The following is a 144,179-nucleotide window of genomic DNA, read 5'->3' as shown; positions in this document are numbered from 1 at the left end:
ATCCACAGGCAAATCTGCACGACAAAAAACAATTAAAATCAAGCAAAACAAGTATACCATTTGATTCTTCCCCATCTCTTTCAAGAACTATGTTTTGGCAGAATTCTTTCTAAACAAAAACAATAACCTAAATTTTCAGCCAAAAATTAGCTTTGTTAAACAAACATTCAGCATTCAATTCGTATACTCATAAATAACATTGGCACAAAATCAGAGTTCATGGGTTCCACCGATGCACAAAGAACGTCAGGCACAAGAGGCGTCAGGCGAGACCCGGGATCCTTCCATTCGGTCCACGTCTGCGTACTCGCTTCCTCAGTTCTAGGCTCGACAACAGGTTCTGAAGTGCGATACGGTTTGACGTTTTTGGCAGGAACCCACTTAATTCTTCCAGCACCTGTGGAAATAGAAGCATACCCTTTGCCCCACGTTATTAATTGAAACGGGCCTTCCATCTGTCCAGAGTCAGGGTTTCTAATTAGAAGAGGAGGATGTTCTTTCAGTTTTGCCTGTGTGCTATTTGAAAAGTGTCTAAAGATTGGTGGATCTGGTTCTGTACTTGAACTATTTAGAAAATTAAAACCATACAAAGCCTTACTCAGTCTCATCTGTGGGGTGATTTCCGTTCCCCCTCTCTGTTGATCTAATATGCGTTTTAAGGTTTGATGTGTTCTTTCAATGATTGCTTGGCTTGTGGGAGAGTGGGGAATACCAAAAATGTGTCGAACACCCCATTCATTTAAAAATGTGGCCAATTTTTGAGATATGTATGCGGGACCATTGTCAGTTTTTACTTCTTGGGGTATACCCAATGAAGCAAAAGCTTGCAGGAAATGATGACAGGCATGGCTGCCAGTTTCACCTGTGTGAAGGGAAGCAAAAACTGCACCAGAGAACGTGTCTATGGAAACATGAATATTTTTAAATTTACCAAAAGAAGGCTATTTAGTAACACCTGTTTGCCACAACTGTAGGCTTTGTAAGCCTCGGGGGTTGATTGCTCCTGTAGAAACAGGAGGTTGTACCAATTGACAGTCAGGGCAAGTATGAATGATAGCTTTAGCTTGACTTTTAGTGATTTGGAACATTCGCATGAGTGCTTGTGCATTTTGGTGGAAAAAGGCATGACTCAATTTTGCTTGTTCAAAACTATTTGGCAATGTGTTAGAAATGACCATTGTCAGCTTGTCCGCTCTTGCATTTCCTTCCACTAAAAATCCAGGAAGTGAAGAATGCGCCCTAATGTGAGAAACAAAATATGGATTAGTTCTATATTGCAAAGTTATAAAAAGACATGAAAGCCAACGATGTAAGTTTCATTACTAACATCCTTTAAAATGGAACCTTCTATTCTCCTGACTACATTAGCAACATAAGCAGAATCTGTGACCAAATTAAAAGGCTGAGGAAACAGCTGAAAAGCTCAAACTACTGCAGCAAGCTCAACAATTTGAGGGGATCCCTCTACTGTTTGAATATCAGATTCCCAAACATCAGTCTTTTGATTAAACCAAGTCACAACGGACTTGTGGCTTTTACCAGAGCCATCAGTGAAGAGAGTCACAGCATGTAAAGGTTCTTCACTTAATTTAGGTTTTTCTCTGAAACTCAATTTTGCTTGCAGTAGTTTGTGAGCTGGATAGTGTATGGAACAAACACCTGGAAAACCTAAGAATGCATATTGTAAATCATCAGAATTTTGCATTGCCCAATTGAAATAATCATTTTTCAATGGCAAATAGATAACTGAACATTCTTGACCTGCCAAAGTTAACAATCTGGTTCTAGCCTTAATTATAATGTATGCAATCATTTCTAAAACTGAGCAAATGGTCTTTGAAAACCTGTAGGGAGGAAAAACCCATTCCATTATTAACAAAGGATCTTGTTCTGTGGCATCCCACTGGAAAATGAGACCACAAAGCTGTATCTTCTCTCCTAAGATTGCAAGAAAGAAAGGATTTTCAGGAACGCAGCGATGAGCTTGTCTTTTTTGAAGAGCTTCTGTGACTTTGTCGAGAGCAGCACGAGCTTCAGGGGTTAAAGTTCTTGGCGAAGTGATGTCGCAACTTCCTCTCAGCAAATGGAAGAGTGGACTCAGTTCATCATTGGTGATTCCCACCATCGGTCTGACCCAGTTGATTTCTCCTAGAAGTTGTTGTAACTCTTGTAGGTTGTTGACTCTGGTTCGGATCTGAATTTTCTGTGGTATTATTGTCATCTTCCATCGTCTTCCATCATCTTCCATCCCAGGTACTTCTAAGGTGAAACTTGTTGAATTTTCGTTGCAGAGATTTCAAGTCCAGCTTTTTGAATTTCAGCAACAACACAGTCGCGAGTTTCTTCCATCTCTTCCTTTCAAAGGACTCCACCCTTAAAGCCAATTTTTCTTTCTCTGTATCTATAGATTGACAAACACCAGAACAACCCTGTTTTTGCTTAACTGAAAAAGAGTTCCCCGGAACCACAATTTCCCGAGTGGAAGAAGCCACCTCAGCCTCCACCCCAGGCCCAACAGAATCCAATTCAGGTTTCAGTGTCCCTGCACAAACAACTTTTTCATTTCCATCTTTTACACACTTTGTTCCATCCCCCTTACAAGAGTCACATATTTTTACATTAACAGAACAACGCAAAGAAAAGTCCAAAAGAGTCTCATTTTTTCCCAGAGAGAGAGAAGAAAGATTTTGTTCAACAGAGTTCAAAGCAATACTTTCAGCATTTGCAACAACACTTGTAACATTCTCCGATACTCACACAGTCTCCGGTTTACTGGAATTTAATGAGACAGAACCAGAAGCTTTGTTTTCTGAGTCCAAGTTGATCTTATTATTATCAGTTTGTTTAAAACAGTGCTCCAACAGCGCTCTACAAACCGGCATAAGTTCTCTTAAGCTTTCATCTTTTTTGAGAGAGACTAGTTTATAGATTCTCCAGTTTATCTGATCCCAAAAATGAAAAGTAAAAGCAGACTGCAGATTTAAATCTTGCGTATTCGCTTTAACCCAGATAAGTAAGTTTTTAAGCTCAGTTTTTGAAATTTCAGAGTGACCTTTTTCTTGTAACATTGTCTCTAATTGATGAAAAACATCCCATTCAACTTTTGATAAATTCGTTCCCATTTTTGTGTTCTTTTAATAATTTTCTTTTTCGCTATTTTGCCTCCCAACGTCACCCAAGCGCTCTCCCGAGATAAGTTACTTACAATTTTCTTGGCTTCGGCGGGAGAGATGATACAGTGTGCTCCTTGTTAACACTTGGGTCTCCGCAGCTGGTACTTCCACGATTTTTCTTTGTTTTTCTTCTATTCTACGTCCTCACACGAGGCACCAATATGCGGGGGACGCGACAGGTATAAGTCCAATAGTGTCAGGAACCCACGCCTTAAAAAAGGAACCCACTAGGCCGCGGCAAAATATCCAAATATGGATAACATGGTAACCAGACCAGTGAAGAGATTTTTGCTTTTATTTCCAGCACATCAGTCTCAAAATACAAAATGGAGACATGACAGCTCACTGATCCACACCAAAAAATGTCTCCTTCAACAGGGCTCATACAGCAATACATAAAATCATCTCAGACTAGAATTCAGCCAATCAGACACAGAAAACACATCTTGACAAGCATTCTATCCAATCTTATAAAACATAGGTAATCGTAGCTAAAACAAAGACTAGTTGATAAGAGACAAAGAACAGAGTTCTATTCATGCTAACCTTCTAAAGATATACATTAAATAACCTTGTTGCCATCCTAAAGCCAATTCTACAGAAGCCTATTGTTATTTGTCACGTCTACTGCTTGGGAAACTTTTCTGCTTGCATGGAAAACTTTTTCTGCTTGCATGGGAAACTTTTCTGCAATGCTAACAAAACTCCAGTCTAAGGCTTACATACTTCTTTGTAACCATTTCTTAAAAATCCTCTAACCTTATGGATTCCAACATTTCCCCCTCTCTGTTTGACCCAGAAGCTTTCATTTTCTTGTCGCTTGCTATTTGCGTTTCATAGCTCTATTGCAAAATTTCTGCTTATTATCTGCTGAAGACCTATTTTCACTAAACTGAAGCATTGCTATATTACGGCACAGCAACTTAATGCTGTGAAGACCCAATCCCTGAAAGAGAGATATGAATCACGTTTGGCAACAGTCACAAGGCATCGTTCAAAAAACTCTGGTCGATTCCAAGGCCTTAATTCAAAACCTTCGTTCATGTCAATACCCTCATCTACTGCTTTCGTGAGATTTCATACACTCTCTGTGCTTCTACTTCCTAGTTCTCCTGCTTGAATGACAAAAACTTCTCGGACTGTTTTGTTCATCATTCGCCGAACACAACAGAGTATACAAGGTGCCACTATCAATATCAGTATTAGAACACCTAATATGTAAAGACCTATCTTGCAAAGTTGCCTTAGCCAAGGTGCAAAACTCCAATTTTGAAACAAATCATCCAACCAGGAACCTCCATCTTCTTTAATTTGGGCTGTCAGATCCTTTAATTTTTGAATGCTTTTGTGAATGGATTCAGAACGATCAGACAAATTCATACAACACAATCCTTCAAATTCCTCACAACCATGTCCTTGTGCCAGTAAGAGAAAATCAATGGCTGCTCTGTTTTGAAGAGTAGCATGTCTAATACTATCAACATCGGTCAACATATCACTGATTGCGGAGGATGTGGCATTAGCTTGTTTGCTCAGCCAACATCCAACTCGATCTAATTGTCTCAATGCCACAGCTGAAGCCAATTGGGGTAGAAATATACCTGCTGAAAGCCTTCTGGCGGCATTCCAAGGCATAAAATCACTCTGACAGTTCTCATCATAATGAGGAACAGCTCTTGTTTTCCTTTGTTTCTTTTTCATCACTGCTTTGGCAGTGGGGGCAATTATGGTAAGCATACCAATGCTACAAGGGCCACCTTCAAGGTGGGCTGGAATGCCTTGCCAACCTCTGTCTCCGCAAATGATCCAATACCCTTTTGGCAATTGCCGTGGATATTGGTCCGTCTCCAGAAACACATCCCAACTGTTTGAAACATTTGCTGCCCTGAGAAGTTTTTTCGAACAAATGTTCCAATTGAAGGAAGGACTGTTTCCATTGTCAATTCCACCTGGTTTACCATTGGATTCTTTTCTGACCAAAGGAAACTCTTTCACTGGCACACCAACCAAACAGGTTGAGAAAGGCTTTTCTGGTTCCGAATTAGACAGACATATAGTATCCGATCCGGCAGCCTTGGCTAAGGTCACCCAAACACTCGTTTTCGGTTGATCCACAGGCAAATCTGCACGACAAAAAACAATTAAAATCAAGCAAAACAAGTATACCATTTGATTCTGCCCCATCTCTTTCAAGAACTAAGTTTTGGCAGAATTCTTTCTAAACAAAAACAATAACCTAAATTTTCAGCCAAAAATTAGCTTTGTTAAACAAACATTCAGCATTCAATTCGTATACTCATAAATAACATTGGCACAAAATCAGAGTTCATGGGTTCCACCGATGCACAAAGAACGTCAGGCACAAGAGGCGTCAGGCGAGACCCGGGATCCTTCCATTCGGTCCACGTCTGCGTACTCGCTTCCTCAGTTCTAGGCTCGACAACAGGTTCTGAAGTGCGATACGGTTTGACGTTTTTGGCAGGAACCCACTTAATTCTTCCAGCACCTGTGGAAATAGAAGCATACCCTTTGCCCCACGTTATTAATTGAAACGGGCCTTCCATCTGTCCAGAGTCAGGGTTTCTAATTAGAAGAGGAGGATGTTCTTTCAGTTTTGCCTGTGTGCTATTTGAAAAGTGTCTAAAGATTGGTGGATCTGGTTCTGTACTTGAACTATTTAGAAAATTAAAACCATACAAAGCCTTACTCAGTCTCATCTGTGGGGTGATTTCCGTTCCCCCTCTCTGTTGATCTAATATGCGTTTTAAGGTTTGATGTGTTCTTTCAATGACTGCTTGGCTTGTGGGAGAGTGGGGAATACCAAAAATGTGTCGAACACCCCATTCATTTAAAAATGTGGCCAATTTTTGAGATATGTATGCGGGACCATTGTCAGTTTTTACTTCTTGGGGTATACCCAATGAAGCAAAAGCTTGCAGGAAATGATGACAGGCATGGCTGCCAGTTTCACCTGTGTGAAGGGAAGCAAAAACTGCACCAGAGAACGTGTCTATGGAAACATGAATATTTTTAAATTTACCAAAAGAAGGCTATTTAGTAACACCTGTTTGCCACAACTGTAGGCTTTGTAAGCCTCGGGGGTTGATTGCTCCTGTAGAAACAGGAGGTTGTACCAATTGACAGTCAGGGCAAGTATGAATGATAGCTTTAGCTTGACTTTTAGTGATTTGGAACATTCGCATGAGTGCTTGTGCATTTTGGTGGAAAAAGGCATGACTCAATTTTGCTTGTTCAAAACTATTTGGCAATGTGTTAGAAATGACCATTGTCAGCTTGTCCGCTCTTGCATTTCCTTCCACTAAAAATCCAGGAAGTGAAGAATGCGCTCTAATGTGAGAAACAAAATATGGATTAGTTCTATATTGCAAAGTTATAAAAAGACATGAAAGCCAACGATGTAAGTTTCATTACTAACATCCTTTAAAATGGAACCTTCTATTCTCCTGACTACATTAGCAACATAAGCAGAATCTGTGACCAAATTAAAAGGCTGAGGAAACAGCTGAAAAGCTCAAACTACTGCAGCAAGCTCAACAATTTGAGGGGATCCCTCTACTGTTTGAATATCAGATTCCCAAACATCAGTCTTTTGATTAAACCAAGTCACAACGGACTTGTGGCTTTTACCAGAGCCATCAGTGAAGAGAGTCACAGCATGTAAAGGTTCTTCACTTAATTTAGGTTTTTCTCTGAAACTCAATTTTGCTTGCAGTAGTTTGTGAGCTGGATAGTGTATGGAACAAACACCTGGAAAACCTAAGAATGCATATTGTAAATCATCAGAATTTTGCATTGCCCAATTGAAATAATCATTTTTCAATGGCAAATAGATAACTGAACATTCTTGACCTGCCAAAGTTAACAATCTGGTTCTAGCCTTAATTATAATGTATGCAATCATTTCTAAAACTGAGCAAATGGTCTTTGAAAACCTGTAGGGAGGAAAAACCCATTCCATTATTAACAAAGGATCTTGTTCTGTGGCATCCCACTGGAAAATGAGACCACAAAGCTGCATCTCTCCTAAGATTGCAAGAAAGAAAGGATTTTCAGGAATGCAGCGATGAGCTTGTCTTTTTTGAAGAGCTTCTGTGACTTTGTCGAGAGCAGCACGAGCTTCAGGGGTTAAAGTTCTTGGCGAAGTGATGTCGCAACTTCCTCTCAGCAAATGGAAGAGCGGACTCAGTTCATCATTGGTGATTCCCACCATCGGTCTGACCCAGTTGATTTCTCCTAGAAGTTGTTGTAACTCTTGTAGGTTGTTGACTCTGGTTCGGATCTGAATTTTCTGTGGTATTATTGTCGTCTTCCATCGTCTTCCATCATCTTCCATCCCAGGTACTTCTAAGGTGAAACTTGTTGAATTTTCGTTGCAGAGATTTCAAGTCCAGCTTTTTGAATTTCAGCAACAACACAGTCGCGAGTTTCTTCCATCTCTTCCTTTCAAAGGACTCCACCCTTAAAGCCAATTTTTCTTTCTCTGTATCTATAGATTGACAAACACCAGAACAACCATGTTTTTGCTTAACTGAAAAAGAGTTCCCCGGAACCACAATTTCCCGAGTGGATGCAGCCACCTCAGCCTCCACCCCAGGCCCAACAGAATCCAATTCAGGTTTCAGTGTCCCTGCACAAACAACTTTTTCATTTCCATCTTTTACACACTTTGTTCCATCCCCCTTACAAGAGTCACATATTTTTACATTAACAGAACAACGCAAAGAAAAGTCCAAAAGAGTCTCATTTTTTCCCAGAGAGAGAGAAGAAAGATTTTGTTCAACAGAGTTCAAAGCAATACTTTCAGCATTTGCAACAACACTTGTAACATTCTCCGATACTCACACAGTCTCCGGTTTACTGGAATTTAATGAGACAGAACCAGAAGCTTTGTTTTCTGAGTCCAAGTTGATCTTATTATTATCAGTTTGTTTAAAACAGTGCTCCAACAGCGCTCTACAAACCGGCATAAGTTCTCTTAAGCTTTCATCTTTTTTGAGAGAGACTAGTTTATAGATTCTCCAGTTTATCTGATCCCAAAAATGAAAAGTAAAAGCAGACTGCAGATTTAAATCTTGCGTATTCGCTTTAACCCAGATAAGTAAGTTTTTAAGCTCAGTTTTTGAAATTTCAGAGTGACCTTTTTCTTGTAACATTGTCTCTAATTGATGAAAAACATCCCATTCAACTTTTGATAAATTCGTTCCCATTTTTGTGTTCTTTTAATAATTTTCTTTTTCGCTATTTTGCCTCCCAACGTCACCCAAGCGCTCTCCCGAGATAAGTTACTTACAATTTTCTTGGCTTCGGCGGGAGAGATGATACAGTGTCCTCCTTGTTAACACTTGGGTCTCCGCAGCTGGTACTTCCACGATTTTTCTTTGTTTTTCTTCTATTCTACGTCCTCACACGAGGCACCAATATGCGGGGGACGGGACAGGTATAAGTCCAATAGTGTCAGGAACCCACGCCTTAAAAAAGGAACCCACTAGGCCGCGGCAAAATATCCAAATATGGATAACATGGTAACCAGACCAGTGAAGAGATTTTTGCTTTTATTTCCAGCACATCAGTCTCAAAATACAAAATGGAGACATGACAGCTCACTGATCCACACCAAAAAATGTCTCCTCCAACAGGGCTCATACAGCAATACATAAAATCATCTCAGACTAGAATTCAGCCAATCAGACACAGAAAACACATCTTGACAAGCATTCTATCCAATCTTATAAAACATAGGTAATCGTAGCTAAAACAAAGACTAGTTGATAAGAGACAAAGAACAGAGTTCTATTCATGCTAACCTTCTAAAGATATACATTAAATAACCTTGTTGCCATCCTAAAGCCAATTCTACAGAAGCCTATTGTTATTTGTCACGTCTACTGCTTGGGAAACTTTTCTGCTTGCATGGAAAACTTTTTCTGCTTGCATGGGAAACTTTTCTGCAATGCTAACAAAACTCCAGTCTAAGGCTTACATACTTCTTTGTAACCATTTCTTAAAAATCCTCTAACCTTATGGATTCCAACATTTCCCCCTCTCTGTTTGACCCAGAAGCTTTCATTTTCTTGTCGCTTGCTATTTGCGTTTCATAGCTCTATTGCAAAATTTCTGCTTATTATCTGCTGAAGACCTATTTTCACTAAACTGAAGCATTGCTATATTACGGCACAGCAACTTAATGCTGTGAAGACCCAATCCCTGAAAGAGAGATATGAATCACGTTTGGCAACAGTCACAAGGCATCGTTCAAAAAACTCTGGTCGATTCCAAGGCCTTAATTCAAAACCTTCGTTCATGTCAATACCCTCATCTACTGCTTTCGTGAGATTTCATACACTCTCTGTGCTTCTACTTCCTAATTCTCCTGCTTGAATGACAAAAACTTCTCGGACTGTTTTGTTCATCATTCGCCGAACACAACAGAGTATACAAGGTGCCACTATCAATATCAGTATTAGAACACCTAATATGTAAAGACCTATCTTGCAAAGTTGCCTTAGCCAAGGTGCAAAACTCCAATTTTGAAACAAATCATCCAACCAGGAACCTCCATCTTCTTTAATTTGGGCTGTCAGATCCTTTAATTTTTGAATGCTTTTGTGAATGGATTCAGAACGATCAGACAAATTCATACAACACAATCCTTCAAATTCCTCACAACCATGTCCTTGTGCCAGTAAAAGAAAATCAATGGCTGCTCTGTTTTGAAGAGTAGCATGTCTAATACTATCAACATCGGTCAACATATCACTGATTGCGGAGGATGTGGCATTAGCTTGTTTGCTCAGCCAACATCCAACTCGATCTAATTGTCTCAATGCCACAGCTGAAGCCAATTGGGGTAGAAATATACCTGCTGAAAGCCTTCTGGCGGCATTCCAAGGCATAAAATCACTCTGACAGTTCTCATCATAATGAGGAACAGCTCTTGTTTTCCTTTGTTTCTTTTTCATCACTGCTTTGGCAGTGGGGGCAATTATGGTAAGCATACCAATGCTACAAGGGCCACCTTCAAGGTGGGCTGGAATGCCTTGCCAACCTCTGTCTCCGCAAATGATCCAATACCCTTTTGGCAATTGCCGTGGATATTGGTCCGTCTCCAGAAACACATCCCAACTGTTTGAAACATTTGCTGCCCTGAGAAGTTTTTTCGAACAAATGTTCCAATTGAAGGAAGGACTGTTTCCATTGTCAATTCCACCTGGTTTACCATTGGATTCTTTTCTGACCAAAGGAAACTCTTTCACTGGCACACCAACCAAACAGGTTGAGAAAGGCTTTTCTGGTTCCGAATTAGACAGGCATATAGTATCCGATCCGGCAGCCTTGGCTAAGGTCACCCAAACATGGTTTTCGGTTGATCCACAGGCAAATCTGCACGACAAAAAACAATTAAAATCAAGCAAAACAAGTATACCATTTGATTCTTCCCCATCTCTTTCAAGAACTAAGTTTTGGCAGAATTCTTTCTAAACAAAAACAATAACCTAAATTTTCAGCCAAAAATTAGCTTTGTTAAACAAACATTCAGCATTCAATTCGTATACTCATAAATTACATTGGCACAAAATCAGAGTTCATGGGTTCCACCGATGCACAAAGAACGTCAGGCACAAGAGGCGTCAGGCGAGACCCGGGATCCTTCCATTCGGTCCACGTCTGCGTACTCGCTTCCTCAGTTCTAGGCTCGACAACAGGTTCTGAAGTGCGATACGGTTTGACGTTTTTGGCAGGAACCCACTTAATTCTTCCAGCACCTGTGGAAATAGAAGCAGACCCTTTGCCCCACGTTATTAATTGAAACGGGCCTTCCATCTGTCCAGAGTCAGGGTTTCTAATTAGAAGAGGAGGATGTTCTTTCAGTTTTGCCTGTGTGCTATTTGAAAAGTGTCTAAAGATTGGTGGATCTGGTTCTGTACTTGAACTATTTAGAAAATTAAAACCATACAAAGCCTTACTCAGTCTCATCTGTGGGGTGATTTCCGTTCCCCCTCTCTGTTGATCTAATATGCGTTTTAAGGTTTGATGTGTTCTTTCAATGATTGCTTGGCTTGTGGGAGAGTGGGGAATACCAAAAATGTGTCGAACACCCCATTCATTTAAAAATGTGGCCAATTTTTGAGATATGTATGCGGGACCATTGTCAGTTTTTACTTCTTGGGGTATACCCAATGAAGCAAAAGCTTGCAGGAAATGATGACAGGCATGGCTGCCAGTTTCACCTGTGTGAAGGGAAGCAAAAACTGCACCAGAGAACGTGTCTATGGAAACATGAATATTTTTAAATTTACCAAAAGAAGGCTATTTAGTAACACCTGTTTGCCACAACTGTAGGCTTTGTAAGCCTCGGGGGTTGATTGCTCCTGTAGAAACAGGAGGTTGTACCAATTGACAGTCAGGGCAAGTATGAATGATAGCTTTAGCTTGACTTTTAGTGATTTGGAACATTCGCATGAGTGCTTGTGCATTTTGGTGGAAAAAGGCATGACTCAATTTTGCTTGTTCAAAACTATTTGGCAATGTGTTAGAAATGACCATTGTCAGCTTGTCCGCTCTTGCATTTCCTTCCACTAAAAATCCAGGAAGTGAAGAATGCGCCCTAATGTGAGAAACAAAATATGGATTAGTTCTATATTGCAAAGTTATAAAAAGACATGAAAGCCAACGATGTAAGTTTCATTACTAACATCCTTTAAAATGGAACCTTCTATTCTCCTGACTACATTAGCAACATAAGCAGAATCTGTGACCAAATTGAAAGGCTGAGGAAACAGCTGAAAAGCTCAAACTACTGCAGCAAGCTCAACAATTTGAGGGGATCCCTCTACTGTTTGAATATCAGATTCCCAAACATCAGTCTTTTGATTAAACCAAGTCACAACGGACTTGTGGCTTTTACCAGAGCCATCAGTGAAGAGAGTCACAGCATGTAAAGGTTCTTCACTTAATTTAGGTTTTTCTCTGAAACTCAATTTTGCTTGCAGTAGTTTGTGAGCTGGATAGTGTATGGAACAAACACCTGGAAAACCTAAGAATGCATATTGTAAATCATCAGAATTTTGCATTGCCCAATTGAAATAATCATTTTTCAATGGCAAATAGATAACTGAACATTCTTGACCTGCCAAAGTTAACAATCTGGTTCTAGCCTTAATTATAATGTATGCAATCATTTCTAAAACTGAGCAAATGGTCTTTGAAAACCTGTAGGGAGGAAAAACCCATTCCATTATTAACAAAGGATCTTGTTCTGTGGCATCCCACTGGAAAATGAGACCACAAAGCTGCATCTTCTCTCCTAAGATTGCAAGAAAGAAAGGATTTTCAGGAACGCAGCGATGAGCTTGTCTTTTTTGAAGAGCTTCTGTGACTTTGTCGAGAGCAGCACGAGCTTCAGGGGTTAAAGTTCTTGGCGAAGTGATGTCACAACTTCCTCTCAGCAAATGGAAGAGTGGACTCAGTTCATCATTGGTGATTCCCACCATCGGTCTGACCCAGTTGATTTCTCCTAGAAGTTGTTGTAACTCTTGTAGGTTGTTGACTCTGGTTCGGATCTGAATTTTCTGTGGTATTATTGTCATCTTCCATCGTCTTCCATCATCTTCCATCCCAGGTACTTCTAAGGTGAAACTTGTTGAATTTTCGTTGCAGAGATTTCAAGTCCAGCTTTTTGAATTTCAGCAACAACACAGTCGCGAGTTTCTTCCATCTCTTCCTTTCAAAGGACTCCACCCTTAAAGCCAATTTTTCTTTCTCTGTATCTATAGATTGACAAACACCAGAACAACCCTGTTTTTGCTTAACTGAAAAAGAGTTCCCCGGAACCACAATTTCCCGAGTGGAAGAAGCCACCTCAGCCTCCACCCCAGGCCCAACAGAATCCAATTCAGGTTTCAGTGTCCCTGCACAAACAACTTTTTCATTTCCATCTTTTACACACTTTGTTCCATCCCCCTTACAAGAGTCACATATTTTTACATTAACAGAACAACGCAAAGAAAAGTCCAAAAGAGTCTCATTTTTTCCCAGAGAGAGAGAAGAAAGATTTTGTTCAACAGAGTTCAAAGCAATACTTTCAGCATTTGCAACAACACTTGTAACATTCTCCGATACTCACACAGTCTCCGGTTTACTGGAATTTAATGAGACAGAACCAGAAGCTTTGTTTTCTGAGTCCAAGTTGATCTTATTATTATCAGTTTGTTTAAAACAGTGCTCCAACAGCGCTCTACAAACCAGCATAAGTTCTCTTAAGCTTTCATCTTTTTTGAGAGAGACTAGTTTATAGATTCTCCAGTTTATCTGATCCCAAAAATGAAAAGTAAAAGCAGACTGCAGATTTAAATCTTGCGTATTCGCTTTAACCCAGATAAGTAAGTTTTTAAGCTCAGTTTTTGAAATTTCAGAGTGACCTTTTTCTTGTAACATTGTCTCTAATTGATGAAAAACATCCCATTCAACTTTTGATAAATTCGTTCCCATTTTTGTGTTCTTTTAATAATTTTCTTTTTCGCTATTTTGCCTCCCAACGTCACCCAAGCGCTCTCCCGAGATAAGTTACTTACAATTTTCTTGGCTTCGGCGGGAGAGATGATACAGTGTCCTCCTTGTTAACACTTGGGTCTCCGCAGCTGGTACTTCCACGATTTTTCTTTGTTTTTCTTCTATTCTACGTCCTCACACGAGGCACCAATATGCGGGGGACGGGACAGGTATAAGTCCAATAGTGTCAGGAACCCACGCCTTAAAAAAGGAACCCACTAGGCCGCGGCAAAATATCCAAATATGGATAACATGGTAACCAGACCAGTGAAGAGATTTTTGCTTTTATTTCCAGCACATCAGTCTCAAAATACAAAATGGAGACATGACAGCTCACTGATCCACACCAAAAAATGTCTCCTTCAACAGGGCTCATACAGCAATACATAAAATCATCTCAGACTAGAATTCAGCCAATCAGACACAGAAAACACATCTTGACAAGCATTCTATCCAATCTTATAAAACATAGGTAATCGTAGCTAAAACAAAGACTAGTTGATAAGAGACAAAGAACAGAGTTCTATTCATGCTAACCTTCTAAAGATATACATTAAATAACCTTGTTGCCATCCTAAAGCCAATTCTACAGAAGCCTATTGTTATTTGTCACGTCTACTGCTTGGGAAACTTTTCTGCTTGCATGGAAAACTTTTTCTGCTTGCATGGGAAACTTTTCTGCAATGCTAACAAAACTCCAGTCTAAGGCTTACATACTTCTTTGTAACCATTTCTTAAAAATCCTCTAACCTTATGGATTCCAACATTTCCCCCTCTCTGTTTGACCCAGAAGCTTTCATTTTCTTGTCGCTTGCTATTTGCGTTTCATAGCTCTATTGCAAAATTTCTGCTTATTATCTGCTGAAGACCTATTTTCACTAAACTGAAGCATTGCTATATTATGGCACAGCAACTTAATGCTGTGAAGACCCAATCCCTGAAAGAGAGATATGAATCACGTTTGGCAACAGTCACAAGGCATCGTTCAAAAAACTCTGGTCGATTCCAAGGCCTTAATTCAAAACCTTCGTTCATGTCAATACCCTCATCTACTGCTTTCGTGAGATTTCGTACACTCTCTGTGCTTCTACTTCCTAGTTCTCCTGCTTGAATGACAAAAACTTCTCAGACTGTTTTGTTCATCATTCGCCGAACACAACAGAGTATACAAGGTGCCACTATCAATATCAGTATTAGAACACCTAATATGTAAAGACCTATCTTGCAAAGTTGCCTTAGCCAAGGTGCAAAACTCCAATTTTGAAACAAATCATCCAACCAGGAACCTCCATCTTCTTTAATTTGGGCTGTCAGATCCTTTAATTTTTGAATGCTTTTGTGAATGGATTCAGAACGATCAGACAAATTCATACAACACAATCCTTCCAATTCCTCACAACCATGTCCTTGTGCCAGTAAGAGAAAATCAATGGCTGCTCTGTTTTGAAGAGTAGCATGTCTAATACTATCAACATCGGTCAACATATCACTGATTGCGGAGGATGTGGCATTAGCTTGTTTGCTCAGCCAACATCCAACTCGATCTAATTGTCTCAATGCCACAGCTGAAGCCAATTGGGGTAGAAATATACCTGCTGAAAGCCTTCTGGCGGCATTCCAAGGCATAAAATCACTCTGACAGTTCTCATCATAATGAGGAACAGCTCTTGTTTTCCTTTGTTTCTTTTTCATCACTGCTTTGGCAGTGGGGGCAATTATGGTAAGCATACCAATGCTACAAGGGCCACCTTCAAGGTGGGCTGGAATGCCTTGCCAACCTCTGTCTCCGCAAATGATCCAATACCCTTTTGGCAATTGCCGTGGATATTGGTCCGTCTCCAGAAACACATCCCAACTGTTTGAAACATTTGCTGCCCTGAGAAGTTTGTTGGACCAAATGTTCCAATTGAAGGAAGGACTGTTTCCATTGTCAATTCCACCTGGTTTACCATTGGATTCTTTTCTGACCAAAGGAAACTCTTTCACTGGCACACCAACCAAACAGGTTGAGAAAGGCTTTTCTGGTTCCGAATTAGACAGGCATATAGTATCCGATCCGGCAGCCTTGGCTAAGGTCACCCAAACATTCGTTTTCGGTTGATCCACAGGCAAATCTGCACGACAAAAAACAATTAACATCAAGCAAAACAAGTATACCATTTGATTCTTCCCCATCTCTTTCAAGAACTAAGTTTTGGCAGAATTCTTTCTAAACAAAAACAATAACCTAAATTTTCAGCCAAAAATTTGCTTCGTTAGACAAACATTCAGCATTCAATTCGTATACTCATAAATAACATTGGCACAAAATCAGAGTTCATGGGTTCCACCGATGCACAAAGAACGTCAGGCCCAAGAGGCGTCAGGCGAGACCCGGGATCCTTCCATTCGGTCCACGTCTGCGTACTCGCTTCCTCAGTTCTAGGCTCGACAACAGGTTCTGAAGTGCGATACGGTTTGACGTTTTTGGCAGGAACCCACTTAATTCTTCCAGCACCTGTGGAAATAGAAGCATACCCTTTGCCCCACGTTATTAATTGAAACGGGCCTTCCATCTGTCCAGAGTCAGGGTTTCTAATTAGAAGAGGAGGATGTTCTTTCAGTTTTGCCTGTGTGCTATTTGAAAAGTGTCTAAAGATTGGTGGATCTGGTTCTGTACTTGAACTATTTAGAAAATTAAAACCATACAAAGCCTTACTCAGTCTCATCTGTGGGGTGATTTCCGTTCCCCCTCTCTGTTGATCTAATATGCGTTTTAAGGTTTGATGTGTTCTTTCAATGATTGCTTGGCTTGTGGGAGAGTGGGGAATACCAAAAATGTGTCGAACACCCCATTCATTTAAAAATGTGGCCAATTTTTGAGATATGTATGCGGGACCATTGTCAGTTTTTACTTCTTGGGGTATACCCAATGAAGCAAAAGCTTGCAGGAAATGATGACAGGCATGGCTGCCAGTTTCACCTGTGTGAAGGGAAGCAAAAACTGCACCAGAGAACGTGTCTATGGAAACATGAATATTTTTAAATTTACCAAAAGAAGGCTATTTAGTAACACCTGTTTGCCACAACTGTAGGCTTTGTAAGCCTCGGGGGTTGATTGCTCCTGTAGAAACAGGAGGTTGTACCAATTGACAGTCAGGGCAAGTATGAATGATAGCTTTAGCTTGACTTTTAGTGATTTGGAACATTCGCATGAGTGCTTGTGCATTTTGGTGGAAAAAGGCATGACTCAATTTTGCTTGTTCAAAACTATTTGGCAATGTGTTAGAAATGACCATTGTCAGCTTGTCCGCTCTTGCATTTCCTTCCACTAAAAATCCAGGAAGTGAAGAATGCGCCCTAATGTGAGAAACAAAATATGGATTAGTTCTATATTGCAAAGTTATAAAAAGACATGAAAGCCAACGATGTACAGTTTCATTACTAACATCCTTTAAAATGGAACCTTCTATTCTCCTGACTACATTAGCAACATAAGCAGAATCTGTGACCAAATTAAAAGGCTGAGGAAACAGCTGAAAAGCTCAAACTACTGCAGCAAGCTCAACAATTTGAGGGGATCCCTCTACTGTTTGAATATCAGATTCCCAAACATCAGTCTTTTGATTAAACCAAGTCACAACGGACTTGTGGCTTTTACCAGAGCCATCAGTGAAGAGAGTCACAGCATGTAAAGGTTCTTCACTTAATTTAGGTTTTTCTCTGAAACTCAATTTTGCTTGCAGTAGTTTGTGAGCTGGATAGTGTATGGAACAAACACCTGGAAAACCTAAGAATGCATATTGTAAATCATCAGAATTTTGCATTGCCCAATTGAAATAATCATTTTTCAATGGCAAATAGATAACTGAACATTCTTGACCTGCCAAAGTTAACAATCTGGTTCTAGCCTTAATTATAATGTATGCAATCATTTCTAAAACTGAGCAAATGGTCTTTGAAAACCTGTAGGGAGGAAAAACCCATTCCATTATTAACAAAGGATCTTGTTCTGTGGCATCCCACTGGAAAATGAGACCACAAAGCTGCATCTTCTCTCCTAAGATTGCAAGAAAGAAAGGATTTTCAGGAACGCAGCGATGAGCTTGTCTTTTTTGAAGAGCTTCTGTGACTTTGTCGAGAGCAGCACGAGCTTCAGGGGTTAAAGTTCTTGGCGAAGTGATGTCGCAACTTCCTCTCAGCAAATGGAAGAGCAGACTCAGTTCATCATTGGTGATTCCCACCATCGGTCTGACCCAGTTGATTTCTCCTAGAAGTTGTTGTAACTCTTGTAGGTTGTTGACTCTGGTTCGGATCTGAATTTTCTGTGGTATTATTGTCGTCTTCCATCGTCTTCCATCATCTTCCATCCCAGGTACTTCTAAGGTGAAACTTGTTGAATTTTCGTTGCAGAGATTTCAAGTCCAGCTTTTTGAATTTCAGCAACAACACAGTCGCGAGTTTCTTCCATCTCTTCCTTTCAAAGGACTCCACCCTTAAAGCCAATTTTTCTTCCTCTGTATCTATAGATTGACAAACACCAGAACAACCATGTTTTTGCTTAACTGAAAAAGAGTTCCCCGGAACCACAATTTCCCGAGTGGAAGCAGCCACCTCAGCCTCCACCCCAGGCCCAACAGAATCCAATTCAGGTTTCAGTGTCCCTGCACAAACAATTTTAGGAAGTACAGTCACTTTTTCATTTCCTTCTTTTACACACTTTGTTCCATCCCCCTTACAAGAGTCACATATTTTTACATTAACAGAACAACGCGAAGAAAAGTCCAAAGGAGTCTCATTTTTTCCCAGAGAGAGAGGAGAAAGATTTTGTTCAACAGAGTTCAAAGCAATACTTTCAGCATTTGCAACAACACTTGTAACATTCTCCGATACTCACACAGTCTCCGGTTTACTGGAATTTAATGAGACAGAACCAGAAGCTTTGTTTTCTGAGTCCAAGTTGATCTTATTATTATCAGTTTGTTTAAAACAGTGCTCCAACAGCGCTCTACAAACCAGCATAAGTTCTCTTAAGCTTTCATCTTTTTTGAGAGAGACTAGTTTATAGATTCTCCAGTTTATCTGATCCCAAAAATGAAAAGTAAAAGCAGACTGCAGATTTAAATCTTGCGTATTCGCTTTAACCCAGATAAGTAAGTTTTTAAGCTCAGTTTTTGAAATTTCAGAGTGACCTTTTTCTTGTAACATTGTCTCTAATTGATGAAAAACATCCCATTCAACTTTTGATAAATTCGTTCCCATTTTTGTGTTCTTTTAATAATTTTCTTTTTCGCTATTTTGCCTCCCAACGTCACCCAAGCGCTCTCCCGAGATAAGTTACTTACAATTTTCTTGGCTTCGGCGGGAGAGATGATACAGTGTGCTCCTTGTTAACACTTGGGTCTCCGCAGCTGGTACTTCCACGATTTTTCTTTGTTTTTCTTCTATTCTACGTCCTCACACGAGGCACCAATATGCGGGGGACGGGACAGGTATAAGTCCAATAGTGTCAGGAACCCACGCCTTAAAAAAGGAACCCACTAGGCCGCGGCAAAATATCCAAATATGGATAACATGGTAACCAGACCAGTGAAGAGATTTTTGCTTTTATTTCCAGCACATCAGTCTCAAAATACAAAATGGAGACATGACAGCTCACTGATCCACACCAAAAAATGTCTCCTTCAACAGGGCTCATACAGCAATACATAAAATCATCTCAGACTAGAATTCAGCCAATCAGACACAGAAAACACATCTTGACAAGCATTCTATCCAATCTTATAAAACATAGGTAATCGTAGCTAAAACAAAGACTAGTTGATAAGAGACAAAGAACAGAGTTCTATTCATGCTAACCTTCTAAAGATATACATTAAATAACCTTGTTGCCGTCCTAAAGCCAATTCTACAGAAGCCTATTGTTATTTGTCACGTCTACTGCTTGGGAAACTTTTCTGCTTGCATGGAAAACTTTTTCTGCTTGCATGGGAAACTTTTCTGCAATGCTAACAAAACTCCAGTCTAAGGCCTACATACTTCTTTGTAACCATTTCTTAAAAATCCTCTAACCTTATGGATTCCAACATTTCCCCCTCTCTGTTTGACCCAGAAGCTTTCATTTTCTTGTCGCTTGCTATTTGCGTTTCATAGCTCTATTGCAAAATTTCTGCTTATTATCTGCTGAAGACCTATTTTCACTAAACTGAAGCATTGCTATATTATGGCACAGCAACTTAATGCTGTGAAGACCCAATCCCTGAAAGAGAGATATGAATCACGTTTGGCAACAGTCACAAGGCATCGTTCAAAAAACTCTGGTCGATTCCAAGGCCTTAATTCAAAACCTTCGTTCATGTCAATACCCTCATCTACTGCTTTCGTGAGATTTCGTACACTCTCTGTGCTTCTACTTCCTAGTTCTCCTGCTTGAATGACAAAAACTTCTCGGGCTGTTTTGTTCATCATTCGCCGAAGACAACAGAGTATACAAGGTGCCACTATCAATATCAGTATTAGAACACCTAATATGTAAAGACCTATCTTGCAAAGTTGCCTTAGCCAAGGTGCAAAACTCCAATTTTGAAACAAATCATCCAACCAGGAACCTCCATCTTCTTTAATTTGGGCTGTCAGATCCTTTAATTTTTGAATGCTTTTGTGAATGGATTCAGAACGATCAGACAAATTCATACAACACAATCCTTCAAATTCCTCACAACCATGTCCTTGTGCCAGTAAAAGAAAATCAATGGCTGCTCTGTTTTGAAGAGTAGCATGTCTAATACTATCAACATCGGTCAACATATCACTGATTGCGGAGGATGTGGCATTAGCTTGTTTGCTCAGCCAACATCCAACTCGATCTAATTGTCTCAATGCCACAGCTGAAGCCAATTGGGGTAGAAATATACCTGCTGAAAGCCTTCTGGCGGCATTCCAAGGCATAAAATCACTCTGACAGTTCTCATCATAATGAGGAACAGCTCTTGTTTTCCTTTGTTTCTTTTTCATCACTGCTTTGGCAGTGGGGGCAATTATGGTAAGCATACCAATGCTACAAGGGCCACCTTCAAGGTGGGCTGGAATGCCTTGCCAACCTCTGTCTCCGCAAATGATCCAATACCCTTTTGGCAATTGCCGTGGATATTGGTCCGTCTCCAGAAACACATCCCAACTGTTTGAAACATTTGCTGCCCTGAGAAGTTTTTTCGAACAAATGTTCCAATTGAAGGAAGGACTGTTTCCATTGTCAATTCCACCTGGTTTACCATTGGATTCTTTTCTGACCAAAGGAAACTCTTTCACTGGCACACCAACCAAACAGGTTGAGAAAGGCTTTTCTGGTTCCGAATTAGACAGACATATAGTATCCGATCTGGCAGCCTTGGCTAAGGTCACCCAAACACTCGTTTTCGGTTGATCCACAAGCAAATCTGCACGACAAAAAACAATTAAAATCAAGCAAAACAAGTATACCATTTGATTCTGCCCCATCTCTTTCAAGAACTAAGTTTTGGCAGAATTCTTTCTAAACAAAAACAATAACCTAAATTTTCAGCCAAAAATTAGCTTCGTTAAACAAACATTCAGCATTCAATTCGTATACTCATAAATAACATTGGCACAAAATCAGAGTTCATGGGTTCCACCGATGCACAAAGAACGTCAGGCCCAAGAGGCGTCAGGCGAGACCCGGGATCCTTCCATTCGGTCCACGTCTGCGTACTCGCTTCCTCAGTTCTAGGCTCGACAACAGGTTCTGAAGTGCGATACGGTTTGACGTTTTTGGCAGGAACCCACTTAATTCTTCCAGCACCTGTGGAAATAGAAGCAGACCCTTTGCCCCACGTTATTAATTGAAACGGGCCTTCCATCTGTCCAGAGTCAGGGTTTCTAATTAGAAGAGGAGGATGTTCTTTCAGTTTTGCCTGTGTGCTATTTGAAAAGTGTCTAAAGATTGGTGGATCTGGTTCTGTACTTGAACTATTTAGAAAATTAAAACCATACAAAGCCTTACTCAGTCTCATCTGTGGGGTGATTTCCGTTCCCCCTCTCTGTTGATCTAATATGCGTTTTAAGGTTTGATGTGTTCTTTCAATGATTGCTTGGCTTGTGGGAGAGTGGGGAATACCAAAAATGTGTCGAACACCCCATTCATTTAAAAATGTGGCCAATTTTTGAGATATGTATGCAGGACCATTGTCAGTTTTTACTTCTTGGGGTATACCCAATGAAGCAAAAGCTTTCAGGAAATGATGACAGGCATGGCTGCCAGTTTCACCTGTGTGAAGGGAAGCAAAAACTGCACCAGAGAACGTGTCTATGGAAACATGAATATTTTTAAATTTACCAAAAGAAGGCTATTTAGTAACACCTGTTTGCCACAACTGTAGGCTTTGTAAGCCTCGGGGGTTGATTGCTCCTGTAGAAACAGGAGGTTGTACCAATTGACAGTCAGGGCAAGTATGAATGATAGCTTTAGCTTGACTTTTAGTGATTTGGAACATTCGCATGAGTGCTTGTGCATTTTGGTGGAAAAAGGCATGACTCAATTTTGCTTGTTCAAAAATATTTGGCAATGTGTTAGAAATGACCATTGTCAGCTTGTCCGCTCTTGCATTTCCTTCCACTAAAAATCCAGGAAGTGAAGAATGCGCCCTAAAGTGACAAACAAAATATGGATTAGTTCTATATTGCAAAGTTATAAAAAGACATGAAAGCCAACGATGTAAGTTTCATTACTAACATCCTTTAAAATGGAACCTTCTATTCTCCTGACTACATTAGCAACATAAGCAGAATCTGTGACCAAATTAAAAGGCTGAGGAAACAGTTGAAAAGCTCAAACTACTGCAGCAAGCTCAACAATTTGAGGGGATCCCTCTACTGTTTGAATATCAGATTCCCAAACATCAGTCTTTTGATTAAACCAAGTCACAACGGACTTGTGGCTTTTACCAGAGCCATCAGTGAAGAGAGTCACAGCATGTAAAGGTTCTTCACTTAATTTAGGTTTTTCTCTGAAACTCAATTTTGCTTGCAGTAGTTTGTGAGCTGGATAGTGTATGGAACAAACACCTGGAAAACCTAAGAATGCATATTGTAAATCATCAGAATTTTGCATTGCCCAATTGAAATAATCATTTTTCAATGGCAAATAGATAACTGAACATTCTTGACCTGCCAAAGTTAACAATCTGGTTCTAGCCTTAATTATAATGTATGCAATCATTTCTAAAACTGAGCAAATGGTCTTTGAAAACCTGTAGGGAGGAAAAACCCATTCCATTATTAACAAAGGATCTTGTTCTGTGGCATCCCACTGGAAAATGAGACCACAAAGCTGCATCTTCTCTCCTAAGATTGCAAGAAAGAAAGGATTTTCAGGAACGCAGCGATGAGCTTGTCTTTTTTGAAGAGCTTCTGTGACTTTGTCGAGAGCAGCACGAGCTTCAGGGGTTAAAGTTCTTGGCGAAGTGATGTCACAACTTCCTCTCAGCAAATGGAAGAGTGGACTCAGTTCATCATTGGTGATTCCCACCATCGGTCTGACCCAGTTGATTTCTCCTAGAAGTTGTTGTAACTCTTGTAGGTTGTTGACTCTGGTTCGGATCTGAATTTTCTGTGGTATTATTGTCATCTTCCATCGTCTTCCATCATCTTCCATCCCAGGTACTTCTAAGGTGAAACTTGTTGAATTTTCGTTGCAGAGATTTCAAGTCCAGCTTTTTGAATTTCAGCAACAACACAGTCGCGAGTTTCTTCCATCTCTTCCTTTCAAAGGACTCCACCCTTAAAGCCAATTTTTCTTTCTCTGTATCTATAGATTGACAAACACCAGAACAACCCTGTTTTTGCTTAACTGAAAAAGAGTTCCCCGGAACCACAATTTCCCGAGTGGAAGAAGCCACCTCAGCCTCCACCCCAGGCCCAACAGAATCCAATTCAGGTTTCAGTGTCCCTGCACAAACAACTTTTTCATTTCCATCTTTTACACACTTTGTTCCATCCCCCTTACAAGAGTCACATATTTTTACATTAACAGAACAACGCAAAGAAAAGTCCAAAAGAGTCTCATTTTTTCCCAGAGAGAGAGAAGAAAGATTTTGTTCAACAGAGTTCAAAGCAATACTTTCAGCATTTGCAACAACACTTGTAACATTCTCCGATACTCACACAGTCTCCGGTTTACTGGAATTTAATGAGACAGAACCAGAAGCTTTGTTTTCTGAGTCCAAGTTGATCTTATTATTATCAGTTTGTTTAAAACAGTGCTCCAACAGCGCTCTACAAACCGGCATAAGTTCTCTTAAGCTTTCATCTTTTTTGAGAGAGACTAGTTTATAGATTCTCCAGTTTATCTGATCCCAAAAATGAAAAGTAAAAGCAGACTGCAGATTTAAATCTTGCGTATTCGCTTTAACCCAGATAAGTAAGTTTTTAAGCTCAGTTTTTGAAATTTCAGAGTGACCTTTTTCTTGTAACATTGTCTCTAATTGATGAAAAACATCCCATTCAACTTTTGATAAATTCGTTCCCATTTTTGTGTTCTTTTAATAATTTTCTTTTTCGCTATTTTGCCTCCCAACGTCACCCAAGCGCTCTCCCGAGATAAGTTACTTACAATTTTCTTGGCTTCGGCGGGAGAGATGATACAGTGTCCTCCTTGTTAACACTTGGGTCTCCGCAGCTGGTACTTCCACGATTTTTCTTTGTTTTTCTTCTATTCTACGTCCTCACACGAGGCACCAATATGCGGGGGACGGGACAGGTATAAGTCCAATAGTGTCAGGAACCCACGCCTTAAAAAAGGAACCCACTAGGCCGCGGCAAAATATCCAAATATGGATAACATGGTAACCAGACCAGTGAAGAGATTTTTGCTTTTATTTCCAGCACATCAGTCTCAAAATACAAAATGGAGACATGACAGCTCACTGATCCACACCAAAAAATGTCTCCTTCAACAGGGCTCATACAGCAATACATAAAATCATCTCAGACTAGAATTCAGCCAATCAGACACAGAAAACACATCTTGACAAGCATTCTATCCAATCTTATAAAACATAGGTAATCGTAGCTAAAACAAAGACTAGTTGATAAGAGACAAAGAACAGAGTTCTATTCATGCTAACCTTCTAAAGATATACATTAAATAACCTTGTTGCCATCCTAAAGCCAATTCTACAGAAGCCTATTGTTATTTGTCACGTCTACTGCTTGGGAAACTTTTCTGCTTGCATGGAAAACTTTTTCTGCTTGCATGGGAAACTTTTCTGCAATGCTAACAAAACTCCAGTCTAAGGCTTACATACTTCTTTGTAACCATTTCTTAAAAATCCTCTAACCTTATGGATTCCAACATTTCCCCCTCTCTGTTTGACCCAGAAGCTTTCATTTTCTTGTCGCTTGCTATTTGCGTTTCATAGCTCTATTGCAAAATTTCTGCTTATTATCTGCTGAAGACCTATTTTCACTAAACTGAAGCATTGCTATATTATGGCACAGCAACTTAATGCTGTGAAGACCCAATCCCTGAAAGAGAGATATGAATCACGTTTGGCAACAGTCACAAGGCATCGTTCAAAAAACTCTGGTCGATTCCAAGGCCTTAATTCAAAACCTTCGTTCATGTCAATACCCTCATCTACTGCTTTCGTGAGATTTCGTACACTCTTTGTGCTTCTACTTCCTAGTTCTCCTGCTTGAATGACAAAAACTTCTCAGACTGTTTTGTTCATCATTCGCCGAAGACAACAGAGTATACAAGGTGCCACTATCAATATCAGTATTAGAACACCTAATATGTAAAGACCTATCTTGCAAAGTTGCCTTAGCCAAGGTGCAAAACTCCAATTTTGAAACAAATCATCCAACCAGGAACCTCCATCTTCTTTAATTTGGGCTGTCAGATCCTTTAATTTTTGAATGCTTTTGTGAATGGATTCAGAACGATCAGACAAATTCATACAACACAATCCTTCCAATTCCTCACAACCATGTCCTTGTGCCAGTAAAAGAAAATCAATGGCTGCTCTGTTTTGAAGAGTAGCATGTCTAATACTATCAACATCGGTCAACATATCACTGATTGCGGAGGATGTGGCATTAGCTTGTTTGCTCAGCCAACATCCAACTCGATCTAATTGTCTCAATGCCACAGCTGAAGCCAATTGGGGTAGAAATATACCTGCTGAAAGCCTTCTGGCGGCATTCCAAGGCATAAAATCACTCTGACAGTTCTCATCATAATGAGGAACAGCTCTTGTTTTCCTTTGTTTCTTTTTCATCACTGCTTTGGCAGTGGGGGCAATTATGGTAAGCATACCAATGCTACAAGGGCCACCTTCAAGGTGGGCTGGAATGCCTTGCCAACCTCTGTCTCCGCAAATGATCCAATACCCTTTTGGCAATTGCCGTGGATATTGGCCCGTCTCCAGAAACACATCCCAACTGTTTGAAACATTTGCTGCCCTGAGAAGTTTTTTCGAACAAATGTTCCAATTGAAGGAAGGACTGTTTCCATTGTCAATTCCACCTGGTTTACCATTGGATTCTTTTCTGACCAAAGGAAACTCTTTCACTGGCACACCAACCAAACAGGTTGAGAAAGGCTTTTCTGGTTCCGAATTAGACAGACATATAGTATCCGATCCGGCAGCCTTGGCTAAGGTCACCCAAACACTCGTTTTCGGTTGATCCACAGGCAAATCTGCACGACAAAAAACAATTAAAATCAAGCAAAACAAGTATACCATTTGATTCTGCCCCATCTCTTTCAAGAACTAAGTTTTGGCAGAATTCTTTCTAAACAAAAACAATAACCTAAATTTTCAGCCAAAAATTAGCTTTGTTAAACAAACATTCAGCATTCAATTCGTATACTCATAAATTACATTGGCACAAAATCAGAGTTCATGGGTTCCACCGATGCACAAAGAACGTCAGGCACAAGAGGCGTCAGGCGAGACCCGGGATTCTTCCATTCGGTCCACGTCTGCGTACTCGCTTCCTCAGTTCTAGGCTCGACAACAGGTTCTGAAGTGCGATACGGTTTGACGTTTTTGGCAGGAACCCACTTAATTCTTCCAGCACCTGTGGAAATAGAAGCATACCCTTTGCCCCACGTTATTAATTGAAACGGGCCTTCCATCTGTCCAGAGTCAGGGTTTCTAATTAGAAGAGGAGGATGTTCTTTCAGTTTTGCCTGTGTGCTATTTGAAAAGTGTCTAAAGATTGGTGGATCTGGTTCTGTACTTGAACTATTTAGAAAATTAAAACCATACAAAGCCTTACTCAGTCTCATCTGTGGGGTGATTTCCGTTCCCCCTCTCTGTTGATCTAATATGCGTTTTAAGGTTTGATGTGTTCTTTCAATGATTGCTCGGCTTGTGGGAGAGTGGGGAATACCAAAAATGTGTCGAACACCCCATTCATTTAAAAATGTGGCCAATTTTTGAGATATGTATGCGGGACCATTGTCAGTTTTTACTTCTTGGGGTATACCCAATGAAGCAAAAGCTTGCAGGAAATGATGACAGGCATGGCTGCCAGTTTCACCTGTGTGAAGGGAAGCAAAAACTGCACCAGAGAACGTGTCTATGGAAACATGAATATTTTTAAATTTACCAAAAGAAGGCTATTTAGTAACACCTGTTTGCCACAACTGTAGGCTTTGTAAGCCTCGGGGGTTGATTGCTCCTGTAGAAACAGGAGGTTGTACCAATTGACAGTCAGGGCAAGTATGAATGATAGCTTTAGCTTGACTTTTAGTGATTTGGAACATTCGCATGAGTGCTTGTGCATTTTGGTGGAAAAAGGCATGACTCAATTTTGCTTGTTCAAAAATATTTGGCAATGTGTTAGAAATGACCATTGTCAGCATGTCCGCTCTTGCATTTCCTTCCACTAAAAATCCAGGAAGTGAAGAATGCGCCCTAATGTGAGAAACAAAATATGGATTAGTTCTATATTGCAAAGTTATAAAAAGACATGAAAGCCAACGATGTAAGTTTCATTACTAACATCCTTTAAAATGGAACCTTCTATTCTCCTGACTACATTAGCAACATAAGCAGAATCTGTGACCAAATTAAAAGGCTGAGGAAACAGCTGAAAAGCTCAAACTACTGCAGCAAGCTCAACAATTTGAGGGGATCCCTCTACTGTTTGAATATCAGATTCCCAAACATCAGTCTTTTGATTAAACCAAGTCACAACGGACTTGTGGCTTTTACCAGAGCCATCAGTGAAGAGAGTCACAGCATGTAAAGGTTCTTCACTTAATTTAGGTTTTTCTCTGAAACTCAATTTTGCTTGCAGTAGTTTGTGAGCTGGATAGTGTATGGAACAAACACCTGGAAAACCTAAGAATGCATATTGTAAATCATCAGAATTTTGCATTGCCCAATTGAAATAATCATTTTTCAATGGCAAATAGATAACTGAACATTCTTGACCTGCCAAAGTTAACAATCTGGTTCTAGCCTTAATTATAATGTATGCAATCATTTCTAAAACTGAGCAAATGGTCTTTGAAAACCTGTAGGGAGGAAAAACCCATTCCATTATTAACAAAGGATCTTGTTCTGCGGCATCCCACTGGAAAATGAGACCACAAAGCTGCATCTTCTCTCCTAAGATTGCAAGAAAGAAAGGATTTTCAGGAACGCAGCCATGAGCTTGTCTTTTTTGAAGAGCTTCTGTGACTTTGTCGAGAGCAGCACGAGCTTCAGGGGTTAAAGTTCTTGGCGAAGTGATGTCGCAACTTCCTCTCAGCAAATGGAAGAGCGGACTCAGTTCATCATTGGTGATTCCCAGCATCGGTCTGACCCAGTTGATTTCTCCTAGAAGTTGTTGTAACTCTTGTAGGTTGTTGACTCTGGTTCGGATCTGAATTTTCTGTGGTATTATTGTCGTCTTCCATCGTCTTCCATCATCTTCCATCCCAGGTACTTCTAAGGTGAAACTTGTTGAATTTTCGTTGCAGAGATTTCAAGTCCAACTTTTTGAATTTCAGCAACAACACAGTCGCCAGTTTCTTCCATCTCTTCCTTTCAAAGGACTCCACCCTTAAAGCCAATTTTTCTTTCTCTGTATCTATAGATTGACAAACACCAGAACAACCATGTTTTTGCTTAACTGAAAAAGAGTTCCCCGGAACCACAATTTCCCGAGTGGAAGAAGCCACCTCAGCCTCCACCCCAGGCCCAACAGAATCCAATTCAGGTTTCAGTGTCCCTGCACAAACAATTTTAGGAAGTACAGTCACTTTTTCATTTCCATCTTTTACACACTTTGTTCCATCCCCCTTACAAGAGTCACATATTTTTACATTAACAGAACAACGCGAAGAAAAGTCCAAAAGAGTCTCATTTTTTCCCAGAGAGAGAGAAGAAAGATTTTGTTCAACAGAGTTCAAAGCAATACTTTCAGCATTTGCAACAACACTTGTAACATTCTCCGATACTCACACAGTCTCCGGTTTACTGGAATTTAATGAGACAGAACCAGAAGCTTTGTTTTCTGAGTCCAAGTTGATCTTATTATTATCAGTTTGTTTAAAACAGTGCTCCAACAGCGCTCTACAAACCGGCATAAGTTCTCTTAAGCTTTCATCTTTTTTGAGAGAGACTAGTTTATAGATTCTCCAGTTTATCTGATCCCAAAAATGAAAAGTAAAAGCAGACTGCAGATTTAAATCTTGCGTATTCGCTTTAACCCAGATAAGTAAGTTTTTAAGCTCAGTTTTTGAAATTTCAGAGTGACCTTTTTCTTGTAACATTGTCTCTAATTGATGAAAAACATCCCATTCAACTTTTGATAAATTCGTTCCCATTTTTGTGTTCTTTTAATAATTTTCTTTTTCGCTATTTTGCCTCCCAACGTCACCCAAGCGCTCTCCCGAGATAAGTTACTTACAATTTTCTTGGCTTCGGCGGGAGAGATGATACAGTGTGCTCCTTGTTAACACTTGGGTCTCCGCAGCTGGTACTTCCACGATTTTTCTTTGTTTTTCTTCTATTCTACGTCCTCACACGAGGCACCAATATGCGGGGGACGGGACAGGTATAAGTCCAATGGTGTCAGGAGCCCATGCATTAAAAAAGGAACCCACTAGGCTGCGGCAAAATATCCAAATATGGATAACATGGTAACCAGACCAGTGAAGAGATTTTTGCTTTTATTTCCAGCACATCAGTCTCAAAATACAAAATGGAGACATGACAGCTCACTGATCCACACCAAAAAATGTCTCCTTCAACAGGGCTCATACAGCAATACATAAAATCATCTCAGACTAGAATTCAGCCAATCAGACACAGAAAACACATCTTGACAAGCATTCTATCCAATCTTATAAAACATAGGTAATCGTAGCTAAAACAAAGACTAGTTGATAAGAGACAAAGAACAGAGTTCTATTCATGCTAACCTTCTAAAGATATACATTAAATAACCTTGTTGCCGTCCTAAAGCCAATTCTACAGAAGCCTATTGTTATTTGTCACGTCTACTGCTTGGGAAACTTTTCTGCTTGCATGGAAAACTTTTTCTGCTTGCATGGGAAACTTTTCTGCAATGCTAACAAAACTCCAGTCTAAGGCCTACATACTTCTTTGTAACCATTTCTTAAAAATCCTCTAACCTTATGGATTCCAACATTTCCCCCTCTCTGTTTGACCCAGAAGCTTTCATTTTCTTGTCGCTTGCTATTTGCGTTTCATAGCTCTATTGCAAAATTTCTGCTTATTATCTGCTGAAGACCTATTTTCACTAAACTGAAGCATTGCTATATTACGGCACAGCAACTTAATGCTGTGAAGACCCAATCCCTGAAAGAGAGATATGAATCACGTTTGGCAACAGTCACAAGGCATCGTTCAAAAAACTCTGGTCGATTCCAAGGCCTTAATTCAAAACCTTCGTTCATGTCAATACCCTCATCTACTGCTTTCGTGAGATTTCGTACACTCTCTGTGCTTCTACTTCCTAGTTCTCCTGCTTGAATGACAAAAACTTCTCGGGCTGTTTTGTTCATCATTCGCCGAAGACAACAGAGTATACAAGGTGCCACTATCAATATCAGTATTAGAACACCTAATATGTAAAGACCTATCTTGCAAAGTTGCCTTAGCCAAGGTGCAAAACTCCAATTTTGAAACAAATCATCCAACCAGGAACCTCCATCTTCTTTAATTTGGGCTGTCAGATCCTTTAATTTTTGAATGCTTTTGTGAATGGATTCAGAACGATCAGACAAATTCATACAACACAATCCTTCAAATTCCTCACAACCATGTCCTTCTGCCAGTAAGAGAAAATCAATGGCTGCTCTGTTTTGAAGAGTAGCATGTCTAATACTATCAACATCGGTCAACATATCACTGATTGCGGAGGATGTGGCATTAGCTTGTTTGCTCAGCCAACATCCAACTCGATCTAATTGTCTCAATGCCACAGCTGAAGCCAATTGGGGTAGAAATATACCTGCTGAAAGCCTTCTGGCGGCATTCCAAGGCATAAAATCACTCTGACAGTTCTCATCATAATGAGGAACAGCTCTTGTTTTCCTTTGTTTCTTTTTCATCACTGCTTTGGCAGTGGGGGCAATTATGGTAAGCATACCAATGCTACAAGGGCCACCTTCAAGGTGGGCTGGAATGCCTTGCCAACCTCTGTCTCCGCAAATGATCCAATACCCTTTTGGCAATTGCCGTGGATATTGGTCCGTCTCCAGAAACACATCCCAACTGTTTGAAACATTTGCTGCCCTGAGAAGTTTTTTCGAACAAATGTTCCAATTGAAGGAAGGACTGTTTCCATTGTCAATTCCACCTGGTTTACCATTGGATTCTTTTCTGACCAAAGGAAACTCTTTCACTGGCACACCAACCAAACAGGTTGAGAAAGGCTTTTCTGGTTCCGAATTAGACAGACATATAGTATCCGATCCGGCAGCCTTGGCTAAGGTCACCCAAACATTCGTTTTCGGTTGATCCACAGGCAAATCTGCACGACAAAAAACAATTAAAATCAAGCAAAACAAGTATACCATTTGATTCTGCCCCATCTCTTTCAAGAACTAAGTTTTGGCAGAATTCTTTCTAAACAAAAACAATAACCTAAATTTTCAGCCAAAAATTAGCTTCGTTAAACAAACATTCAGCATTCAATTCGTATACTCATAAATAACATTGGCACAAAATCAGAGTTCATGGGTTCCACCGATGCACAAAGAACGTCAGGCACAAGAGGCGTCAGGCGAGACCCGGGATCCTTCCATTCGGTCCACGTCTGCGTACTCGCTTCCTCAGTTCTAGGCTCGACAACAGGTTCTGAAGTGCGATACGGTTTGACGTTTTTGGCAGGAACCCACTTAATTCTTCCAGAACCTGTGGAAATAGAAGCATACCCTTTGCCCCACGTTATTAATTGAAACGGGCCTTCCATCTGTCCAGAGTCAGGGTTTCTAATTAGAAGAGGAGGATGTTCTTTCAGTTTTGCCTGTGTGCTATTTGAAAAGTGTCTAAAGATTGGTGGATCTGGTTCTGTACTTGAACTATTTAGAAAATTAAAACCATACAAAGCCTTACTCAGTCTCATCTGTGGGGTGATTTCCGTTCCCCCTCTCTGTTGATCTAATATGCGTTTTAAGGTTTGATGTGTTCTTTCAATGATTGCTTGGCTTGTGGGAGAGTGGGGAATACCAAAAATGTGTCGAACACCCCATTCATTTAAAAATGTGGCCAATTTTTGAGATATGTATGCGGGACCATTGTCAGTTTTTACTTCTTGGGGTATACCCAATGAAGCAAAAGCTTGCAGGAAATGATGACAGGCATGGCTGCCAGTTTCACCTGTGTGAAGGGAAGCAAAAACTGCACCAGAGAACGTGTCTATGGAAACATGAATATTTTTAAATTTACCAAAAGAAGGCTATTTAGTAACACCTGTTTGCCACAACTGTAGGCTTTGTAAGCCTCGGGGGTTGATTGCTCCTGTAGAAACAGGAGGTTGTACCAATTGACAGTCAGGGCAAGTATGAATGATAGCTTTAGCTTGACTTTTAGTGATTTGGAACATTCGCATGAGTGCTTGTGCATTTTGGTGGAAAAAGGCATGACTCAATTTTGCTTGTTCAAAAATATTTGGCAATGTGTTAGAAACGACCATTGTCAGCTTGTCCGCTCTTGCATTTCCTTCCACTAAAAATCCAGGAAGTGAAGAATGCGCCCTAATGTGAGAAACAAAATATGAATTAGTTCTATATTGCAAAGTTATAAAAAGACATGAAAGCCAACGATGTACAGTTTCATTACTAACATCCTTTAAAATGGAACCTTCTATTCTCCTGACTACATTAGCAACATAGCAGAATCTGTGACCAAATTAAAAGGCTGAGGAAACAGCTGAAAAGCTCAAACTACTGCAGCAAGCTCAACAATTTGAGGGGATCCCTCTACTGTTTGAATATCAGATTCCCAAACATCAGTCTTTTGATTAAACCAAGTCACAACGGACTTGTGGCTTTTACCAGAGCCATCAGTGAAGAGAGTCACAGCATGTAAAGGTTCTTCACTTAATTTAGGTTTTTCTCTGAAACTCAATTTTGCTTGCAGTAGTTTGTGAGCTGGATAGTGTATGGAACAAACACCTGGAAAACCTAAGAATGCATATTGTAAATCATCAGAATTTTGCATTGCCCAATTGAAATAATCATTTTTCAATGGCAAGTAGATAACTGAACATTCTTGACCTGCCAAAGTTAACAATCTGGTTCTAGCCTTAATTATAATGTATGCAATCATTTCTAAAACTGAGCAAATGGTCTTTGAAAACCTGTAGGGAGGAAAAACCCATTCCATTATTAACAAAGGATCTTGTTCTGTGGCATCCCACTGGAAAATGAGACCACAAAGCTGCATCTTCTCTCCTAAGATTGCAAGAAAGGAAGGATTTTCAGGAACGCAGGGATGAGCTTGTCTTTTTTGAAGAGCTTCTGTGACTTTGTCGAGAGCAGCACGAGCTTCAGGGGTTAAAGTTCTTGGCGAAGTGATGTCGCAACTTCCTCTCAGCAAATGGAAGAGCGGACTCAGTTCATCATTGGTGATTCCCAGCATCGGTCTGACCCAGTTGATTTCTCCTAGAAGTTGTTGTAACTCTTGTAGGTTGTTGACTCTGGTTCGGATCTGAATTTTCTGTGGTATTATTGTCGTCTTCCATCGTCTTCCATCATCTTCCATCCCAGGTACTTCTAAGGTGAAACTTGTTGAATTTTCGTTGCAGAGATTTCAAGTCCAGCTTTTTGAATTTCAGCAACAACACAGTCGCGAGTTTCTTCCATCTCTTCCTTTCAAAGGACTCCACCCTTAAAGCCAATTTTTCTTTCTCTGTATCTATAGATTGACAAACACCAGAACAACCATGTTTTTGCTTAACTGAAAAAGAGTTCCCCGGAACCACAATTTCCCGAGTGGAAGAAGCCACCTCAGCCTCCACCCCAGGCCCAACAGAATCCAATTCAGGTTTCAGTGTTTCTGCACAAACAACTTTATCATTTCCATCTTTTACACACTTTGTTCCATCCCCCTTACAAGAGTCACATATTTTTACATTAACAGAACAACGCGAAGAAAAGTCCAAAAGAGTCTCATTTTTTCCCAGAGAGAGAGAAGAAAGATTTTGTTCAACAGAGTTCAAAGCAATACTTTCAGCATTTGCAACAACACTTGTAACATTCTCCGATACTCACACAGTCTCCGGTTTACTGGAATTTAATGAGACAGAACCAGAAGCTTTGTTTTCTGAGTCCAAGTTGATCTTATTATTATCAGTTTGTTTAAAACAGTGCTCCAACAGCGCTCTACAAACCGGCATAAGTTCTCTTAAGCTTTCATCTTTTTTGAGAGAGACTAGTTTATAGATTCTCCAGTTTATCTGATCCCAAAAATGAAAAGTAAAAGCAGACTGCAGATTTAAATCTTGCGTATTCGCTTTAACCCAGATAAGTAAGTTTTTAAGCTCAGTTTTTGAAATTTCAGAGTGACCTTTTTCTTGTAACATTGTCTCTAATTGATGAAAAACATCCCATTCAACTTTTGATAAATTCGTTCCCATTTTTGTGTTCTTTTAATAATTTTCTTTTTCGCTATTTGGCCTCCCAACGTCACCCAAGCGCTCTCCCGAGATAAGTTACTTACAATTTTCTTGGCTTCGGCGGGAGAGATGATACAGTGTGCTCCTTGTTAACACTTGGGTCTCCGCAGCTGGTACTTCCACGATTTTTCTTTGTTTTTCTTCTATTCTACGTCCTCACACGAGGCACCAATATGCGGGGGACGGGACAGGTATAAGTCCAATAGTGTCAGGAGCCCACGCCTTAAAAAAGGAACCCACTAGGTCGCGGTAAAATATCCAAATATGGATAACATGGTAACCAGACCAGTGAAGAGATTTTTGCTTTTATTTCCAGCACATCAGTCTCAAAATACAAAATGGAGACATGACAGCTCACTGATCCACACCAAAAAATGTCTCCTTCAACAGGGCTCATACAGCAATACATAAAATCATCTCAGACTAGAATTCAGCCAATCAGACACAGAAAACACATCTTGACAAGCATTCTATCCAATCTTATAAAACATAGGTAATCGTAGCTAAAACAAAGACTAGTTGATAAGAGACAAAGAACAGAGTTCTATTCATGCTAACCTTCTAAAGATATACATTAAATAACCTTGTTGCCATCCTAAAGCCAATTCTACAGAAGCCTATTGTTATTTGTCACGTCTACTGCTTGGGAAACTTTTCTGCTTGCATGGAAAACTTTTTCTGCTTGCATGGGAAACTTTTCTGCAATGCTAACAAAACTCCAGTCTAAGGCCTACATACTTCTTTGTAACCATTTCTTAAAAATCCTCTAACCTTATGGATTCCAACATTTCCCCCTCTCTGTTTGACCCAGAAGCTTTCATTTTCTTGTCGCTTGCTATTTGCGTTTCATAGCTCTATTGCAAAATTTCTGCTTATTATCTGCTGAAGACCTATTTTCACTTAACTGAAGCATTGCTATATTACGGCACAGCAACTTAATGCTGTGAAGACCCAATCCCTGAAAGAGAGATATGAATCACGTTTGGCAACAGTCACAAGGCATCGTTCAAAAAACTCTGGTCGATTCCAAGGCCTTAATTCAAAACCTTCGTTCATGTCAATACCCTCATCTACTGCTTTCATGAGATTTCATACACTCTCTGTGCTTCTACTTCCTAGTTCTCCTGCTTGAATGACAAAAACTTCTCGGACTGTTTTGTTCATCATTCGCCGAACACAACAGAGTATACAAGGTGCCACTATCAATATCAGTATTAGAACACCTAATATGTAAAGACCTATCTTGCAAAGTTGCCTTGGCCAAGGTGCAAAACTCCAATTTTGAAACAAATCATCCAACCAGGAACCTCCATCTTCTTTAATTTGGGCTGTCAGATCCTTTAATTTTTGAATGCTTTTGTGAATGGATTCAGAACGATCAGACAAATTCATACAACACAATCCTTCAAATTCCTCACAACCATGTCCTTGTGCCAGTAAAAGAAAATCAATGGCTGCTCTGTTTTGAAGAGTAGCATGTCTAATACTATCAACATCGGTCAACATATCACTGATTGCGGAGGATGTGGCATTAGCTTGTTTGCTCAGCCAACATCCAACTCGATCTAATTGTCTCAATGCCACAGCTGAAGCCAATTGGGGTAGAAATATACCTGCTGAAACCCTTCTGGCGGCATTCCAAGGCATAAAATCACTCTGACAGTTCTCATCATAATGAGGAACAGCTCTTGTTTTCCTTTGTTTCTTTTTCATCACTGCTTTGGCAGTGGGGGCAATTATGGTAAGCATACCAATGCTACAAGGGCCACCTTCAAGGTGGGCTGGAATGCCTTGCCAACCTCTGTCTCCGCAAATGATCCAATACCCTTTTGGCAATTGCCGTGGATATTGGTCCGTCTCCAGAAACACATCCCAACTGTTTGAAACATTTGCTGCCCTGAGAAGTTTTTTCGAACAAATGTTCCAATTGAAGGAAGGACTGTTTCCATTGTCAATTCCACCTGGTTTACCATTGGATTCTTTTCTGACCAAAGGAAACTCTTTCACTGGCACACCAACCAAACAGGTTGAGAAAGGCTTTTCTGGTTCCGAATTAGACAGGCATATAGTATCCGATCCGGCAGCCTTGGCTAAGGTCACCCAAACACTCGTTTTCGGTTGATCCACAGGCAAATCTGCACGACAAAAAACAATTAAAATCAAGCAAAACAAGTATACCATTTGATTCTGCCCCATCTCTTTCAAGAACTAAGTTTTGGCAGAATTCTTTCTAAACAAAAACAATAACCTAAATTTTCAGCCAAAAATTAGCTTTGTTAAACAAACATTCAGCATTCAATTCGTATACTCATAAATAACATTGGCACAAAATCAGAGTTCATGGGTTCCACCGATGCACAAAGAACGTCAGGCCCAAGAGGCGTCAGGCGAGACCCGGGATCCTTCCATTCGGTCCACGTCTGCGTACTCGCTTCCTCAGTTCTAGGCTCGACAACAGGTTCTGAAGTGCGATACGGTTTGACGTTTTTGGCAGGAACCCACTTAATTCTTCCAGCACCTGTGGAAATAGAAGCATACCCTTTGCCCCACGTTATTAATTGAAACGGGCCTTCCATCTGTCCAGAGTCAGGGTTTCTAATTAGAAGAGGAGGATGTTCTTTCAGTTTTGCCTGTGTGCTATTTGAAAAGTGTCTAAAGATTGGTGGATCTGGTTCTGTACTTGAACTATTTAGAAAATTAAAACCATACAAAGCCTTACTCAGTCTCATCTGTGGGGTGATTTCCGTTCCCCCTCTCTGTTGATCTAATATGCGTTTTAAGGTTTGATGTGTTCTTTCAATGATTGCTTGGCTTGTGGGAGAGTGGGGAATACCAAAAATGTGTCGAACACCCCATTCATTTAAAAATGTGGCCAATTTTTGAGATATGTATGCGGGACCATTGTCAGTTTTTACTTCTTGGGGTATACCCAATGAAGCAAAAGCTTGCAGGAAATGATGACAGGCATGGCTGCCAGTTTCACCTGTGTGAAGGGAAGCAAAAACTGCACCAGAGAACGTGTCTATGGAAACATGAATATTTTTAAATTTACCAAAAGAAGGCTATTTAGTAACACCTGTTTGCCACAACTGTAGGCTTTGTAAGCCTCGGGGGTTGATTGCTCCTGTAGAAACAGGAGGTTGTACCAATTGACAGTCAGGGCAAGTATGAATGATAGCTTTAGCTTGACTTTTAGTGATTTGGAACATTCGCATGAGTGCTTGTGCATTTTGGTGGAAAAAGGCATGACTCAATTTTGCTTGTTCAAAAATATTTGGCAATGTGTTAGAAATGACCATTGTCAGCTTGTCCGCTCTTGCATTTCCTTCCACTAAAAATCCAGGAAGTGAAGAATGCGCCCTAATGTGAGAAACAAAATATGGATTAGTTCTATATTGCAAAGTTATAAAAAGACATGAAAGCCAACGATGTAAGTTTCATTACTAACATCCTTTAAAATGGAACCTTCTGTTCTCCTGACTACATTAGCAACATAAGCAGAATCTGTGACCAAATTAAAAGGCTGAGGAAACAGCTGAAAAGCTCAAACTACTGCAGCAAGCTCAACAATTTGAGGGGATCCCTCTACTGTTTGAATATCAGATTCCCAAACATCAGTCTTTTGATTAAACCAAGTAACAACGGACTTGTGGCTTTTACCAGAGCCATCAGTGAAGAGAGTCACAGCATGTAAAGGTTCTTCACTTAATTTAGGTTTTTCTCTGAAACTCAATTTTGCTTGCAGTAGTTTGTGAGCTGGATAGTGTATGGAACAAACACCTGGAAAACCTAAGAATGCATATTGTAAATCATCAGAATTTTGCATTGCCCAATTGAAATAATCATTTTTCAATGGCAAATAGATAACTGAACATTCTTGACCTGCCAAAGTTAACAATCTGGTTCTAGCCTTAATTATAATGTATGCAATCATTTCTAAAACTGAGCAAATGGTCTTTGAAAACCTGTAGGGAGGAAAAACCCATTCCATTATTAACAAAGGATCTTGTTCTGCGGCATCCCACTGGAAAATGAGACCCCAAAGCTGCATCTTCTCTCCTAAGATTGCAAGAAAGAAAGGATTTTCAGGAACGCAGCGATGAGCTTGTCTTTTTTGAAGAGCTTCTGTGACTTTGTCGAGAGCAGCACGAGCTTCAGGGGTTAAAGTTCTTGGCGAAGTGATGTCGCAACTTCCTCTCAGCAAATGGAAGAGCGGACTCAGTTCATCATTGGTGATTCCCAGCATCGGTCTGACCCAGTTGATTTCTCCTAGAAGTTGTTGTAACTCTTGTAGGTTGTTGACTCTGGTTCGGATCTGAATTTTCTGTGCTATTGTTGTCGTCTTCCATCGTCTTCCATCATCTTCCATCCCAGGTACTTCTAAGGTGAAACTTGTTGAATTTTCGTTGCAGAGATTTCAAGTCCAGCTTTTTGAATTTCAGCAACAACACAGTCGCGAGTTTCTTCCATCTCTTCCTTTCAAAGGACTCCACCCTTAAAGCCAGTTTTTCTTTCTCTGTATCTATAGATTGACAAACACCAGAACAACCATGTTTTTGCTTAAGTGAAAAAGAGTTCCCCGGAACCACAATTTCCCGAGTGGAAGAAGCCACCTCAGCCACCACCCCAGGCCCAACAGAATCCAATTCAGGTTTCAGTGTCCCTGCACAAACAATTTTAGGAAGTACAGTCACTTTTTCATTTCCATCTTTTACACACTTTGTTCCATCCCCCTTACAAGAGTCATATATTTTTACATTAACAGAACAACGCGAAGAAAAGTCCAAAAGAGTCTCATTTTTTCCCAGAGAGAGAGAAGAAAGATTTTGTTCAACAGAGTTCAAAGCAATACTTTCAGCATCTGCAACAACATATGTAACATTCTCCGATACTCACACGGTCTCCAGTTTACTGGAATTTAATGAGACAGAACCAGAAGCTTTGTTTTCTGAGTCCAAGTTGATCTTATTATTATCAGTTTGTTTAAAACAGTGCTCCAACAGCGCTCTACAAACCGGCATAAGTTCTCTTAAGCTTTCATCTTTTTTGAGAGAGACTAGTTTATAGATTCTCCAGTTTATCTGATCCCAAAAATGAAAAGTAAAAGCAGACTGCAGATTTAAATCTTGCGTATTCGCTTTAACCCAGATAAGTAAGTTTTTAAGCTCAGTTTTTGAAATTTCAGAGTGACCTTTTTCTTGTAACATTGCCTCTAATTGATGAAAAACATCCCATTCAACTTTTGATAAATTCGTTCCCATTTCTGTGTTCTTTTAATAATTTTCTTTTTCGCTATTTTGCCTCCCAACGTCACCCAAGCGCTCTCCCGAGATAAGTTACTTACAATTTTCTTGGCTTCGGCGGGAGAGATGATACAGTGTGCTCCTTGTTAACACTTGGGTCTCCGCAGCTGGTACTTCCACGATTTTTCTTTCTTTTTCTTCTATTCTACGTCCTCACACGAGGCACCAATATGCGGGGGACGGGACAGGTATAAGTCCAATAGTGTCAGGAACCCAGCCTTAAAAAAGGAACCCACTAGGCCGCGGCAAAATATCCAAATATGGATAACATGGTAACCAGACCAGTGAAGAGATTTTTGCTTTTATTTCTAGCACATCAGTCTCAAAATACAAAATGGAGACATGACAGCTCACTGATCCACACCAAAAAATGTCTCCTTCAACAGGGCTCATACAGCAATACATAAAATCATCTCAGACTAGAATTCAGCCAATCAGACACAGAAAACACATCTTGACAAGCATTCTATCCAATCTTATAAAACATAGGTAATCGTAGCTAAAACAAAGACTAGTTGATAAGAGACAAAGAACAGAGTTCTATTCATGCTAACCTTCTAAAGATATACATTAAATAACCTTGTTGCCGTCCTAAAGCCAATTCTACAGAAGCCTATTGTTATTTGTCACGTCTACTGCTTGGGAAACTTTTCTGCTTGCATGGAAAACTTTTTCTGCTTGCATGGGAAACTTTTCTGCAATGCTAACAAAACTCCAGTCTAAGGCCTACATACTTCTTTGTAACCATTTCTTAAAAATCCTCTAACCTTATGGATTCCAACATTTCCCCCTCTCTGTTTGACCCAGAAGCTTTCATTTTCTTGTCGCTTGCTATTTGCGTTTCATAGCTCTATTGCAAAATTTCTGCTTATTATCTGCTGAAGACCTATTTTCACTTAACTGAAGCATTGCTATATTACGGCACAGCAACTTAATGCTGTGAAGACCCAATCCCTGAAAGAGAGATATGAATCACGTTTGGCAACAGTCACAAGGCATCGTTCAAAAAACTCTGGTCGATTCCAAGGCCTTAATTCAAAACCTTCGTTCATGTCAATACCCTCATCTACTGCTTTCGTGAGATTTCGTACACTCTCTGTGCTTCTACTTCCTAGTTCTCCTGCTTGAATGACAAAAACTTCTCGGGCTGTTTTGTTCATCATTCGCCGAAGACAACAGAGTATACAAGGTGCCACTATCAATATCAGTATTAGAACACCTAATATGTAAAGACCTATCTTGCAAAGTTGCCTTAGCCAAGGTGCAAAACTCCAATTTTGAAACAAATCATCCAACCAGGAACCTCCATCTTCTTTAATTTGGTCTGTCAGATCCTTTAATTTTTGAATGCTTTTGTGAATGGATTCAGAACGATCAGACAAATTCATACAACACAATCCTTCAAATTCCTCACAACCATGTCCTTCTGCCAGTAAGAGAAAATCAATGGCTGCTCTGTTTTGAAGAGTAGCATGTCTAATACTATCAACATCGGTCAACATATCACTGATTGCGGAGGATGTGGCATTAGCTTGTTTGCTCAGCCAACATCCAACTCGATCTAATTGTCTCAATGCCACAGCTGAAGCCAATTGGGGTAGAAATATACCTGCTGAAAGCCTTCTGGCGGCATTCCAAGGCATAAAATCACTCTGACAGTTCTCATCATAATGAGGAACAGCTCTTGTTTTCCTTTGTTTCTTTTTCATCACTGCTTTGGCAGTGGGGGCAATTATGGTAAGCATACCAATGCTACAAGGGCCACCTTCAAGGTGGGCTGGAATGCCTTGCCAACCTCTGTCTCCGCAAATGATCCAATACCCTTTTGGCAATTGCCGTGGATATTGGTCCGTCTCCAGAAACACATCCCAACTGTTTGAAACATTTGCTGCCCTGAGAAGTTTTTTCGAACAAATGTTCCAATTGAAGGAAGGACTGTTTCCATTGTCAATTCCACCTGGTTTACCATTGGATTCTTTTCTGACCAAAGGAAACTCTTTCACTGGCACACCAACCAAACAGGTTGAGAAAGGCTTTTCTGGTTCCGAATTAGACAGGCATATAGTATCCGATCCGGCAGCCTTGGCTAAGGTCACCCAAACACTCGTTTTCGGTTGATCCACAGGCAAATCTGCACGACAAAAAACAATTAAAATCAAGCAAAACAAGTATACCATTTGATTCTGCCCCATCTCTTTCAAGAACTAAGTTTTGGCAGAATTCTTTCTAAACAAAAACAATAACCTAAATTTTCAGCCAAAAATTTGCTTCGTTAGACAAACATTCAGCATTCAATTCGTATACTCATAAATAACATTGGCACAAAATCAGAGTTCATGGGTTCCACCGATGCACAAAGAACGTCAGGCACAAGAGGCGTCAGGCGAGACCCGGGATCCTTCCATTCGGTCCACGTCTGCGTACTCGCTTCCTCAGTTCTAGGCTCGACAACAGGTTCTGAAGTGCGATACGGTTTGACGTTTTTGGCAGGAACCCACTTAATTCTTCCAGCACCTGTGGAAATAGAAGCATACCCTTTGCCCCACGTTATTAATTGAAACGGGCCTTCCATCTGTCCAGAGTCAGGGTTTCTAATTAGAAGAGGAGGATGTTCTTTCAGTTTTGCCTGTGTGCTATTTGAAAAGTGTCTAAAGATTGGTGGATCTGGTTCTGTACTTGAACTATTTAGAAAATTAAAACCATACAAAGCCTTACTCAGTCTCATCTGTGGGGTGATTTCCGTTCCCCCTCTCTGTTGATCTAATATGCGTTTTAAGGTTTGATGTGTTCTTTCAATGATTGCTTGGCTTGTGGGAGAGTGGGGAATACCAAAAATGTGTCGAACACCCCATTCATTTAAAAATGTGGCCAATTTTTGAGATATGTATGCGGGACCATTGTCAGTTTTTACTTCTTGGGGTATACCCAATGAAGCAAAAGCTTGCAGGAAATGATGACAGGCATGGCTGCCAGTTTCACCTGTGTGAAGGGAAGCAAAAACTGCACCAGAGAACGTGTCTATGGAAACATGAATATTTTTAAATTTACCAAAAGAAGGCTATTTAGTAACACCTGTTTGCCACAACTGTAGGCTTTGTAAGCCTCGGGGGTTGATTGCTCCTGTAGAAACAGGAGGTTGTACCAATTGACAGTCAGGGCAAGTATGAATGATAGCTTTAGCTTGACTTTTAGTGATTTGGAACATTCGCATGAGTGCTTGTGCATTTTGGTGGAAAAAGGCATGACTCAATTTTGCTTGTTCAAAAATATTTGGCAATGTGTTAGAAACGACCATTGTCAGCTTGTCCGCTCTTGCATTTCCTTCCACTAAAAATCCAGGAAGTGAAGAATGCGCCCTAATGTGAGAAACAAAATATGGATTAGTTCTATATTGCAAAGTTATAAAAAGACATGAAAGCCAACGATGTACAGTTTCATTACTAACATCCTTTAAAATGGAACCTTCTATTCTCCTGACTACATTAGCAACATAAGCAGAATCTGTGACCAAATTAAAAGGCTGAGGAAACAGCTGAAAAGCTCAAACTACTGCAGCAAGCTCAACAATTTGAGGGGATCCCTCTACTGTTTGAATATCAGATTCCCAAACATCAGTCTTTTGATTAAACCAAGTCACAACGGACTTGTGGCTTTTACCAGAGCCATCAGTGAAGAGAGTCACAGCATGTAAAGGTTCTTCACTTAATTTAGGTTTTTCTCTGAAACTCAATTTTGCTTGCAGTAGTTTGTGAGCTGGATAGTGTATGGAACAAACACCTGGAAAACCTAAGAATGCATATTGTAAATCATCAGAATTTTGCATTGCCCAATTGCAATAATCATTTTTCAATGGCAAATAGATAACTGAACATTCTTGACCTGCCAAAGTTAACAATCTGGTTCTAGCCTTAATTATAATGTATGCAATCATTTCTAAAACTGAGCAAATGGTCTTTGAAAACCTGTAGGGAGGAAAAACCCATTCCATTATTAACAAAGGATCTTGTTCTGTGGCATCCCACTGGAAAATGAGACCCCAAAGCTGCATCTTCTCTCCTAAGATTGCAAGAAAGAAAGGATTTTCAGGAACGCAGCGATGAGCTTGTCTTTTTTGAAGAGCTTCTGTGACTTTGTCGAGAGCAGCACGAGCTTCAGGGGTTAAAGTTCTTGGCGAAGTGATGTCGCAACTTCCTCTCAGCAAATGGAAGAGCGGACTCAGTTCATCATTGGTGATTCCCACCATCGGTCTGACCCAGTTGATTTCTCCTAGAAGTTGTTGTGACTCTTGTAGGTTGTTGACTCTGGTTCGGATCTGAATTTTCTGTGGTATTATTGTCGTCTTCCATCGTCTTCCATCATCTTCCATCCCAGGTACTTCTAAGGTGAAACTTGTTGAATTTTCGTTGCAGAGATTTCAAGTCCAGCTTTTTGAATTTCAGCAACAACACAGTCGCGAGTTTCTTCCATCTCTTCCTTTCAAAGGACTCCACCCTTAAAGCCAATTTTTCTTTCTCTGTATCTATAGATTGACAAACACCAGAACAACCATGTTTTTGCTTAAGTGAAAAAGAGTTCCCCGGAACCACAATTTCCCGAGTGGAAGCAGCCACCTCAGCCTCCACCCCAGGCCCAACAGAATCCAATTCAGGTTTCAGTGTCCCTGCACAAACAATTTTAGGAAGTACAGTCACTTTTTCATTTCCATCTTTTACACACTTTGTTCCATCCCCCTTACAAGAGTCACATATTTTTACATTAACAGAACAACGCGAAGAAAAGTCCAAAAGAGTCTCATTTTTTCCCAGAGAGAGAGAAGAAAGATTTTGTTCAGCAGAGTTCAAAGCAATACTTTCAGCATTTGCAACAACACTTGTAACATTCTCCGATACTCACACAGTCTCCGGTTTACTGGAATTTAATGAGACAGAACCAGAAGCTTTGTTTTCTGAGTCCAAGTTGATCTTATTATTATCAGTTTGTTTAAAACAGTGCTCCAACAGCGCTCTACAAACCGGCATAAGTTCTCTTAAGCTTTCATCTTTTTTAAAAGAGACTAGTTTATAGATTCTCCAGTTTATCTGATCCCAAAAATGAAAAGTAAAAGCAGACTGCAGATTTAAATCTTGCGTATTCGCTTTAACCCAGATAAGTAAGTTTTTAAGCTCAGTTTTTGAAATTTCAGAGTGACCTTTTTCTTGTAACATTGTCTCTAATTGATGAAAAACATCCCATTCAACTTTTGATAAATTCGTTCCCATTTTTGTGTTCTTTTAATAATTTTCTTTTTCGCTATTTTGCCTCCCAACGTCACCCAAGCGCTCTCCCGAGATAAGTTACTTACAATTTTCTTGGCTTCGGCGGGAGAGATGATACAGTGTGCTCCTTGTTAACACTTGGGTCTCCGCAGCTGGTACTTCCACGATTTTTCTTTGTTTTTCTTCTATTCTACGTCCTCACACGAGGCACCAATATGCGGGGGACGGGACAGGTATAAGTCCAATAGTGTCAGGAACCCACGCCTTAAAAAAGGAACCCACTAGGCCGCGGCAAAATATCCAAATATGGATAACATGGTAACCAGACCAGTGAAGAGATTTTTGCTTTTATTTCCAGCACATCAGTCTCAAAATACAAAATGGAGACATGACAGCTCACTGATCCACACCAAAAAATGTCTCCTTCAACAGGGCTCATACAGCAATACATAAAATCATCTCAGACTAGAATTCAGCCAATCAGACACAGAAAACACATCTTGACAAGCATTCTATCCAATCTTATAAAACATAGGTAATCGTAGCTAAAACAAAGACTAGTTGATAAGAGACAAAGGACAGAGTTCTATTCATGCTAACCTTCTAAAGATATACATTGAATAACCTTGTTGCCATCCTAAAGCCAATTCTACAGAAGCCTATTGTTATTTGTCACGTCTACTGCTTGGGAAACTTTTCTGCTTGCATGGAAAACTTTTTCTGCTTGCATGGGAAACTTTTCTGCAATGCTAACAAAACTCCTGTCTAAGGCCTACATACTTCTTTGTAACCATTTCTTAAAAATCCTCTAACCTTATGGATTCCAACATTTCCCCCTCTCTGTTTGACCCAGAAGCTTTCATTTTCTTGTCGCTTGCTATTTGCGTTTCATAGCTCTATTGCAAAATTTCTGCTTATTATCTGCTGAAGACCTATTTTCACTTAACTGAAGCATTGCTATATTATGGCACAGCAACTTAATGCTGTGAAGACCCAATCCCTGAAAGAGAGATATGAATCACGTTTGGCAACAGTCACAAGGCATCGTTCAAAAAACTCTGGTCGATTCCAAGGCCTTAATTCAAAACCTTCGTTCATGTCAATACCCTCATTTACTGCTTTCGTGAGATTTCGTACACTCTCTGTGCTTCTACTTCCTAGTTCTCCTGCTTGAATGACAAAAACTTCTCGGACTGTTTTGTTCATCATTCGCCGAAGACAACAGAGTATACAAGGTGCCACTATCAATATCAGTATTAGAACACCTAATATGTAAAGACCTATCTTGCAAAGTTGCCTTAGCCAAGGTGCAAAACTCCAATTTTCAAACAAATCATCCAACCAGGAACCTCCATCTTCTTTAATTTGGGCTGTCAGATCCTTTAATTTTTGAATGCTTTTGTGAATGGATTCAGAACGATCAGACAAATTCATACAACACAATCCTTCAAATTCCTCACAACCATGTCCTTGTGCCAGTAAAAGAAAATCAATGGCTGCTCTGTTTTGAAGAGTAGCATGTCTAATACTATCAACATCGGTCAACATATCACTGATTGCGGAGGATGTGGCATTAGCTTGTTTGCTCAGCCAACATCCAACTCGATCTAATTGTCTCAATGCCACAGCTGAAGCCAATGGGGGTAGAAATATACCTGCTGAAACCCTTCTGGCAGCATTCCAAGGCATAAAATCACTCTGACAGTTCTCATCATAATGAGGAACAGCTCTTGTTTTCCTTTGTTTCTTTTTCATCACTGCTTTGGCAGTGGGGGCAATTATGGTAAGCATACCAATGCTACAAGGGCCACCTTCAAGGTGGGCTGGAATGCCTTGCCAACCTCTGTCTCCGCAAATGATCCAATACCCTTTTGGCAATTGCCGTGGATATTGGTCCGTCTCCAGAAACACATCCCAACTGTTTGAAACATTTGCTGCCCTGAGAAGTTTTTTCGAACAAATGTTCCAATTGAAGGAAGGACTGTTTCCATTGTCAATTCCACCTGGTTTACCATTGGATTCTTTTCTGACCAAAGGAAACTCTTTCACTGGCACACCAACCAAACAGGTTGAGAAAGGCTTTTCTGGTTCCGAATTAGACAGGCATATAGTATCCGATCCGGCAGCCTTGGCTAAGGTCACCCAAACACTCGTTTTCGGTTGATCCACAGGCAAATCTGCACGACAAAAAACAATTAAAATCAAGCAAAACAAGTATACCATTTGATTCTGCCCCATCTCTTTCAAGAACTAAGTTTTGGCAGAATTCTTTCTAAACAAAAACAATAACCTAAATTTTCAGCCAAAAATTTGCTTCGTTAGACAAACATTCAGCATTCAATTCGTATACTCATAAATAACATTGGCACAAAATCAGAGTTCATGGGTTCCACCGATGCACAAAGAACGTCAGGCACAAGAGGCGTCAGGCGAGACCCGGGATCCTTCCATTCGGTCCACGTCTGCGTACTCGCTTCCTCAGTTCTAGGCTCGACAACAGGTTCTGAAGTGCGATACGGTTTGACGTTTTTGGCAGGAACCCACTTAATTCTTCCAGCACCTGTGGAAATAGAAGCATACCCTTTGCCCCACGTTATTAATTGAAACGGGCCTTCCATCTGTCCAGAGTCAGGGTTTCTAATTAGAAGAGGAGGATGTTCTTTCAGTTTTGCCTGTGTGCTATTTGAAAAGTGTCTAAAGATTGGTGGATCTGGTTCTGTACTTGAACTATTTAGAAAATTAAAACCATACAAAGCCTTACTCAGTCTCATCTGTGGGGTGATTTCCGTTCCCCCTCTCTGTTGATCTAATATGCGTTTTAAGGTTTGATGTGTTCTTTCAATGATTGCTTGGCTTGTGGGAGAGTGGGGAATACCAAAAATGTGTCGAACACCCCATTCATTTAAAAATGTGGCCAATTTTTGAGATATGTATGCGGGACCATTGTCAGTTTTTACTTCTTGGGGTATACCCAATGAAGCAAAAGCTTGCAGGAAATGATGACAGGCATGGCTGCCAGTTTCACCTGTGTGAAGGGAAGCAAAAACTGCACCAGAGAACGTGTCTATGGAAACATGAATATTTTTAAATTTACCAAAAGAAGGCTATTTAGTAACACCTGTTTGCCACAACTGTAGGCTTTGTAAGCCTCGGGGGTTGATTGCTCCTGTAGAAACAGGAGGTTGTACCAATTGACAGTCAGGGCAAGTATGAATGATAGCTTTAGCTTGACTTTTAGTGATTTGGAACATTCGCATGAGTGCTTGTGCATTTTGGTGGAAAAAGGCATGACTCAATTTTGCTTGTTCAAAAATATTTGGCAATGTGTTAGAAATGACCATTGTCAGCTTGTCCGCTCTTGCATTTCCTTCCACTAAAAATCCAGGAAGTGAAGAATGCGCCCTAATGTGAGAAACAAAATATGGATTAGTTCTATATTGCAAAGTTATAAAAAGACATGAAAGCCAACGATGTAAGTTTCATTACTAACATCCTTTAAAATGGAACCTTCTATTCTCCTGACTACATTAGCAACATAAGCAGAATCTGTGACCAAATTAAAAGGCTGAGGAAACAGCTGAAAAGCTCAAACTACTGCAGCAAGCTCAACAATTTGAGGGGATCCCTCTACTGTTTGAATATCAGATTCCCAAACATCAGTCTTTTGATTAAACCAAGTCACAACGGACTTGTGGCTTTTACCAGAGCCATCAGTGAAGAGAGTCACAGCATGTAAAGGTTCTTCACTTAATTTAGGTTTTTCTCTGAAACTCAATTTTGCTTGCAGTAGTTTGTGAGCTGGATAGTGTATGGAACAAACACCTGGAAAACCTAAGAATGCATATTGTAAATCATCAGAATTTTGCATTGCCCAATTGAAATAATCATTTTTCAATGGCAAATAGATAACTGAACATTCTTGACCTGCCAAAGTTAACAATCTGGTTCTAGCCTTAATTATAATGTATGCAATCATTTCTAAAACTGAGCAAATGGTCTTTGAAAACCTGTAGGGAGGAAAAACCCATTCCATTATTAACAAAGGATCTTGTTCTGTGGCATCCCACTGGAAAATGAGACCACAAAGCTGCATCTTCTCTCCTAAGATTGCAAGAAAGAAAGGATTTTCAGGAACGCAGCGATGAGCTTGTCTTTTTTGAAGAGCTTCTGTGACTTTGTCGAGAGCAGCACGAGCTTCAGGGGTTAAAGTTCTTGGCGAAGTGATGTCGCAACTTCCTCTCAGCAAATGGAAGAGCGGACTCAGTTCATCATTGGTGATTCCCAGCATCGGTCTGACCCAGTTGATTTCTCCTAGAAGTTGTTGTAACTCTTGTAGGTTGTTGACTCTGGTTCGGATCTGAATTTTCTGTGGTATTATTGTCGTCTTCCATCGTCTTCCATCATCTTCCATCCCAGGTACTTCTAAGGTGAAACTTGTTGAATTTTCGTTGCAGAGATTTCAAGTCCAGCTTTTTGAATTTCAGCAACAACACAGTCGCCAGTTTCTTCCATCTCTTCCTTTCAAAGGACTCCACCCTTAAAGCCAATTTTTCTTTCTCTGTATCTATAGATTGACAAACACCAGAACAACCATGTTTTTGCTTAAGTGAAAAAGAGTTCCCCGGAACCACAATTTCCCGAGTGGAAGCAGCCACCTCAGCCTCCACCCCAGGCCCAACAGAATCCAATTCAGGTTTCAGTGTCCCTGCACAAACAATTTTAGGAAGTACAGTCACTTTTTCATTTCCATCTTTTACACACTTTGTTCCATCCCCCTTACAAGAGTCACATATTTTTACATTAACAGAACAACGCGAAGAAAAGTCCAAAAGAGTCTCATTTTTTCCCAGAGAGAGAGAAGAAAGATTTTGTTCAACAGAGTTCAAAGCAATACTTTCAGCATTTGCAACAACACTTGTAACATTCTCCGATACTCACACAGTCTCCGGTTTACTGGAATTTAATGAGACAGAACCAGAAGCTTTGTTTTCTGAGTCCAAGTTGATCTTATTATTATCAGTTTGTTTAAAACAGTGCTCCAACAGCGCTCTACAAACCGGCATAAGTTCTCTTAAGCTTTCATCTTTTTTGAGAGAGACTAGTTTATAGATTCTCCAGTTTATCTGATCCCAAAAATGAAAAGTAAAAGCAGACTGCAGATTTAAATCTTGCGTATTCGCTTTAACCCAGATAAGTAAGTTTTTAAGCTCAGTTTTTGAAATTTCAGAGTGACCTTTTTCTTGTAACATTGTCTCTAATTGATGAAAAACATCCCATTCAACTTTTGATAAATTCGTTCCCATTTTTGTGTTCTTTTAATAATTTTCTTTTTCGCTATTTTGCCTCCCAACGTCACCCAAGCGCTCTCCCGAGATAAGTTACTTACAATTTTCTTGGCTTCGGCGGGAGAGATGATACAGTGTGCTCCTTGTTAACACTTGGGTCTCCGCAGCTGGTACTTCCACGATTTTTCTTTGTTTTTCTTCTATTCTACGTCCTCACACGAGGCACCAATATGCGGGGGACGGGACAGGTATAAGTCCAATAGTGTCAGGAACCCACGCCTTAAAAAAGGAACCCACTAGGCCACGGCAAAATATCCAAATATGGATAACATGGTAACCAGACCAGTGAAGAGATTTTTGCTTTTATTTCCAGCACATCAGTCTCAAAATACAAAATGGAGACATGACAGCTCACTGATCCACACCAAAAAATGTCTCCTTCAACAGGGCTCATACAGCAATACATAAAATCATCTCAGACTAGAATTCAGCCAATCAGACACAGAAAACACATCTTGACAAGCATTCTATCCAATCTTATAAAACATAGGTAATCGTAGCTAAAACAAAGACTAGTTGATAAGAGACAAAGAACAGAGTTCTATTCATGCTAACCTTCTAAAGATATACATTAAATAACCTTGTTGCCATCCTAAAGCCAATTCTACAGAAGCCTATTGTTATTTGTCACGTCTACTGCTTGGGAAACTTTTCTGCTTGCATGGAAAACTTTTTCTGCTTGCATGGGAAACTTTTCTGCAATGCTAACAAAACTCCAGTCTAAGGCCTACATACTTCTTTGTAACCATTTCTTAAAAATCCTCTAACCTTATGGATTCCAACATTTCCCCCTCTCTGTTTGACCCAGAAGCTTTCATTTTCTTGTCGCTTGCTATTTGCGTTTCATAGCTCTATTGCAAAATTTCTGCTTATTATCTGCTGAAGACCTATTTTCACTTAACTGAAGCATTGCTATATTACGGCACAGCAACTTAATGCTGTGAAGACCCAATCCCTGAAAGAGAGATATGAATCATGTTTGGCAACAGTCACAAGGCATCGTTCAAAAAACTCTGGTCGATTCCAAGGCCTTAATTCAAAACCTTCGTTCATGTCAATACCCTCATCTACTGCTTTCGTGAGATTTCGTACACTCTCTGTGCTTCTACTTCCTAGTTCTCCTGCTTGAATGACAAAAACTTCTCGGACTGTTTTGTTCATCATTCGCCGAAGACAACAGAGTATACAAGGTGCCACTATCAATATCAGTATTAGAACACCTAATATGTAAAGACCTATCTTGCAAAGTTGCCTTAGCCAAGGTGCAAAACTCCAATTTTGAAACAAATCATCCAACCAGGAACCTCCATCTTCTTTAATTTGGGCTGTCTGATCCTTTAATTTTTGAATGCTTTTGTGAATGGATTCAGAATGATCAGACAAATTCATACAACACAATCCTTCAAATTCCTCACAACCATGTCCTTGTGCCAGTAAAAGAAAATCAATGGCTGCTCTGTTTTGAAGAGTAGCATGTCTAATACTATCAACATCGGTCAACATATCACTGATTGCGGAGGATGTGGCATTAGCTTGTTTGCTCAGCCAACATCCAACTCGATCTAATTGTCTCAATGCCACAGCTGAAGCCAATTGGGGTAGAAATATACCTGCTGAAAGCCTTCTGGCGGCATTCCAAGGCATAAAATCACTCTGACAGTTCTCATCATAATGAGGAACAGCTCTTGTTTTCCTTTGTTTCTTTTTCATCACTGCTTTGGCAGTGGGGGCAATTATGGTAAGCATACCAATGCTACAAGGGCCACCTTCAAGGTGGGCTGGAATGCCTTGCCAACCTCTGTCTCCGCAAATGATCCAATACCCTTTTGGCAATTGCCGTGGATATTGGTCCGTCTCCAGAAACACATCCCAACTGTTTGAAACATTTGCTGCCCTGAGAAGTTTTTTCGAACAAATGTTCCAATTGAAGGAAGGACTGTTTCCATTGTCAATTCCACCTGGTTTACCATTGGATTCTTTTCTGACCAAAGGAAACTCTTTCACTGGCACACCAACCAAACAGGTTGAGAAAGGCTTTTCTGGTTCCGAATTAGACAGGCATATAGTATCCGATCCGGCAGCCTTGGCTAAGGTCACCCAAACACTCGTTTTCGGTTGATCCACAGGCAAATCTGCACGACAAAAAACAATTAAAATCAAGCAAAACAAGTATACCATTTGATTCTGCCCCATCTCTTTCAAGAACTAAGTTTTGGCAGAATTCTTTCTAAACAAAAACAATAACCTAAATTTTCAGCCAAAAATTTGCTTCGTTAGACAAACATTCAGCATTCAATTCGTATACTCATAAATAACATTGGCACAAAATCAGAGTTCATGGGTTCCACCGATGCACAAAGAACGTCAGGCACAAGAGGCGTCAGGCGAGACCCGGGATCCTTCCATTCGGTCCACGTCTGCGTACTCGCTTCCTCAGTTCTAGGCTCGACAACAGGTTCTGAAGTGCGATACGGTTTGACGTTTTTGGCAGGAACCCACTTAATTCTTCCAGCACCTGTGGAAATAGAAGCATACCCTTTGCCCCACGTTATTAATTGAAACGGGCCTTCCATCTGTCCAGAGTCAGGGTTTCTAATTAGAAGAGGAGGATGTTCTTTCAGTTTTGCCTGTGTGCTATTTGAAAAGTGTCTAAAGATTGGTGGATCTGGTTCTGTACTTGAACTATTTAGAAAATTAAAACCATACAAAGCCTTACTCAGTCTCATCTGTGGGGTGATTTCCGTTCCCCCTCTCTGTTGATCTAATATGCGTTTTAAGGTTTGATGTGTTCTTTCAATGATTGCTTGGCTTGTGGGAGAGTGGGGAATACCAAAAATGTGTCGAACACCCCATTCATTTAAAAATGTGGCCAATTTTTGAGATATGTATGCGGGACCATTGTCAGTTTTTACTTCTTGGGGTATACCCAATGAAGCAAAAGCTTGCAGGAAATGATGACAGGCATGGCTGCCAGTTTCACCTGTGTGAAGGGAAGCAAAAACTGCACCAGAGAACGTGTCTATGGAAACATGAATATTTTTAAATTTACCAAAAGAAGGCTATTTAGTAACACCTGTTTGCCACAACTGTAGGCTTTGTAAGCCTCGGGGGTTGATTGCTCCTGTAGAAACAGGAGGTTGTACCAATTGACAGTCAGGGCAAGTATGAATGATAGCTTTAGCTTGACTTTTAGTGATTTGGAACATTCGCATGAGTGCTTGTGCATTTTGGTGGAAAAAGGCATGACTCAATTTTGCTTGTTCAAAAATATTTGGCAATGTGTTAGAAATGACCATTGTCAGCTTGTCCGCTCTTGCATTTCCTTCCACTAAAAATCCAGGAAGTGAAGAATGCGCCCTAATGTGAGAAACAAAATATGGATTAGTTCTATATTGCAAAGTTATAAAAAGACATGAAAGCCAACGATGTAAGTTTCATTACTAACATCCTTTAAAATGGAACCTTCTATTCTCCTGACTACATTAGCAACATAAGCAGAATCTGTGACCAAATTAAAAGGCTGAGGAAACAGCTGAAAAGCTCAAACTACTGCAGCAAGCTCAACAATTTGAGGGGATCCCTCTACTGTTTGAATATCAGATTCCCAAACATCAGTCTTTTGATTAAACCAAGTCACAACGGACTTGTGGCTTTTACCAGAGCCATCAGTGAAGAGAGTCACAGCATGTAAAGGTTCTTCACTTAATTTAGGTTTTTCTCTGAAACTCAATTTTGCTTGCAGTAGTTTGTGAGCTGGATAGTGTATGGAACAAACACCTGGAAAACCTAAGAATGCATATTGTAAATCATCAGAATTTTGCATTGCCCAATTGAAATAATCATTTTTCAATGGCAAATAGATAACTGAACATTCTTGACCTGCCAAAGTTAACAATCTGGTTCTAGCCTTAATTATAATGTATGCAATCATTTCTAAAACTGAGCAAATGGTCTTTGAAAACCTGTAGGGAGGAAAAACCCATTCCATTATTAACAAAGGATCTTGTTCTGTGGCATCCCACTGGAAAATGAGACCACAAAGCTGCATCTTCTCTCCTAAGATTGCAAGAAAGAAAGGATTTTCAGGAACGCAGCGATGAGCTTGTCTTTTTTGAAGAGCTTCTGTGACTTTGTCGAGAGCAGCACGAGCTTCAGGGGTTAAAGTTCTTGGCGAAGTGATGTCGCAACTTCCTCTCAGCAAATGGAAGAGCGGACTCAGTTCATCATTGGTGATTCCCACCATCGGTCTGACCCAGTTGATTTCTCCTAGAAGTTGTTGTAACTCTTGTAGGTTGTTGACTCTGGTTCGGATCTGAATTTTCTGTGGTATTATTGTCGTCTTCCATCGTCTTCCATCATCTTCCATCCCAGGTACTTCTAAGGTGAAACTTGTTGAATTTTCGTTGCAGAGATTTCAAGTCCAGCTTTTTGAATTTCAGCAACAACACAGTCGCCAGTTTCTTCCATCTCTTCCTTTCAAAGGACTCCACCCTTAAAGCCAATTTTTCTTTCTCTGTATCTATAGATTGACAAACACCAGAACAACCATGTTTTTGCTTAAGTGAAAAAGAGTTCCCCGGAACCACAATTTCCCGAGTGGAAGCAGCCACCTCAGCCTCCACCCCAGGCCCAACAGAATCCAATTCAGGTTTCAGTGTCCCTGCACAAACAATTTTAGGAAGTACAGTCACTTTTTCATTTCCATCTTTTACACACTTTGTTCCATCCCCCTTACAAGAGTCACATATTTTTACATTAACAGAACAACGCGAAGAAAAGTCCAAAAGAGTCTCATTTTTTCCCAGAGAGAGAGAAGAAAGATTTTGTTCAACAGAGTTCAAAGCAATACTTTCAGCATTTGCAACAACACTTGTAACATTCTCCGATACTCACACAGTCTCCGGTTTACTGGAATTTAATGAGACAGAACCAGAAGCTTTGTTTTCTGAGTCCAAGTTGATCTTATTATTATCAGTTTGTTTAAAACAGTGCTCCAACAGCGCTCTACAAACCGGCATAAGTTCTCTTAAGCTTTCATCTTTTTTGAGAGAGACTAGTTTATAGATTCTCCAGTTTATCTGATCCCAAAAATGAAAAGTAAAAGCAGACTGCAGATTTAAATCTTGCGTATTCGCTTTAACCCAGATAAGTAAGTTTTTAAGCTCAGTTTTTGAAATTTCAGAGTGACCTTTTTCTTGTAACATTGTCTCTAATTGATGAAAAACATCCCATTCAACTTTTGATAAATTCGTTCCCATTTTTGTGTTCTTTTAATAATTTTCTTTTTCGCTATTTTGCCTCCCAACGTCACCCAAGCGCTCTCCCGAGATAAGTTACTTACAATTTTCTTGGCTTCGGCGGGAGAGATGATACAGTGTGCTCCTTGTTAACACTTGGGTCTCCGCAGCTGGTACTTCCACGATTTTTCTTTGTTTTTCTTCTATTCTACGTCCTCACACGAGGCACCAATATGCGGGGGACGGGACAGGTATAAGTCCAATAGTGTCAGGAACCCACGCCTTAAAAAAGGAACCCACTAGGCCGCGGCAAAATATCCAAATATGGATAACATGGTAACCAGACCAGTGAAGAGATTTTTGCTTTTATTTCCAGCACATCAGTCTCAAAATACAAAATGGAGACATGACAGCTCACTGATCCACACCAAAAAATGTCTCCTTCAACAGGGCTCATACAGCAATACATAAAATCATCTCAGACTAGAATTCAGCCAATCAGACACAGAAAACACATCTTGACAAGCATTCTATCCAATCTTATAAAACATAGGTAATCGTAGCTAAAACAAAGACTAGTTGATAAGAGACAAAGAACAGAGTTCTATTCATGCTAACCTTCTAAAGATATACATTAAATAACCTTGTTGCCATCCTAAAGCCAATTCTACAGAAGCCTATTGTTATTTGTCACGTCTACTGCTTGGGAAACTTTTCTGCTTGCATGGAAAACTTTTTCTGCTTGCATGGGAAACTTTTCTGCAATGCTAACAAAACTCCAGTCTAAGGCCTACATACTTCTTTGTAACCATTTCTTAAAAATCCTCTAACCTTATGGATTCCAACATTTCCCCCTCTCTGTTTGACCCAGAAGCTTTCATTTTCTTGTCGCTTGCTATTTGCGTTTCATAGCTCTATTGCAAAATTTCTGCTTATTATCTGCTGAAGACCTATTTTCACTTAACTGAAGCATTGCTATATTACGGCACAGCAACTTAATGCTGTGAAGACCCAATCCCTGAAAGAGAGATATGAATCATGTTTGGCAACAGTCACAAGGCATCGTTCAAAAAACTCTGGTCGATTCCAAGGCCTTAATTCAAAACCTTCGTTCATGTCAATACCCTCATCTACTGCTTTCGTGAGATTTCGTACACTCTCTGTGCTTCTACTTCCTAGTTCTCCTGCTTGAATGACAAAAACTTCTCGGACTGTTTTGTTCATCATTCGCCGAAGACAACAGAGTATACAAGGTGCCACTATCAATATCAGTATTAGAACACCTAATATGTAAAGACCTATCTTGCAAAGTTGCCTTAGCCAAGGTGCAAAACTCCAATTTTGAAACAAATCATCCAACCAGGAACCTCCATCTTCTTTAATTTGGGCTGTCTGATCCTTTAATTTTTGAATGCTTTTGTGAATGGATTCAGAATGATCAGACAAATTCATACAACACAATCCTTCAAATTCCTCACAACCATGTCCTTGTGCCAGTAAAAGAAAATCAATGGCTGCTCTGTTTTGAAGAGTAGCATGTCTAATACTATCAACATCGGTCAACATATCACTGATTGCGGAGGATGTGGCATTAGCTTGTTTGCTCAGCCAACATCCAACTCGATCTAATTGTCTCAATGCCACAGCTGAAGCCAATTGGGGTAGAAATATACCTGCTGAAAGCCTTCTGGCGGCATTCCAAGGCATAAAATCACTCTGACAGTTCTCATCATAATGAGGAACAGCTCTTGTTTTCCTTTGTTTCTTTTTCATCACTGCTTTGGCAGTGGGGGCAATTATGGTAAGCATACCAATGCTACAAGGGCCACCTTCAAGGTGGGCTGGAATGCCTTGCCAACCTCTGTCTCCGCAAATGATCCAATACCCTTTTGGCAATTGCCGTGGATATTGGTCCGTCTCCAGAAACACATCCCAACTGTTTGAAACATTTGCTGCCCTGAGAAGTTTTTTCGAACAAATGTTCCAATTGAAGGAAGGACTGTTTCCATTGTCAATTCCACCTGGTTTACCATTGGATTCTTTTCTGACCAAAGGAAACTCTTTCACTGGCACACCAACCAAACAGGTTGAGAAAGGCTTTTCTGGTTCCGAATTAGACAGGCATATAGTATCCGATCCGGCAGCCTTGGCTAAGGTCACCCAAACACTCGTTTTCGGTTGATCCACAGGCAAATCTGCACGACAAAAAACAATTAAAATCAAGCAAAACAAGTATACCATTTGATTCTGCCCCATCTCTTTCAAGAACTAAGTTTTGGCAGAATTCTTTCTAAACAAAAACAATAACCTAAATTTTCAGCCAAAAATTTGCTTCGTTAGACAAACATTCAGCATTCAATTCGTATACTCATAAATAACATTGGCACAAAATCAGAGTTCATGGGTTCCACCGATGCACAAAGAACGTCAGGCACAAGAGGCGTCAGGCGAGACCCGGGATCCTTCCATTCGGTCCACGTCTGCGTACTCGCTTCCTCAGTTCTAGGCTCGACAACAGGTTCTGAAGTGCGATACGGTTTGACGTTTTTGGCAGGAACCCACTTAATTCTTCCAGCACCTGTGGAAATAGAAGCATACCCTTTGCCCCACGTTATTAATTGAAACGGGCCTTCCATCTGTCCAGAGTCAGGGTTTCTAATTAGAAGAGGAGGATGTTCTTTCAGTTTTGCCTGTGTGCTATTTGAAAAGTGTCTAAAGATTGGTGGATCTGGTTCTGTACTTGAACTATTTAGAAAATTAAAGCCATACAAAGCCTTACTCAGTCTCATCTGTGGGGTGATTTCCGTTCCCCCTCTCTGTTGATCTAATATGCGTTTTAAGGTTTGATGTGTTCTTTCAATGATTGCTTGGCTTGTGGGAGAGTGGGGAATACCAAAAATGTGTCGAACACCCCATTCATTTAAAAATGTGGCCAATTTTTGAGATATGTATGCGGGACCATTGTCAGTTTTTACTTCTTGGGGTATACCCAATGAAGCAAAAGCTTGCAGGAAATGATGACAGGCATGGCTGCCAGTTTCACCTGTGTGAAGGGAAGCAAAAACTGCACCAGAGAACGTGTCTATGGAAACATGAATATTTTTAAATTTACCAAAAGAAGGCTATTTAGTAACACCTGTTTGCCACAACTGTAGGCTTTGTAAGCCTCGGGGGTTGATTGCTCCTGTAGAAACAGGAGGTTGTACCAATTGACAGTCAGGGCAAGTATGAATGATAGCTTTAGCTTGACTTTTAGTGATTTGGAACATTCGCATGAGTGCTTGTGCATTTTGGTGGAAAAAGGCATGACTCAATTTTGCTTGTTCAAAAATATTTGGCAATGTGTTAGAAATGACCATTGTCAGCTTGTCCGCTCTTGCATTTCCTTCCACTAAAAATCCAGGAAGTGAAGAATGCGCCCTAATGTGAGAAACAAAATATGGATTAGTTCTATGTTGCAAAGTTATAAAAAGACATGAAAGCCAACGATGTAAGTTTCATTACTAACATCCTTTAAAATGGAACCTTCTATTCTCCTGACTACATTAGCAACATAAGCAGAATCTGTGACCAAATTAAAAGGCTGAGGAAACAGCTGAAAAGCTCAAACTACTGCAGCAAGCTCAACAATTTGAGGGGATCCCTCTACTGTTTGAATATCAGATTCCCAAACATCAGTCTTTTGATTAAACCAAGTCACAACGGACTTGTGGCTTTTACCAGAGCCATCAGTGAAGAGAGTCACAGCATGTAAAGGTTCTTCACTTAATTTAGGTTTTTCTCTGAAACTCAATTTTGCTTGCAGTAGTTTGTGAGCTGGATAGTGTATGGAACAAACACCTGGAAAACCTAAGAATGCATATTGTAAATCATCAGAATTTTGCATTGCCCAATTGCAATAATCATTTTTCAATGGCAAATAGATAACTGAACATTCTTGACCTGCCAAAGTTAACAATCTGGTTCTAGCCTTAATTATAATGTATGCAATCATTTCTAAAACTGAGCAAATGGTCTTTGAAAACCTGTAGGGAGGAAAAACCCATTCCATTATTAACAAAGGATCTTGTTCTGTGGCATCCCACTGGAAAATGAGACCACAAAGCTGCATCTTCTCTCCTAAGATTGCAAGAAAGAAAGGATTTTCAGGAACGCAGCGATGAGCTTGTCTTTTTTGAAGAGCTTCTGTGACTTTGTCGAGAGCAGCACGAGCTTCAGGGGTTAAAGTTCTTGGCGAAGTGATGTCGCAACTTCCTCTCAGCAAATGGAAGAGCGGACTCAGTTCATCATTGGTGATTCCCAGCATCGGTCTGACCCAGTTGATTTCTCCTAGAAGTTGTTGTAACTCTTGTAGGTTGTTGACTCTGGTTCGGATCTGAATTTTCTGTGGTATTATTGTCGTCTTCCATCGTCTTCCATCATCTTCCATCCCAGGTACTTCTAAGGTGAAACTTGTTGAATTTTCGTTGCAGAGATTTCAAGTCCAGCTTTTTGAATTTCAGCAACAACACAGTCGCCAGTTTCTTCCATCTCTTCCTTTCAAAGGACTCCACCCTTAAAGCCAATTTTTCTTCCTCTGTATCTATAGATTGACAAACACCAGAACAACCATGTTTTTGCTTAAGTGAAAAAGAGTTCCCCGGAACCACAATTTCCCGAGTGGAAGCAGCCACCTCAGCCTCCACCCCAGGCCCAACAGAATCCAATTCAGGTTTCAGTGTCCCTGCACAAACAATTTTAGGAAGTACAGTCACTTTTTCATTTCCATCTTTTACACACTTTGTTCCATCCCCCTTACAAGAGTCCCATATTTTTACATTAACAGAACAACGCGAAGAAAAGTCCAAAAGAGTCTCATTTTTTCCCAGAGAGAGAGAAGAAAGATTTTGTTCAACAGAGTTCAAAGCAATACTTTCAGCATTTGCAACAACACTTGTAACATTCTCCGATACTCACACAGTCTCCGGTTTACTGGAATTTAATGAGACAGAACCAGAAGCTTTGTTTTCTGAGTCCAAGTTGATCTTATTATTATCAGTTTGTTTAAAACAGTGCTCCAACAGCGCTCTACAAACCGGCATAAGTTCTCTTAAGCTTTCATCTTTTTTGAGAGAGACTAGTTTATAGATTCTCCAGTTTATCTGATCCCAAAAATGAAAAGTAAAAGCAGACTGCAGATTTAAATCTTGCGTATTCGCTTTAACCCAGATAAGTAAGTTTTTAAGCTCAGTTTTTGAAATTTCAGAGTGACCTTTTTCTTGTAACATTGCCTCTAATTGATGAAAAACATCCCATTCAACTTTTGATAAATTCGTTCCCATTTCTGTGTTCTTTTAATAATTTTCTTTTTCGCTATTTTGCCTCCCAACGTCACCCAAGCGCTCTCCCGAGATAAGTTACTTACAATTTTCTTGGCTTCGGCGGGAGAGATGATACAGTGTGCTCCTTGTTAACACTTGGGTCTCCGCAGCTGGTACTTCCACGATTTTTCTTTCTTTTTCTTCTATTCTACGTCCTCACACGAGGCACCAATATGCGGGGGACGGGACAGGTATAAGTCCAATGGTGTCAGGAGCCCACGCCTTAAAAAAGGAACCCACTAGGCCGCGGCAAAATATCCAAATATGGATAACATGGTAACCAGACCAGTGAAGAGATTTTTGCTTTTATTTCCAGCACATCAGTCTCAAAATACAAAATGGAGACATGACAGCTCACTGATCCACACCAAAAAATGTCTCCTTCAACAGGGCTCATACAGCAATACATAAAATCATCTCAGACTAGAATTCAGCCAATCAGACACAGAAAACACATCTTGACAAGCATTCTATCCAATCTTATAAAACATAGGTAATCGTAGCTAAAACAAAGACTAGTTGATAAGAGACAAAGAACAGAGTTCTATTCATGCTAACCTTCTAAAGATATACATTAAATAACCTTGTTGCCATCCTAAAGCCAATTCTACAGAAGCCTATTGTTATTTGTCACGTCTACTGCTTGGGAAACTTTTCTGCTTGCATGGAAAACTTTTTCTGCTTGCATGGGAAACTTTTCTGCAATGCTAACAAAACTCCAGTCTAAGGCCTACATACTTCTTTGTAACCATTTCTTAAAAATCCTCTAACCTTATGGATTCCAACATTTCCCCCTCTCTGTTTGACCCAGAAGCTTTCATTTTCTTGTCGCTTGCTATTTGCGTTTCATAGCTCTATTGCAAAATTTCTGCTTATTATCTGCTGAAGACCTATTTTCACTAAACTGAAGCATTGCTATATTACGGCACAGCAACTTAATGCTGTGAAGACCCAATCCCTGAAAGAGAGATATGAATCACGTTTGGCAACAGTCACAAGGCATCGTTCAAAAAACTCTGGTCGATTCCAAGGCCTTAATTCAAAACCTTCGTTCATGTCAATACCCTCATCTACTGCTTTCGTGAGATTTCGTACACTCTCTGTGCTTCTACTTCCTAGTTCTCCTGCTTGAATGACAAAAACTTCTCGGGCTGTTTTGTTCATCATTCGCCGAACACAACAGAGTATACAAGGTGCCACTATCAATATCAGTATTAGAACACCTAATATGTAAAGACCTATCTTGCAAAGTTGCCTTAGCCAAGGTGCAAAACTCCAATTTTGAAACAAATCATCCAACCAGGAACCTCCATCTTCTTTAATTTGGTCTGTCAGATCCTTTAATTTTTGAATGCTTTTGTGAATGGATTCAGAACGATCAGACAAATTCATACAACACAATGCTTCAAATTCCTCACAACCATGTCCTTCTGCCAGTAAGAGAAAATCAATGGCTGCTCTGTTTTGAAGAGTAGCATGTCTAATACTATCAACATCGGTCAACATATCACTGATTGCGGAGGATGTGGCATTAGCTTGTTTGCTCAGCCAACATCCAACTCGATCTAATTGTCTCAATGCCACAGCTGAAGCCAATTGGGGTAGAAATATACCTGCTGAAAGCCTTCTGGCGGCATTCCAAGGCATAAAATCACTCTGACAGTTCTCATCATAATGAGGAACAGCTCTTGTTTTCCTTTGTTTCTTTTTCATCACTGCTTTGGCAGTGGGGGCAATTATGGTAAGCATACCAATGCTACAAGGGCCACCTTCAAGGTGGGCTGGAATGCCTTGCCAACCTCTGTCTCCGCAAATGATCCAATACCCTTTTGGCAATTGCCGTGGATATTGGTCCGTCTCCAGAAACACATCCCAACTGTTTGAAACATTTGCTGCCCTGAGAAGTTTTTTCGAACAAATGTTCCAATTGAAGGAAGGACTGTTTCCATTGTCAATTCCACCTGGTTTACCATTGGATTCTTTTCTGACCAAAGGAAACTCTTTCACTGGCACACCAACCAAACAGGTTGAGAAAGGCTTTTCTGGTTCCGAATTAGACAGACATATAGTATCCGATCCGGCAGCCTTGGCTAAGGTCACCCAAACACTCGTTTTCGGTTGATCCACAGGCAAATCTGCACGACAAAAAACAATTAAAATCAAGCAAAACAAGTATACCATTTGATTCTGCCCCATCTCTTTCAAGAACTAAGTTTTGGCAGAATTCTTTCTAAACAAAAACAATAACCTAAATTTTCAGCCAAAAATTTGCTTCGTTAGACAAACATTCAGCATTCAATTCGTATACTCATAAATAACATTGGCACAAAATCAGAGTTCATGGGTTCCACCGATGCACAAAGAACGTCAGGCACAAGAGGCGTCAGGCGAGACCCGGGATCCTTCCATTCGGTCCACGTCTGCGTACTCGCTTCCTCAGTTCTAGGCTCGACAACAGGTTCTGAAGTGCGATACGGTTTGACGTTTTTGGCAGGAACCCACTTAATTCTTCCAGCACCTGTGGAAATAGAAGCATACCCTTTGCCCCACGTTATTAATTGAAACGGGCCTTCCATCTGTCCAGAGTCAGGGTTTCTAATTAGAAGAGGAGGATGTTCTTTCAGTTTTGCCTGTGTGCTATTTGAAAAGTGTCTAAAGATTGGTGGATCTGGTTCTGTACTTGAACTATTTAGAAAATTAAAACCATACAAAGCCTTACTCAGTCTCATCTGTGGGGTGATTTCCGTTCCCCCTCTCTGTTGATCTAATATGCGTTTTAAGGTTTGATGTGTTCTTTCAATGATTGCTTGGCTTGTGGGAGAGTGGGGAATACCAAAAATGTGTCGAACACCCCATTCATTTAAAAATGTGGCCAATTTTTGAGATATGTATGTGGGACCATTGTCAGTTTTTACTTCTTGGGGTATACCCAATGAAGCAAAAGCTTGCAGGAAATGATGACAGGCATGGCTGCCAGTTTCACCTGTGTGAAGGGAAGCAAAAACTGCACCAGAGAACGTGTCTATGGAAACATGAATATTTTTAAATTTACCAAAAGAAGGCTATTTAGTAACACCTGTTTGCCACAACTGTAGGCTTTGTAAGCCTCGGGGGTTGATTGCTCCTGTAGAAACAGGAGGTTGTACCAATTGACAGTCAGGGCAAGTATGAATGATAGCTTTAGCTTGACTTTTAGTGATTTGGAACATTCGCATGAGTGCTTGTGCATTTTGGTGGAAAAAGGCATGACTCAATTTTGCTTGTTCAAAACTATTTGGCAATGTGTTAGAAATGACCATTGTCAGCTTGTCCGCTCTTGCATTTCCTTCCACTAAAAATCCAGGAAGTGAAGAATGCGCCCTAATGTGAGAAACAAAATATGGATTAGTTCTATATTGCAAAGTTATAAAAAGACATGAAAGCCAACGATGCAAAGTTTCATTACTAACATCCTTTAAAATGGAACCTTCTATTCTCCTGACTACATTAGAAACATAAGCAGAATCTGTGACCAAATTAAAAGGCTGAGGAAACAGCTGAAAAGCTCAAACTACTGCAGCAAGCTCAACAATTTGAGGGGATCCCTCTACTGTTTGAATATCAGATTCCCAAACATCAGTCTTTTGATTAAACCAAGTCACAACGGACTTGTGGCTTTTACCAGAGCCATCAGTGAAGAGAGTCACAGCATGTAAAGGTTCTTCACTTAATTTAGGTTTTTCTCTGAAACTCAATTTTGCTTGCAGTAGTTTGTGAGCTGGATAGTGTATGGAACAAACACCTGGAAAACCTAAGAATGCATATTGTAAATCATCAGAATTTTGCATTGCCCAATTGAAATAATCATTTTTCAATGGCAAATAGATAACTGAACATTCTTGACCTGCCAAAGTTAACAATCTGGTTCTAGCCTTAATTATAATGTATGCAATCATTTCTAAAACTGAGCAAATGGTCTTTGAAAACCTGTAGGGAGGAAAAACCCATTCCATTATTAACAAAGGATCTTGTTCTGTGGCATCCCACTGGAAAATGAGACCACAAAGCTGCATCTTCTCTCCTAAGATTGCAAGAAAGAAAGGATTTTCAGGAACGCAGCGATGAGCTTGTCTTTTTTGAAGAGCTTCTGTGACTTTGTCGAGAGCAGCACGAGCTTCAGGGGTTAAAGTTCTTGGCGAAGTGATGTCGCAACTTCCTCTCAGCAAATGGAAGAGCGGACTCAGTTCATCATTGGTGATTCCCAGCATCGGTCTGACCCAGTTGATTTCTCCTAGAAGTTGTTGTAACTCTTGTAGGTTGTTGACTCTGGTTCGGATCTGAATTTTCTGTGGTCTTCTTGTCGTCTTCCATCGTCTTCCATCATCTTCCATCCCAGGTACTTCTAAGGTGAAACTTGTTGAATTTTCGTTGCAGAGATTTCAAGTCCAGCTTTTTGAATTTCAGCAACAACACAGTCGCGAGTTTCTTCCATCTCTTCCTTTCAAAGGACTCCACCCTTAAAGCCAATTTTTCTTTCTCTGTATCTATAGATTGACAAACACCAGAACAACCATGTTTTTGCTTAAGTGAAAAAGAGTTCCCCGGAACCACAATTTCCCGAGTGGAAGAAGCCACCTCAGCCTCCACCCCAGGCCCAACAGAATCCAATTCAGGTTTTAGTGTCCCTGCACAAACAATTTTAGGAAGTACAGTCACTTTTTCATTTCCATCTTTTACACACTTTGTTCCATCCCCCTTACAAGAGTCACATATTTTTACATTAACAGAACAACGCGAAGAAAAGTCCAAAAGAGTCTCATTTTTTCCCAGAGAGAGAGAAGAAAGATTTTGTTCAACAGAGTTCAAAGCAATACTTTCAGCATTTGCAACAACACTTGTAACATTCTCCGATACTCACACAGTCTCCGGTTTACTGGAATTTAATGAGACAGAACCAGAAGCTTTGTTTTCTGAGTCCAAGTTGATCTTATTATTATCAGTTTGTTTAAAACAGTGCTCCAACAGCGCTCTACAAACCGGCATAAGTTCTCTTAAGCTTTCATCTTTTTTGAGAGAGACTAGATTATAGATTCTCCAGTTTATCTGATCCCAAAAATGAAAAGTAAAAGCAGACTGCAGATTTAAATCTTGCGTATTCGCTTTAACCCAGATAAGTAAGTTTTTAAGCTCAGTTTTTGAAATTTCAGAGTGACCTTTTTCTTGTAACATTGTCTCTAATTGATGAAAAACATCCCATTCAACTTTTGATAAATTCGTTCCCATTTTTGTGTTCTTTTAATAATTTTCTTTTTCGCTATTTTGCCTCCCAACGTCACCCAAGCGCTCTCCCGAGATAAGTTACTTACAATTTTCTTGGCTTCGGCGGGAGAGATGATACAGTGTGCTCCTTGTTAACACTTGGGTCTCCGCAGCTGGTACTTCCACGATTTTTCTTTGTTTTTCTTCTATTCTACGTCCTCACACGAGGCACCAATATGCGGGGGACGGGACAGGTATAAGTCCAATGGTGTCAGGAGCCCACGCCTTAAAAAAGGAACCCACTAGGCCGCGGCAAAATATCCAAATATGGATAACATGGTAACCAGACCAGTGAAGAGATTTTTGCTTTTATTTCCAGCACATCAGTCTCAAAATACAAAATGGAGACATGACAGCTCACTGATCCACACCAAAAAATGTCTCCTTCAACAGGGCTCATACAGCAATACATAAAATCATCTCAGACTAGAACTCAGCCAATCAGACACAGAAAACACATCTTGACAAGCATTCTATCCAATCTTATAAAACATAGGTAATCGTAGCTAAAACAAAGACTAGTTGATAAGAGACAAAGAACAGAGTTCTATTCATGCTAACCTTCTAAAGATATACATTAAATAACCTTGTTGCCATCCTAAAGCCAATTCTACAGAAGCCTATTGTTATTTGTCACGTCTACTGCTTGGGAAACTTTTCTGCTTGCATGGAAAACTTTTTCTGCTTGCATGGGAAACTTTTCTGCAATGCTAACAAAACTCCAGTCTAAGGCCTACATACTTCTTTGTAACCATTTCTTAAAAATCCTCTAACCTTATGGATTCCAACATTTCCCCCTCTCTGTTTGACCCAGAAGCTTTCATTTTCTTGTCGCTTGCTATTTGCGTTTCATAGCTCTATTGCAAAATTTCTGCTTATGATCTGCTGAAGACCTATTTTCACTAAACTGAAGCATTGCTATATTACGGCACAGCAACTTAATGCTGTGAAGACCCAATCCCTGAAAGAGAGATATGAATCACGTTTGGCAACAGTCACAAGGCATCGTTCAAAAAACTCTGGTCGATTCCAAGGCCTTAATTCAAAACCTTCGTTCATGTCAATACCCTCATCTACTGCTTTCGTGAGATTTCGTACACTCTCTGTGCTTCTACTTCCTAGTTCTCCTGCTTGAATGACAAAAACTTCTCGGGCTGTTTTGTTCATCATTCGCCGAAGACAACAGAGTATACAAGGTGCCACTATCAATATCAGTATTAGAACACCTAATATGTAAAGACCTATCTTGCAAAGTTGCCTTAGCCAAGGTGCAAAACTCCAATTTTGAAACAAATCATCCAACCAGGAACCTCCATCTTCTTTAATTTGGTCTGTCAGATCCTTTAATTTTTGAATGCTTTTGTGAATGGATTCAGAACGATCAGACAAATTCATACAACACAATCCTTCAAATTCCTCACAACCATGTCCTTGTGCCAGTAAAAGAAAATCAATGGCTGCTCTGTTTTGAAGAGTAGCATGTCTAATACTATCAACATCGGTCAACATATCACTGATTGCGGAGGATGTGGCATTAGCTTGTTTGCTCAGCCAACATCCAACTCGATCTAATTGTCTCAATGCCACAGCTGAAGCCAATTGGGGTAGAAATATACCTGCTGAAAGCCTTCTGGCGGCATTCCAAGGCATAAAATCACTCTGACAGTTCTCATCATAATGAGGAACAGCTCTTGTTTTCCTTTGTTTCTTTTTCATCACTGCTTTGGCAGTGGGGGCAATTATGGTAAGCATACCAATGCTACAAGGGCCACCTTCAAGGTGGGCTGGAATGCCTTGCCAACCTCTGTCTCCGCAAATGATCCAATACCCTTTTGGCAATTGCCGTGGATATTGGTCCGTCTCCAGAAACACATCCCAACTGTTTGAAACATTTGCTGCCCTGAGAAGTTTTTTCGAACAAATGTTCCAATTGAAGGAAGGACTGTTTCCATTGTCAATTCCACCTGGTTTACCATTGGATTCTTTTCTGACCAAAGGAAACTCTTTCACTGGCACACCAACCAAACAGGTTGAGAAAGGCTTTTCTGGTTCCGAATTAGACAGACATATAGTATCCGATCCGGCAGCCTTGGCTAAGGTCACCCAAACACTCGTTTTCGGTTGATCCACAGGCAAATCTGCACGACAAAAAACAATTAAAATCAAGCAAAACAAGTATACCATTTGATTCTGCCCCATCTCTTTCAAGAACTAAGTTTTGGCAGAATTCTTTCTAAACAAAAACAATAACCTAAATTTTCAGCCAAAAATTTGCTTCGTTAGACAAACATTCAGCATTCAATTCGTATACTCATAAATAACATTGGCACAAAATCAGAGTTCATGGGTTCCACCGATGCACAAAGAACGTCAGGCACAAGAGGCGTCAGGCGAGACCCGGGATCCTTCCATTCGGTCCACGTCTGCGTACTCGCTTCCTCAGTTCTAGGCTCGACAACAGGTTCTGAAGTGCGATACGGTTTGACGTTTTTGGCAGGAACCCACTTAATTCTTCCAGCACCTGTGGAAATAGAAGCATACCCTTTGCCCCACGTTATTAATTGAAACGGGCCTTCCATCTGTCCAGAGTCAGGGTTTCTAATTAGAAGAGGAGGATGTTCTTTCAGTTTTGCCTGTGTGCTATTTGAAAAGTGTCTAAAGATTGGTGGATCTGGTTCTGTACTTGAACTATTTAGAAAATTAAAACCCTACAAAGCCTTACTCAGTCTCATCTGTGGGGTGATTTCCGTTCCCCCTCTCTGTTGATCTAATATGCGTTTTAAGGTTTGATGTGTTCTTTCAATGATTGCTTGGCTTGTGGGAGAGTGGGGAATACCAAAAATGTGTCGAACACCCCATTCATTTAAAAATGTGGCCAATTTTTGAGATATGTATGCGGGACCATTGTCAGTTTTTACTTCTTGGGGTATACCCAATGAAGCAAAAGCTTGCAGGAAATGATGACAGGCATGGCTGCCAGTTTCACCTGTGTGAAGGGAAGCAAAAACTGCACCAGAGAACGTGTCTATGGAAACATGAATATTTTTAAATTTACCAAAAGAAGGCTATTTAGTAACACCTGTTTGCCACAACTGTAGGCTTTGTAAGCCTCGGGGGTTGATTGCTCCTGTAGAAACAGGAGGTTGTACCAATTGACAGTCAGGGCAAGTATGAATGATAGCTTTAGCTTGACTTTTAGTGATTTGGAACATTCGCATGAGTGCTTGTGCATTTTGGTGGAAAAAGGCATGACTCAATTTTGCTTGTTCAAAACTATTTGGCAATGTGTTAGAAATGACCATTGTCAGCTTGTCCGCTCTTGCATTTCCTTCCACTAAAAATCCAGGAAGTGAAGAATGCGCCCTAATGTGAGAAACAAAATATGGATTAGTTCTATATTGCAAAGTTATAAAAAGACATGAAAGCCAACGATGCAAAGTTTCATTACTAACATCCTTTAAAATGGAACCTTCTATTCTCCTGACTACATTAGAAACATAAGCAGAATCTGTGACCAAATTAAAAGGCTGAGGAAACAGCTGAAAAGCTCAAACTACTGCAGCAAGCTCAACAATTTGAGGGGATCCCTCTACTGTTTGAATATCAGATTCCCAAACATCAGTCTTTTGATTAAACCAAGTCACAACGGACTTGTGGCTTTTACCAGAGCCATCAGTGAAGAGAGTCACAGCATGTAAAGGTTCTTCACTTAATTTAGGTTTTTCTCTGAAACTCAATTTTGCTTGCAGTAGTTTGTGAGCTGGATAGTGTATGGAACAAACACCTGGAAAACCTAAGAATGCATATTGTAAATCATCAGAATTTTGCATTGCCCAATTGAAATAATCATTTTTCAATGGCAAATAGATAACTGAACATTCTTGACCTGCCAAAGTTAACAATCTGGTTCTAGCCTTAATTATAATGTATGCAATCATTTCTAAAACTGAGCAAATGGTCTTTGAAAACCTGTAGGGAGGAAAAACCCATTCCATTATTAACAAAGGATCTTGTTCTGCGGCATCCCACTGGAAAATGAGACCACAAAGCTGCATCTTCTCTCCTAAGATTGCAAGAAAGAAAGGATTTTCAGGAACGCAGCGATGAGCTTGTCTTTTTTGAAGAGCTTCTGTGACTTTGTCGAGAGCAGCACGAGCTTCAGGGGTTAAAGTTCTTGGCGAAGTGATGTCGCAACTTCCTCTCAGCAAATGGAAGAGCGGACTCAGTTCATCATTGGTGATTCCCAGCATCGGTCTGACCCAGTTGATTTCTCCTAGAAGTTGTTGTAACTCTTGTAGGTTGTTGACTCTGGTTCGGATCTGAATTTTCTGTGGTATTATTGTCGTCTTCCATCGTCTTCCATCATCTTCCATCCCAGGTACTTCTAAGGTGAAACTTGTTGAATTTTCGTTGCAGAGATTTCAAGTCCAGCTTTTTGAATTTCAGCAACAACACAGTCGCCAGTTTCTTCCATCTCTTCCTTTCAAAGGACTCCACCCTTAAAGCCAATTTTTCTTTCTCTGTATCTATAGATTGACAAACACCAGAACAACCATGTTTTTGCTTAAGTGAAAAAGAGTTCCCCGGAACCACAATTTCCCGAGTGGAAGAAGCCACCTCAGCCTCCACCCCAGGCCCAACAGAATCCAAATCAGGTTTCAGTGTCCCTGCACAAACAATTTTAGGAAGTACAGTCACTTTTTCATTTCCATCTTTTACACACTTTGTTCCATCCCCCTTACAAGAGTCCCATATTTTTACATTAACAGAACAACGCGAAGAAAAGTCCAAAAGAGTCTCATTTTTTCCCAGAGAGAGAGAAGAAAGATTTTGTTCAACAGAGTTCAAAGCAATACTTTCAGCATTTGCAACAACACTTGTAACATTCTCCGATACTCACACAGTCTCCGGTTTACTGGAATTTAATGAGACAGAACCAGAAGCTTTGTTTTCTGAGTCCAAGTTGATCTTATTATTATCAGTTTGTTTAAAACAGTGCTCCAACAGCGCTCTACAAACCGGCATAAGTTCTCTTAAGCTTTCATCTTTTTTGAGAGAGACTAGATTATAGATTCTCCAGTTTATCTGATCCCAAAAATGAAAAGTAAAAGCAGACTGCAGATTTAAATCTTGCGTATTCGCTTTAACCCAGATAAGTAAGTTTTTAAGCTCAGTTTTTGAAATTTCAGAGTGACCTTTTTCTTGTAACATTGTCTCTAATTGATGAAAAACATCCCATTCAACTTTTGATAAATTCGTTCCCATTTTTGTGTTCTTTTAATAATTTTCTTTTTCGCTATTTTGCCTCCCAACGTCACCCAAGCGCTCTCCCGAGATAAGTTACTTACAATTTTCTTGGCTTCGGCGGGAGAGATGATACAGTGTGCTCCTTGTTAACACTTGGGTCTCCGCAGCTGGTACTTCCACGATTTTTCTTTGTTTTTCTTCTATTCTACGTCCTCACACGAGGCACCAATATGCGGGGGACGGGACAGGTATAAGTCCAATGGTGTCAGGAGCCCACGCCTTAAAAAAGGAACCCACTAGGCCGCGGCAAAATATCCAAATATGGATAACATGGTAACCAGACCAGTGAAGAGATTTTTGCTTTTATTTCCAGCACATCAGTCTCAAAATACAAAATGGAGACATGACAGCTCACTGATCCACACCAAAAAATGTCTCCTTCAACAGGGCTCATACAGCAATACATAAAATCATCTCAGACTAGAACTCAGCCAATCAGACACAGAAAACACATCTTGACAAGCATTCTATCCAATCTTATAAAACATAGGTAATCGTAGCTAAAACAAAGACTAGTTGATAAGAGACAAAGAACAGAGTTCTATTCATGCTAACCTTCTAAAGATATACATTAAATAACCTTGTTGCCATCCTAAAGCCAATTCTACAGAAGCCTATTGTTATTTGTCACGTCTACTGCTTGGGAAACTTTTCTGCTTGCATGGAAAACTTTTTCTGCTTGCATGGGAAACTTTTCTGCAATGCTAACAAAACTCCAGTCTAAGGCCTACATACTTCTTTGTAACCATTTCTTAAAAATCCTCTAACCTTATGGATTCCAACATTTCCCCCTCTCTGTTTGACCCAGAAGCTTTCATTTTCTTGTCGCTTGCTATTTGCGTTTCATAGCTCTATTGCAAAATTTCTGCTTATTATCTGCTGAAGACCTATTTTCACTAAACTGAAGCATTGCTATATTACGGCACAGCAACTTAATGCTGTGAAGACCCAATCCCTGAAAGAGAGATATGAATCACGTTTGGCAACAGTCACAAGGCATCGTTCAAAAAACTCTGGTCGATTCCAAGGCCTTAATTCAAAACCTTCGTTCATGTCAATACCCTCATCTACTGCTTTCGTGAGATTTCGTACACTCTCTGTGCTTCTACTTCCTAGTTCTCCTGCTTGAATGACAAAAACTTCTCGGGCTGTTTTGTTCATCATTCGCCGAAGACAACAGAGTATACAAGGTGCCACTATCAATATCAGTATTAGAACACCTAATATGTAAAGACCTATCTTGCAAAGTTGCCTTAGCCAAGGTGCAAAACTCCAATTTTGAAACAAATCATCCAACCAGGAACCTCCATCTTCTTTAATTTGGTCTGTCAGATCCTTTAATTTTTGAATGCTTTTGTGAATGGATTCAGAACGATCAGACAAATTCATACAACACAATCCTTCAAATTCCTCACAACCATGTCCTTGTGCCAGTAAAAGAAAATCAATGGCTGCTCTGTTTTGAAGAGTAGCATGTCTAATACTATCAACATCGGTCAACATATCACTGATTGCGGAGGATGTGGCATTAGCTTGTTTGCTCAGCCAACATCCAACTCGATCTAATTGTCTCAATGCCACAGCTGAAGCCAATTGGGGTAGAAATATACCTGCTGAAAGCCTTCTGGCGGCATTCCAAGGCATAAAATCACTCTGACAGTTCTCATCATAATGAGGAACAGCTCTTGTTTTCCTTTGTTTCTTTTTCATCACTGCTTTGGCAGTGGGGGCAATTATGGTAAGCATACCAATGCTACAAGGGCCACCTTCAAGGTGGGCTGGAATGCCTTGCCAACCTCTGTCTCCGCAAATGATCCAATACCCTTTTGGCAATTGCCGTGGATATTGGTCCGTCTCCAGAAACACATCCCAACTGTTTGAAACATTTGCTGCCCTGAGAAGTTTTTTCGAACAAATGTTCCAATTGAAGGAAGGACTGTTTCCATTGTCAATTCCACCTGGTTTACCATTGGATTCTTTTCTGACCAAAGGAAACTCTTTCACTGGCACACCAACCAAACAGGTTGAGAAAGGCTTTTCTGGTTCCGAATTAGACAGACATATAGTATCCGATCCGGCAGCCTTGGCTAAGGTCACCCAAACACTCGTTTTCGGTTGATCCACAGGCAAATCTGCACGACAAAAAACAATTAAAATCAAGCAAAACAAGTATACCATTTGATTCTGCCCCATCTCTTTCAAGAACTAAGTTTTGGCAGAATTCTTTCTAAACAAAAACAATAACCTAAATTTTCAGCCAAAAATTTGCTTCGTTAGACAAACATTCAGCATTCAATTCGTATACTCATAAATAACATTGGCACAAAATCAGAGTTCATGGGTTCCACCGATGCACAAAGAACGTCAGGCACAAGAGGCGTCAGGCGAGACCCGGGATCCTTCCATTCGGTCCACGTCTGCGTACTCGCTTCCTCAGTTCTAGGCTCGACAACAGGTTCTGAAGTGCGATACGGTTTGACGTTTTTGGCAGGAACCCACTTAATTCTTCCAGCACCTGTGGAAATAGAAGCATACCCTTTGCCCCACGTTATTAATTGAAACGGGCCTTCCATCTGTCCAGAGTCAGGGTTTCTAATTAGAAGAGGAGGATGTTCTTTCAGTTTTGCCTGTGTGCTATTTGAAAAGTGTCTAAAGATTGGTGGATCTGGTTCTGTACTTGAACTATTTAGAAAATTAAAACCATACAAAGCCTTACTCAGTCTCATCTGTGGGGTGATTTCCGTTCCCCCTCTCTGTTGATCTAATATGCGTTTTAAGGTTTGATGTGTTCTTTCAATGATTGCTTGGCTTGTGGGAGAGTGGGGAATACCAAAAATGTGTCGAACACCCCATTCATTTAAAAATGTGGCCAATTTTTGAGATATGTATGCGGGACCATTGTCAGTTTTTACTTCTTGGGGTATACCCAATGAAGCAAAAGCTTGCAGGAAATGATGACAGGCATGGCTGCCAGTTTCACCTGTGTGAAGGGAAGCAAAAACTGCACCAGAGAACGTGTCTATGGAAACATGAATATATTTAAATTTACCAAAAGAAGGCTATTTAGTAACACCTGTTTGCCACAACTGTAGGCTTTGTAAGCCTCGGGGGTTGATTGCTCCTGTAGAAACAGGAGGTTGTACCAATTGACAGTCAGGGCAAGTATGAATGATAGCTTTAGCTTGACTTTTAGTGATTTGGAACATTCGCATGAGTGCTTGTGCATTTTGGTGGAAAAAGGCATGACTCAATTTTGCTTGTTCAAAACTATTTGGCAATGTGTTAGAAATGACCATTGTCAGCTTGTCCGCTCTTGCATTTCCTTCCACTAAAAATCCAGGAAGTGAAGAATGCGCCCTAATGTGAGAAACAAAATATGGATTAGTTCTATATTGCAAAGTTATAAAAAGACATGAAAGCCAACGATGTAAAGTTTCATTACTAACATCCTTTAAAATGGAACCTTCTATTCTCCTGACTACATTAGAAACATAAGCAGAATCTGTGACCAAATTAAAAGGCTGAGGAAACAGCTGAAAAGCTCAAACTACTGCAGCAAGCTCAACAATTTGAGGGGATCCCTCTACTGTTTGAATATCAGATTCCCAAACATCAGTCTTTTGATTAAACCAAGTCACAACGGACTTGTGGCTTTTACCAGAGCCATCAGTGAAGAGAGTCACAGCATGTAAAGGTTCTTCACTTAATTTAGGTTTTTCTCTGAAACTCAATTTTGCTTGCAGTAGTTTGTGAGCTGGATAGTGTATGGAACAAACACCTGGAAAACCTAAGAATGCATATTGTAAATCATCAGAATTTTGCATTGCCCAATTGAAATAATCATTTTTCAATGGCAAATAGATAACTGAACATTCTTGACCTGCCAAAGTTAACAATCTGGTTCTAGCCTTAATTATAATGTATGCAATCATTTCTAAAACTGAGCAAATGGTCTTTGAAAACCTGTAGGGAGGAAAAACCCATTCCATTATTAAAAAGGATCTTGTTCTGCGGCATCCCACTGGAAAATGAGACCACAAAGCTGCATCTTCTCTCCTAAGATTGCAAGAAAGAAAGGATTTTCAGGAACGCAGCGATGAGCTTGTCTTTTTTGAAGAGCTTCTGTGACTTTGTCGAGAGCAGCACGAGCTTCAGGGGTTAAAGTTCTTGGCGAAGTGATGTCGCAACTTCCTCTCAGCAAATGGAAGAGCGGACTCAGTTCATCATTGGTGATTCCCAGCATCGGTCTGACCCAGTTGATTTCTCCTAGAAGTTGTTGTAACTCTTGTAGGTTGTTGACTCTGGTTCGGATCTGAATTTTCTGTGGTATTATTGTCGCCTTCCATCGTCTTCCATCATCTTCCATCCCAGGTACTTCTAAGGTGAAACTTGTTGAATTTTCGTTGCAGAGATTTCAAGTCCAGCTTTTTGAATTTCAGCAACAACACAGTCGCCAGTTTCTTCCATCTCTTCCTTTCAAAGGACTCCACCCTTAAAGCCAATTTTTCTTTCTCTGTATCTATAGATTGACAAACACCAGAACAACCATGTTTTTGCTTAACTGAAAAAGAGTTCCCCGGAACCACAATTTCCCAAGTGGAAGAAGCCACCTCAGCCTCCACCCCAGGCCCAACAGAATCCAAATCAGGTTTCAGTGTCCCTGCACAAACAATTTTAGGAAGTACAGTCACTTTTTCATTTCCATCTTTTACACACTTTGTTCCATCCCCCTTACAAGAGTCCCATATTTTTACATTAACAGAACAACGCGAAGAAAAGTCCAAAAGAGTTTAATTTTTTCCCAGAGAGAGAGAAGAAAGATTTTGTTCAACAGAGTTCAAAGCAATACTTTCAGCATTTGCAACAACACTTGTAACATTCTCCGATACTCACACAGTCTCCGGTTTACTGGAATTTAATGAGACAGAACCAGAAGCTTTGTTTTCTGAGTCCAAGTTGATCTTATTATTATCAGTTTGTTTAAAACAGTGCTCCAACAGCGCTCTACAAACCGGCATAAGTTCTCTTAAGCTTTCATCTTTTTTGAGAGAGACTAGTTTATAGATTCTCCAGTTTATCTGATCCCAAAAATGAAAAGTAAAAGCAGACTGCAGATTTAAATCTTGCGTATTCGCTTTAACCCAGATAAGTAAGTTTTTAAGCTCAGTTTTTGAAATTTCAGAGTGACCTTTTTCTTGTAACATTGTCTCTAATTGATGAAAAACATCCCATTCAACTTTTGATAAATTCGTTCCCATTTTTGTGTTCTTTTAATAATTTTCTTTTTCGCTATTTTGCCTCCCAACGTCACCCAAGCGCTCTCCCGAGATAAGTTACTTACAATTTTCTTGGCTTCGGCGGGAGAGATGATACAGTGTGCTCCTTGTTAACACTTGGGTCTCCGCAGCTGGTACTTCCACGATTTTTCTTTGTTTTTCTTCTATTCTACGTCCTCACACGAGGCACCAATATGCGGGGGACGGGACAGGTATAAGTCCAATAGTGTCAGGAGCCCACGCCTTAAAAAAGGAACCCACTAGGCCGTGGCAAAATATCCAAATATGGATAACATGGTAACCAGACCAGTGAAGAGATTTTTGCTTTTATTTCCAGCACATCAGTCTCAAAATACAAAATGGAGACATGACAGCTCACTGATCCACACCAAAAAATGTCTCCTTCAACAGGGCTCATACAGCAATACATAAAATCATCTCAGACTAGAATTCAGCCAATCAGAAACAGAAAACACATCTTGACAAGCATTCTATCCAATCTTATAAAACATAGGTAATCGTAGCTAAAACAAAGACTAGTTGATAAGAGACAAAGAACAGAGTTCTATTCATGCTAACCTTCTAAAGATATACATTAAATAACCTTGTTGCCATCCTAAAGCCAATTCTACAGAAGCCTATTGTTATTTGTCACGTCTACTGCTTGGGAAACTTTTCTGCTTGCATGGAAAACTTTTTCTGCTTGCATGGGAAACTTTTCTGCAATGCTAACAAAACTCCAGTCTAAGGCCTACATACTTCTTTGTAACCATTTCTTAAAAATCCTCTAACCTTATGGATTCCAACATTTCCCCCTCTCTGTTTGACCCAGAAGCTTTCATTTTCTTGTCGCTTGCTATTTGCGTTTCATAGCTCTATTGCAAAATTTCTGCTTATTATCTGCTGAAGACCTATTTTCACTAAACTGAAGCATTGCTATATTACGGCACAGCAACTTAATGCTGTGAAGACCCAATCCCTGAAAGAGAGCTATGAATCACGTTTGGCAGCAGTCACAAGGCATCGTTCAAAAAACTCTGGTCGATTCCAAGGCCTTAATTCAAAACCTTCGTTCATGTCAATACCCTCATCTACTGCTTTCGTGAGATTTCGTACACTCTCTGTGCTTCTACTTCCTAGTTCTCCTGCTTGAATGACAAAAACTTCTCGGGCTGTTTTGTTCATCATTCGCCGAAGACAACAGAGTATACAAGGTGCCACTATCAATATCAGTATTAGAACACCTAATATGTAAAGACCTATCTTGCAAAGTTGCCTTAGCCAAGGTGCAAAACTCCAATTTTGAAACAAATCATCCAACCAGGAACCTCCATCTTCTTTAATTTGGGCTGTCAGATCCTTTAATTTTTGAATGCTTTTGTGAATGGATTCAGAATGATCAGACAAATTCATACAACACAATCCTTCAAATTCCTCACAACCATGTCCTTGTGCCAGTAAAAGAAAATCAATGGCTGCTCTGTTTTGAAGAGTAGCATGTCTAATACTATCAACATCGGTCAACATATCACTGATTGCGGAGGATGTGGCACTAGCTTGTTTGCTCAGCCAACATCCAACTCGATCTAATTGTCTCAATGCCACAGCTGAAGCCAATTGGGGTAGAAATATACCTGCTGAAAGCCTTCTGGCGGCATTCCAAGGCATAAAATCACTCTGACAGTTCTCATCATAATGAGGAACAGCTCTTGTTTTCCTTTGTTTCTTTTTCATCACTGCTTTGGCAGTGGGGGCAATTATGGTAAGCATACCAATGCTACAAGGGCCACCTTCAAGGTGGGCTGGAATGCCTTGCCAACCTCTGTCTCCGCAAATGATCCAATACCCTTTTGGCAATTGCCGTGGATATTGGTCCGTCTCCAGAAACACATCCCAACTGTTTGAAACATTTGCTGCCCTGAGAAGTTTTTTCGAACAAATGTTCCAATTGAAGGAAGGACTGTTTCCATTGTCAATTCCACCTGGTTTACCATTGGATTCTTTTCTGACCAAAGGAAACTCTTTCACTGGCACACCAACCAAACAGGTTGAGAAAGGCTTTTCTGGTTCCGAATTAGACAGACATATAGTATCCGATCCGGCAGCCTTGGCTAAGGTCACCCAAACACTCGTTTTCGGTTGATCCACAGGCAAATCTGCACGACAAAAAACAATTAAAATCAAGCAAAACAAGTATACCATTTGATTCTTCCCCATCTCTTTCAAGAACTAAGTTTTGGCAGAATTTTTTCTAAACAAAAACAATAACCTAAATTTTCAGCCAAAAATTTGCTTCGTTAAACCAACATTCAGCATTCAATTCGTATACTCATAAATAACATTGGCACAAAATCAGAGTTCATGGGTTCCACCGATGCACAAAGAACGTCAGGCACAAGAGGCGTCAGGTGAGACCCGGGATCCTTCCATTCGGTCCACGTCTGCGTACTCGCTTCCTCAGTTCTAGGCTCGACAACAGGTTCTGAAGTGCGATACGGTTTGACGTTTTTGGCAGGAACCCACTTAATTCTTCCAGCACCTGTGGAAATAGAAGCATACCCTTTGCCCCACGTTATTAATTGAAACGGGCCTTCCATCTGTCCAGAGTCAGGGTTTCTAATTAGAAGAGGAGGATGTTCTTTCAGTTTTGCCTGTGTGCTATTTGAAAAGTGTCTAAAGATTGGTGGATCTGGTTCTGTACTTGAACTATTTAGAAAATTAAAACCATACAAAGCCTTACTCAGTCTCATCTGTGGGGTGATTTCCATTCCCCCTCTCTGTTGATCTAATATGCGTTTTAAGGTTTGATGTGTTCTTTCAATGATTGCTTGGCTTGTGGGAGAGTGGGGAATACCAAAGATGTGTCGAACACCCCATTCATTTAAAAATGTGGCCAATTTTTGAGATATGTATGCGGGACCATTGTCAGTTTTTACTTCTTGGGGTATACCCAATGAAGCAAAAGCTTGCAGGAAATGATGACAGGCATGGCTGCCAGTTTCACCTGTGTGAAGGGAAGCAAAAACTGCACCAGAGAACGTGTCTATGGAAACATGAATATATTTAAATTTACCAAAAGAAGGCTATTTAGTAACACCTGTTTGCCACAACTGTAGGCTTTGTAAGCCTCGGGGGTTGATTGCTCCTGTAGAAACAGGAGGTTGTACCAATTGACAGTCAGGGCAAGTATGAATGATAGCTTTAGCTTGACTTTTAGTGATTTGGAACATTCGCATGAGTGCTTGTGCATTTTGGTGGAAAAAGGCATGACTCAATTTTGCTTGTTCAAAAATATTTGGCAATGTGTTAGAAATGACCATTGTCAGCTTGTCCGCTCTTGCATTTCCTTCCACTAAAAATCCAGGAAGTGAAGAATGCGCCCTAATGTGAGAAACAAAATATGGATTAGTTCTATATTGCAAAGTTATAAAAAGACATGAAAGCCAACGATGTAAAGTTTCATTACTAACATCCTTTAAAATGGAACCTTCTATTCTCCTGACTACATTAGCAACATAAGCAGAATCTGTGACCAAATTAAAAGGCTGAGGAAACAGCTGAAAAGCTCAAACTACTGCAGAAGGCTCAACAATTTGAGGGGATCCCTCTACTGTTTGAATATCAGATTCTCAAACATCAGTCTTTTGATTAAACCAAGTCACAACGGACTTGTGGCTTTTACCAGAGCCATCAGTGAAGAGAGTCACAGCATGTAAAGGTTCTTCACTTAATTTAGGTTTTTCTCTGAAACTCAATTTTGCTTGCAGTAGTTTGTGAGCTGGATAGTGTATGGAACAAACACCTGGAAAACCTAAGAATGCATATTGTAAATCATCAGAATTTTGCATTGCCCAATTGAAATAATCATTTTTCAATGGCAAATAGATAACTGAACATTCTTGACCTGCCAAAGTTAACAATCTGGTTCTAGCCCTAATTATAATGTATGCAATCATTTCTAAAACTGAGCAAATGGTCTTTGAAAACCTGTAGGGAGGAAAAACCCATTCCATTATTAACAAAGGATCTTGTTCTGCGGCATCCCACTGGAAAATGAGACCACAAAGCTGCATCTTCTCTCCTAAGATTGCAAGAAAGAAAGGATTTTCAGGAACGCAGCGATGAGCTTGTCTTTTTTGAAGAGCTTCTGTGACTTTGTCGAGAGCAGCACGAGCTTCAGGGGTTAAAGTTCTTGGCGAAGTGATGTCGCAACTTCCTCTCAGCAAATGGAAGAGCGGACTCAGTTCATCATTGGTGATTCCCAGCATCGGTCTGACCCAGTTGATTTCTCCTAGAAGTTGTTGTAACTCTTGTAGGTTGTTGACTCTGGTTCGGATCTGAATTTTCTGTGGTATTATTGTCGTCTTCCATCGTCTTCCATCATCTTCCATCCCAGGTACTTCTAAGGTGAAACTTGTTGAATTTTCGTTGCAGAGATTTCAAGTCCAGCTTTTTGAATTTCAGCAACAACACAGTCGCCAGTTTCTTCCATCTCTTCCTTTCAAAGGACTCCACCCTTAAAGCCAATTTTTCTTTCTCTGTATCTATAGATTGACAAACACCAGAACAACCATGTTTTTGCTTAACTGAAAAAGAGTTCCCCGGAACCACAATTTCCCAAGTGGAAGAAGCCACCTCAGCCTCCACCCCAGGCCCAACAGAATCCAAATCAGGTTTCAGTGTCCCTGCACAAACAATTTTAGGAAGTACAGTCACTTTTTCATTTCCATCTTTTACACACTTTGTTCCATCCCCCTTACAAGAGTCACATATTTTTACATTAACAGAACAACGCGAAGAAAAGTCCAAAAGAGTCTCATTTTTTCCCAGAGAGAGAGAAGAAAGATTTTGTTCAACAGAGTTCAAAGCAATACTTTCAGCATTTGCAACAACACTTGTAACATTCTCCGATACTCACACAGTCTCCGGTTTACTGGAATTTAATGAGACAGAACCAGAAGCTTTGTTTTCTGAGTCCAAGTTGATCTTATTATTATCAGTTTGTTTAAAACAGTGCTCCAACAGCGCTCTACAAACCGGCATAAGTTCTCTTAAGCTTTCATCTTTTTTGAGAGAGACTAGTTTATAGATTCTCCAGTTTATCTGATCCCAAAAATGAAAAGTAAAAGCAGACTGCAGATTTAAATCTTGCGTATTCGCTTTAACCCAGATAAGTAAGTTTTTAAGCTCAGTTTTTGAAATTTCAGAGTGACCTTTTTCTTGTAACATTGTCTCTAATTGATGAAAAACATCCCATTCAACTTTTGATAAATTCGTTCCCATTTTTGTGTTCTTTTAATAATTTTCTTTTTCGCTATTTTGCCTCCCAACGTCACCCAAGCGCTCTCCCGAGATAAGTTACTTACAATTTTCTTGGCTTCGGCGGGAGAGATGATACAGTGTGCTCCTTGTTAACACTTGGGTCTCCGCAGCTGGTACTTCCACGATTTTTCTTTGTTTTTCTTCTATTCTACGTCCTCACACGAGGCACCAATATGCGGGGGACGGGACAGGTATAAGTCCAATAGTGTCAGGAACCCACGCCTTAAAAAAGGAACCCACTAGGCCGCGGCAAAATATCCAAATATGGATAACATGGTAACCAGACCAGTGAAGAGATTTTTGCTTTTATTTCCAGCACATCAGTCTCAAAATACAAAATGGAGACATGACAGCTCACTGATCCACACCAAAAAATGTCTCCTTCAACAGGGCTCATACAGCAATACATAAAATCATCTCAGACTAGAATTCAGCCAATCAGACACAGAAAACACATCTTGACAAGCATTCTATCCAATCTTATAAAACATAGGTAATCGTAGCTAAAACAAAGACTAGTTGATAAGAGACAAAGAACAGAGTTCTATTCATGCTAACCTTCTAAAGATATACATTAAATAACCTTGTTGCCATCCTAAAGCCAGTTCTACAGAAGCCTATTTTTATTTGTCACGTCTACTGCTTGGGAAACTTTTCTGCTTGCATGGAAAACTTTTTCTGCTTGCATGGGAAACTTTTCTGCAATGCTAACAAAACTCCAGTCTAAGGCCTACATACTTCTTTGTAACCATTTCTTAAAAATCCTCTAACCTTATGGATTCCAACATTTCCCCCTCTCTGTTTGACCCAGAAGCTTTCATTTTCTTGTCGCTTGCTATTTGCGTTTCATAGCTCTATTGCAAAATTTCTGCTTATTATCTGCTGAAGACCTATTTTCACTAAACTGAAGCATTGCTATATTACGGCACAGCAACTTAATGCTGTGAAGACCCAATCCCTGAAAGAGAGCTATGAATCACGTTTGGCAGCAGTCACAAGGCATCGTTCAAAAAACTCTGGTCGATTCCAAGGCCTTAATTCAAAACCTTCGTTCATGTCAATACCCTCATCTACTGCTTTCGTGAGATTTCGTACACTCTCTGTGCTTCTACTTCCTAGTTCTCCTGCTTGAATGACAAAAACTTCTCGGACTGTTTTGTTCATCATTCGCCGAACACAACAGAGTATACAAGGTGCCACTATCAATATCAGTATTAGAACACCTAATATGTAAAGACCTATCTTGCAAAGTTGCCTTAGCCAAGGTGCAAAACTCCAATTTTGAAACAAATCATCCAACCAGGAACCTCCATCTTCTTTAATTTGGGCTGTCAGATCCTTTAATTTTTGAATGCTTTTGTGAATGGATTCAGAATGATCAGACAAATTCATACAACACAATCCTTCAAATTCCTCACAACCATGTCCTTGTGCCAGTAAAAGAAAATCAATGGCTGCTCCGTTTTGAAGAGTAGCATGTCTAATACTATCAACATCGGTCAACATATCACTGATTGCGGAGGATGTGGCATTAGCTTGTTTGCTCAGCCAACATCCAACTCGATCTAATTGTCTCAATGCCACAGCTGAAGCCAATTGGGGTAGAAATATACCTGCTGAAAGCCTTCTGGCGGCATTCCAAGGCATAAAATCACTCTGACAGTTCTCATCATAATGAGGAACAGCTCTTGTTTTCCTTTGTTTCGTTTTCATCACTGCTTTGGCAGTGGGGGCAATTATGGTAAGCATACCAATGCTACAAGGGCCACCTTCAAGGTGGGCTGGAATGCCTTGCCAACCTCTGTCTCCGCAAATGATCCAATACCCTTTTGGCAATTGCCGTGGATATTGGTCCGTCTCCAGAAACACATCCCAACTGTTTGAAACATTTGCTGCCCTGAGAAGTTTTTTCGAACAAATGTTCCAATTGAAGGAAGGACTGTTTCCATTGTCAATTCCACCTGGTTTACCATTGGATTCTTTTCTGACCAAAGGAAACTCTTTCACTGGCACACCAACCAAACAGGTTGAGAAAGGCTTTTCTGGTTCCGAATTAGACAGACATATAGTATCCGATCCGGCAGCCTTGGCTAAGGTCACCCAAACACTCGTTTTCGGTTGATCCACAGGCAAATCTGCACGACAAAAAACAATTAAAATCAAGCAAAACAAGTATACCATTTGATTCTGCCCCATCTCTTTCAAGAACTAAGTTTTGGCAGAATTCTTTCTAAACAAAAACAATAACCTAAATTTTCAGCCAAAAATTTGCTTCGTTAAACCAACATTCAGCATTCAATTCGTATACTCATAAATAACATTGGCACAAAATCAGAGTTCATGGGTTCCACCGATGCACAAAGAACGTCAGGCACAAGAGGCGTCAGGTGAGACCCGGGATCCTTCCATTCGGTCCACGTCTGCGTACTCGCTTCCTCAGTTCTAGGCTCGACAACAGGTTCTGAAGTGCGATACGGTTTGACGTTTTTGGCAGGAACCCACTTAATTCTTCCAGCACCTGTGGAAATAGAAGCATACCCTTTGCCCCACGTTATTAATTGAAACGGGCCTTCCATCTGTCCAGAGTCAGGGTTTCTAATTAGAAGAGGAGGATGTTCTTTCAGTTTTGCCTGTGTGCTATTTGAAAAGTGTCTAAAGATTGGTGGATCTGGTTCTGTACTTGAACTATTTAGAAAATTAAAACCATACAAAGCCTTACTCAGTCTCATCTGTGGGGTGATTTCCGTTCCCCCTCTCTGTTGATCTAATATGCGTTTTAAGGTTTGATGTGTTCTTTCAATGATTGCTTGGCTTGTGGGAGAGTGGGGAATACCAAAAATGTGTCGAACACCCCATTCATTTAAAAATGTGGCCAATTTTTGAGATATGTATGCGGGACCATTGTCAGTTTTTACTTCTTGGGGTATACCCAATGAAGCAAAAGCTTGCAGGAAATGATGACAGGCATGGCTGCCAGTTTCACCTGTGTGAAGGGAAGCAAAAACTGCACCAGAGAACGTGTCTATGGAAACATGAATATTTTTAAATTTACCAAAAGAAGGCTATTTAGTAACACCTGTTTGCCACAACTGTAGGCTTTGTAAGCCTCGGGGGTTGATTGCTCCTGTAGAAACAGGAGGTTGTACCAATTGACAGTCAGGGCAAGTATGAATGATAGCTTTAGCTTGACTTTTAGTGATTTGGAACATTCACATGAGTGCTTGTGCATTTTGGTGGAAAAAGGCATGACTCAATTTTGCTTGTTCAAAAATATTTGGCAATGTGTTAGAAATGACCATTGTCAGCTTGTCCGCTCTTGCATTTCCTTCCACTAAAAATCCAGGAAGTGAAGAATGCGCCCTAATGTGAGAAACAAAATATGGATTAGTTCTATATTGCAAAGTTATAAAAAGACATGAAAGCCAACGATGTAAAGTTTCATTACTAACATCCTTTAAAATGGAACCTTCTATTCTCCTGACTACATTAGCAACATAAGCAGAATCTGTGACCAAATTAAAAGGCTGAGGAAACAGCTGAAAAGCTCAAACTACTGCAGCAAGCTCAACAATTTGAGGGGATCCCTCTACTGTTTGAATATCAGATTCTCAAACATCAGTCTTTTGATTAAACCAAGTCACAACGGACTTGTGGCTTTTACCAGAGCCATCAGTGAAGAGAGTCACAGCATGTAAAGGTTCTTCACTTAATTTAGGTTTTTCTCTGAAACTCAGTTTTGCTTGCAGTAGTTTGTGAGCTGGATAGTGTATGGAACAAACACCTGGAAAACCTAAGAATGCATATTGTAAATCATCAGAATTTTGCATTGCCCAATTGAAATAATCATTTTTCAATGGCAAATAGATAACTGAACATTCTTGACCTGCCAAAGTTAACAATCTGGTTCTAGCCTTAATTATAATGTATGCAATCATTTCTAAAACTGAGCAAATGGTCTTTGAAAACCTGTAGGGAGGAAAAACCCATTCCATTATTAACAAAGGATCTTGTTCTGTGGCATCCCACTGGAAAATGAGACCAAAAAGCTGCATTTTCTCTCCTAAGATTGCAAGAAAGAAAGGATTTTCAGGAACGCAGCGATGAGCTTGTCTTTTTTGAAGAGCTTCTGTGACTTTGTCGAGAGCAGCACGAGCTTCAGGGGTTAAAGTTCTTGGCGAAGTGATGTCGCAACTTCCTCTCAGCAAATGGAAGAGCGGACTCAGTTCATCATTGGTGATTCCCACCATCGGTCTGACCCAGTTGATTTCTCCTAGAAGTTGTTGTAACTCTTGTAGGTTGTTGACTCTGGTTCGGATCTGAATTTTCTGTGGTATTATTGTCGTCTTCCATCGTCTTCCATCATCTTCCATCCCAGGTACTTCTAAGGTGAAACTTGTTGAATTTTCGTTGCAGAGATTTCAAGTCCAGCTTTTTGAATTTCAGCAACAACACAGTCGCGAGTTTCTTCCATCTCTTCCTTTCAAAGGACTCCACCCTTAAAGCCAATTTTTCTTTCTCTGTATCTATAGATTGACAAACACCAGAACAACCATGTTTTTGCTTAAGTGAAAACGAGTTCCCCGGAACCACAATTTCTCGAGTGGAAGCAGCCACCTCAGCCTCCACCCCAGGCCCAACAGAATCCAAATCAGGTTTCAGTGTCCCTGCACAAACAATTTTAGGAAGTACAGTCACTTTTTCATTTCCATCTTTTACACACTTTGTTCCATCCCCCTTACAAGAGTCACATATTTTTACATTAACAGAACAACGCGAAGAAAAGTCCAAAAGAGTCTCATTTTTTCCCAGAGAGAGAGAAGAAAGATTTTGTTCAACAGAGTTCAAAGCAATACTTTCAGCATTTGCAACAACACTTGTAACATTCTCCGATACTCACACAGTCTCCGGTTTACTGGAATTTAATGAGACAGAACCAGAAGCTTTGTTTTCTGAGTCCAAGTTGATCTTATTATTATCAGTTTGTTTAAAACAGTGCTCCAACAGTGCTCTACAAACCGGCATAAGTTCTCTTAAGCTTTCATCTTTTTTGAGAGAGACTAGTTTATAGATTCTCCAGTTTATCTGATCCCAAAAATGAAAAGTAAAAGCAGACTGCAGATTTAAATCTTGCGTATTCGCTTTAACCCAGATAAGTAAGTTTTTAAGCTCAGTTTTTGAAATTTCAGAGTGACCTTTTTCTTGTAACATTGTCTCTAATTGATGAAAAACATCCCATTCAACTTTTGATAAATTCGTTCCCATTTTTGTGTTCTTTTAATAATTTTCTTTTTCGCTATTTTGCCTCCCAACGTCACCCAAGCGCTCTCCCGAGATAAGTTACTTACAATTTTCTTGGCTTCGGCGGGAGAGATGATACAGTGTGCTCCTTGTTAACACTTGGGTCTCCGCAGCTGGTACTTCCACGATTTTTCTTTGTTTTTCTTCTATTCTACGTCCTCACACGAGGCACCAATATGCGGGGGACGGGACAGGTATAAGTCCAATAGTGTCAGGAACCCACGCCTTAAAAAAGGAACCCACTAGGCCGCGGCAAAATATCCAAATATGGATAACATGGTAACCAGACCAGTGAAGAGATTTTTGCTTTTATTTCCAGCACATCAGTCTCAAAATACAAAATGGAGACATGACAGCTCACTGATCCACACCAAAAAATGTCTCCTTCAACAGGGCTCATACAGCAATACATAAAATCATCTCAGACTAGAATTCAGCCAATCAGACACAGAAAACACATCTTGACAAGCATTCTATCCAATCTTATAAAACATAGATAATCGTAGCTAAAACAAAGACTAGTTGATAAGAGACAAAGAACAGAGTTCTATTCATGCTAACCTTCTAAAGATATACATTAAATAAACTTGTTTCCATTTTTCACGTCTACTGCTTGGGAAACTTTTCTGCTTGCACGGAAATCTTTTCTGCTTGCATGGGAAACTTTTCTGCAATGCTAACAAAACTCCTGTCTAAGGCCTACATACTTCTTTGTAACCATTTCTTAAAAATCCTCTAACTTTATGGATTCCAACATCAGGCCTTTATCAGTTCCATAGCTTTAAGCCATAACAAACACAATTCAACCAACCACCATGCACCACGCTGTGAACACACGACGGTTCTACAACTTGTTGATTTACCTCTAATTCAGCTGCCTCACCTCCCACAGCCTTTTTCTACTTAGCCAAAGTAATGGGCCTCAGCCCAAGGCCTTCCTTTTTTAAGCTTCTAGCTATATGCAGCAGCAAACCACTACTTTCTTCTGTGCCAAGACTTTAGGTAGACGATTTGCATCTGCCCTTCCAGTGAAACCTAATGGGGAGAGAAAAGCCTCTCAGAGATGTTTAGTCATTCCATTTTCTAGACAGGCCAAATCCAAAGAAAAGCAAGCTATGGGATTGTGTACTTGCTCTTACAAAACACCTGCTGCCCTCTGACAATCACCTAGCAGAAAACCAGCCAAACTGAGACTTGAGGCAAACGACCCTTGGAAGGGAGTAATGATGTGATCAATCAAGACAACACTTTTCCAGGCTACCGAGATATTGGAAATGTCAGCAAAGGCTTGAGAGCAAAGGCTGAACAAATGGGGAAAGGGTAAAAGAATCCCAAGAAAAACATGACCAAAGGTTAAAACAATTCCAAGAAAAACATGGGCAAGTAACCTGTTGAAGCCTTCAGGAAATCAGTGGCCGCTGATTGACATAGGCCATTCAAGTTAATTGACCCCTGCACCTTCCACTCCTTTTTCATAGGGTGAATTGAGACCATGGAATCACAATTCCTTGGATTCTGTTCTTAACTTTAGGAGAGAAGTACAGCAGCTGAAGTACCTGTTACTGATGTGATACCCAGAAACACAGAGCTGACACATTTCATTATTGGCCAATCACAACAAGCAAGACTAAGAGGATAAGGCTGGCTTATTTTCATGACATTTTTCTTGTTTGAAAGCCTGCCCTGATTGCAGTGAAACTTTTTCATTAGCTTCTCTCTACAAGGAGAAAGTCCAGATAACTGTCCTGCCCTACTGCTGCAAGTATACCATTTGGTTTGTCGGGCCAAAAAATTGAATTGGAAGGTACGGAGCTAAGAGCCGCTCCGGGGCGTCTTTGGGCAGAAGCCGCGCTAAGGAGAGCACTGTGAGCGGCACAATCGTCTTTGCGCGAAGAAGCCGCTTCTTTGGCTCCGGGAGCCGGAGAGAGCGGCAGCTTCGGGAAGGTGAAGAAGCAAGCTGTACAACACTGGGATTGTGTGCGTACCTTGCCAACTGATACAAAACAGTACTTTTGCACTCTCCTGACCCTTCCAATCACATGAACATTCGATTGGAAGCTGTTTTGGACAACTTTTCTTTTCTTCCTCCCAAACACTTGGCAGACATCTCTGCAACGTCTAGAACACGATGGGAGATGTTTTCTGTGCTGGCAGAGTTTTTCCTAGCAGACATAGTGGAAAAGCTTTTTGTCGAGATGTAGATGAGAAGAGGCGCTAAAGACGAAGGTAGGATGCTGTCCAAAGCTAAGAGCCGCTCCCGGGCGTCTTTCGGCAGAAGCCGCGCTAAGGAGAGCACTGTGAGCGACACAATCGTCTTTGCGCGAAGAAGCCACTTCTTTGGCTCCGGGAGCCGGAGAGAGCGGCAGCTTCGGGAAGGTGAAGAAGCAAGCTGTACAACACTGGGATTGTGTGCGCACCTTGCCAACTGATACAAAACAGTACCTTTGCACTCTCCTGACTTTTCCAAGCACATGATCGTTCGATTGGAAGCTGTTTTGGACAACTTTTCTTTTTTTCCTGCCAAACACTTGGCAGACATCCGTGCAACGTCTAGAACACCTTGGGAGATGTTTTCTGTGCTGGCACAGTTTTTCCTAGCCAGACATAGTGGAAAAGATTTTGCCGAGATGTAGATGAGAAGAGGCGCTAAAGACGAAGGTAGGATGCTGTCCGGAGCTAAGAGCCGCTCCCAGGCGTCTTTCGGCAGAAGCCACGCTAAGGAGAGCACTGTGAGCGGCACGATCGTCTTTGCGCGAAGAAGCCGCTTCTTCGGCTCCGGGAGCCGGCGAGAGCGGCAACTTCGGGAAGGTGAAGAAGCAAGCTGTACAACACTGGGATTGTGTGCGTACCTTGCCAACTGATACAAAACAGTACTTTTGAACTTTCCTGACTCTTCCAATCACATGAACATTTTATTGGAAGCTGTTTTGGACAACTTTTCTTTTCTTCCTGCCAAACACTTGGCAGACATCTCTGCAACGTCTAGAACACGATGGGAGATGTTTTCCGTGCTGGCACAGTTTTTCCTAGCAGACATAGTGGAAAAGCTTTTTGCCGAGATGTAGATGAGAAGAGGCGCTAAAGACGAAGGTAGGATGCTGTCCGAAGCTAAGAGCTGCTCCCGGGCGTCTTTCGGCAGAAGCCGCTCTAAGGAGAGCACTGTGAGCGGCACAGTCATCTTTGCGCGAAGAAGCCGCTTCTTCGGCTCCGGGAGCCGGAGAGAGCGGCAACTTCGGGAAGGTGAAGAAGCAAGCTGTACAACACTGGGATTGTGTGCGCAACTTGCCAACTAATAGAAAACAGTACTTTTGCACTCTCCTGACTTTTCCAGTCACATCAACATTCGATTAGAAGCTGTTTTGGACAACTTTTCTTTTTTTCCTGCCAAACACTTGGCAGACATCCGTGCAACGTCTAGAACACCTTGGGAGATGTTTTCTGTGCTGGCACAGTTTTTCATAGCTGACATACTGGAAAAGCTTTTTGCCAAGATGTAGATGAGAAGAGGCGCTAAAGACGAAGGTTGGATGCTGTCCGGAGCTAAGAGCCGCTCCCGGGCGTCTTTCGGCAGAAGCCGCGCTAAGGAGAGCACTGTGAGCGGCACAGTCGTCTTTGCGCGAAGAAGCCGCTTCTTCCGCTCCGGGAGCCGGAGAGAGCGGCAGCTTCGGGAAGGTGAAGAAGCAAGCTGTACAACACTGGGATTGTGTGCGCAATTGCCAACTAATAGAAAACAGTACTTTTGCACTCTCCTGACTTTTCCAGTCACATGAACGTTCGATTGGAAGTTGTTTTGGACCACTTTTCTTTTCTTCCTGCCAAACACTTGGCAGACATCCGTGCAAATCCAGAACACGATGGGAGATGTTTTCTGTGCTGGCACAGTTTTTCCTAGCCAGACATAGTGGAAAAGCTTTTTGCTGAGATGTAGATGAGAAGAGGCGCTAAAGACGAAGGTAGGATGCTGTCCGGAGCTAAGAGCCGCTCCCGGGCGTCTTTCGGCAGAAGCCGCGCTAAGGAGAGCACTGTGAGCGGCACAATCGTCTTTGCGCGAAGAAGCTGCTTCTTCGGCTCCGGGAGCTGGGGAGAGCGGCAGCTTCGGAAAGGTGAAGAAGCAAGCTGTACAACACTGGGATTGTGTGCGTACCTTGCCAACTGTTACAAAACAGTACTTTTGCACTCTCCTGACTCTTCCAATCACATGAACGTTCGATTGGAAGCTGTTTTGGACAACTTTTCTTTTATTCCTGCCAAACACTTGGCAGACATCCGTGCAACGTCTAGAACACCTTGGGAGATGTTTTCTGTGCTGGCAGAGTTTTTCCCAGCCAGACAGAGTGGGAAAGCGTTTTGCCGAGATGTAGACAACAAAAGACGCGAAAGACGAAGGTAGGATGCTGTCCGGAGCTAAGAGCCGCTCCCGGGCGTCTTTCGGCAGAAGCCGCGCTAAGGAGAGCACTGTGAGCGGCACAGTCGTCTTTGCGCGAAGAAGCCGCTTCTTCGGCTCCGGGAGCCGGAGAGAGCGGCAACTTCGGGAATGTGAAGAAGCAAGCTGTACAACACTGGGATTGTGTGCCCACCTTGCCAACTGATACAAAACAGTACTTTTGCACTCTCCTGACTTTTCCAATCACATGAACATTCGATTAGAAGCTGTTTTGGACAACTTTTCTTTTCTTCCTGCCAAACACTTGGCAGACATCTCTGCAACTTCTAGAACACGATGGGAGATGTTTTCTGTGCTGGCACAGTTTTTCCTAGCCAGACATAGTGGAAAAGCTTTTTGCCGAGATGTAGATGAGAAGAGGCGCTAAAGACGAAGGTAGGATGCTGTCCGGAGCTAAGAGCCGCTCCCGGGCGTCTTTCGGCAGAAGCCGCGCTAAGGAGAGCACTGTGAGCGGCACAGTCGTCTTTGCGCGAAGAAGCCGCTTCTTCGGCTCCGGGAGCCGGAGAGAGCGGCAACTTCGGGAAGGTGAAGAAGCAAGCTGTACAACACTGGGATTGTGTGCGCAACTTGCCAACTAATAGAAAACAGTACTTTTGCACTCTCCTGACTTTTCCAGTCACATGAACATTCGATTAGAAGCTGTTTTGGACAACTTTTCTTTTATTCCTGCCAAACACTTGGCAGACATCCGTGCAACGTCTAGAACACCTTGGGAGATGTTTTCTGTGCTGGCACAGTTTTTCCTAGCTGACATACTGGAAAAGCTTTTTGCTGAGATGTAGATGAGAAGAGGCGCTAAAGACGAAGGTAGGATGCTGTCCGGAGCTAAGAGCCGCTCCCGGGCGTCTTTCGGCAGAAGCCGCGCTAAGGAGAGCACTGTGAGCGGCACAATCGTCTTTGCGCGAAGAAGCTGCTTCTTCGGCTCTGGGAGCTGGGGAGAGCGGCAGCTTCGGAAAGGTGAAGAAGCAAGCTGTACAACACTGGGATTGTGTGCGTACCTTGCCAACTGATACAAAACAGTACTTTTGCACTCTCCTGACTCTTCCAATCACATGAACGTTCGATTGGAAGCTGTTTTGGACAACTTTTCTTTTATTCCTGCCAAACACTTGGCAGACATCCGTGCAACGTCTAGAACACATTGGGAGATGTTTTCTGTGCTGGCACAGTTTTTCCTAGCCAGACATAGTGGGAAAGCGTTTTGCTGAGATGTAGATGAGAAGAGACGCTAAAGACGAAGGTAGGATGCTGTCCGGAGCTAAGAGCCGCTCCCGGGCGTCTTTCGGCAGAAGCCGCGCTAAGGAGAGCACTGTGAGCGGCACAATCGTCTTTGCGCGAAGTAGCCGCTTCTTCGGCTCCGGGAGCCGGGGAGAGCGGCAACTTCGGGAATGTGAAGAAGCAAGCTCTAAAACACTGGGATTGTGTGCGCAGCTTGCCAACTGATACAAAACAGTACTTTTGCACTCTCCTGACTTTTCCAATCACATGAACATTCGATTAGAAGCTGTTTTGGACAACTTTTCTTTTCTTCCTGCCAAACACTTGACAGACATCTCTGCAACTTCTAGAACACGATGGAAGATGTTTTCTGTGCTGGCACAGTTTTTCCTAGCCAGACATAGTGGAAAAGCTTTTTGCCGAGATGTAGATGAGAAGAGGCGCTAAAGACGAAGGTAGGATGCTGTCCGGAGCTAAGAGCCGCTCCCGGGCGTCTTTCGGCAGAAGCCGCGCTAAGGAGAGCACTGTGAGCGGCACAGTCGTCTTTGCGCGAAGAAGCCGCTTCTTCGGCTCCGGGAGCCGGAGAGAGCGGCAACTTCGGGAAGGTGAAGAAGCAAGCTGTACAACACTGGGATTGTGTGCGCAATTGCCAACTAATAGAAAACAGTACTTTTGCACTCTCCTGACTTTTCCAGTCACATGAACATTCGATTAGAAGCTGTTTTGGACAACTTTCCTTTTTTTCCTGCCAAACACTTTGCAGACATCCGTGCAACGTCTAGAACACCTTGGGAGATGTTTTCTGTGCTGGCACAGTTTTTCCTAGCCAGACATAGTGGAAAAGCTTTTTGCCGAGATGTAGATGAGAAGAGGCGCTAAAGACGAAGGTAGGATGCTGTCCGAAGCTAAGAGCCGCTCCCGGGCGTCTTTCGGCAGAAGCCGCGCTAAGGAGGGCACTGTGAGCGGCACAGTCGTCTTTGCGCGAAGAAGCCGCTTCTTCGGCTCCGGGAGCCGGAGAGAGCGGCAACATCGGGAAGGTGAAGAAGCAAGCTGTACAACACTGGGATTGTGTGCGCAACTTGCCAACTAATAGAAAACAGTACTTTTGCACTCTCCTGACTTTTCCAGTCACATCAACATTCGATTAGAAGCTGTTTTGGACAACTTTTCTTTTATTCCTGCCAAACACTTGGCAGACATCCGTGCAACGTCTAGAACACCTTGGGAGATGTTTTCTGTGCTGGCACAGTTTTTCCTAGCTGACATACTGGAAAAGCTTTTTGCCAAGATGTAGATGAGAAGAGGCGCTAAAGACGAAGGTAGGATGCTGTCCGGAGCTAAGAGCCGATCCCGGGCGTCTTTCGGCAGAAGCCGCGCTAAGGAGAGCACTGTGAGCGGCACAGTCGTCTTTGCGCGAAGAAGCCGCTTCTTCGGCTCCGGGAGCCGGAGAGAGCGGCAACTTCGGGAATGTGAAGAAGCAAGCTGTACAACACTGGGATTGTGTGCCCACCTTGCCAACTGATACAAAACAGTACTTTTGCACTCTCCTGACTTTTCCAATCACATGAACATTCGATTAGAAGCTGTTTTGGACAACTTTTCTTTTCTTCCTGCCAAACACTTGGCAGACATCTCTGCAACTTCTAGAACACGATGGAAGATGTTTTCTGTGCTGGCACAGTTTTTCCTAGCCAGACATAGTGGAAAAGCTTTTTGCCGAGATGTAGATGAGAAGAGGCGCTAAAGACGAAGGTAGGATGCTGTCCGGAGCTAAGAGCCGCTCCCGGGCGTCTTTCGGCAGAAGCCGCGCTAAGGAGAGCACTGTGAGCGGCACAGTCGTCTTTGCGCGAAGAAGCCGCTTCTTTGGCTCTGGGAGCCGGAGAGAGCGGCAGCTTCGGGAAGGTGAAGAAGCAAGCTGTACAACACTGGGATTGTGTGCGCACCTTGCCAACTGATACAAAACAGTACCTTTGCACTCTCCTGACTTTTCCAAGCACATGATCGTTCGATTGGAAGCTGTTTTGGACAACTTTTCTTTTATTCCTGCCAAACACTTGGCAGACATCCGTGCAACGTCTAGAACACCTTGGGAGATGTTTTCTGTGCTGGCACAGTTTTTCCTAGCTGACATACTGGAAAAGCTTTTTGCCGAGATGTAGATGAGAAGAGGTGCTAAAGACGAAGGTTGGATGCTGTCCGGAGCTAAGAGCCGCTCCCGGGCGTCTTTCGGCAGAAGCCGCGCTAAGGAGAGCACTGTGAGCGGCACAGTCGTCTTTGCGCGAAGAAGCCGCTTCTTCCGCTCCGGGAGCCGGAGAGAGCGGCAGCTTCGGGAAGGTGAAGAAGCAAGCTGTACAACACTGGGATTGTGTGCGCAATTGCCAACTAATAGAAAACAGTACTTTTGCACTCTCCTGACTTTTCCAGTCACATGAACGTTCGATTGGAAGTTGTTTTGGACCACTTTTCTTTTCTTCCTGCCAAACACTTGGCAGACATCCGTGCAAATCTAGAACACGATGGGAGATGTTTTCTGTGCTGGCACAGTTTTTCCTAGCCAGACATAGTGGAAAAGCTTTTTGCTGAGATGTAGATGAGAAGAGGCGCTAAAGACGAAGGTAGGATGCTGTCCGGAGCTAAGAGCCGCTCCCGGGCGTCTTTCGGCAGAAGCCGCGCTAAGGAGAGCACTGTGAGCGGCACAATCGTCTTTGCGCGAAGAAGCTGCTTCTTCGGCTCCGGGAGCTGGGGAGAGCGGCAGCTTCGGAAAGGTGAAGAAGCAAGCTGTACAACACTGGGATTGTGTGCGTACCTTGCCAACTGATACAAAACAGTACTTTTGCACTCTCCTGACTCTTCCAATCACATGAACGTTCGATTGGAAGCTGTTTTGGACAACTTTTCTTTTATTCCTGCCAAACACTTGGCAGACATCCGTGCAACGTCTAGAACACCTTGGGAGATGTTTTCTGTGCTGGCACAGTTTTTCCTAGCCAGACATAGTGGGAAAGCGTTTTGCTGAGATGTAGATGAGAAGAGACGCTAAAGACGAAGGTAGGATGCTGTCCGGAGCTAAGAGCCGCTCCCGGGCGTCTTTCGGCAGAAGCCGCGCTAAGAAGAGCACTGTGAGCGGCACAATCGTCTTTGCGCGAAGTAGCCGCTTCTTCGGCTCCGGGAGCCGGGGAGAGCGGCAACTTCGGGAATGTGAAGAAGCAAGCTCTAAAACACTGGGATTGTGTGCGCAGCTTGCCAACTGATACAAAACAGTACTTTTGCACTCTCCTGACTTTTCCAATCACATGAACATTCGATTAGAAGCTGTTTTGGACAACTTTTCTTTTCTTCCTGCCAAACACTTGACAGACATCTCTGCAACTTCTAGAACACGATGGAAGATGTTTTCTGTGCTGGCACAGTTTTTCCTAGCCAGACATAGTGGAAAAGCTTTTTGCCGAGATGTAGATGAGAAGAGGCGCTAAAGACGAAGGTAGGATGCTGTCCGGAGCTAAGAGCCGCTCCCGGGCGTCTTTCGGCAGAAGCCGCGCTAAGGAGAGCACTGTGAGCGGCACAGTCGTCTTTGCGCGAAGAAGCCGCTTCTTCGGCTCCGGGAGCCGGAGAGAGCGGCAACTTCGGGAAGGTGAAGAAGCAAGCTGTACAACACTGGGATTGTGTGCGCACCTTGCCAACTGATACAAAACAGTACTTTTGCACTCTCCTGACTTTTCCAATCACATGAATGTTCGATTGGAAGCTGTTTTGGACAACTTTTCTTTTCTTCCTGCCTAACACTTGGCAGACATCCGTGCAACGTCTAGAACACCTTGGGAGATGTTTTCTGTGCTGGCACAGTTTTTCCTAGCCAGACATAGTGGAAAAGCTTTTTGCTGAGATGTAGATGAGAAGAGGCGCTAAAGACGAAGGTAGGATGCTGTCCGGAGCTAAGAGCCGCTCCCGGGCGTCTTTCGGCAGAAGCCGCGCTAAGGAGAGCACTGTGAGCGGCACAGTCGTCTTTGCGCGAAGAAGCCGCTTCTTCGGCTCCGGGAGCCGGCGAGAGCGGCAGCTTCGGGAAGGTGAAGAAGCAAGCTGTACAACACTGGGATTGTGTGCGCAATTGCCAACTAATAGAAAACAGTACTTTTGCACTCTCCTGACTTTTCCAGTCACATGAACATTCGATTAGAAGCTGTTTTGGACAACTTTCCTTTTTTTCCTGCCAAACACTTTGCAGACATCCGTGCAACGTCTAGAACACCTTGGGAGATGTTTTCTGTGCTGGCAGAGTTTTTCCTAGCCAGACATAGTGGAAAAGCTTTTTGCCGAGATGTAGATGAGAAGAGGCGCTAAAGACGAAGGTAGGATGCTGTCCGAAGCTAAGAGCCGCTCCCGGGCGTCTTTCGGCAGAAGCCGCGCTAAGGAGGGCACTGTGAGCGGCACAGTCGTCTTTGCGCGAAGAAGCCGCTTCTTCGGCTCCGGGAGCCGGAGAGAGCGGCAGCTTCGGGAAGGTGAAGAAGCAAGCTGTACAACACTGGGATTGTGTGCGCAATTGCCAACTAATAGAAAACAGTACTTTTGCACTCTCCTGACTTTTCCAGTCACATGAACATTCGATTAGAAGCTGTTTTGGATAACTCTCCTTTTCTTCCTGCCAAACACTTGGCAGACATCCGTGCAACGTCTAGAACACCTTGGGAGATGTTTTCTGTGCTGGCACAGTTTTTCCTAGCCAGACATAGTGGGAAAGCGTTTTGCTGAGATGTAGATGAGAAGAGGCGCTAAAGACGAAGGTAGGATGCTGTCCGGAGCTAAGAGCCGCTCCCGGGCGTCTTTCGGCAGAAGCCGCGCTAAGGAGAGCACTGTGAGCGGCACAATCGTCTTTGCGCGAAGAAGCCGCTTCTTCGGCTCCGGGAGCCGGAGAGAGCGGCAGCTTCGGGAAGGTGAAGAAGCAAGCTGTACAACACTGGGATTGTGTGCGCACCTTGCCAACTGATACAAAACAGTACCTTTGCACTCTCCTGACTTTTCCAATCACATGAACGTTCGATTGGAAGCTGTTTTGGAAAACTTTTCTTTTCTTCCTGCCAAACACTTGGCAGACATCCGTGCAACGTCTAGAACACATTGGGAGATGTTTTCTGTGCTGGCACAGTTTTTCCTAGCCAGACATAGTGGGAAAGCGTTTTGCTGAGATGTAGATGAGAAGAGACGCTAAAGACGAAGGTAGGATGCTGTCCGGAGCTAAGAGCCGCTCCCGGGCGTCTTTCGGCAGAAGCCGCGCTAAGGAGAGCACTGTGAGCGGCACAATCGTCTTTGCGCGAAGAAGCCACTTCTTCGGCTCCGGGAGCCGGAGAGAGCGGCAACTTCGGGAATGTGAAGAAGCAAGCTGTACAACACTGGGATTGTGTGCGCAGCTTCCAACTGATACAAAACAGTACTTTTGCACTCTCCTGACTTTTCCAATCACATGAACATTCGATTAGAAGCTGTTTTGGATAACTTTTCTTTTCTTCCTGCCAAACACTTGGCAGACATCTCTGCAACGTCTAGAAAACGATGGGAGATGTTTTCTGTGCTGGCACAATTTCTCCTAGCCAGACATATTGGAAAAGCTTTTTGCCGAGATGTAGATGAGAAGAGGCGCTAAAGACGAAGGTAGGATGCTGTCCGGAGCTAAGAGCCGCTCCCGGGCGTCTTTCGGCAGAAGCTGCGCTAAGGAGGGCACTGTGAGCGGCACAGTCGTCTTTGCGCGAAGAAGCCGCTTCTTCGGCTCCGGGAGCCGGAGAGAGCGGCAACTTCGGGAAGGTGAAGAAGCAAGCTGTACAACACTGGGATTTTGTGCGCAATTGCCAACTAATAGAAAACAGTACTTTTGCACTCTCCTGACTTTTCCAGTCACATGAACATTCGATTAGAAGCTGTTTTTGATAACTTTTCTTTTATTCCTGCCAAACACTTGGCAGACATCCGTGCAACGTCTAGAACACCTTGGGAGATGTTTTCTGTGCTGGCACAGTTTTTCCTAGCAAGACATAGTGGGAAAGCGTTTTGCTGAGATGTAGATGAGAAGAGGCGCTAAAGACGAAGGTAGGATGCTGTCCGGAGCTAAGAGCCGCTCCCGGGCGTCTTTCGGCAGAAGCCGCGCTAAGGAGAGCACTGTGAGCGGCACAATCGTCTTTGCGCGAAGAAGCCGCTTCTTCGGCTCCGGGAGCCGGAGAGAGCGGCAGCTTCGGGAAGGTGAAGAAGCAAGCTGTACAACACTGGGATTGTGTGCGTGCCTTGCCAACTGATACAAAACAGTACTTTTGCACTCTCCTGACTCTTCCAATCACATGAACATTCGATTGGAAGCTGTTTTGGACAACTTTTCTTTTCTTCCTGCCAAACACTCGGCAGACATCTCTGCAACTTCTAGAACACGATGGGAGATGTTTTCTGTGCTGGCACAGTTTTTCCTAGCAGACATATTGGAAAAGCTTTTTGCCGAGATGTAGATGAGAAGAGGCGCTAAAGACGAAGGTAGGATGCTGTCCGGAGCTAAGAGCCGCTCCCGGGCGTCTTTCGGCAGAAGCCGCTCTAAGGAGAGCACTGTGAGCGGCACAGTCGTCTTTGCGCGAAGAAGCCGCTTCTTCGGCTCCGGGAGCCGGAGAGAGCGGCAGCTTCGGGAAGGTGAAGAAGCAAGCTGTACAACACTGGGATTGTGTGCGCAATTGCCAACTAATAGAAAACAGTACTTTTGCACTCTCCTGACTTTTCCAGTCACATGAACATTCGATTAGAAGCTGTTTTGGACAACTTTTCTTTTCTTCCTGCCAAACACTTGGCAGACATCTCTGAAACTTCTAGGACACGATGGAAGATGTTTTCTGTGCTGGCACAGTTTTTCCTAGCCAGACATAGTGGAAAAGCTTTTTGCCGAGATGTAGATGAGAAGAGGCGCTAAAGACGAAGGTAGGATGCTGTCCGAAGCTAAGAGCTGCTCCCGGGCGTCTTTCGGCAGAAGCCGCGCTAAGGAGAGCACTGTGAGCGGCACAGTCGTCTTTGCGCGAAGAAGCCGCTTCTTCGGCTCCGGGAGCCGGAGAGAGCGGCAGCTTTGGGAAGGTGAAGAAGCAAGCTGTACAACACTGGGATTGTGTGCGCACCTTGCCAACTGATACAAAACAGTACTTTTGCACTCTCCTGACTCTTCCAATCACATGAACATTCGATTGGAAGCTGTTTTGGACAACTTTTCTTTTCTTCCTGCCAAACACTTGGCAGACATCCGTGCAACGTCTAGAACACCTTGGGAGATGTTTTCTGTGCTGCCACAGTTTTTCCTAGCCAGACATAGTGGAAAAGCTTTTTGCCGAGATGTAGATGAGAAGAGGCGCTAAAGACGAAGGTAGGATGCTGTCCGGAGCTAAGAGCCGCTCCCGGGCGTCTTTCGGCAGAAGCCGCGCTAAGGAGAGCACTGTGAGCGGCACAATCGTCTTTGCGCGAAGAAGCCGCTTCTTCGGCTCCGGGAGCTGGGGAGAGCGGCAGCTTCGGAAAGGTGAAGAAGCAAGCTGTACAACACTGGGATTGTGTGCGCAATTGCCAACTAATAGAAAACAGTACCTTTGCACTCTCCTGACTTTTCCAATCACATGAACGTTCGATTGGAGGCTGTTTTGGACAACTTTTCTTTTCTTCCTGCCAAAGACTTGGCAGACATCCGTGCAACGTCTAGAACACCTTGGGAGATGTTTTCTGTGCTGGCACAGTTTTTCCTAGCCAGACATAGTGGAAAAGCTTTTTGCTGAGATGTAGATGAGAAGAGGCGCTAAAGACGAAGGTAGGATGCTGTCCGGAGCTAAGAGCCGCTCCCGGGCGTCTTTCGGCAGAAGCCGCGCTAAGGAGAGCACTGTGAGCGGCACAATCGTCTTTGCGCGAAGAAGCCGCTTCTTCGGCTCCGGGAGCCGGAGAGAGCGGCAGCTTCGGGAAGGTGAAGAAGCAAGCTGTACAACACTGGGATTGTGTGCGCACCTTGCCAACTGATACAAAACAGTACCTTTGCACTCTCCTGACTTTTCCAATCACATGAACGTTCGATTGGAAGCTGTTTTGGACAACTTTTCTTTTCTTCCTGCCAAACACTTGGCAGACATCCGTGCAACGTCTAGAACACCTTGGGAGATGTTTTCTGTGCTGGCACAGTTTTTCCTAGCCAGACATAGTGGGAAAGCGTTTTGCTGAGATGTAGATGAGAAGAGACGCTAAAGACGAAGGTAGGATGCTGTCCGGAGCTAAGAGCCGCTCCCGGGCGTCTTTCGGCAGAAGCCGCGCTAAGGAGAGCACTGTGAGCGGCACAGTCGTCTTTGCGCGAAGAAGCCGCTTCTTCGGCTCCGGGAGCTGGGGAGAGCGGCAGCTTCGGAAAGGTGAAGAAGCAAGCTGTACAACACTGGGATTGTGTGCGCAATTGCCAACTAATAGAAAACAGTACCTTTGCACTCTCCTGACTTTTCCAATCACATGAACGTTCGATTGGAGGCTGTTTTGGACAACTTTTCTTTTCTTCCTGCCAAACACTTGGCAGACATCCGTGCAACGTCTAGAACACCTTGGGCGATGTTTTCTGTGCTGGCACAGTTTTTCCTAGCCAGACATAGTGGAAAAGCTTTTTGCTGAGATGTAGATGAGAAGAGGCGCTAAAGACGAAGGTAGGATGCTGTCCGGAGCTAAGAGCCGCTCCCGGGCGTCTTTCGGCAGAAGCCGCGCTAAGGAGGGCACTGTGAGCGGCACAGTCGTCTTTGCGCGAAGAAGCCGCTTCTCCGGCTCCGGGAGCCGGAGAGAGCGGCAACTTCGGGAAGGTGAAGAAGCAAGCTGTACAACACTGGGATTGTGTGCGTGCCTTGCCAACTGATACAAAACAGTACTTTTGCACTCTCCTGACTTTTCCAATCACATGAACGTTCGATTGGAAGCTGTTTTGGACAACTTTTCTTTTCTTCCTGCCAAACACTTGGCAGACATCCGTGCAACGTCTAGAACACCTTGGGAGATGTTTTCTGTGCTGGCACAGTTTTTCCTAGCCAGACATAGTGGGAAAGCGTTTTGCTGAGATGTAGATGAGAAGAGGCGCTAAAGACGAAGGTAGGATGCTGTCCGGAGCTAAGAGCCGCTCCCGGGCGTCTTTCGGCAGAAGCCGCGCTAAGGAGAGCACTGTGAGCGGCACAGTCGTCTTTGCGCGAAGAAGCCGCTTCTTCGGCTCCGGGAGCCGGAGAGAGCGGCAGCTTTGGGAAGGTGAAGAAGCAAGCTGTACAACACTGGGATTGTGTGCGTGCCTTGCCAACTGATACAAAACAGTACTTTTGCACTCTCCTGACTGTTCCAATCACATGAACATTCGATTGGAAGCTGTTTTGGACAACTTTCCTTTTCTTCCTGCCAAACACTTGGCAGACATCTCTGAAACTTCTAGGACACGATGGAAGATGTTTTCTGTGCTGGCACAGTTTTTCCTAGCCAGACATAGTGGAAAAGCTTTTTGCCGAGATGTAGATGAGAAGAGGCGCTAAAGACGAAGGTAGGATGCTGTCCGAAGCTAAGAGCTGCTCCCGGGCGTCTTTCGGCAGAAGCCGCGCTAAGGAGAGCACTGTGAGCGGCACAGTCGTCTTTGCGCGAAGAAGCCGCTTCTTTGGCTCCGGGAGCCGGAGAGAGCGGCAGCTTCGGGAAGGTGAAGAAGCAAGCTGTACAACACTGGGATTGTGTGCGCACCTTGCCAACTGATACAAAACAGTACTTTTGCACTCTCCTGACTCTTCCAATCACATGAACGTTCGATTGGAAGCTGTTTTGGACAACTTTTCTTTTCTTCCTGCCAAACACTTGGCAGACATCCGTGCAACGTCTAGAACACCTTGGGAGATGTTTTCTGTGCTGCCACAGTTTTTCCTAGCCAGACATAGTGGAAAAGCTTTTTGCCGAGATGTAGATGAGAAGAGGCGCTAAAGACGAAGGTAGGATGCTGTCCGGAGCTAAGAGCCGCTCCCGGGCGTCTTTCGGCAGAAGCCGCGCTAAGGAGAGCACTGTGAGCGGCACAATCGTCTTTGCGCGAAGAAGCCGCTTCTTCGGCTCCGGGAGCTGGGGAGAGCGGCAGCTTCGGAAAGGTGAAGAAGCAAGCTGTACAACACTGGGATTGTGTGCGCAATTGCCAACTAATAGAAAACAGTACCTTTGCACTCTCCTGACTTTTCCAATCACATGAACGTTCGATTGGAGGCTGTTTTGGACAACTTTTCTTTTCTTCCTGCCAAACACTTGGCAGACATCCGTGCAACGTCTAGAACACCTTGGGAGATGTTTTCTGTGCTGGCACAGTTTTTCCTAGCCAGACATAGTGGAAAAGCTTTTTGCTGAGATGTAGATGAGAAGAGGCGCTAAAGACGAAGGTAGGATGCTGTCCGGAGCTAAGAGCCGCTCCCGGGCGTCTTTCGGCAGAAGCCGCGCTAAGGAGAGCACTGTGAGCGGCACAATCGTCTTTGCGCGAAGAAGCCGCTTCTTCGGCTCCGGGAGCCGGAGAGAGCGGCAGCTTCGGGAAGGTGAAGAAGCAAGCTGTACAACACTGGGATTGTGTGCGTGCCTTGCCAACTGATACAAAACAGTACTTTTGCACTCTCCTGACTCTTCCAATCACATGAACATTCGATTGGAAGCTGTTTTGGACAACTTTTCTTTTCTTCCTGCCAAACACTCGGCAGACATCTCTGCAACTTCTAGAACACGATGGGAGATGTTTTCTGTGCTGGCACAGTTTTTCCTAGCAGACATATTGGAAAAGCTTTTTGCCGAGATGTAGATGAGAAGAGGCGCTAAAGACGAAGGTAGGATGCTGTCCGGAGCTAAGAGCCGCTCCCGGGCGTCTTTCGGCAGAAGCCGCTCTAAGGAGAGCACTGTGAGCGGCACAGTCGTCTTTGCGCGAAGAAGCCGCTTCTTCGGCTCCGGGAGCCGGAGAGAGCGGCAGCTTCGGGAAGGTGAAGAAGCAAGCTGTACAACACTGGGATTGTGTGCGCAATTGCCAACTAATAGAAAACAGTACTTTTGCACTCTCCTGACTTTTCCAGTCACATGAACATTCGATTAGAAGCTGTTTTGGACAACTTTTCTTTTCTTCCTGCCAAACACTTGGCAGACATCTCTGAAACTTCTAGGACACGATGGAAGATGTTTTCTGTGCTGGCACAGTTTTTCCTAGCCAGACATAGTGGAAAAGCTTTTTGCCGAGATGTAGATGAGAAGAGGCGCTAAAGACGAAGGTAGGATGCTGTCCGAAGCTAAGAGCTGCTCCCGGGCGTCTTTCGGCAGAAGCCGCGCTAAGGAGAGCACTGTGAGCGGCACAGTCGTCTTTGCGCGAAGAAGCCGCTTCTTCGGCTCCGGGAGCCGGAGAGAGCGGCAGCTTTGGGAAGGTGAAGAAGCAAGCTGTACAACACTGGGATTGTGTGCGCACCTTGCCAACTGATACAAAACAGTACTTTTGCACTCTCCTGACTCTTCCAATCACATGAACATTCGATTGGAAGCTGTTTTGGACAACTTTTCTTTTCTTCCTGCCAAACACTTGGCAGACATCCGTGCAACGTCTAGAACACCTTGGGAGATGTTTTCTGTGCTGCCACAGTTTTTCCTAGCCAGACATAGTGGAAAAGCTTTTTGCCGAGATGTAGATGAGAAGAGGCGCTAAAGACGAAGGTAGGATGCTGTCCGGAGCTAAGAGCCGCTCCCGGGCGTCTTTCGGCAGAAGCCGCGCTAAGGAGAGCACTGTGAGCGGCACAATCGTCTTTGCGCGAAGAAGCCGCTTCTTCGGCTCCGGGAGCTGGGGAGAGCGGCAGCTTCGGAAAGGTGAAGAAGCAAGCTGTACAACACTGGGATTGTGTGCGCAATTGCCAACTAATAGAAAACAGTACCTTTGCACTCTCCTGACTTTTCCAATCACATGAACGTTCGATTGGAGGCTGTTCTGGACAACTTTTCTTTTCTTCCTGCCAAACACTTGGCAGACATCCGTGCAACGTCTAGAACACCTTGGGAGATGTTTTCTGTGCTGGCACAGTTTTTCCTAGCCAGACATAGTGGAAAAGCTTTTTGCTGAGATGTAGATGAGAAGAGGCGCTAAAGACGAAGGTAGGATGCTGTCCGGAGCTAAGAGCCGCTCCCGGGCATCTTTCGGCAGAAGTCGCGCTAAGGAGAGCACTGTGAGCGGCACAATCGTCTTTGCGCGAAGAAGCCGCTTCTTCGGCTCCGGGAGCCGGAGAGAGCGGCAGCTTCGGGAAGGTGAAGAAGCAAGCTGTACAACACTGGGATTGTGTGCGCACCTTGCCAACTGATACAAAACAGTACTTTTGCACTCTCCTGACTTTTCCAATCACATGAACGTTCGATTGGAAGCTGTTTTGGACAACTTTTCTTTTATTCCCGCCAAACACTTGGCAGACATCCGTGCAACGTCTAGAACACCTTGGGAGATGTTTTCTGTGCTGGCAGAGTTTTTCCCAGCCAGACAGAGTGGGAAAGCGTTTTCCGAGATGTAGACAACAAAAGACGCGAAAGACGAAGGTAGGATGCTGTCCGGAGCTAAGAGCCGCTCCCGGGCGTCTTTCGGCAGAAGCCGCGCTAAGGAGAGCACTGTGAGCGGCACAGTCGTCTTTGCGCGAAGAAGCCGCTTCTTCGGCTCCGGGAGCCGGAGAGAGCGGCAACTTCGGGAATGTGAAGAAGCAAGCTGTACAACACTGGGATTGTGTGCCCACCTTGCCAACTGATACAAAACAGTACTTTTGCACTCTCCTGACTTTTCCAATCACATGAACATTCGATTAGAAGCTGTTTTGGACAACTTTTCTTTTCTTCCTGCCAAACACTTGGCAGACATCTCTGCAACTTCTAGAACACGATGGAAGATGTTTTCTGTGCTGGCACAGTTTTTCCTAGCCAGACATAGTGGAAAAGCTTTTTGCCGAGATGTAGATGAGAAGAGGCGCTAAAGACGAAGGTAGGATGCTGTCCGGAGCTAAGAGCCGCTCCCGGGCGTCTTTCGGCAGAAGCCGCGCTAAGGAGAGCACTGTGAGCGGCACAGTCGTCTTTGCGCGAAGAAGCCGCTTCTTTGGCTCTGGGAGCCGGAGAGAGCGGCAGCTTCGGGAAGGTGAAGAAGCAAGCTGTACAACACTGGGATTGTGTGCGCACCTTGCCAACTGATACAAAACAGTACCTTTGCACTCTCCTGACTTTTCCAAGCACATGATCGTTCGATTGGAAGCTGTTTTGGACAACTTTTCTTTTATTCCTGCCAAACACTTGGCAGACATCCGTGCAACGTCTAGAACACCTTGGGAGATGTTTTCTGTGCTGGCACAGTTTTTCCTAGCTGACATACTGGAAAAGCTTTTTGCCGAGATGTAGATGAGAAGAGGCGCTAAAGACGAAGGTAGGATGCTGTCCGGAGCTAAGAGCCGCTCCCGGGCGTCTTTCGGCAGAAGCCGCGCTAAGGAGAGCACTGTGAGCGGCACAGTCGTCTTTGCGCGAAGAAGCCGCTTCTTCCGCTCCGGGAGCCGGAGAGAGCGGCAGCTTCGGGAAGGTGAAGAAGCAAGCTGTACAACACTGGGATTGTGTGCGCAATTGCCAACTAATAGAAAACAGTACTTTTGCACTCTCCTGACTTTTCCAGTCACATGAACGTTCGATTGGAAGTTGTTTTGGACCACTTTTCTTTTCTTCCTGCCAAACACTTGGCAGACATCCGTGCAAATCTAGAACACGATGGGAGATGTTTTCTGTGCTGGCACAGTTTTTCCTAGCCAGACATAGTGGAAAAGCTTTTTGCTGAGATGTAGATGAGAAGAGGCGCTAAAGACGAAGGTAGGATGCTGTCCGGAGCTAAGAGCCGCTCCCGGGCGTCTTTCGGCAGAAGCCGCGCTAAGGAGAGCACTGTGAGCGGCACAATCGTCCTTGCGCGAAGAAGCTGCTTCTTCGGCTCCGGGAGCTGGGGAGAGCGGCAGCTTCGGAAAGGTGAAGAAGCAAGCTGTACAACACTGGGATTGTGTGCGTACCTTGCCAACTGATACAAAACAGTACTTTTGCACTCTCCTGACTCTTCCAATCACATGAACGTTCGATTGGAAGCTGTTTTGGACAACTTTTCTTTTATTCCTGCCAAACACTTGGCAGACATCCGTGCAACGTCTAGAACACCTTGGGAGATGTTTTCTGTGCTGGCACAGTTTTTCCTAGCCAGACATAGTGGGAAAGCGTTTTGCTGAGATGTAGATGAGAAGAGACGCTAAAGACGAAGGTAGGATGCTGTCCGGAGCTAAGAGCCGCTCCCGGGCGTCTTTCGGCAGAAGCCGCGCTAAGAAGAGCACTGTGAGCGGCACAATCGTCTTTGCGCGAAGTAGCCGCTTCTTCGGCTCCGGGAGCCGGGGAGAGCGGCAACTTGGGGAATGTGAAGAAGCAAGCTCTAAAACACTGGGATTGTGTGCGCAGCTTGCCAACTGATACAAAACAGTACTTTTGCACTCTCCTGACTTTTCCAATCACATGAACATTCGATTAGAAGCTGTTTTGGACAACTTTTCTTTTCTTCCTGCCAAACACTTGACAGACATCTCTGCAACTTCTAGAACACGATGGAAGATGTTTTCTGTGCTGGCACAGTTTTTCCTAGCCAGACATAGTGGAAAAGCTTTTTGCCGAGATGTAGATGAGAAGAGGCGCTAAAGACGAAGGTAGGATGCTGTCCGGAGCTAAGAGCCGCTCCCGGGCGTCTTTCGGCAGAAGCCGCGCTAAGGAGAGCACTGTGAGCGGCACAGTCGTCTTTGCGCGAAGAAGCCGCTTCTTCGGCTCCGGGAGCCGGAGAGAGCGGCAACTTCGGGAAGGTGAAGAAGCAAGCTGTACAACACTGGGATTGTGTGCGCACCTTGCCAACTGATACAAAACAGTACTTTTGCACTCTCCTGACTTTTCCAATCACATGAATGTTCGATTGGAAGCTGTTTTGGACAACTTTTCTTTTCTTCCTGCCTAACACTTGGCAGACATCCGTGCAACGTCTAGAACACCTTGGGAGATGTTTTCTGTGCTGGCACAGTTTTTCCTAGCCAGACATAGTGGAAAAGCTTTTTGCTGAGATGTAGATGAGAAGAGGCGCTAAAGACGAAGGTAGGATGCTGTCCGGAGCTAAGAGCCGCTCCCGGGCGTCTTTCGGCAGAAGCCGCGCTAAGGAGAGCACTGTGAGCGGCACAGTCGTCTTTGCGCGAAGAAGCCGCTTCTTCGGCTCCGGGAGCCGGCGAGAGCGGCAGCTTCGGGAAGGTGAAGAAGCAAGCTGTACAACACTGGGATTGTGTGCGCAATTGCCAACTAATAGAAAACAGTACTTTTGCACTCTCCTGACTTTTCCAGTCACATGAACATTCGATTAGAAGCTGTTTTGGACAACTTTCCTTTTTTTCCTGCCAAACACTTTGCAGACATCCGTGCAACGTCTAGAACACCTTGGGAGATGTTTTCTGTGCTGGCAGAGTTTTTCCTAGCCAGACATAGTGGAAAAGCTTTTTGCCGAGATGTAGATGAGAAGAGGCGCTAAAGACGAAGGTAGGATGCTGTCCGAAGCTAAGAGCCGCTCCCGGGCGTCTTTCGGCAGAAGCCGCGCTAAGGAGGGCACTGTGAGCGGCACAGTCGTCTTTGCGCGAAGAAGCCGCTTCTTCGGCTCCGGGAGCCGGAGAGAGCGGCAGCTTCGGGAAGGTGAAGAAGCAAGCTGTACAACACTGGGATTGTGTGCGCAATTGCCAACTAATAGAAAACAGTACTTTTGCACTCTCCTGACTTTTCCAGTCACATGAACATTCGATTAGAAGCTGTTTTGGATAACTCTCCTTTTCTTCCTGCCAAACACTTGGCAGACATCCGTGCAACGTCTAGAACACCTTGGGAGATGTTTTCTGTGCTGGCACAGTTTTTCCTAGCCAGACATAGTGGGAAAGCGTTTTGCTGAGATGTAGATGAGAAGAGGCGCTAAAGACGAAGGTAGGATGCTGTCCGGAGCTAAGAGCCGCTCCCGGGCGTCTTTCGGCAGAAGCCGCGCTAAGGAGAGCACTGTGAGCGGCACAATCGTCTTTGCGCGAAGAAGCCGCTTCTTCGGCTCCGGGAGCCGGAGAGAGCGGCAGCTTCGGGAAGGTGAAGAAGCAAGCTGTACAACACTGGGATTGTGTGCGCACCTTGCCAACTGATACAAAACAGTACCTTTGCACTCTCCTGACTTTTCCAATCACATGAACGTTCGATTGGAAGCTGTTTTGGAAAACTTTTCTTTTCTTCCTGCCAAACACTTGGCAGACATCCGTGCAACGTCTAGAACACATTGGGAGATGTTTTCTGTGCTGGCACAGTTTTTCCTAGCCAGACATAGTGGGAAAGCGTTTTGCTGAGATGTAGATGAGAAGAGACGCTAAAGACGAAGGTAGGATGCTGTCCGGAGCTAAGAGCCGCTCCCGGGCGTCTTTCGGCAGAAGCCGCGCTAAGGAGAGCACTGTGAGCGGCACAATCGTCTTTGCGCGAAGAAGCCACTTCTTCGGCTCCGGGAGCCGGAGAGAGCGGCAACTTCGGGAATGTGAAGAAGCAAGCTGTACAACACTGGGATTGTGTGCGCAGCTTCCAACTGATACAAAACAGTACTTTTGCACTCTCCTGACTTTTCCAATCACATGAACATTCGATTAGAAGCTGTTTTGGATAACTTTTCTTTTCTTCCTGCCAAACACTTGGCAGACATCTCTGCAACGTCTAGAAAACGATGGGAGATGTTTTCTGTGCTGGCACAATTTCTCCTAGCCAGACATATTGGAAAAGCTTTTTGCCGAGATGTAGATGAGAAGAGGCGCTAAAGACGAAGGTAGGATGCTGTCCGGAGCTAAGAGCCGCTCCCGGGCGTCTTTCGGCAGAAGCTGCGCTAAGGAGGGCACTGTGAGCGGCACAGTCGTCTTTGCGCGAAGAAGCCGCTTCTTCGGCTCCGGGAGCCGGAGAGAGCGGCAACTTCGGGAAGGTGAAGAAGCAAGCTGTACAACACTGGGATTTTGTGCGCAATTGCCAACTAATAGAAAACAGTACTTTTGCACTCTCCTGACTTTTCCAGTCACATGAACATTCGATTAGAAGCTGTTTTTGATAACTTTTCTTTTATTCCTGCCAAACACTTGGCAGACATCCGTGCAACGTCTAGAACACCTTGGGAGATGTTTTCTGTGCTGGCACAGTTTTTCCTAGCCAGACATAGTGGGAAAGCGTTTTGCTGAGATGTAGATGAGAAGAGGCGCTAAAGACGAAGGTAGGATGCTGTCCGGAGCTAAGAGCCGCTCCCGGGCGTCTTTCGGCAGAAGCCGCGCTAAGGAGAGCACTGTGAGCGGCACAATCGTCTTTGCGCGAAGAAGCCGCTTCTTCGGCTCCGGGAGCCGGAGAGAGCGGCAGCTTCGGGAAGGTGAAGAAGCAAGCTGTACAACACTGGGATTGTGTGCGTGCCTTGCCAACTGATACAAAACAGTACTTTTGCACTCTCCTGACTCTTCCAATCACATGAACATTCGATTGGAAGCTGTTTTGGACAACTTTTCTTTTCTTCCTGCCAAACACTCGGCAGACATCTCTGCAACTTCTAGAACACGATGGGAGATGTTTTCTGTGCTGGCACAGTTTTTCCTAGCAGACATATTGGAAAAGCTTTTTGCCGAGATGTAGATGAGATGAGGCGCTAAAGACGAAGGTAGGATGCTGTCCGGAGCTAAGAGCCGCTCCCGGGCGTCTTTCGGCAGAAGCCGCTCTAAGGAGAGCACTGTGAGCGGCACAGTCGTCTTTGCGCGAAGAAGCCGCTTCTTCGGCTCCGGGAGCCGGAGAGAGCGGCAGCTTCGGGAAGGTGAAGAAGCAAGCTGTACAACACTGGGATTGTGTGCGCAATTGCCAACTAATAGAAAACAGTACTTTTGCACTCTCCTGACTTTTCCAGTCACATGAACATTCGATTAGAAGCTGTTTTGGACAACTTTTCTTTTCTTCCTGCCAAACACTTGGCAGACATCTCTGAAACTTCTAGGACACGATGGAAGATGTTTTCTGTGCTGGCACAGTTTTTCCTAGCCAGACATAGTGGAAAAGCTTTTTGCCGAGATGTAGATGAGAAGAGGCACTAAAGACGAAGGTAGGATGCTGTCCGAAGCTAAGAGCTGCTCCCGGGCGTCTTTCGGCAGAAGCCGCGCTAAGGAGAGCACTGTGAGCGGCACAGTCGTCTTTGCGCGAAGAAGCCGCTTCTTCGGCTCCGGGAGCCGGAGAGAGCGGCAGCTTTGGGAAGGTGAAGAAGCAAGCTGTACAACACTGGGATTGTGTGCGCACCTTGCCAACTGATACAAAACAGTACTTTTGCACTCTCCTGACTCTTCCAATCACATGAACATTCGATTGGAAGCTGTTTTGGACAACTTTTCTTTTCTTCCTGCCAAACACTTGGCAGACATCCGTGCAACGTCTAGAACACCTTGGGAGATGTTTTCTGTGCTGCCACAGTTTTTCCTAGCCAGACATAGTGGAAAAGCTTTTTGCCGAGATGTAGATGAGAAGAGGCGCTAAAGACGAAGGTAGGATGCTGTCCGGAGCTAAGAGCCGCTCCCGGGCGTCTTTCGGCAGAAGCCGCGCTAAGGAGAGCACTGTGAGCGGCACAATCGTCTTTGCGCGAAGAAGCCGCTTCTTCGGCTCCGGGAGCTGGGGAGAGCGGCAGCTTCGGAAAGGTGAAGAAGCAAGCTGTACAACACTGGGATTGTGTGCGCAATTGCCAACTAATAGAAAACAGTACCTTTGCACTCTCCTGACTTTTCCAATCACATGAACGTTCGATTGGAGGCTGTTTTGGACAACTTTTCTTTTCTTCCTGCCAAAGACTTGGCAGACATCCGTGCAACGTCTAGAACACCTTGGGAGATGTTTTCTGTGCTGGCACAGTTTTTCCTAGCCAGACATAGTGGAAAAGCTTTTTGCTGAGATGTAGATGAGAAGAGGCGCTAAAGACGAAGGTAGGATGCTGTCCGGAGCTAAGAGCCGCTCCCGGGCGTCTTTCGGCAGAAGCCGCGCTAAGGAGAGCACTGTGAGCGGCACAATCGTCTTTGCGCGAAGAAGCCGCTTCTTCGGCTCCGGGAGCCGGAGAGAGCGGCAGCTTCGGGAAGGTGAAGAAGCAAGCTGTACAACACTGGGATTGTGTGCGCACCTTGCCAACTGATACAAAACAGTACCTTTGCACTCTCCTGACTTTTCCAATCACATGAACGTTCGATTGGAAGCTGTTTTGGACAACTTTTCTTTTCTTCCTGCCAAACACTTGGCAGACATCCGTGCAACGTCTAGAACACCTTGGGAGATGTTTTCTGTGCTGGCACAGTTTTTCCTAGCCAGACATAGTGGGAAAGCGTTTTGCTGAGATGTAGATGAGAAGAGACGCTAAAGACGAAGGTAGGATGCTGTCCGGAGCTAAGAGCCGCTCCCGGGCGTCTTTCGGCAGAAGCCGCGCTAAGGAGAGCACTGTGAGCGGCACAGTCGTCTTTGCGCGAAGAAGCCGCTTCTTCGGCTCCGGGAGCTGGGGAGAGCGGCAGCTTCGGAAAGGTGAAGAAGCAAGCTGTACAACACTGGGATTGTGTGCGTGCCTTGCCAACTGATACAAAACAGTACTTTTGCACTCTCCTGACTTTTCCAATCACATGAACGTTCGATTGGAAGCTGTTTTGGACAACTTTTCTTTTCTTCCTGCCAAACACTTGGCAGACATCCGTGCAACGTCTAGAACACCTTGGGAGATGTTTTCTGTGCTGGCACAGTTTTTCCTAGCCAGACATAGTGGGAAAGCGTTTTGCTGAGATGTAGATGAGAAGAGGCGCTAAAGACGAAGGTAGGATGCTGTCCGGAGCTAAGAGCCGCTCCCGGGCGTCTTTCGGCAGAAGCCGCGCTAAGGAGAGCACTGTGAGCGGCACAGTCGTCTTTGCGCGAAGAAGCCGCTTCTTCGGCTCCGGGAGCCGGAGAGAGCGGCAGCTTTGGGAAGGTGAAGAAGCAAGCTGTACAACACTGGGATTGTGTGCGTGCCTTGCCAACTGATACAAAACAGTACTTTTGCACTCTCCTGACTGTTCCAATCACATGAACATTCGATTGGAAGCTGTTTTGGACAACTTTCCTTTTCTTCCTGCCAAACACTTGGCAGACATCTCTGAAACTTCTAGGACACGATGGAAGATGTTTTCTGTGCTGGCACAGTTTTTCCTAGCCAGACATAGTGGAAAAGCTTTTTGCCGAGATGTAGATGAGAAGAGGCGCTAAAGACGAAGGTAGGATGCTGTCCGAAGCTAAGAGCTGCTCCCGGGCGTCTTTCGGCAGAAGCCGCGCTAAGGAGAGCACTGTGAGCGGCACAATCGTCTTTGCGCGAAGAAGCCGCTTCTTCGGCTCCGGGAGCCGGAGAGAGCGGCAGCTTCGGGAAGGTGAAGAAGCAAGCTGTACAACACTGGGATTGTGTGCGTGCCTTGCCAACTGATACAAAACAGTACTTTTGCACTCTCCTGACTCTTCCAATCACATGAACATTCGATTGGAAGCTGTTTTGGACAACTTTTCTTTTCTTCCTGCCAAACACTCGGCAGACATCTCTGCAACTTCTAGAACACGATGGGAGATGTTTTCTGTGCTGGCACAGTTTTTCCTAGCAGACATATTGGAAAAGCTTTTTGCCGAGATGTAGATGAGAAGAGGCGCTAAAGACGAAGGTAGGATGCTGTCCGGAGCTAAGAGCCGCTCCCGGGCGTCTTTCGGCAGAAGCCGCTCTAAGGAGAGCACTGTGAGCGGCACAGTCGTCTTTGCGCGAAGAAGCCGCTTCTTCGGCTCCGGGAGCCGGAGAGAGCGGCAGCTTCGGGAAGGTGAAGAAGCAAGCTGTACAACACTGGGATTGTGTGCGCAATTGCCAACTAATAGAAAACAGTACTTTTGCACTCTCCTGACTTTTCCAGTCACATGAACATTCGATTAGAAGCTGTTTTGGACAACTTTTCTTTTCTTCCTGCCAAACACTTGGCAGACATCTCTGAAACTTCTAGGACACGATGGAAGATGTTTTCTGTGCTGGCACAGTTTTTCCTAGCCAGACATAGTGGAAAAGCTTTTTGCCGAGATGTAGATGAGAAGAGGCGCTAAAGACGAAGGTAGGATGCTGTCCGAAGCTAAGAGCTGCTCCCGGGCGTCTTTCGGCAGAAGCCGCGCTAAGGAGAGCACTGTGAGCGGCACAGTCGTCTTTGCGCGAAGAAGCCGCTTCTTCGGCTCCGGGAGCCGGAGAGAGCGGCAGCTTTGGGAAGGTGAAGAAGCAAGCTGTACAACACTGGGATTGTGTGCGCACCTTGCCAACTGATACAAAACAGTACTTTTGCACTCTCCTGACTCTTCCAATCACATGAACATTCGATTGGAAGCTGTTTTGGACAACTTTTCTTTTCTTCCTGCCAAACACTTGGCAGACATCCGTGCAACGTCTAGAACACCTTGGGAGATGTTTTCTGTGCTGCCACAGTTTTTCCTAGCCAGACATAGTGGAAAAGCTTTTTGCCGAGATGTAGATGAGAAGAGGCGCTAAAGACGAAGGTAGGATGCTGTCCGGAGCTAAGAGCCGCTCCCGGGCGTCTTTCGGCAGAAGCCGCGCTAAGGAGAGCACTGTGAGCGGCACAATCGTCTTTGCGCGAAGAAGCCGCTTCTTCGGCTCCGGGAGCTGGGGAGAGCGGCAGCTTCGGAAAGGTGAAGAAGCAAGCTGTACAACACTGGGATTGTGTGCGCAATTGCCAACTAATAGAAAACAGTACCTTTGCACTCTCCTGACTTTTCCAATCACATGAACGTTCGATTGGAGGCTGTTCTGGACAACTTTTCTTTTCTTCCTGCCAAACACTTGGCAGACATCCGTGCAACGTCTAGAACACCTTGGGAGATGTTTTCTGTGCTGGCACAGTTTTTCCTAGCCAGACATAGTGGAAAAGCTTTTTGCTGAGATGTAGATGAGAAGAGGCGCTAAAGACGAAGGTAGGATGCTGTCCGGAGCTAAGAGCCGCTCCCGGGCGTCTTTCGGCAGAAGTCGCGCTAAGGAGAGCACTGTGAGCGGCACAATCGTCTTTGCGCGAAGAAGCCGCTTCTTCGGCTCCGGGAGCCGGAGAGAGCGGCAGCTTCGGGAAGGTGAAGAAGCAAGCTGTACAACACTGGGATTGTGTGCGCACCTTGCCAACTGATACAAAACAGTACCTTTGCACTCTCCTGACTTTTCCAATCACATGAACGTTCGATTGGAAGCTGTTTTGGACAACTTTTCTTTTCTTCCTGCCAAACACTTGGCAGACATCCGTGCAACGTCTAGAACACCTTGGGAGATGTTTTCTGTGCTGGCACAGTTTTTCCTAGCCAGACATAGTGGGAAAGCGTTTTGCTGAGATGTAGATGAGAAGAGACGCTAAAGACGAAGGTAGGATGCTGTCCGGAGCTAAGAGCCGCTCCCGGGCGTCTTTCGGCAGAAGCCGCGCTAAGGAGAGCACTGTGAGCGGCACAGTCGTCTTTGCGCGAAGAAGCCGCTTCTTCGGCTCCGGGAGCTGGGGAGAGCGGCAGCTTCGGAAAGGTGAAGAAGCAAGCTGTACAACACTGGGATTGTGTGCGCAATTGCCAACTAATAGAAAACAGTACCTTTGCACTCTCCTGACTTTTCCAATCACATGAACGTTCGATTGGAGGCTGTTTTGGACAACTTTTCTTTTCTTCCTGCCAAACACTTGGCAGACATCCGTGCAACATCTAGAACACCTTGGGCGATGTTTTCTGTGCTGGCACAGTTTTTCCTAGCCAGACATAGTGGAAAAGCTTTTTGCTGAGATGTAGATGAGAAGAGGCGCTAAAGACGAAGGTAGGATGCTGTCCGGAGCTAAGAGCCGCTCCCGGGCGTCTTTCGGCAGAAGCCGCGCTAAGGAGGGCACTGTGAGCGGCACAGTCGTCTTTGCGCGAAGAAGCCGCTTCTCCGGCTCCGGGAGCCAGAGAGAGCGGCAACTTCGGGAAGGTGAAGAAGCAAGCTGTACAACACTGGGATTGTGTGCGCAATTGCCAACTAATAGAAAACAGTACTTTTGCACTCTCCTGACTTTTCCAGTCACATGAACATTAGATTAGAAGCTGTTTTGGATAACTTTCCTTTTCTTCCTGCGAAACACTTGGCAGACATCCGTGCAACGTCTAGAACACGATGGAAGATGTTTTCTGTGCTGGCACAGTTTTTCCTAGCCAGACATAGTGGGAAAGCGTTTTGCTGAGATGTAGATGAGAAGAGGCGCTAAAGACGAAGGTAGGATGCTGTCCGGAGCTAAGAGCCGCTCCCGGGCGTCTTTCGGCAGAAGCCGCGCTAAGGAGAGCGCGGTGAGCGGCACAATCGTCTTTGCGCGAAGAAGCCGCTTCTTCAGCTCCGGGAGCCGGAGAGAGCGGCAGCTTCGGGAAGGTGAAGAAGCAAGCTGTACAACACTGGGATTGTGTGCGTGCCTTGCCAACTGATACAAAACAGTACTTTTGCACTCTCCTGACTCATCCAATCACATGAACATTCGATTGGAAGCTGTTTTGGACAACTTTTCTTTTCTTCCTGCCAAACACTCGGCAGACATCTCTGCAACTTCTAGAACACGATGGGAGATGTTTTCTGTGCTGGCACAGTTTTTCCTAGCAGACATATTGGAAAAGCTTTTTGCCGAGATGTAGATGAGAAGAGGCGCTAAAGACGAAGGTAGGATGCTGTCCGGAGCTAAGAGCCGCTCCCGGGTGTCTTTCGGCAGAAGCCGCTCTAAGGAGAGCACTGTGAGCGGCGCAGTCGTCTTTGCGCGAAGAAGCCGCTTCTTCGGCTCCGGGAGCCGGAGAGAGCGGCAGCTTCGGGAAGGTGAAGAAGCAAGCTGTACAACACTGGGATTGTGTGCGCAATTGCCAACTAATAGAAAACAGTACTTTTGCACTCTCCTGACTTTTCCAATCACATGAACGTTCGATTGGAAGCTGTTTTGGACAACTTTTCTTTTCTTCCTGCCAAACACTTGGCAGACATCCGTGCAACGTCTAGAACACCTTGGGAGATGTTTTCTGTGCTGGCACAGTTTTTCCTAGCCAGACATAGTGGGAAAGCGTTTTGCTGAGATGTAGATGAGAAGAGGCGCTAAAGACGAAGGTAGGATGCTGTCCGGAGCTAAGAGCCGCTCCCGGGCGTCTTTCGGCAGAAGCCGCGCTAAGGAGAGCACTGTGAGCGGCACAGTCGTCTTTGCGCGAAGAAGCCGCTTCTTTGGCTCCGGGAGCCGGAGAGAGCGGCAGCTTCGGGAAGGTGAAGAAGCAAGCTGTACAACACTGGGATTGTGTGCGCACCTTGCCAACTGATACAAAACAGTACTTTTGCACTCTCCTGACTCTTCCAATCACATGAACGTTCGATTGGAAGCTGTTTTGGACAACTTTTCTTTTCTTCCTGCCAAACACTTGGCAGACATCCGTGCAACGTCTAGAACACCTTGGGAGATGTTTTCTGTGCTGCCACAGTTTTTCCTAGCCAGACATAGTGGAAAAGCTTTTTGCCGAGATGTAGATGAGAAGAGGCGCTAAAGACGAAGGTAGGATGCTGTCCGGAGCTAAGAGCCGCTCCCGGGCGTCTTTCGGCAGAAGCCGCGCTAAGGAGAGCACTGTGAGCGGCACAATCGTCTTTGCGCGAAGAAGCCGCTTCTTCGGCTCCGGGAGCTGGGGAGAGCGGCAGCTTCGGAAAGGTGAAGAAGCAAGCTGTACAACACTGGGATTGTGTGCGCAATTGCCAACTAATAGAAAACAGTACCTTTGCACTCTCCTGACTTTTCCAATCACATGAACGTTCGATTGGAGGCTGTTTTGGACAACTTTTCTTTTCTTCCTGCCAAACACTTGGCAGACATCCGTGCAACGTCTAGAACACCTTGGGAGATGTTTTCTGTGCTGCCACAGTTTTTCCTAGCCAGACATAGTGGAAAAGCTTTTTGCTGAGATGTAGATGAGAAGAGGCGCTAAAGACGAAGGTAGGATGCTGTCCGGAGCTAAGAGCCGCTCCCGGGCGTCTTTCGGCAGAAGCCGCGCTAAGGAGAGCACTGTGAGCGGCACAATCGTCTTTGCGCAAAGAAGCCGCTTCTTCGGCTCCGGGAGCCGGAGAGAGCGGCAGCTTCGGGAAGGTGAAGAAGCAAGCTGTACAACACTGGGATTGTGTGCGCAATTGCCAACTAATAGAAAACAGTACTTTTGCACTCTCCTGACTTTTCCAGTCACATGAACATTCGATTAGAAGCTGTTTTGGATAACTTTCCTTTTCTTCCTGCCAAACACTTGGCAGACATCCATGCAACGTCTAGAACACCTTGGGAGATGTTTTCTGTGCTGGCAGAGTTTTTCCTAGCCAGACATAGTGGGAAAGCGTTTTGCTGAGATGTAGATGAGAAGAGGCGCTAAAGACGAAGGTAGGATGCTGTCCGGAGCTAAGAGCCGCTCCCGGGCGTCTTTCGGCAGAAGCCGCGCTAAGGAGAGCACTGTGAGCGGCACAATCGTCTTTGCGCGAAGAAGCCGCTTCTTCGGCTCCGGGAGCCGGAGAGAGCGGCAGCTTTGGGAAGGTGAAAAAGCAAGCTGTACAACACTGGGATTGTGTGCGTGCCTTGCCAACTGATACAAAACAGTACTTTTGCACTCTCCTGACTGTTCCAATCACATGAACATTCGATTGGAAGCTGTTTTGGACAACTTTTCTTTTCTTCCTGCCAAACACTTGGCAGACATCCGTGCAACGTCTAGAACACCTTGGGAGATGTTTTCTGTGCTGCCACAGTTTTTCCTAGCCAGACATAGTGGAAAAGCTTTTTGCCGAGATGTAGATGAGAAGAGGCGCTAAAGACGAAGGTAGGATGCTGTCCGGAGCTAAGAGCCGCTCCCGGGCGTCTTTCGGCAGAAGCCGCGCTAAGGAGAGCACTGTGAGCGGCACAATCGTCTTTGCGCGAAGAAGCCGCTTCTTCGGCTCCGGGAGCTGGAGAGAGCGGCAGCTTCGGAAAGGTGAAGAAGCAAGCTGTACAAAACTGGGATTGTGTGCGCAATTGCCAACTAATAGAAAACAGTACCTTTGCACTCTCCTGACTTTTCCAATCACATGAACGTTCGATTGGAGGCTGTTCTGGACAACTTTTCTTTTCTTCCTGCCAAACACTTGGCAGACATCCGTGCAACGTCTAGAACACCTTGGGAGATGTTTTCTGTGCTGGCACAGTTTTTCCTAGCCAGACATAGTGGAAAAGCTTTTTGCTGAGATGTAGATGAGAAGAGGCGCTAAAGACGAAGGTAGGATGCTGTCCGGAGCTAAGAGCCGCTCCCGGGCGTCTTTCGGCAGAAGCCGCGCTAAGGAGAGCACTGTGAGCGGCACAATCGTCTTTGCGCGAAGAAGCCGCTTCTTCGGCTCCGGGAGCCGGAGAGAGCGGCAGCTTCGGGAAGGTGAAGAAGCAAGCTGTACAACACTGGGATTGTGTGCGCACCTTTCCAACTGATACAAAACAGTACCTTTGCACTCTCCTGACTTTTCCAATCACATGAACGTTCGATTGGAAGCTGTTTTGGACAACTTTTCTTTTCTTCCTGCCAAACACTTGGCAGACATCCGTGCAACGTCTAGAACACATTGGGAGATGTTTTCTGTGCTGGCACAGTTTTTCCTAGCCAGACATAGTGGGAAAGCGTTTTGCTGAGATGTAGATGAGAAGAGACGCTAAAGACGAAGGTAGGATGCTGTCCGGAGCTAAGAGCCGCTCCCGGGCGTCTTTCGGCAGAAGCCGCGCTAAGGAGAGCACTGTGAGCGGCACAGTCGTCTTTGCGCGAAGAAGCCGCTTCTTCGGCTCCGGGAGCTGGGGAGAGCGGCAGCTTCGGAAAGGTGAAGAAGCAAGCTGTACAACACTGGGATTGTGTGCGCAATTGCCAACTAATAGAAAACAGTACCTTTGCACTCTCCTGACTTTTCCAATCACATGAACGTTCGATTGGAGGCTGTTTTGGACAACTTTTCTTTTCTTCCTGCCAAACACTTGGCAGACATCCGTGCAACGTCTAGAACACCTTGGGCGATGTTTTCTGTGCTGGCACAGTTTTTCCTAGCCAGACATAGTGGAAAAGCTTTTTGCTGAGATGTAGATGAGAAGAGGCGCTAAAGACGAAGGTAGGATGCTGTCCGGAGCTAAGAGCCGCTCCCGGGCGTCTTTCGGCAGAAGCCGCGCTAAGGAGGGCACTGTGAGCGGCACAGTCGTCTTTGCGCGAAGAAGCCGCTTCTTCGGCTCCGGGAGCCGGAGAGAGCGGCAACTTCGGGAAGGTGAAGAAGCAAGCTGTACAACACTGGGATTGTGTGCGCAATTGCCAACTAATAGAAAACAGTACTTTTGCACTCTCCTGACTTTTCCAGTCACATGAACATTAGATTAGAAGCTGTTTTGGATAACTTTCCTTTTCTTCCTGCCAAACACTTGGCAGACATCCGTGCAACGTCTAGAACACGATGGGAGATGTTTTCTGTGCTGGCACAGTTTTTCCTAGCCAGACATAGTGGGAAAGCGTTTTGCTGAGATGTAGATGAGAAGAGGCGCTAAAGACGAAGGTAGGATGCTGTCCGGAGCTAAGAGCCGCTCCCGGGCGTCTTTCGGCAGAAGCCGCGCTAAGGAGAGCGCTGTGAGCGGCACAATCGTCTTTGCGCGAAGAAGCCGCTTCTTCGGCTCCGGGAGCCGGAGAGAGCGGCAGCTTCGGGAAGGTGAAGAAGCAAGCTGTACAACACTGGGATTGTGTGCGTGCCTTGCCAACTGATACAAAACAGTACTTTTGCACTCTCCTGACTCATCCAATCACATGAACATTCGATTGGAAGCTGTTTTGGACAACTTTTCTTTTCTTCCTGCCAAACACTTGGCAGACATCTCTGCAACTTCTAGAACACGATGGGAGATGTTTTCTGTGCTGGCACAGTTTTTCCTAGCAGACATATTGGAAAAGCTTTTTGCCGAGATGTAGATGAGAAGAGGCGCTAAAGACGAAGGTAGGATGCTGTCCGGAGCTAAGAGCCGCTCCCGGGCGTCTTTCGGCAGAAGCCGCTCTAAGGAGAGCACTGTGAGCGGCGCAGTCGTCTTTGCGCGAAGAAGCCGCTTCTTCGGCTCCGGGAGCCGGAGAGAGCGGCAGCTTCGGGAAGGTGAAGAAGCAAGCTGTACAACACTGGGATTGTGTGCGCAATTGCCAACTAATAGAAAACAGTACTTTTGCACTCTCCTGACTTTTCCAATCACATGAACGTTCGATTGGAAGCTGTTTTGGACAACTTTTCTTTTCTTCCTGCCAAACACTTGGCAGACATCCGTGCAACGTCTAGAACACATTGGGAGATGTTTTCTGTGCTGGCACAGTTTTTCCTAGCCAGACATAGTGGGAAAGCGTTTTGCTGAGATGTAGATGAGAAGAGACGCTAAAGACGAAGGTAGGATGCTGTCCGGAGCTAAGAGCCGCTCCCGGGCGTCTTTCGGCAGAAGCCGCGCTAAGGAGAGCACTGTGAGCGGCACAGTCGTCTTTGCGCGAAGAAGCCGCTTCTTCGGCTCCGGGAGCTGGGGAGAGCAGCAGCTTCGGAAAGGTGAAGAAGCAAGCTGTACAACACTGGGATTGTGTGCGCAATTGCCAACTAATAGAAAACAGTACCTTTGCACTCTCCTGACTTTTCCAATCACATGAACGTTCGATTGGAGGCTGTTTTGGACAACTTTTCTTTTCTTCCTGCCAAACACTTGGCAGACATCCGTGCAACGTCTAGAACACCTTGGGAGATGTTTTCTGTGCTGGCACAGTTTTTCCTAGCCAGACATAGTGGAAAAGCTTTTTGCTGAGATGTAGATGAGAAGAGGCGCTAAAGACGAAGGTAGGATGCTGTCCGGAGCTAAGAGCCGCTCCCGGGCGTCTTTCGGCAGAAGCCGCGCTAAGGAGAGCGCTGTGAGCGGCACAATCGTCTTTGCGCGAAGAAGCCGCTTCTTCGGCTCCGGGAGCCGGAGAGAGCGGCAGCTTCGGGAAGGTGAAGAAGCAAGCTGTACAACACTGGGATTGTGTGCGCAATTGCCAACTAATAGAAAACAGTACTTTTGCACTCTCCTGACTTTTCCAGTCACATGAACATTCGATTAGAAGCTGTTTTGGATAACTTTCCTTTTCTTCCTGCCAAACACTTGGCAGACATCCGTGCAACGTCTAGAACACCTTGGGAGATGTTTTCTGTGCTGGCAGAGTTTTTCCTAGCCAGACATAGTGGGAAAGCGTTTTGCTGAGATGTAGATGAGAAGAGACGCTAAAGACGAAGGTAGGATGCTGTCCGGAGCTAAGAGCCGCTCCCGGGCGTCTTTCGGCAGAAGCCGCGCTAAGGAGAGCACTGTGAGCGGCACAATCGTCTTTGCGCGAAGAAGCCGCTTCTTCGGCTCCGGGAGCCGGAGAGAGCGGCAGCTTTGGGAAGGTGAAGAAGCAAGCTGTACAACACTGGGATTGTGTGCGTGCCTTGCCAACTGATACAAAACAGTACTTTTGCACTCTCCTGACTGTTCCAATCACATGAACATTCGATTGGAAGCTGTTTTGGACAACTTTTCTTTTCTTCCTTCCAAACACTTGGCAGACATCTCTGCAACTTCCAGAACACGATGGGAGATGTTTTCTGTGCTGGCACAGTTTTTCCTAGCAGACATATTGGAAAAGCTTTTTGCCGAGATGTAGATGAGAAGAGGCGCTAAAGACGAAGGTAGGATGCTGTCCGGAGCTAAGAGCCGCTCCCGGGCGTCTTTCGGCAGAAGCCGCTCTAAGGAGAGCACTGTGAGCGGCACAGTCGTCTTTGCGCGAAGAAGGCGCTTCTTCGGCTCCGGGAGCCGGAGAGAGCGGCAACTTCGGGAATGTGAAGAAGCAAGCTGTACAACACTGGGATTGTGTGCGCAGCTTGCCAACTGATAGAAAACAGTACTTTTGCACTCTCCTGACTTTTCCAATCACATGAACATTCGATTAGAAGCTGTTTTGGACAACTTTCCTTTTCTTCCTGCCAAACACTTGGCAGACATCTCTGAAACTTCTAGGACACGATGGAAGATGTTTTCTGTGCTGGCACAGTTTTTCCTAGCCAGACATAGTGGAAAAGCTTTTTGCCGAGATGTAGATGAGAAGAGGCGCTAAAGACGAAGGTAGGATGCTGTCCGAAGCTAAGAGCTGCTCCCGGGCGTCTTTCGGCAGAAGCCGCGCTAAGGAGGGCACTGTGAGCGGCACAGTCGTCTTTGCGCGAAGAAGCCGCTTCTTCGGCTCCGGGAGCCGGAGAGAGCGGCAGCTTCGGGAAGGTGAAGAAGCAAGCTGTACAACACTGGGATTGTGTGCGCACCTTCCCAACTGATACAAAACAGTACTTTTGCACTCTCCTGACTCTTCCAATCACATGAACGTTCGATTGGAAGCTGTTTTGGACAACTTTTCTTTTCTTCCTGCCAAACACTTGGCAGACATCCGTGCAACGTCTAGAACCCCTTGGGAGATGTTTTCTGTGCTGCCACAGTTTTTCCTAGCCAGACATAGTGGAAAAGCTTTTTGCCGAGATGTAGATGAGAAGAGGCGCTAAAGACGAAGGTAGGATGCTGTCCGGAGCTAAGAGCCGCTCCCGGGCGTCTTTCGGCAGAAGCCGCGCTAAGGAGAGCACTGTGAGCGGCACAGTCGTCTTTGCGCGAAGAAGCCGCTTCTTCGGCTCCGGGAGCTGGGGAGAGCGGCAGCTTCGGAAAGGTGAAGAAGCAAGCTGTACAACACTGGGATTGTGTGCGCAATTGCCAACTAATAGAAAACAGTACCTTTGCACTCTCCTGACTTTTCCAATCACATGAACGTTCGATTGGAGGCTGTTTTGGACAACTTTTCTTTTCTTCCTGCCAAAGACTTGGCAGACATCCGTGCAACGTCTAGAACACCTTGGGAGATGTTTTCTGTGCTGGCACAGTTTTTCCTAGCCAGACATAGTGGAAAAGCTTTTTGCTGAGATGTAGATGAGAAGAGGCGCTAAAGACGAAGGTAGGATGCTGTCCGGAGCTAAGAGCCGCTCCCGGGCGTCTTTCGGCAGAAGCCGCGCTAAGGAGAGCACTGTGAGCGGCACAATCGTCTTTGCGCGAAGAAGCCGCTTCTTCGGCTCCGGGAGCCGGAGAGAGCGGCAGCTTCGGGAAGGTGAAGAAGCAAGCTGTACAACACTGGGATTGTGTGCGCACCTTGCCAACTGATACAAAACAGTACCTTTGCACTCTCCTGACTTTTCCAATCACATGAACGTTCGATTGGAAGCTGTTTTGGACAACTTTTCTTTTCTTCCTGCCAAACACTTGGCAGACATCCGTGCAACGTCTAGAACACATTGGGAGATGTTTTCTGTGCTGGCACAGTTTTTCCTAGCCAGACATAGTGGGAAAGCGTTTTGCTGAGATGTAGATGAGAAGAGACGCTAAAGACGAAGGTAGGATGCTGTCCGGAGCTAAGAGCCGCTCCCGGGCGTCTTTCGGAAGAAGCCGCGCTAAGGAGAGCACTGTGAGCGGCACAGTCGTCTTTGCGCGAAGAAGCCGCTTCTTCGGCTCCGGGAGCTGGGGAGAGCGGCAGCTTCGGAAAGGTGAAGAAGCAAGCTGTACAACACTGGGATTGTGTGCGCAATTGCCAACTAATAGAAAACAGTACCTTTGCACTCTCCTGACTTTTCCAGTCACATGAACATTCGATTAGAAGCTGTTTTGGATAACTTTCCTTTTCTTCCTGCCAAACACTTGGCAGACATCCGTGCAACGTCTAGAACACCTTGGGAGATGTTTTCTGTGCTGGCACAGTTTTTCCAAACCAGACATAGTGGGAAAGCGTTTTGCTGAGATGTAGATGAGAAGAGGCGCTAAAGACGAAGGTAGGATGCTGTCCGGAGCTAAGAGCCGCTCCCGGGCGTCTTTCGGCAGAAGCCGCGCTAAGGAGAGCACTGTGAGCGGCACAATCGTTATTGCGCGAAGAAGCCGCTTCTTCGGCTCCGGGAGCCGGAGAGAGCGGCAGCTTCGGGAAGGTGAAGAAGCAAGCTGTACAACACTGGGATTGTGTGCGCACCTTGCCAACTGATACAAAACAGTACCTTTGCACTCTCCTGACTTTTCCAATCACATGAACGTTCGATTGGAAGCTGTTTTGGACAACTTTTCTTTTCTTCCTGCCAAACACTTGGCAGACATCCGTGCAACGTCTAGAACACCTTGGGAGATGTTTTCTGTGCTGGCACAGTTTTTCCTAGCCAGACATAGTGGGAAAGCGTTTTGCTGAGATGTAGATGAGAAGAGACGCTAAAGACGATGGTAGGATGCTGTCCGGAGCTAAGAGCCGCTCCCGGGCGTCTTTCGGCAGAAGCGTCTCTAAGGAGAGCACTGTGAGCGGCACAGTCGTCTTTGCGCGAAGAAGCCGCTTCTTCGGCTCCGGGAGCTGGGGAGAGCGGCCGCTTCGGAAAGGTGAAGAAGCAAGCTGTACAACACTGGGATTGTGTGCGCAATTGGCAACTAATAGAAAACAGTACCTTTGCACTCTCCTGACTTTTCCAATCACATGAACATTCGATTGGAAGCTGTTTTGGACAACTTTTCTTTTCTTCCTGCCAAACACTTGGCAGACATCCGTGCAACGTCTAGAACACCTTGGGAGATGTTTTCTTTGCTGGCACAGTTTTTCCTAGCCAGACATAGTGGAAAAGCTTTTTGCTGAGATGTAGATGAGAAGAGGCGCTAAAGACGAAGGTAGGATGCTGTCCGGAGCTAAGAGCCGCTCCCGGGCGTCTTTCGGCAGAAGCCGCGCTAAGGAGAGCACTGTGAGCGGCACAATCGTCTTTGCGCGAAGAAGCCGCTTCTTCGGCTCCGGGAGCCGGAGAGAGCGGCAGCTTTGGGAAGGTGAAGAAGCAAGCTGTACAACACTGGGATTGTGTGCGTGCCTTGCCAACTGATACAAAACAGTACTTTTGCACTCTCCTGACTGTTCCAATCACATGAACATTCGATTGGAAGCTGTTTTGGACAACTTTTCTTTTCTTCCTTCCAAACACTTGGCAGACATCTCTGCAACTTCCAGAACACGATGGGAGATATTTTCTGTGCTGGCACAGTTTTTCCTAGCAGACATATTGGAAAAGCTTTTTGCCGAGATGCAGATGAGAAGAGGCGCTAAAGACGAAGGTAGGATGCTGTCCGGAGCTAAGAGCCGCTCCCGGGCGTCTTTCGGCAGAAGCCGCTCTAAGGAGAGCACTGTGAGCGGCACAGTCGTCTTTGCGCGAAGAAGGCGCTTCTTCGGCTCCGGGAGCCGGAGAGAGCGGCAACTTCGGGAATGTGAAGAAGCAAGCTGTACAACACTGGGATTGTGTGCGCAGCTTGCCAACTGATAGAAAACAGTACTTTTGCACTCTCCTGACTTTTCCAATCACATGAACATTCGATTAGAAGCTGTTTTGGAAAACTTTCCTTTTCTTCCTGCCAAACACTTGGCAGACATCTCTGAAACTTCTAGGACACGATGGAAGATGTTTTCTGTGCTGGCACAGTTTTTCCTAGCCAGACATAGTGGAAAAGCTTTTTGCCGAGATGTAGATGAGAAGAGGCGCTAAAGACGAAGGTAGGATGCTGTCCGAAGCTAAGAGCTGCTCCCGGGCGTCTTTCGGCAGAAGCCGCGCTAAGGAGGGCACTGTGAGCGGCACAGTCGTCTTTGCGCGAAGAAGCCGCTTCTTCGGCTCCGGGAGCCGGAGAGAGCGGCAGCTTCGGGAAGGTGAAGAAGCAAGCTGTACAACACTGGGATTGTGTGCGCACCTTGCCAACTGATACAAAACAGTACTTTTGCACTCTCCTGACTCTTCCAATCACATGAACGTTCGATTGGAAGCTGTTTTGGACAACTTTTCTTTTCTTCCTGCCAAACACTTGGCAGACATCCGTGCAACGTCTAGAACACCTTGGGAGATGTTTTCTGTGCTGCCACAGTTTTTCCTAGCCAGACATAGTGGAAAAGCTTTTTGCCGAGATGTAGATGAGAAGAGGCGCTAAAGACGAAGGTAGGATGCTGTCCGAAGCTAAGAGCCGCTCCCGGGCGTCTTTCGGCAGAAGCCGCGCTAAGGAGGGCACTGTGAGCGGCACAGTCGTCTTTGCGCGAAGAAGCCGCTTCTTCGGCTCCGGGAGCCGGAGAGAGCGGCAGCTTCGGGAAGGTGAAGAAGCAAGCTGTACAACACTGGGATTGTGTGCGCACCTTCCCAACTGATACAAAACAGTACTTTTGCACTCTCCTGACTCTTCCAATCACATGAACGTTCGATTGGAAGCTGTTTTGGACAACTTTTCTTTTCTTCCTGCCAAACACTTGGCAGACATCCGTGCAACGTCTAGAACACCTTGGGAGATGTTTTCTGTGCTGGCACAGTTTTTCCTAGCCAGACATAGTGGGAAAGCGTTTTGCTGAGATGTAGATGAGAAGAGGCGCTAAAGACGAAGGTAGGATGCTGTCCGGAGCTAAGAGCCGCTCCCGGGCGTCTTTCGGCAGAAGCCGCGCTAAGGAGAGCACTGTGAGCGGCACAGTCGTCTTTGCGCGAAGAAGCCGCTTCTTCGGCTCCGGGAGCTGGGGAGAGCGGCAGCTTCGGAAAGGTGAAGAAGCAAGCTGTACAACACTGGGATTGTGTGCGCAATTGCCAACTAATAGAAAACAGTACCTTTGCACTCTCCTGACTTTTCCAGCCACATGAACATTCGATTAGAAGCTGTTTTGGATAACTTTCCTTTTCTTCCTGCCAAACACTTGGCAGACATCCGTGCAACGTCTAGAACACCTTGGGAGATGTTTTCTGTGCTGGCACAGTTTTTCCAAACCAGACATAGTGGGAAAGCGTTTTGCTGAGATGTAGATGAGAAGAGGCGCTAAAGACGAAGGTAGGATGCTGTCCGGAGCTAAGAGCCGCTCCCGGGCGTCTTTCGGCAGAAGCCGCGCTAAGGAGAGCACTGTGAGCGGCACAATCGTCTTTGCGCGAAGAAGCCGCTTCTTCGGCTCCGGGAGCCGGAGAGAGCGGCAGCTTCGGGAAGGTGAAGAAGCAAGCTGTACAACACTGGGATTGTGTGCGCACCTTGCCAACTGATACAAAACAGTACCTTTGCACTCTCCTGACTTTTCCAATCACATGAACGTTCGATTGGAAGCTGTTTTGGACAACTTTTCTTTTCTTCCTGCCAAACACTTGGCAGACATCCGTGCAACGTCTAGAACACCTTGGGAGATGTTTTCTGTGCTGGCACAGTTTTTCCTAGCCAGACATAGTGGGAAAGCGTTTTGCTGAGATGTAGATGAGAAGAGACGCTAAAGACGATGGTAGGATGCTGTCCGGAGCTAAGAGCCGCTCCCGGGCGTCTTTCGGCAGAAGCGTCTCTAAGGAGAGCACTGTGAGCGGCACAGTCGTCTTTGCGCGAAGAAGCCGCTTTTTCGGCTCCGGGAGCTGGGGAGAGCGGCCGCTTCGGAAAGGTGAAGAAGCAAGCTGTACAACACTGGGATTGTGTGCGCAATTGCCAACTAATAGAAAACAGTACCTTTGCACTCTCCTGACTTTTCCAATCACATGAACATTCGATTGGAAGCTGTTTTGGACAACTTTTCTTTTCTTCCTGCCAAACACTTGGCAGACATCCGTGCAACGTCTAGAACACCTTGGGAGATGTTTTCTTTGCTGGCACAGTTTTTCCTAGCCAGACATAGTGGAAAAGCTTTTTGCTGAGATGTAGATGAGAAGAGGCGCTAAAGACGAAGGTAGGATGCTGTCCGGAGCTAAGAGCCGCTCCCGGGCGTCTTTCGGCAGAAGCCGCGCTAAGGAGAGCACTGTGAGCGGCACAATCGTCTTTGCGCGAAGAAGCCGCTTCTTCGGCTCCGGGAGCCGGAGAGAGCGGCAGCTTTGGGAAGGTGAAGAAGCAAGCTGTACAACACTGGGATTGTGTGCGTGCCTTGCCAACTGATACAAAACAGTACTTTTGCACTCTCCTGACTGTTCCAATCACATGAACATTCGATTGGAAGCTGTTTTGGACAACTTTTCTTTTCTTCCTTCCAAACACTTGGCAGACATCTCTGCAACTTCCAGAACACGATGGGAGATGTTTTCTGTGCTGGCACAGTTTTTCCTAGCAGACATATTGGAAAAGCTTTTTGCCGAGATGTAGATGAGAAGAGGCGCTAAAGACGAAGGTAGGATGCTGTCCGGAGCTAAGAGCCGCTCCCGGGCGTCTTTCGGCAGAAGCCGCTCTAAGGAGAGCACTGTGAGCGGCACAGTCGTCTTTGCGCGAAGAAGGCGCTTCTTCGGCTCCGGGAGCCGGAGAGAGCGGCAACTTCGGGAATGTGAAGAAGCAAGCTGTACAACACTGGGATTGTGTGCGCAGCTTGCCAACTGATAGAAAACAGTACTTTTGCACTCTCCTGACTTTTCCAATCACATGAACATTCGATTAGAAGCTGTTTTGGAAAACTTTCCTTTTCTTCCTGCCAAACACTTGGCAGACATCTCTGAAACTTCTAGGACACGATGGAAGATGTTTTCTGTGCTGGCACAGTTTTTCCTAGCCAGACATAGTGGAAAAGCTTTTTGCCGAGATGTAGATGAGAAGAGGCGCTAAAGACGAAGGTAGGATGCTGTCCGAAGCTAAGAGCTGCTCCCGGGCGTCTTTCGGCAGAAGCCGCGCTAAGGAGGGCACTGTGAGCGGCACAGTCGTCTTTGCGCGAAGAAGCCGCTTCTTCGGCTCCGGGAGCCGGAGAGAGCGGCAGCTTCGGGAAGGTGAAGAAGCAAGCTGTACAACACTGGGATTGTGTGCGCACCTTGCCAACTGATACAAAACAGTACTTTTGCACTCTCCTGACTCTTCCAATCACATGAACGTTCGATTGGAAGCTGTTTTGGACAACTTTTCTTTTCTTCCTGCCAAACACTTGGCAGACATCCGTGCAACGTCTAGAACACCTTGGGAGATGTTTTCTGTGCTGCCACAGTTTTTCCTAGCCAGACATAGTGGAAAAGCTTTTTGCCGAGATGTAGATGAGAAGAGGCGCTAAAGACGAAGGTAGGATGCTGTCCGAAGCTAAGAGCCGCTCCCGGGCGTCTTTCGGCAGAAGCCGCGCTAAGGAGGGCACTGTGAGCGGCACAGTCGTCTTTGCGCGAAGAAGCCGCTTCTTCGGCTCCGGGAGCCGGAGAGAGCGGCAGCTTCGGGAAGGTGAAGAAGCAAGCTGTACAACACTGGGATTGTGTGCGCACCTTCCCAACTGATACAAAACAGTACTTTTGCACTCTCCTGACTCTTCCAATCACATGAACGTTCGATTGGAAGCTGTTTTGGACAACTTTTCTTTTCTTCCTGCCAAACACTTGGCAGACATCCGTGCAACGTCTAGAACACCTTGGGAGATGTTTTCTGTGCTGGCACAGTTTTTCCTAGCCAGACATAGTGGGAAAGCGTTTTGCTGAGATGTAGATGAGAAGAGGCGCTAAAGACGAAGGTAGGATGCTGTCCGGAGCTAAGAGCCGCTCCCGGGCGTCTTTCGGCAGAAGCCGCGCTAAGGAGAGCACTGTGAGCGGCACAATCGTCTTTAAGCGAAGAAGCCACTTCTTCGGCTCCGGGAGCCGGAGAGAGCGGCAACTTCGGGAAGGTGAAGAAGCAAGCTGTACAACACTGGGATTGTGTGCGCAATTGCCAACTAATAGAAAACAGTACTTTTGCACTCTCCTGACTTTTCCAGTCACATGAACATTCGATTAGAAGCTGTTTTGGATAACTTTCCTTTTCTTCCTGCCAAACACTTGGCAGACATCCGTGCAACGTCTAGAACACCTTGGGAGATGTTTTCTGTGCTGGCACAGTTTTTCCTAGCCAGACATAGTGGAAAAGCTTTTTGCTGAGATGTAGATGAGAAGAGGCGCTAAAGACGAAGGTAGGATGCTGTCCGGAGCTAAGAGCCGCTCCCGGGCGTCTTTCGGCAGAAGCCGCGCTAAGGAGAGCACTGTGAGCGGCACAGTCGTCTTTGCGCGAAGAAGCCGCTTCTTCGGCTCCGGGAGCCGGAGAGAGCGGCAACTTCGGGAATGTGAAGAAGCAAGCTGTACAACACTGGGATTGTGTGCGCAGCTTGCCAACTGATAGAAAACAGTACTTTTGCACTCTCCTGACTTTTCCAATCACATGAACATTCGATTAGAAGCTGTTTTGGAAAACTTTCCTTTTCTTCCTGCCAAACACTTGGCAGACATCTCTGAAACTTCTAGGACACGATGGAAGATGTTTTCTGTGCTGGCACAGTTTTTCCTAGCCAGACATAGTGGAAAAGCTTTTTGCCGAGATGTAGATGAGAAGAGGCGCTAAAGACGAAGGTAGGATGCTGTCCGAAGCTAAGAGCTGCTCCCGGGCGTCTTTCGGCAGAAGCCGCGCTAAGGAGGGCACTGTGAGCGGCACAGTCGTCTTTGCGCGAAGAAGCCGCTTCTTCGGCTCCGGGAGCCGGAGAGAGCGGCAGCTTCGGGAAGGTGAAGAAGCAAGCTGTACAACACTGGGATTGTGTGCGCACCTTCCCAACTGATACAAAACAGTACTTTTGCACTCTCCTGACTCTTCCAATCACATGAACGTTCGATTGGAAGCTGTTTTGGACAACTTTCCTTTTCTTCCTGCCAAACACTTGGCAGACATCCGTGCAACGTCTAGAACACCTTGGGAGATGTTTTCTGTGCTGGCACAGTTTTTCCTAGCCAGACATAGTGGAAAAGCTTTTTGCCGAGATGTAGATGAGAAGAGGCGCTAAAGACGAAGGTAGGATGCTGTCCGGAGCTAAGAGCCGCTCCCGGGCGTCTTTCGGCAGAAGCCGCTCTAAGGAGAGCACTGTGAGCGGCACAGTCGTCTTTGCGCGAAGAAGCCGCTTCTTCGGCTCCGGGAGCTGGGGAGAGCGGCCGCTTCGGAAAGGTGAAGAAGCAAGCTGTACAACACTGGGATTGTGTGCGCAATTGCCAACTAATAGAAAACAGTACCTTTGCACTCTCCTGACTTTTCCAATCACATGAACGTTCGATTGGAGGCTGTTTTGGATAACTTTCCTTTTCTTCCTGCCAAACACTTGGCAGACATCCGTGCAACGTCTAGAACACCTTGGGAGATGTTTTCTGTGCTGGCACAGTTTTTCCTAGCCAGACATAGTGGGAAAGCTTTTTGCTGAGATGTAGATGAGAAGAGGCGCTAAAGACGAAGGTAGGATGCTGTCCGGAGCTAAGAGCCGCTCCCGGGCGTCTTTCGGCAGAAGCCGCGCTAAGGAGAGCACTGTGAGCGGCACAGTCGTCTTTGCGCGAAGAAGCCGCTTCTTCGGCTCCGGGAGCCGGAGAGAGCGGCAACTTCGGGAAGGTGAAGAAGCAAGCTGTACAACACTGGGATTGTGTGCGCAATTGCCAACTAATAGAAAACAGTACTTTTGCACTCTCCTGACTTTTCCAGTCACATGAACATTCGATTAGAAGCTGTTTTGGATAACTTTCCTTTTCTTCCTGCCAAACACTTGGCAGACATCCGTGCAACGTCTAGAACACCTTGGGAGATGTTTTCTGTGCTGGCACAGTTTTTCCTAGCCAGACATAGTGGGAAAGCGTTTTGCTGAGATGTAGATGAGAAGAGGCGCTAAAGACGAAGGTAGGATGCTGTCCGGAGCTAAGAGCCGCTCCCGGGCGTCTTTCGGCAGAAGCCGCGCTAAGGAGAGCACTGTGAGCGGCACAATCGTCTTTGCGCGAAGAAGCCGCTTCTTCGGCTCCGGGAGCCGGAGAGAGCGGCAGCTTCGGGAAGGTGAAAAAGCAAGCTGTACAACACTGGGATTGTGTGCGTGCCTTGCCAACTGATACAAAACAGTACTTTTGCACTCTCCTGACTGTTCCAATCACATGAACATTCGATTGGAAGCTGTTTTGGACAACTTTTCTTTTCTTCCTTCCAAACACTTGGCAGACATCTCTGCAACTTCCAGAACACGATGGGAGATGTTTTCTGTGCTGGCACAGTTTTTCCTAGCAGACATATTGGAAAAGCTTTTTGCCGAGATGTAGATGAGAAGAGGCGCTAAAGACGAAGGTAGGATGCTGTCCGAAGCTAAGAGCCGCTCCCGGGCGTCTTTCGGCAGAAGCCGCGCTAAGGAGGGCACTGTGAGCGGCACAGTCATCTTTGCGCGAAGAAGCCGCATCTTCGGCTCCGGGAGCCGGAGAGAGCGGCAACTTCGGGAAGGTGAAGAAGCAAGCTGTACAACACTGGGATTTTGTGCGCAATTGCCAACTAATAGAAAACAGTACTTTTGCACTCTCCTGACTTTTCCAGTCACATGAACATTCGATTAGAAGCTGTTTTGGATAACTTTCCTTTTCTTCCTGCCAAACACTTGGCAGACATCCGTGCAACGTCTAGAACACCTTGGGAGATGTTTTCTGTGCTGGCACAGTTTTTCCTAGCCAGACATAGTGGGAAAGCGTTTTGCTGAGATGTAGATGAGAAGAGGCGCTAAAGACGAAGGTAGGATGCTGTCCGGAGCTAAGAGCCGCTCCTGGGCGTCTTTCGGCAGAAGCCGCGCTAAGGAGAGCACTGTGAGCGGCACAATCGTCTTTAAGCGAAGAAGCCGCTTCTTCGGCTCCGGGAGCCGGAGAGAGCGGCAGCTTTGGGAAGGTGAAGAAGCAAGCTGTACAACACTGGGATTGTGTGCGTGCCTTGCCAACTGATACAAAACATTACTTTTGCACTCTCCCGACTCTTCCAATCACATGAACATTCGATTGGAAGCTGTTTTGGACAACTTTTCTTTTCTTCCTGCCAAACACTCGGCAGACATCTCTGCAACTTCTAGAACACGATGGGAGATGTTTTCTCTGCTGGCACAGTTTTTCCTAGCAGACATATTGGAAAAGCTTTTTGCTGAGATGTAGATGAGAAGAGGGGCTAAAGACGAAGGTAGTATGCTGTCCGGAGCTAAGAGCCGCTCCCGGGCGTCTTTCGGCAGAAGCCGCGCTAAGGAGAGCACTGTGAGCGGCACAGTCGTCTTTGCGCGAAGAAGCCGCTTCTTCGGCTCTGGGAGCCGGAGAGAGCGGCAGCTTCGGGAAGGTGAAGAAGCAAGCTGTACAACACTGGGATTGTGTGCGCAATTGCCAACTAATAGAAAACAGTACTTTTGCACTCTCCTGACTTTTCCAGTCACATGAACATTCGATTAGAAGCTGTTTTGGATAACTTTCCTTTTCTTCCTGCCAAACACTTGGCAGACATCCGTGCAACGTCTAGAACACCTTGGGAGATGTTTTCTGTGCTGGCACAGTTTTTCCTAGCCAGACATAGTGGGAAAGCGTTTTGCTGAGATGTAGATGAGAAGAGACGCTAAAGACGAAGGTAGGATGCTGTCCGAAGCTAAGAGCCGCTCCCGGGCGTCTTTCGGCAGAAGTCGCGCTAAGGAGGGCACTGTGAGCGGCACAGTCGTCTTTGCGCGAAGAAGCCGCTTCTTCGGCTCCGGGAGCTGGGGAGAGCGGCAGCTTTGGAAAGGTGAAGAAGCAAGCTGTACAACACTGGGATTGTGTGCGCACCTTGCCAACTGATACAAAACAGTACTTTTGCACTCTCCTGACTCTTCCAATCACATGAACGTTCGATTGGAAGCTGTTTTGGACAACTTTTCTTTTCTTCCTGCCAAACACTTGGCAGACATCTGTGCAACGTCTAGAACACCTTGGGAGATGTTTTCTGTGCTGGCACAGTTTTTCCTAGCCAGACATAGTGGACAAGCTTTTTGCTGAAATGTAGATGAGAAGAGGCGCTAAAGACGAAGGTAGGATGCTGTCCGGAGCTAAGAGCCGCTCCCGGGCGTCTTTCGGCAGAAGCCGCGCTAAGGAGAGCACTGTGAGCGGCACAGTCGTCTTTGCGCGAAGAAGCCGCTTCTTCGGCTCCGGGAGCCGGAGAGAGCGGCAGCTTCGGGAAGGTGAAGAAGCAAGCTGTACAACACTGGGATTGTGTGCGCAATTGCCAACTAATAGAAAACAGTACTTTTGCACTCTCCTGACTTTTCCAGTCACATGAACATTCGATTAGAAGCTGTTTTGGACAACTTTCCTTTTCTTCCTGCCAAACACTTGGCAGACATCCGTGCAACGTCTAGAACACCTTGGGAGATGTTTTCTGTGCTGGCACATTTTTTCCTAGCCAGACATAATGGAAAAGCTTTTTGCCGAGATGTAGATGAGAAGAGGCGCTAAAGACGAAGGTAGGATGCTGTCCGAAGCTAAGAGCCGCTCCCGGACGTCTTTCGGCAGAAGCCGCGCTAAGGAGGGCACTGTGAGCGGCACAGTCATCTTTGCGCGAAGAAGTCGCTTCTTCGGCTCCGGGAGCTGGGGAGAGCGGCAGCTTCGGAAATGTGAAGAAGCAAGCTGTACAACACTGGGATTGTGTGCGCAATTGCCAACTAATAGAAAACAGTACTTTTGCACTCTCCTGACTTTTCCAGTCACATGAACATTCCATTAGAAGCTGTTTTGGACAACTTTCCTTTTCTTCCTGCCAAACACTTGGCAGACATCCGTGCAACGTCTAGAACACCTTGGGAGATGTTTTCTGTGCTGGCACAGTTTTTCCTAGCCAGACATAGTGGAAAAGCTTTTTGCTGAGATGTAGATGAGAAGAGGCGCTAAAGACGAAGGTAGGATGCTGTCCGGAGCTAAGAGCCGCTCCCGGGCGTCTTTCGGCAGAAGCCGCTCTAAGGAGAGCACTGTGAGCGGCACAATCGTCTTTGCGCGAAGAAGCCGCTTCTTCGGATCCGGGAGCCGGAGACAGCGGCAACTTCGGGAATGTGAAGAAGCAAGCTGTACAACACTGGGATTGTGTGCGCACCTTGCCAACTGATACAAAACAGTACCTTTGCACTCTCCTGACTTTTCCAATCACATGAACGTTCGATTGGAAGCTGTTTTGGACAACTTTTCTTTTCTTCCTGCCAAACACTTGGCAGACATCCGTGCAACGTCTAGAACACATTGGGAGATGTTTTCTGTGCTGGCACAGTTTTTCCTAGCCAGACATAGTGGGAAAGCGTTTTGCTGAGATGTAGATGAGAAGAGACGCTAAAGACGAAGGTAGGATGCTGTCCGGAGCTAAGAGCCGCTCCCGGGCGTCTTTCGGCGGAAGCCGCGCTAAGGAGAGCACTGTGAGCGGCACAATCGTCTTTGCGCGAAGAAGCCGCTTCTTCGGCTCCGGGAGCCGGAGAGAGCGGCAACTTCGGGAATGTGAAGAAGCAAGCTGTACAACACTGGGATTGTGTGCGCAGCTTGCCAACTGATAGAAAACAGTACTTTTGCACTCTCCTGACTTTTCCAATCACATGAACATTCGATTAGAAGCTGTTTTGGAAAACTTTCCTTTTCTTCCTGGCAAACACTTGGCAGACATCTCTGAAACTTCTAGGACACGATGGAAGATGTTTTCTGTGCTGGCACAGTTTTTCCTAGCCAGACATAGTGGAAAAGCTTTTTGCCGAGATGTAGATGAGAAGAGGCGCTAAAGACGAAGGTAGGATGCTGTCCGAAGCTAAGAGCTGCTCCCGGGCGTCTTTCGGCAGAAGCCGCGCTAAGGAGGGCACTGTGAGCGGCACAGTCGTCTTTGCGCGAAGAAGCCGCTTCTTCGGCTCCGGGAGCCGGAGAGAGCGGCAGCTTCGGGAAGGTGAAGAAGCAAGCTGTACAACACTGGGATTGTGTGCGCACCTTCCCAACTGATACAAAACAGTACTTTTGCACTCTCCTGACTCTTCCAATCACATGAACGTTCGATTGGAAGCTGTTTTGGACAACTTTCCTTTTCTTCCTGCCAAACACTTGGCAGACATCCGTGCAACGTCTAGAACACCTTGGGAGATGTTTTCTGTGCTGCCACAGTTTTTCCTAGCCAGACATAGTGGAAAAGCTTTTTGCCGAGATGTAGATGAGAAGAGGCGCTAAAGACGAAGGTAGGATGCTGTCCGGAGCTAAGAGCCGCTCCCGGGCGTCTTTCGGCAGAAGCCGCTCTAAGGAGAGCACTGTGAGCGGCACAGTCGTCTTTGCGCGAAGAAGCCGCTTCTTCGGCTCCGGGAGCTGGGGAGAGCGGCCGCTTCGGAAAGGTGAAGAAGCAAGCTGTACAACACTGGGATTGTGTGCGCAATTGCCAACTAATAGAAAACAGTACCTTTGCACTCTCCTGACTTTTCCAATCACATGAACGTTCGATTGGAGGCTGTTTTGGACAACTTTTCTTTTCTTCCTGCCAAACACTTGGCAGACATCCTTGCAACGTCTAGAACACATTGGGAGATGTTTTCTGTGCTGGCACAGTTTTTCCTAGCCAGACATAGTGGGAAAGCGTTTTGCTGAGATGTAGATGAGAAGAGACGCTAAAGACGAAGGTAGGATGCTGTCCGGAGCTAAGAGCCGCTCCCGGGCGTCTTTCGGCAGAAGCCGCGCTAAGGAGAGCACTGTGAGCGGCACAATCGTCTTTAAGCGAAGAAGCCACTTCTTCGGCTCCGGGAGCCGGAGAGAGCGGCAACTTCGGGAAGGTGAAGAAGCAAGCTGTACAACACTGGGATTGTGTGCGCAATTGCCAACTAATAGAAAACAGTACTTTTGCACTCTCCTGACTTTTCCAGTCACATGAACATTCGATTAGAAGCTGTTTTGGATAACTTTCCTTTTCTTCCTGCCAAACACTTGGCAGACATCCGTGCAACGTCTAGAACACCTTGGGAGATGTTTTCTGTGCTGGCACAGTTTTTCCTAGCCAGACATAGTGGGAAAGCTTTTTGCTGAGATGTAGATGAGAAGAGGCGCTAAAGACGAAGGTAGGATGCTGTCCGGAGCTAAGAGCCGCTCCCGGGCGTCTTTCGGCAGAAGCCGCGCTAAGGAGAGCACTGTGAGCGGCACAGTCGTCTTTGCGCGAAGAAGCCGCTTCTTCGGCTCCGGGAGCCGGAGAGAGCGGCAACTTCGGGAAGGTGAAGAAGCAAGCTGTACAACACTGGGATTGTGTGCGCAATTGCCAACTAATAGAAAACAGTACTTTTGCACTCTCCTGACTTTTCCAGTCACATGAACATTCGATTAGAAGCTGGTTTGGGTAACTTTCCTTTTCTTCCTGCCAAACACTTGGCAGACATCCGTGCAACGTCTAGAACACCTTGGGAGATGTTTTCTGTGCTGGCACAGTTTTTCCTAGCCAGACATAGTGGGAAAGCGTTTTGCTGAGATGTAGATGAGAAGAGGCGCTAAAGACGAAGGTAGGATGCTGTCCGGAGCTAAGAGCCGCTCCCGGGCGTCTTTCGGCAGAAGCCGCGCTAAGGAGAGCACTGTGAGCGGCACAATCGTCTTTGCGCGAAGAAGCCGCTTCTTCGGCTCCGGGAGCCGGAGAGAGCGGCAGCTTCGGGAAGGTGAAGAAGCAAGCTGTACAACACTGGGATTGTGTGCGTGCCTTGCCAACTGATACAAAACAGTACTTTTGCACTCTCCTGACTGTTCCAATCACATGAACATTCGATTGGAAGCTGTTTTGGACAACTTTTCTTTTCTTCCTTCCAAACACTTGGCAGACATCTCTGCAACTTCCAGAACACGATGGGAGATGTTTTCTGTGCTGGCACAGTTTTTCCTAGCAGACATATTGGAAAAGCTTTTTGCCGAGATGTAGATGAGAAGAGGCGCTAAAGACGAAGGTAGGATGCTGTCCGAAGCTAAGAGCCGCTCCCGGGCGTCTTTCGGCAGAAGCCGCGCTAAGGAGGGCACTGTGAGCGGCACAGTCATCTTTGCGCGAAGAAGCCGCATCTTCGGCTCCGGGAGCCGGAGAGAGCGGCAACTTCGGGAAGGTGAAGAAGCAAGCTGTACAACACTGGGATTGTGTGCGCAATTGCCAACTAATAGAAAACAGTACTTTTGCACTCTCCTGACTTTTCCAGTCACATGAACATTCGATTAGAAGCTGTTTTGGATAACTTTCCTTTTCTTCCTGCCAAACACTTGGCAGACATCCGTGCAACGTCTAGAACACCTTGGGAGATGTTTTCTGTGCTGGCACAGTTTTTCCTAGCCAGACATAGTGGGAAAGCGTTTTGCTGAGATGTAGATGAGAAGAGGCGCTAAAGACGAAGGTAGGATGCTGTCCGGAGCTAAGAGCCGCTCCTGGGCGTCTTTCGGCAGAAGCCGCGCTAAGGAGAGCACTGTGAGCGGCACAATCGTCTTTAAGCGAAGAAGCCGCTTCTTCGGCTCCGGGAGCCGGAGAGAGCGGCAGCTTTGGGAAGGTGAAGAAGCAAGCTGTACAACACTGGGATTGTGTGCGTGCCTTGCCAACTGATACAAAACATTACTTTTGCACTCTCCTGACTCTTCCAATCACATGAACATTCGATTGGAAGCTGTTTTGGACAACTTTTCTTTTCTTCCTGCCAAACACTCGGCAGACATCTCTGCAACTTCTAGAACACGATGGGAGATGTTTTCTCTGCTGGCACAGTTTTTCCTAGCAGACATATTGGAAAAGCTTTTTGCTGAGATGTAGATGAGAAGAGGGGCTAAAGACGAAGGTAGGATGCTGTCCGGAGCTAAGAGCCGCTCCCGGGCGTCTTTCGGCAGAAGCCGCGCTAAGGAGAGCACTGTGAGCGGCACAGTCGTCTTTGCGCGAAGAAGCCGCTTCTTCGGCTCTGGGAGCCGGAGAGAGCGGCAACTTCGGGAAGGTGAAGAAGCAAGCTGTACAACACTGGGATTGTGTGCGCAATTGCCAACTAATAGAAAACAGTACTTTTGCACTCTCCTGACTTTTCCAGTCACATGAACATTCGATTAGAAGCTGTTTTGGATAACTTTCCTTTTCTTCCTGCCAAACACTTGGCAGACATCCGTGCAACGTCTAGAACACCTTGGGAGATGTTTTCTGTGCTGGCACAGTTTTTCCTAGCCAGACATAGTGGGAAAGCGTTTTGCTGAGATGTAGATGAGAAGAGACGCTAAAGACGAAGGTAGGATGCTGTCCGAAGCTAAGAGCCGCTCCCGGGCGTCTTTCGGCAGAAGTCGCGCTAAGGAGGGCACTGTGAGCGGCACAGTCGTCTTTGCGCGAAGAACCTGCTTCTTCGGCTCCGGGAGCTGGGGAGAGCGGCAGCTTTGGAAAGGTGAAGAAGCAAGCTGTACAACACTGGGATTGTGTGCGCACCTTGCCAACTGATACAAAACAGTACTTTTGCACTCTCCTGACTCTTCCAATCACATGAACGTTCGATTGGAAGCTGTTTTGGACAACTTTTCTTTTCTTCCTGCCAAACACTTGGCAGACATCTGTGCAACGTCTAGAACACCTTGGGAGATGTTTTCTGTGCTGGCACAGTTTTTCCTAGCCAGACATAGTGGACAAGCTTTTTGCTGAAATGTAGATGAGAAGAGGCGCTAAAGACGAAGGTAGGATGCTGTCCGGAGCTAAGAGCCGCTCCCGGGCGTCTTTCGGCAGAAGCCGCGCTAAGGAGAGCACTGTGAGCGGCACAGTCGTCTTTGCGCGAAGAAGCCGCTTCTTCGGCTCCGGGAGCCGGAGAGAGCGGCAGCTTCGGGAAGGTGAAGAAGCAAGCTGTACAACACTGGGATTGTGTGCGCAATTGCCAACTAATAGAAAACAGTACTTTTGCACTCTCCTGACTTTTCCAGTCACATGAACATTCGATTAGAAGCTGTTTTGGACAACTTTCCTTTTCTTCCTGCCAAACACTTGGCAGACATCCGTGCAACGTCTAGAACACCTTGGGAGATGTTTTCTGTGCTGGCACATTTTTTCCTAGCCAGACATAATGGAAAAGCTTTTTGCCGAGATGTAGATGAGAAGAGGCGCTAAAGACGAAGGTAGGATGCTGTCCGAAGCTAAGAGCCGCTCCCGGGCGTCTTTCGGCAGAAGCCGCGCTAAGGAGGGCACTGTGAGCGGCACAGTCATCTTTGCGCGAAGAAGTCGCTTCTTCGGCTCCGGGAGCTGGGGAGAGCGGCAGCTTCGGAAATGTGAAGAAGCAAGCTGTACAACACTGGGATTGTGTGCGCAATTGCCAACTAATAGAAAACAGTACTTTTGCACTCTCCTGACTTTTCCAGTCACATGAACATTCCATTAGAAGCTGTTTTGGACAACTTTCCTTTTCTTCCTGCCAAACACTTGGCAGACATCCGTGCAACGTCTAGAACACCTTGGGAGATGTTTTCTGTGCTGGCACAGTTTTTCCTAGCCAGACATAGTGGAAAAGCTTTTTGCTGAGATGTAGATGAGAAGAGGCGCTAAAGACGAAGGTAGGATGCTGTCCGGAGCTAAGAGCCGCTCCCGGGCGTCTTTCGGCAGAAGCCGCTCTAAGGAGAGCACTGTGAGCGGCACAATCGTCTTTGCGCGAAGAAGCCGCTTCTTCGGATCCGGGAGCCGGAGACAGCGGCAACTTCGGGAATGTGAAGAAGCAAGCTGTACAACACTGGGATTGTGTGCGCACCTTGCCAACTGATACAAAACAGTACCTTTGCACTCTCCTGACTTTTCCAATCACATGAACGTTCGATTGGAAGCTGTTTTGGACAACTTTTCTTTTCTTCCTGCCAAACACTTGGCAGACATCCGTGCAACGTCTAGAACACATTGGGAGATGTTTTCTGTGCTGGCACAGTTTTTCCTAGCCAGACATAGTGGGAAAGCGTTTTGCTGAGATGTAGATGAGAAGAGACGCTAAAGACGAAGGTAGGATGCTGTCCGGAGCTAAGAGCCGCTCCCGGGCGTCTTTCGGCGGAAGCCGCGCTAAGGAGAGCACTGTGAGCGGCACAATCGTCTTTGCGCGAAGAAGCCGCTTCTTCGGCTCCGGGAGCCGGAGAGAGCGGCAACTTCGGGAATGTGAAGAAGCAAGCTGTACAACACTGGGATTGTGTGCGCAGCTTGCCAACTGATAGAAAACAGTACTTTTGCACTCTCCTGACTCTTCCAATCACATGAACATTCGATTAGAAGCTGTTTTGGACAATTTTTCTTTTCTTCCTGCCAAACACTTGGCAGACATCTCTGCAACGTCTAGAACACGATGGGAGATGTTTTCTGTGCTGGCACAGTTTTTCCTAGCCAGACATAGTGGAAAAGATTTTTGCCGAGATGTAGATGAGAAGAGGCGCTAAAGACGAAGGTAGGATGCTGTCCGGAGCTAAGAGCCGCTCCCGGGCGTCTTTCGGCAGAAGCCGCGCTAAGGAGAGCACTGTGAGCGGCACAGTCGTCTTTGCGCGAAGAAGCCGCTTCTTCGGCTCCGGGAGCCGGAGAGAGCGGCAGCTTCGGGAAGGTGAAGAAGCAAGCTGTACAACACTGGGATTGTGTGCGCACCTTGCCAACTGATACAAAACAGTACCTTTGCACTCTCCTGACTTTTCCAATCACATGAACATTCGATTGGAAGCTGTTTTGGACAACTTTTCTTTTCTTCCTTCCAAACACTTGGCAGACATCCGTGCAACGTCTAGAACACCTTGGGAGATGTTTTCTGTGCTGGCACAGTTTTTCCTAGCCAGACATAGTGGACAAGCTTTTTGCTGAAATGTAGATGAGAAGAGGCGCTAAAGACGAAGGTAGGATGCTGTCCGGAGCTAAGAGCCGCTCCCGGGCGTCTTTCGGCAGAAGCCGCGCTAAGGAGAGCACTGTGAGCGGCACAGTCGTCTTTGCGCGAAGAAGCCGCTTCTTCGGCTCCGGGAGCCGGAGAGAGCGGCAGCTTCGGGAAGGTGAAGAAGCAAGCTGTACAACACTGGGATTGTGTGCGCAATTGCCAACTAATTGAAAACAGTACTTTTGCACTCTCCTGACTTTTCCAGTCACATGAACATTCGATTAGAAGCTGTTTTGGACAACTTTCCTTTTCTTCCTGCCAAACACTTGGCAGACATCCGTGCAACGTCTAGAACACCTTGGGACATGTTTTCTGTGCTGGCACAGTTTTTCCTAGCCAGACATAATGGAAAAGCTTTTTGCCGAGATGTAGATGAGAAGAGGCGCTAAAGACGAAGGTAGGATGCTGTCCGAAGCTAAGAGCCGCTCCCGGGCGTCTTTCGGCAGAAGCCGCGCTAAGGAGGGCACTGTGAGCGGCACAGTCATCTTTGCGCGAAGAAGCCGCTTCTTCGGCTCCGGGAGCTGGGGAGAGCGGCAGCTTCGGAAATGTGAAGAAGCAAGCTGTACAACACTGGGATTGTGTGCGCAATTGCCAACTAATAGAAAACAGTACTTTTGCACTCTCCTGACTTTTCCAGTCACATGAACATTCCATTAGAAGCTGTTTTGGACAACTTTCCTTTTCTTCCTGCCAAACACTTGGCAGACATCCGTGCAACGTCTAGAACACCTTGGGAGATGTTTTCTGTGCTGGCACAGTTTTTCCTAGCCAGACATAGTGGAAAAGCTTTTTGCTGAGATGTAGATGAGAAGAGGCGCTAAAGACGAAGGTAGGATGCTGTCCGGAGC

The sequence above is a fragment of the Melospiza melodia genome, chromosome W (assembly GCF_035770615.1).
Source record: "Melospiza melodia melodia isolate bMelMel2 chromosome W, bMelMel2.pri, whole genome shotgun sequence".
Lineage (NCBI taxonomy): Eukaryota > Metazoa > Chordata > Aves > Passeriformes > Passerellidae > Melospiza > Melospiza melodia.
This window is presented reverse-complemented; position numbering follows the sequence as displayed.